The sequence below is a fragment of the Catharus ustulatus genome, chromosome 7 (assembly GCF_009819885.2).
Source record: "Catharus ustulatus isolate bCatUst1 chromosome 7, bCatUst1.pri.v2, whole genome shotgun sequence".
Lineage (NCBI taxonomy): Eukaryota > Metazoa > Chordata > Aves > Passeriformes > Turdidae > Catharus > Catharus ustulatus.
The window spans coordinates 38246778-38361262 of record NC_046227.1 but is presented as its reverse complement, the minus strand read 5'-3'; the positions used below and the strand labels follow the sequence as shown (position 1 = coordinate 38361262).

General features: G+C 41.8%; 1 protein-coding gene across 1 annotated transcript; it reads left to right on the top strand.

The window, feature by feature from the left end:
• The first annotated feature begins 9707 nt into the window (after positions 1–9707).
• On the top strand, positions 9708–113700 carry LOC116999005 (nebulin-like). Its single transcript, XM_033065279.1, has 138 exons — positions 9708–9740; positions 13698–13742; positions 15470–15685; positions 16030–16137; positions 16253–16357; positions 16590–16694; positions 16793–16897; positions 17459–17563; positions 18581–18685; positions 18847–18954; positions 19346–19462; positions 20080–20181; positions 20264–20371; positions 20464–20568; positions 20945–21043; positions 21258–21362; positions 21907–22014; positions 22521–22832; positions 23304–23510; positions 24146–24250; positions 24363–24470; positions 24621–24932; positions 25315–25521; positions 25780–25884; positions 26442–26549; positions 26742–27053; positions 27809–28015; positions 28471–28575; positions 29371–29478; positions 30395–30706; positions 30891–31094; positions 31553–31657; positions 32003–32110; positions 32490–32801; positions 33110–33313; positions 33678–33782; positions 33875–33982; positions 34907–35218; positions 35518–35721; positions 36065–36169; positions 36262–36369; positions 36534–36845; positions 37498–37701; positions 38052–38156; positions 38249–38356; positions 38522–38833; positions 39313–39516; positions 39864–39968; positions 40061–40168; positions 40334–40645; positions 40939–41142; positions 41408–41512; positions 42202–42309; positions 42871–43182; positions 43584–43787; positions 44104–44208; positions 44688–44795; positions 45610–45921; positions 46336–46539; positions 47082–47186; positions 47659–47766; positions 48398–48709; positions 49106–49309; positions 49905–50009; positions 52336–52443; positions 52553–52864; positions 53741–53944; positions 54162–54266; positions 54728–54832; positions 54918–55229; positions 55544–55648; positions 55892–55990; positions 56162–56263; positions 56433–56540; positions 57325–57636; positions 57761–57865; positions 57948–58052; positions 58577–58681; positions 59530–59637; positions 59725–59838; positions 60670–60867; positions 61449–61553; positions 61967–62071; positions 62149–62253; positions 62740–62847; positions 63488–63601; positions 64052–64249; positions 65020–65124; positions 65415–65519; positions 65784–65891; positions 66132–66239; positions 67213–67320; positions 67839–67943; positions 68025–68129; positions 69130–69228; positions 69436–69546; positions 69704–69808; positions 70028–70132; positions 70393–70497; positions 71582–71686; positions 71947–72051; positions 72533–72637; positions 72824–72928; positions 74427–74531; positions 76734–76838; positions 76931–77038; positions 78267–78371; positions 79270–79374; positions 79495–79599; positions 80177–80281; positions 80368–80478; positions 80675–80785; positions 81207–81308; positions 81423–81521; positions 84033–84143; positions 84872–84976; positions 85771–85875; positions 86989–87093; positions 87876–87986; positions 88447–88557; positions 89775–89888; positions 90010–90114; positions 90522–90626; positions 90740–90844; positions 91592–91684; positions 92663–92755; positions 93911–94003; positions 96164–96256; positions 96723–96815; positions 104504–104596; positions 105804–105896; positions 106565–106657; positions 107519–107626; positions 107864–108047; positions 108542–108634; positions 109542–109694; positions 111137–111246; positions 113527–113700. The coding sequence occupies exons 1-138, from the start codon at positions 9708–9710 to the stop codon at positions 113698–113700; spliced, it is 19263 nt and encodes a 6420-aa protein (XP_032921170.1).
• The last annotated feature ends 785 nt before the right edge of the window (positions 113701–114485 follow it).

The following is a 114485-nucleotide window of genomic DNA, read 5'->3' as shown; positions in this document are numbered from 1 at the left end:
TGCTGTATTTCTATTTTAATTTCCCTAGTAAAGAACTGTTATTCCTAATTCCCATGTCTTTGCCTGAGAGCCCCTTGATTTCAGAATGATAATAATTTGGAGGGAGGGGGTTTACATTCTCCATTTCAAAGAGAAGCTCCTGCCTTTCTCAGCACACACCTGCCCTCCAAACTAGGACACCTTGCCATCCAAGCTGCATCCAAACCTGGGATTGCAGTTTGTGAGCACACACAGGGGCTGAGGCACTGGGCAGTCACTGTTCCCATCCTGCCAGCACTTCCCAGAGATCCTGGGAAGGATCCTTGTGCTGCCCTGAGCAGGCCAGGGGTTGGATTTGATGATCCCTGTGAGTCCCTTCCAAAGCAGGATTTGAAGCTCCATGAATCTGGGATTTCTTGCTCCCTTCCAGGGAGGCCAGATGGGGGCAGGATCCTCCTTTTTATTAGCAAATACTTCAAATGAAGAGTTTTATTTTGCTTGAATTTCATTCAAGGGGATGAAATTCTTTAGGCCAGTGCAGCCACCAAAAGAAATCCTACCACAATCACTTGGGTGGGGCTGGGAGAAATAATTTCCATAGAACTGCTGTGGCACAAAGCAAACAAGGAAAACTTTGTGTGAGGAGCACAGAATCAGTGGGGTTGGAAAATCCCTCCAAGATTATGGAGCCCAACCATCCCCAGCACTGCCCAGGCCACCCCTCGTCCCCAAGTGCCACATCCACAGGGCTTTAAATCCCTCCAGGATGGGCAGGACAACCCTGCCTGGGCAGGACAACCCTTTCCATGAAGGAATTTTCCCCAATATCATGATGGAGTAATTTAATGATCTGACCAGTAAACCCCTAAAGTTAGTTATTTTATCTCTTAGGATGAGCTTTTATCACAGTCACAGCAATTTCATGCTGCTGTCATGGGTTCCTGCCATGCCTGGGACAGTCTAGCTTTAGTCTTGCCTCAGTCTATCCTGTTTCTGATTTTTAAAAAAATCCTCCTTCAGTAAATTTAACATTTTTGTGTTTTCTGTATTTCTCCACAATGAAGGGATGGGTTGTTTTCACACAGAACATTTTGCTGGCTGTCAGCAGCAGGAAAATTGTGTTATTGTAGGAACAACTCCATTCAAACCTGAAAATTATTTACTTGATTTGCAGTGTCATAGCCAAAAAAAAAAATTAGTACACAAAAATATTTGTTCCATGTTTGTTGCTCAGAAATCTGTGGTTTAACACTTCTGCAAGGGTTAGATTGGGTTTTTAATCTTTGCTGTGCTTTTCAGCAAGGATATTCTTGCCAGGGAAACCTCCAGCACTGAAAAGGTTCAGCGTGGTGTAACCTGCGTTAGATCAACACTGAATTTTCAGGCTGTGAAGGGAATTATTGTGTTAAACCATCTGAGGATGTGCAGACACCAGGATGTGCTCGAGATCTGTCCCAGGACATTCCCACATGCCAGGTGAGCCATCCCCTTCCCTGAAACCACGAGCACCTTGTTCCTGCACCCACGGGGGGCTGGGTTTGCTGAAGGCTGTGCTGTGCTGTGCTGCCTGGGGCATCTCTGCCGCAGCCAGGGAATTGTGCAGCTGCTTCTGTCCCTCCACTGTCATTATCTCACTTTATAAAAAGCCCCATGAAGTCATCAGGAGTGCAGCGTCCTGTGGAACGGCTTTCAAAGAGCTGAAAGGCTGCCAGATTCCTGGAAATGAAAACTATTTAATGAATAAAGGTTTCTTCCCTCTTGATCCCTCATTGCAGAGAAAAAGTGCATTAAGAAGCCTGGGTGGTTTTGGACAGATGGAGATGAAAAGCTCTGTGTGTGGCACTGTGCACAGAGCTGTGGGGGCACCTCAAACCTTTCTGGGGTCAGGGGCAGGGCAGGAGCACAGCTCTCCTTAGCACAGCTCTGGAGTTCATCTCAGAATCGTGGAATCACAGAATGGGCTGGCTTCAAAGGGACCTAAAGACACCAAGTTTTGTCTCCCACTGTCCCAGTGTATTCCAGCGTGGCCTTGGACACTTCCAGGGATCAAGGAGCAGCCACAGCTGCTCTGGGAATTCCAGCCCAGCCAGGAATTCCCAATATCCCTGCCATTCCCTGTGTCCTGTCCCTCCATCCCTTGTCCCCAGTCCCTCCCAGCTCTCCTGGAGCCCCTCCAGGCCCTGCAGGGGCTCTGAGCTCTCCCTGTATCCCTCCCCTCTCCAGGGGAACATTCCCAGCTCTCCCAGCCCAGCCCCAGCTGTCCCTGCTGTGAGTTATTCAGGTAAGGTCCCCATCCATGTCACTGGGGCCAGTGCAGTTTGCACAAGTCTCTGCTGGCTCAGGAGCTCCTCATGGTCACCCCACTGTCCCCAGGAGAGCATGGCCAGTGCCAGGTGAGTGAGGGGAGCTAATTTGTGATGTTATCATTCCTTACTGTGATTAAATGTCCCTTCATTGGTGCAGTCACCAAATTTTGTTTCCTGGAGCTGTTGCAGAGCAGTGGGAGCCCAGCAGATTCCTTGTGGCTGCTCAGTGCTGTTAATAATAGTGCAGAGAAGAATTGCTCCTGGTGGCTGTTGTGCTGTGACCTCAGTGACCTTTCACAGAGCATTCTGCCCCTGGGAACTGCTGCTGCTGCAGAGTATTCCTGGCCATGGCCAGTCTTAATATTTTATGGACTGCTGCAGGTTGTATTTCAGGGTATGAGACACCACCCCAGCAATGCCAGTCAGGAATGTGAGGCACGTTGCCTTTCCCCCCTCATTTTACAGTCAGAGGTGTTTGAACCTTTCATATAAATATGTTCCTTTTAAATCAGAGAGAGAATATTTTAAAAATGAGTCTCAGGCACAGTTTGCTAAATGACACTGGACATGTGAGCTCTGGTTCAGCTTCCTTCAGGGTGAGGAGACTGGAGGTGCATGGATTGCCTGTCAGGGGAAGATCCGGTTATTCTGGGATTTCTTGAGCAGATCCATTGAGTTCTGATCTAAATATTGACCTTGTTTTGCAGCAGCTTCTGTGATCTTTGGACAATTTTTGTCACAGCCCATGAACTGTAAGTTGGATTTTCCATAGGCTGTAGGAACCACTCTGCAGGGCAGGGGAGTCAGAGGGGTTGGAGGGACAGGGATCCAGGGCAGGGAGGATCATGAGGAATTTCTCTGGGAGCTCCACAAACGAACCCTGCACTGATTAGAAAACCCTTGGAAGGGGGAAGAGGCATAGTAACACTTTTCCTTCTTTTGCCCAAGGAGAAAAAAGGTGAAAAGGACCCAACCACAGTTTTACCTCAACCACACATTTGTATCCAAATTGCTCCCTATTGGAATGAAATGTCCTTGGTGGAAGAGGCACAGAGGGCTAGGCAGTAAATATTGGATTCCTTCCCTCTTTTCTCTCTCAGGGAATCTTTCAGCAGTATCAGGGCAGTGGTTGGACTGGAAAAGCAGCAGAGGGGTTGCAGAATGAAGGTGATGCTCTGCTCATGGTTTCAAGGGGAGTGTCCAGCCCTGTCCCTCCATCCCAGAGGATTTACAGCAGGGAAATCTGTGTGTGCTGTGGCTCTGTCAGTCCATCCCTTTGCTAGTGGCTGTTGGGGTGATGTGGAAAGCTGGCAGGGCTGCACAACCCCAGGTGAAATTCCTGCTGCCCAGCTTTGGTAGAAATGTGAGGACTCATGAAACGATCTGGGTGTGCTCTGGGACAGAAATGAACCTGGTCTGGGTTATGGTTTCTCCCTGAATTGTTTCAAATTGGTTTTGTAAGAAACAACAACTCTGCTCTAAATTCAGTGCAAGGAGTTCAGTGAGGAGCTGGAAAAAGGAGGCAGGGTATCGATACCAGCAGGCTGGAAAAACTGAGGTGCAATCTGAGGCTGGCACGTTGTGAGAAAACTGGAATGTGTCCTCATGGCAGCAGCACCTGGGGTGGGACAGTCAGGGGAGCAGACACCTGAGGGGGAGCACCAAGAAGGAATTTCTTCCCAGAAGGAATATTCCAAGAAGGAATTGCATTTCCTCAGCCATATGGGGAGGGGAAAGCACCAAAGCAGGCTGCTCCCAGCCCCATCCAGCCTGGCCTGACAGTCCCATGGATGGGACAATCCCAAAGAGATCATCTGCTTACACAGTGACATCTCTCACTGTAGGATTTGCAGAATGGTGCTAATAATGAAAAAGTTTCTCTTTAAAAGATAAAAGAGCTGTGTTATTTTATGGCAGAGTAGTGAGGCAGAGCTGGTCCAAAGGGACAAGTGTGGGAGGCAGGGCAGGAGCTGAATCTCTGGATGCCAGTCAGGGCTTTTCACTGGCATTTACAGCTGGTATTTGTACCTCTGTTCTAAAAATACAAAAGTTTATTTGTCTTATAAATAGCAGGAAGAAGAAAATATTCGAGAAGAACCTCACCTTCCTTTCCTAGTTTATAGTATCTGATATAACATTCTAAAACCTGAATATGTTGAGCTATGGGCTGTATCTCAGCTTCTCTCAGCAGCTCCCATTAGGAAATCTGATCAATACAATCAGAGCTGGCTTTGAATTCTTGAGGACATTTGCCTTGGCTGTATCTTCTTTCTGATGAGCACCCATGTCTAAGACTCCGTGGCTGTCCTGGGAACATTAGCAGGGGAGATAAACTGGGCTGTTTGACATCATCTTGTGGATAAATATTTTCTTTTAGGATTCTCAAAGGGCCTAAGTAAAGAACAGGGGAGGCTGTGACAGATGCTGTCATGTGAGGAGAGCTCTCCTTGTGCCAATGGCCCCAGTGAACATCTTGTGTCCATGCACAGGATCTTTTACACTCTGATGTTTTATCCTCACTGTTGGGGGGTTTAAATATTCACCTAATTTTTAAGTTTCTACAACCAGCTGGAGGTGCATTTGTTCATGTGATTTCTCTTTGCTTTATCAAATCTTGTAACGAAAAAAAGTTAACCAATATTTGGCACCTCCTTCTCCTTCTCCTTCTCCTTCTCCTTCTTTCTCCTTCTCTTCTCCTTCTCCTTCTCCTTCTCCTCCTTCTCCTTCAAGTTTCTTCTTCAAGTTTGAGTTTGTTTGTATTTTTTCCCTATTTTGAAGTGTCTTTTGATTCAGTCTTTGAAATATTCTGGCAGGACACTTTCAGTACTAAAAAGTTTGGGTTATACCCAAACAATTTGATGGGTGAGGCCACAGTCCCTTCTCTGTCCCGGAACATTGGGAAGCATCAGATGAATTTTGGTTCCATATTAATCATATCAATATTCCTTTTTTCCTCCTCTTCCAGCAAAGTCTTTTTGAGTCACAGTGAGTGGTTGGTTCACACAGCCACCATCTTGTGCTGCTGCTCACCCCAAATCAGCCATCAGCATCAAAAAATAAACCTGAAGATGAGGCACTGGAGGTGATCCACTCACAGCACTTTGATTCACTGTCCCCAGGAATATTGTTTGGTATGATATAATACTTTCTATTAATACTTTGAGAAAGAGGATGAGCAGCACTGAAGTAAAAGTGGAATTCTTGTTAGAGCATGCACCCTTTCCTAAAAACCTTTTTGTTTGTAAGCCAAGGCAAATCCCTGACAAGGCCTGTGCTCCAGCTTGGTTTCATCCAGAAGAAAAAAGATTGGTCAGCTGTAGAAATGGAGGGGTCAGAGAAACATATGTATATTTAATTTGAAGACAATCTTTTGCACCTATCCAATCAAGCCCTCCCTAATTTTTGGTAAAAATGCTCTCCTCAAAATTTCCATACATTAAACCAAAAAGTGCTGGGGCAGAGGAGCCTTGCTGTGGGGAATGGTGAAAAGAATGAGAAGAACTCACTGGTGATGGGTTAAAAACAGACAGAGTGGCACAAATATGTATTTAAATGTCCTTTCCCAATGATACAATGCTTGTAAAGGCCAGGTGCTCTATTGGTTACATCAGGAGGTTAAATATAGCCCCTGGGATGTCAGGACATTCATCCATCCTGCCCTGATGGCTCCTTTGGATAAGCAGGACTGACTGAACTCAATATTTAAAGTACAAGAAAATATTTTTTTGCTTTAAATCTTTGTGACTGAAATGCACAATAACATCTTTTTCTGCCTAAGCAGTTTTGCAGTGTCCTGTCTTCAGCTCAGAACTGCTGAGCTCATTTATGTGCTGTGGATAAATGTGGCCTGATGTGTTAACCTGGGGCAGAGCTGCCAGGCTCCAGCTAGGGCACACTTAATGCTTTTGAAATATTTGATCCCCAGAAAGTCAAGTTCATATTCTCATAACAAAGTCAAAAGCTGGACTTGATGATCTTGGGGGTCTTTTCCAGCCTTAATGATTCTATGGTTTTGTGAGTATTCCATCAGAAATCAGAGGCAGACAAAAATTTTCACAATGAAACAATTTAAAAAGAAAAAAAGAATATTAACCATTAATATTTCCTTTGCCTCACACGTGTTTGGAACAGGGAAGTTTGGAATCCCCATCCCTGGATGTGTCCAAGGAATTCCTGGACGTGGCTCTCAGTGCTCAGGGCTGGGGACAAGGACACTGGGCACAGCTGGGACTCCATGGGCTGGGAAGACTTTTCCAGCCTCAAGGATCCTGGGATTCTCCTTGCAATGCCAAAAGTTTTGGCAGAGCCATTCCTTGAGATTTGGAGCTGAAGGAGCAAAGCAGCAAAATGCAGGAATTGAAATATTCTCTCAAGGGACCCAGGAGCAGCCTCCTGCCCTCTTTGTGCTCCAGTGCCAGAACAAAAACCTTCTGTTCAGCCTAGCTGTTCCTTTCACCAATGATCCTTTTGGTTCTTAGCCCCTCTCTGTGATTCCCATGGGTTATTCCATGCTTTTTTCCAGCCTGAGCTGTGCTGCTGAAGATCTGCCATGTTTCACACTAAAGACAGCTGCATTTCTGTGGCAGAAAAAATGGTGCTGGTGTCCTGTGGGTAATTTTAGTGTCTTTCTAAACAAGATATCAGTGTAGAATGGTCTGAAGGTGATGCTCCAGAAACACAGGGCTTGCAGAGTATCACTGAGGGAGAAACTCATTGCAGGATTGAACTGGAACGACTGATAATGAATTACAAGTTCAATAAGGAAAGCTGGCCCTTCACTCCATTAAGGTTTGTTATTGATAATGAAGATGTCACATTTTGCATCCAATCTGCTGAGAAGCAGCACCCAGGAGGGAGGGAAAGGAGCCTGTGAGTTATTTCTGGAATGCACACACGGAGGTTCAGGGTCAGAGAGCAGCAGGTTACGCTGAGGCTGCTCTCCAGAGACTCCACCAACACGCTGTGGTAATTTCTGCACAATTTCAAAAGATGTTGAGAAGGTTAAATAAACAGAAATCAGATTAAAAGGGGAAGGACTGCCTAGTAAAGCAAAATGCAGAGTAATTAAAAATGACTTGGCCAAAGGAAGACAGGGAGGGGTCTGCAGCTCTGGGCAGACTCTAAAATACTTGGCAGTAGTGAATGAGCTATGATATTTCATCTGGATATAAATATGAACTTCTGGAAAGAGTTAAGGAAAGAGATGTATCTCAAGGGCTCCTGATGATCATTTATTGAATTATGTGATCTAGCACCTGGAAAGGATCATTGTTGATACTGAATGCACCACCTTGAGGAACCAAAGTCAACTCTATTTGTGTCAGTCGAGTGATCCCCTAAGAAGTCACGTCTGTTGTCATCCCCTTGGTTCTGCTCCACACATCACGGCGTTCCTGACCTTCCAAAATACCAGGCTTGCTCCCCTGTCACCTAATCTGTTTATCAGCTCTTCTTGGACTTCCTTCACCAGGTTTGTTGGGTTCCTTCCCTGCAAGCAGTCGCTTTTCACATGTTCCTGGGGCTGCGTGTTCAGCTGTGAAACATTTCAGAGGTGATAAAAATATTGACAGGTGATTTGCATCAAGGTGAAAAAGCTCTTCAGGCATACTTATGGGGTGAAATTAAAGACATGTTTCTACTGAAATTTAGTTTGCAGTGTGGACTCCTCAAGTTCAGAGATTCTTGGATTGGGATGGTGTTTATTCAGGCACATTACAGGAACTAAACTGCCTCCATGAATTGAAATTCAATTTTTATCAACTCTGATAATGATGTTTTTTCCATTGGAGCACTCCCTTGGGTTTGCCTGGGTTTTCCTGCCTTGCTCACCATCTCACCGAGCCCCAGGCAAGCTCTGGTGTGTTTTGGGTTCCCTGAGGAGCATGGAGGTGCCCAGCTCCCTCTCCCTGATGCTGCTGAGAACAGGTGGCCTCCCTCGGGGTCACCGGGTATATTTAGGGATGAAACTCGAGCGGGCTGGAGCCAGATTGGCTGTGTGGGCCACCCACGTCACCAGGAGCCACCAAACCCCTCGCTCTCACCCGGTGCTGCTCAGGAGGGAACACTGGAGAGCCTTTGCTCCAAAGGATATTTACTGCATGTCGCTGGTAAGAACATTTTTAATGCATGTCACTTCTTTTCCTTCCAAGAGGATCTTGAGCTCTTTCCCCATGGTGTAGATTTTTGGGAATACTTGTGCTTTGCCCATGGGAGTCAGGTTTTCTGTCTGAGTAACTCGGTGCAGACTGGAGGAGAAGACCTGGGATGGGGTTTGGAAGTGTGGCTGAAGGTTGTAACAGGTTGAAGGGATTGTTTTTATATGCAAACCCCACTTCTTGAGTTTATCCATGCATCTCTGCCCACTGTTTCATGACTTGTCACTCATTATTTGAGTTATTCTTCATTTATTTTAATAGTTAACAACGCGGTTTTCCCAGTTAGTTTTTTGGCCATTTTTCTCAGCCCATTGGGACTAAAAAGGGCCAGTATTCCATGTTCCTATATTTAACCTGCATGACTTGACTTCCCTTGCCTCAGAAGGAATTGCAGTTTAGCCAGCTCAACACAACTGCCCTGTCAGTTGGCAGGATTAGCTTACACGGCAAATATCCCTGGACTCAGGAGCAGCTGTTCCAAAGCCTCATCCCCTCCCAACATTAGAAACAGGGCTGCAGAGCCCGGTGGAAAATTGTAGCTTTGCCTCACAGCAAAATCAGGGTGTTCATTAATTTGTTCAAAGGTTCTGACACTCATCTCGCTTTTTACTTCAGCCAACTCTATGGATTTTCATCTTTTCCAGGTCTGAAGAAATAGAGAGGAAAAAGCCACAAGAGCTTAAAAATCAAACCCCAGAGCATCTCCGTAGGCTGATGCTGGGAAGACAGAAATTGCCTCATTAACCTAAGGTCACTGAAAAAAATATTTACAATATTTTTCTGCATTATGCTCTTACTTATGAATGAATGTAGTAGAATATAAACCTCCCATTCAAATGGGAGCTTGAATGATATAATGAAATAGCATAGAATAGTCACAAAGAAAAGAACAAAAGGCTTCAAATAATTCTTTCTAATGAAAATATTACATCATGTTTCAAGAGATCTCTTAATTTTCTCTTTTATTTATCTATTTTATTTTATTTTTATTGGATCCAGTGTTGATGTTATAACTGGAAGGAAGTATTTGACCAAAATTGTAATTTATATTGAAACTTAATCCAATGTTTTTCCATAAAAGTCCAAGTAATGCCAGATCCCAACTTTATTCAGGGTCTGACTAGTTACTAACCATGACCCCAAGTGCTTTATGAGCCAGACTTGTAGCTTCTGATGGTACCTTCAGTCATGGGCTAATACTGTTTATTCACATTTTCACCTGCTGCATGACCAGTGAGTGGGGGAGACACAGAAGCAAACCTTCAGAATGGAGGAAGAAGAATATGAGGAAGTTGTGGAGGTAAGAAGAAAATGTGAGAATAGAAATGTTGTTTCCTGCCTTGTGACTGTGACTGAATACTTTAATCACCTTGTTGAGGAGCAGAGGTTGCTGTTTGCTGTCTGAAGATTAGGGATGATTAGATATCTATTAAATGGTCTCATCAGTAAAACAACAACAACAACAGTTGCTATCAGTGGAGCAAAGTCTCCTGGCTCCTGTCATAGTTTCTCAGTTTAAATAAGGACTGGAACCATCCCACACTCACTGTGCAAGGTTTTCTGATTACTCCCAGTGTAATTTTAGATGCACTGGGCCAGCTCTTTTCCCTCCTGGCTTGCCCTCTGTCACCCAATCCATGCTGGGTGGATTTGGAAGCCCCTTTCTAGCCCTGCCTCTGCAGAAATGCAGCACCTTTGTGTCACCAGGAGACCACAAACCAATTTAGCCTGAGCCTGCTGCAGAGATGAGCCAGGTTTAAGTGGCAGGACAAGGGAGGAGGACTTTAAACTGACAGGGGGTAGATTTAAATTAGGCACCAGGAGGAAATCCTGCCCTGTGAAGGTGGGGAGGCTGTGGCACAAGGTTGCCCAGAGAAGCTGTGGCTGCCCCTGGATCCCTGGAAGTGTCCAAGGCCAGGTTGGAGCAGTGGGAGGTGTCCCTGCCCATGGCAGGGGTGCATCTTTAAGGTCCCTTCCAACCCAGGGCATTCCATGATTCTATATCCATGGAGGTGCACCACAGATTAATTTGCCAGCAGCTCATTTAAACTCGCAGTTAGAGGCTGAATTATTGAATCTCAGGAAACTGAATTAAAAATTCCCCAGGAAATGGGCAACCCACAGCTGGAACCACTGGAACAATGAAACTACACGAAATTAGCAGTGTGCTGTTACTCATTGCATTGCCACTGCTCTGCAATTAATTTATGTGCTATGAAATACATAAAGTCTTGTAAAAAATCACTCAGTGTTTGAGGAAAAGAGCGAGAGTATAAATGTGAACATCCTACAACTCATTGCCACCACATTATTGATTTCAGGTGCAGCGAGGGCACTGCCAGCTCCATATATTTCAAATAGTGAATGAAGTAAAGCCAAATGATTTGCCAGAGTAATTAAATGCATTTTGCAAAATAGGTGTCACCACTCATAAAGTCGATTTTAAAGACATCTTACTACCTAGCTACAATGACACCAACCCTTCATTAAATTTCATTCCCACGTTACTTGTAATTGCCTTTATGTTTCCTGTGCATTGTGTGCTCTCTGTAGTGGATATTTATTTGCTTCATTGTTTATTTATTCCAGCAGAGGTTATGGTATTTTGGGCTTTTTGTTCACACAGCCCCGTTTCATCCTTTATTTTTAATTTTCAATGACCACCTTGCTGTAACCACATCCCTTGGGCTGAGGAGGCACTGATTTAACAGCTTCCCTTGGGATATTCACGGTGAGATGCTAAATAAATGAGGAACAACAGCATCTGGTACAGTTTTAAGCCTTCCCAGAATTTTCCTAATTCCTGCATCAATCCAGGATTTTAAACCTACAAGTTCTATCAGAAATTCATCTTCTGAAAGAGAAGGACACGATCATTGAGTGGTTGAGGCATTGCCAAGGATTTTAAGATGCTATTTTTTAACTTTCTCTGGAATTATGAGCCATTACTTGATGTTGTAGCTGTCTTGGGATGTGCAAAAATCCACAGTGAGTGATACAAACATTTCCTTCTGAGTTACTTGAGGTTTTTGGGAAGACTTTGTGTAAAGTTTGTGGAAGATTTTGCAAAGGGGTTTGTGGAAGGTTTAGCGGAAAACTTCTGGAAGGTTTTGCGGAGGATTTTCTGGAAGGTTTTGCAAAGGGTTTTGTAGAAAGTTTGTGGACAGTTATGTAGAAAGTTTAAGGAAGATTTTGTAGAAAGTTTGAGGAAGATTTTGTAGAAAGATTGAGGGCGGTTTTGTAGAAAGTTTGTGAAAGGTTTTGTGGAACGTTTGAGGAAGATTTTGTAGAAAGTTTGAGGGCGGTTTTGTAGAAAGTTTGTGAAAGGTTTTGTAGAACGTTTGTGAAAGGTTTTGTAGACAGTTTGAAGGTTTTGTAGAAAGTTTGTGGACAGTTTTGTAGACAGTTTGAAGGTTTTGTAGAAAGTTTGAGGAAGGTTTTGTGGAGGTTTGTGGAAGGTGCCGTCGAAGGTGGGTCCAGCATGGAAATCACCTCAGAACAGCCAATATGTCACAGCTTGGGAAGTACAGCTTGGTCACTTGAAGTAACTTTGAGGAAGAGCTCTCAGAAAGGGGCTTACATTGCAACGAGGAATTTTTTCGCTTCAAAGATTTTTCCGTTCCCGCAAGCTAGGCAAGCGACCCCAAGCAATTACCGCTCGGAGGAGATTTTCCAACACAAACCCCGCATTCTTCCACTTAGCCTTTGTGCCAGTGAAGCCGACCCCGCACACGGCGGGTGCTGTTCCTGCAGCAATGTTTTTTAAAGTTTTTTTCCGTGTTTTCGGAGCGGGGCAGGTGCGGCAGGCCGCGGCCTGCGCGCTCCCCTCACGCCGCCGCCATTTCCGCGCGACGGCGCCACCGCGCGGCCGCGGCCGGGAAGTGACAGACCGGCAATTAATGATAAACAAATCCCACAACATCAAATAAATCCGACAAAACCCGCACAACCCGAGGCTGTTTCCCATTGTGCTGTGGGTTATTCCCTATGAGCAAAGCCCGATCTTTCAAGGGGTTCCCCCTGAGCCTCCTTTTCTCCAGGCTCCCTTTCCCAGCTCCCTCAGCCGCTCCTTTCCCAATTCTTTTTGTCCCGGCTGGAAAAGATGCTCCGTGGTGCTCACAAACAAGCCAGAACTGGTGGAAAATGCAAAGATCAAGCGCTGCAGTGAGCGTGGGACAAAGGAGCTGAAGATACAGGGAGCAGTGAGCAAAATAAATGGAATTATCGCAGGTTTTGGAAGAGCAGGATTGGGGCTGCTCGGGGAAAATCCTGTGGGAAGCAGCAAAGGCACCCAGGGTAGTTGGGTGATTTTCCCCGAGCACACAAAGTGCAAAAATCAAACAGCAGAAGGATGGAGTGGAAGAACACAGAGCTCTTGACTGCAGAAAATGACACTTAAAAAAAAAAAAAAAAATATATATATATATATATATACTGAAGGTGGAAGCAGGAGCAGACAACTTGGAAGAAACAAAGATTTAAAACATTCCAAACTCCATTCCTATATCCATGGGCAGCTGGATTTGGTCTTCAAGAAAGACAAGAAGGAAGATCCAGGCTGGTCAAACTCTGTTCTTTGGGAAGGCTGTGGAGCAAATCTTTCGAAAAGTTATTTTTAAACACATGAAGGACGTGAAGGTCGTGTGGAGAAGTGAACATCGAGTTATCAAGAGCAATCTATGGCTGATGAACCTCATTAATTTTTATAATGAGTTCACAGCTGCTGTGGACAAGGGGAGAGCAGTGAAGGTTGCTGGGCTGCTTTTGGGACAAGTCCCGTTGTGGTTTTATCCCCAAATTTATGAGATGTGGGGGGATAATGGGCAGTAAAATGGGTGAAAAATCAGCAGGCTCAGAGTTGTGATCAGCAACGAAGTTTAGCCAGCAACCAGGAATTATTGGTGTCCTTGTAAAAATAACCCTGAGGACAACAGTCATTGGTGTCACCAAATAAAAAACAGGAAAATCCGGTGTTTTAAACTCTGATTCTTTTAATGTGGTTGTCAATGTCTTCCCTCTTGTGGGTAAAATTAGATAATAATCTTTCATTAATTATTTGGACAATTATTTGTTGGGGATTGTATGGAATAAAAATCCGATCCTTAATGCAAAATTTGAACAGATATTCAAAATTACGAAATGACTCCATATAAAATCCTGTTTCTCCAGCAATGTGTTTTAAAACAGCTCCACAGAAGCTGCAATTTGCTGATCTGGCCTAACAATGATGGTTTTTCTCTTTTTTTTTTTTCCAAAGTACTACATTGAGGAGACAGTTATTGAGGAGGGTGAGCCACACGAGGTAAAGGTCCCTGTCATGCTGCATGTAGCACAGAAATGCATGTAATTAACATGAAACACTAAATTAGCAGCTTTTTGTATTCTGAGGTTGAATTTTTCATGTTAAACACACAAATATCAGTGAGCAATTGCTGCTTAATACTTTATTTTTGCTTCATGTATCAGTTCTGTTCACTTTGTGTAATTTCGCTGAAAAAAAATTACAGATTTGCAGATTTTTCATCATGTCACTGGTAACAAATATTTGGGTCACCAAAGAGTGATTGCCATAATTTAAAATTTTTCTTCTAAAAGAGCTGTAGCCCAACTCTCTGCTGTGTTATGGTGAAACATTCTTTATGACATGGGCTCATGCAGAAACAGAAATTATTAGTTGTGTAATTCTTGGTGCATTTTCAGCTCTGTCTCATTGATGCAAATAACTCTCAGAACTCTGGCCTTCATGAATTCCTTTCTAAAGGCAATTTTTTATAAAGCTAATTGATACCAAACAAAACCTGACACTTATTTGGGTGGTTTTGGAGCACGTTTTTTAATTGTGGTAATTATTTTTAGATGCTTTTCATTAGAATCTTAGTATAAAACTACTGCTTGCAGCATGACTGTGTTGAAAAAGCATTTAAATTGATTGGAAATGAATGCATGTAGAGCAGAGGCAGCTGGAGCCCCGCTCTCCCAGACCCTCTGGAGAATAATTCCATGAGTTTGATGCAGGACCCAGCCAGAGAGCTCATTCCTTGTGGGTTTTTTAGGGTGGGTGATGGATTGGGAGCACAGTGGTAATCCCAGTAGGAAAGTGTCCCTGATTTTCTGTTTCTATGTGGATCTGGATGAGAGCAGAGGATCCTTTCACCATCTCAGGGGGGTGAAAAACACATCATAACGAACTTTTACAGCTATAAAACAAGGGATCATTGAAATTTTTTAATTTCCAAGTGGTCATTGAGACTATGAGCACAAACTACTCAGGTCCTGAGACCACCAGCACCACCTATACAGCTGAGCACTCCCAGCTCAGAGGGGTGAAAATCCTCATCCTAATGAACTTTTACAGCTATGAAATGAGTGATTACTGAATTTTTTTTAATCTCCAGGTGGTCAGAGACCACCAGCACAGACTACTGATGGTATCACTGAGACCACCAGCACCACTTATACAGCTTAGCATACCCAGCTCAGAGGGGTGAAAATCCTTATCCTAACTAACTTTTACAACTATAAAACAAGTGATTATTGAAATTTTTTAATCTCCAGGTGGTCACTGAAACCATCAGCATGGACTACTCAGGTCCTGAGACCACCACAACCACCTATACAGCTGAGCACTCCCAGCTCAGAGGGGTGAAAATCCTTATCCTAACAAACTTTTACAGCTATAAAACAAGTGATTATTGAATTTGTTTAACCTCCAAGTGGTCACTGAGACCATCAGCACAGACTACTCAGGTCCTGAGACCACCGGCACCACCTACACAGCTGAGCACTCCCAGCTCAGAGGGGTGAAAATCCTTATCCTAATGAAGTTTTACAGCTATAAATTATTATTGATTTTTTTTTTTTTAATTTCCAAGTGGTCATTGAGACTATGAGCACAAACTATTCAAGTCCTGAGACCACCAGCACCACCTATACAGCTGAGCACACCCAGCTCAGAGGGGTGAAAATCCTTATCCTAACAAACTTTTACAGCTGTGAAACGAGTGATTATTGAAATTTTTTAATCCCCAGGTGGTGACTGAGATCACTGAGACCATCAGCACTGACTACTCAAGCCCTGAGACCATCACCACAACCACCACCTACACAGCTGAGCACACCCAGCCCCCTGGGGAGGATGCAGCCCCTCCTGTCAGGAAAAAGACAATCCGGACTAAAGTGGACCCATCCAAGTTTTTGACACCTTACCTGGAACACAGCAATAAAATGAAGGACTTGTTCAGCGAGGTAGGTTGTCTCATATCTCATTTCTTGGGTAACACCAACTTTAAAACTGTTTTAGAGGGGTTGTTTGATAGTTATAGTGCAAATAACTGGGTTTATCAGTGGGGAGAATGTAATAAATTAGAGGTGATCCAAGTTAGAGATGGATTTTTTCCTGTTGTGTCAGATGGAATAGACTCAGCTGAAATAAGCATAAGTGCAAATGCAGTTGAATAATTTTAGTTTATATTATTGAATATTGCCCCAAATTCCTGTCCTAACCAGATAAATATGGCAACAATTGCTAATACAGTTCTGTCAGAGCTCAGGGATATATCTTAATTGTTTTTATCATTATTTTCTTCCAGAACAAGTACAAAGAAAAATTCAGAAAAGAAAGAGGAAAGCCATATGCTTCCACAGTTGATACCCCAGAAATCCGGAGGATCAAGAAAGTGCAGGACCAGCTCAGTGAGGTGGGTAACACTGCATTTCCAGGTTCAATGAAGTGTGAAATGTCATTATTGTGTTGTTTTTTTAAAAAGAACTCAGCTTTGCTGTAGATTCCATGGATTTTGTGCCCTGTTCCAGGTTAAGTACCGCATGGCTGGGGGAATTGCCAGAACCATTTGCCACGTGGATGAAAAGGCCATGGATATAGAACATGCAAAGAAAGTGTCACAGCAAGTGAGCAAGGTGAGTGACTTCTGACTTTCCCAGCACTGCTGGAGCCTGAGGTTACTGATCAGAGCAAAGTTTTGAACTCAGGGTGCTAAAGCAACGTTTATGCTACGTTAGGGATAGCAGAGAAGTTGGTAAGGCAAATATAAATATAATATTAAATATTTCCAGTTGCTCTATTCAGATGTTACTGCTGTAAACATTTTTTAAATGATGGAGTGACCAACTTGCTGATCTTTCCTTCCAGGTATTATATAAACAGAACTGGGAGGAGAATAAAGACAAGTACCTGCTTCCCCCTGATGCTCCAGAGCTTGTGAATGCAATAAAAAACACAGCAATGTTCAGCAAGGTAACAATAAATAACCACAGGTCTCAGCAGCTGAAGTGAAAGAAGCTTTCAAAGCCAGAGATGAATTAATAATGAGCATTCTGGCATTTTTCTTGTAGAAACTCTATACTGAAGACTGGGATGCAGACAAAACATTGTTTTATCCCTACAATGACAGCCCAGAGCTCAGAAGGGTGGCCCAGGCTCAGAAGACTCTGAGTGATGTGAGTATCAAAGCAGGGCTCTTGGGTTATGCTGTAACCTGGGACATGCCATGGGCTTTGATTGGATATAAAAGCTTCATCATGGAACAGAAAATAAAAGTGTGTTAAGGAGGCTCTGATAGTAGTGGTATTTCATAGAAAAATATGTACTTGATGTTAGAGTACAAAGCAGAGCATGTTAGAGGATAAATCCACTGGCAGTTTGATGCTGGATTAGGAAAGAATGAAATAATTTAAGTCAGTAAGAAGACCTCGAGTATCTCCCCAAATGCAGAAACTCTCAGGGTTGTCTCCAAGTCCAGTTCACTCTTGTAGGTCTGCAAATATTTCTCTAAAACAGTGATAAGAAAAATCAGGAATTGGTGGGGCTGGGACTTGCTGATATTTAGATACACAGAACTCTTCAACAGGGGATTTCAGCTCTCACTGAAGATTTCAGTGAATTTTGCAGTGAAGTTCCCTGGTAATACACAGATTAAAGAATTCTTTCATGAATGTGGTGGGAGCAGAGCTGAAATGCTGTGATGCTCAAATAAATGTTTATTTCCTCCACCCTTTCAGATTGTCTACAAAAAGGGGCACGATGAAAGGAAAGCAAAATTCACCTCTCTGCCAGACCCCCCTGATGTGGAACAAGCCAAGAAGGTGTCACGGCAGCTGAGTGATGTGAGTAGAACCTGCTCCCAAACCCCAAAAAAGGGACCTAAGGAAAGGGAAGGCAAAAGGAAAAACACACAGGAACACCAACTTTTGCTGGAGAAACTGGGACCAAGTTGCATAATCTTGGAAGTAGGGTTTTAACTCCATTCAGAATTTAACTATTATTATTTTTTAAAAATTTATTTTATTGTGTATTGAAAATTATCTGCATTTTAAGATTAGAGAATTGCAGTGTTCAGTCATGGTGGAGAAACCGCTAAGAAAATTGCACTGAACCCGTTTGTAAGGTGCAATAATTAATTTAGAGAAAATTTCTTTAATCTTGTCTTTTCATAGCTTAACAGCTAAATTGTCATCAAAAAAACTTTATAACATGTAAAAAAAGGGGATTGTACCATAATTCTTTGAAATTAATAAAATAATAAACTTTGTAGGTATCTCCAAAACTATAAAATATAGATTTTTTTAAAGTTTATTTTTGGCATATATGTTCTTTAGCAATGTTTAAAAACCATTGGAGAAGTTTTATTTTCTGTGGTAAGTAATGCAACTGTGACTGAAAATGCACCTGGAATACAGTTAAAACTCAGGCAGGTGTTTTGTTGTTTGACAAGCTCTTTAAACTTTTAATACTTGATCTCTGTGAACTTGAATAAATAAAATAGAAATCACAAATACCAGGTAATTAAAGGGTTTGCTTATAATCAGTTCCAGCAGCAATATCAGTAAATTCTGACTTAATGGGCAGTGTCCTGATATTATGTGACCAGGAAGAAAACAGAACTAAAGGAGCATATTAGAGATGATTTATTTATCCTTTTTAGTCAGGGAAGGTACTAAGAGAAAAGACTTAACACTGAAATGATTTGGTTAAATCATATTTAAGATGTTTTTAACCATAACTGCTAAAATAGCTGTAAGACAGGTGTCAGCTCTAAAAAGACAACTTTGAAAAATGAATGTGTCAAGTGAAAATAGAGCTGTGTCTTGGGGACTCAATGTTACTGTTTTGTTTCCTCACAGGTTATTTACCATGAGGACTACAAAAACAAAATCAAAGGCAAGTGGAGTCAAACTCCGTGCTATGATGTGGCAATCGCAAAAATGAATGCAGAAAATCTGAGCATGGTGAGTGAATCCTGCAGCAGATCTCCAACAGCTTTATCCCTGTTTGTGTTCATGTGGAAAACACTGAGGCTCCATTTGTGGCACTGCTTGTTTCCTAAATAATCATCATGTAGATGTCTAATTTATAACTGGTGATATTGTTTTCTGTTTGTTCCTGACAGAGGAAATACCAGGAAGACTTTGAGAACATGAAAGACCAAATCTACTTCATGCAGACTGAAACTCCAGAGTATGAAGCCAACAAACGAGCTTCAGAAAACGTCAGCAAGGTGAGGGACCTGTGTGCCACGTGTTCAGCCTGGGAGCAGTTCTGAACTCACAAGTTTTGGTGAAATTGTTTTGGCATGAACTTCATGGTTCTTTGCCACCATGAGTTAAATAACAGGGGCATTTTTCCTGGTAAGAAATTGGAGATTTTATCATAGAATAGATTCATCTCATGAAATGGTCTGGGTGGGAAGGGACCTTAGAGATCACCCAGGGCCACCCCTGCCATGGGCAGGGACAACTTCTACTGTCCCAGAGTGCTCCAAGCCCCATCCAAACACTTCCAGGGATAGGGCAGTCACAGCTTCCCTGGGCAATCACAGGTTAGTGAGCATTTGGCTTTTAATACTGATTTTTAAAACCTCTTTTTTTTTCCCTTTTTATTCTTTCAAGTTCAAATACAGAGCAGACTATGAAAAGAAAAAAGCTATTGCAGATTACAATGTGCTCCCTGCTACAGAGAACCCATTGCTGCAACAACTAAAAACTGCAGGAAATATTCTGAGTGACGTGAGTATTGTCAGTGTGCAGCTGCATCATTTTCAGTCTTGTGCCAGCAACCACACTCACCATTTCACCACAAGGCTTCTCCTTTGGATCCTGCAGTATTTTTGGTTTTGTAGACCCATATTTGTCATGAGGTAGCACCAGCCAGAACAGTGCAGGTAAAGAATTAATTCTCCACAGATGAGTGGCATGTGGATGGCTAATTAGTGGATAGTTCATTTGGATCCTTGTGGCTAATGAATCACAAGAGGACAGTTCTTCCCTTACTGTTTTAAGGAATTTCAGCTAATAATGATAATATATGTGGTACTTCTACACATTTTGATATTATATCACTGTAATGGTCTTCTCAATTCCTCTTTTATTTGCATGAATAGACATTGAATATTTCTCAGTGTCAGAAGTTCAAAAACTATTAGCCAGACCTTTCTGTCTTCCCTTACAAACCTAAAAAAAGTTATTTTAAAAGACCATTGGGAAAACAGTGCCATCTGTTTCTCAGTCCTGTGGGAAAGCTTTTCTTTGGAACTGTTTCTCTGTTTTACTCTTGTCATTTTTAACGTGATGGGGGTGGCTTGCAGTGAAATCTCTTGCATGATCTGGTATCATTTGATTTGCAGAAATTGTACAAAGAAGCCTATGAACAGTCCAAAGGAAACAGGATGAATTACTGTGAGACACCCAAGTTCCAGACTGATGCTGCTCTGAAGAACTTTAGTGATGTAGGTGTTCCATTTGGGCTTTATCCTTCACTGCTGACCCTCTTCATTACTTCTGCTTCTCAACTCATGGTTATTTTGGCAGGTAAAATATAAAGATGCATATCAGAAGAATATTTTGGGGCACTACTTGGGCAGCTTTGAGGACCCACATCAGATCCACTGCATGAAGGTTGAAGCCATGAAAAGTGATGTAAGTGTGGGAATGGTTCTGTTCTCCCCATCACTGGCAGTTTAGACAAAGCTCAGTTGTGGCTCCTTACTGAACGTTGCTCTTGTTCCTAGAAAAATTACAAAGCAGATTATGAGGAGGAAAAGACCAAGTGCTACTTCCCTCAGACCATAACTCAAGAGTATGAAGCAATCAAGAAGTTGGAGCAATGTAAAGATGTGAGTACAGGACAGCAGTTGTTCACCACAGAAAAATTAACTGAGTGATCCCTGCTAACATCAATGATTATCAGTTTAGCCTCAAAACCTTATGTGACTTTAAAAAAAAAAAATTCTTCATCTCTATTTTAGGGCCTTTTGTGACATCTAGTGATCAAAAACAGACATAGCACAATCCTTTTTATAACAAACCCATAAAATGAGAGTAATAGTACCAAAATGAAGAATGAACCTCAAGCATTCACCTGCATAAATCAATATTTTTAAAAATAAATACTTTAAAACTAATTAATTTATTAATAATTTTATTATTTTATCAAAACTTGAAAAATACTTCATATGTATTTTCTACAAATATTTTTTTATCTTCTTTCAGTACACCTACAAAAAGCATCCTGATCAAACCAAATTCACTTCAGTGACCGACTCTCCAGTACAAAAGCAAGCAGAGATCAACAGCAAACAACTGAGTGATGTGAGTAAACTTTGGAAACACTCTGACATTCCCAATTTCTGCCCTGTGCCCACCTTCACTTCATCCTCCTGAAATAATTGTGTAGGTGGCTGTATGTACTCACAATTTTATTCCAGCAGAACATCACGTGGAAATCAGATTTTCTAAAAATAATTTTCCAATTCACAGTCTGTAATTTGGGCTACTAAATATCTTCCTTTCTTTTTCTTTGCAGATATTGTATAAATCCAAAGGGGAAGAAATTATTCACAAGTACCACCTCCCTCCTGACGTGCCCCAGTTCATCCAGGCTAGAGTTAATGCCTACAACATCAGTGATGTGAGTATATTTTGAATTTCAACACCACGAAGCTCTCCACTGATGGTATCAGTTTCATTGTCTTTGTGATGTTAATTTTTTGGGTGGCATTATCAGCCTTCCAGGAATGAGATAAAGACTGAAATCTCCCTGCATAGCCTTGGAATTTTAATAGTCTGGTCAGACTGATAAAAAAAAAAAAACCAGCCAGGCTGCTTTCTCCAGTCGCTTTAGAGCAAAAAGCCTGAGTTTGAAGCTAACAGGAAAAAAATTCTGCAAGTTCAGTCAAATGGAAAAGGGTTTTGCATAAGAAAGGGCAGAAATGCCACTGATAAGAGTGCAAAAAATGCTTGTGGACTTCATTACTATCTTTGTAGTAGATTTATTTATTGTAATAGAACTGTAGTGTGTGTACAGGCCAACATTTTTTCCTTGAGATTACATGGGCTAAACTGGGTATTTTAAATCCTGTAATAAAATCTCCTGTAATAAAAACATGGGCTTAAACTCTTTATTAGAATTGCTATTCCTGACACTGCAACCTCTTCTCTTTTTCCCCTCCAAGGCTAACTACAAAGCAGACTGGAAGAAAACCCTTTCCAAAGGCTATGATCTGAAACCAGATGCCATTCCAATTATTGCTGCTAAAGCTTCTCGGAATATTGCAAGTGATGTAAGTAGGATTTACATCCAGTGGATGTAAACACTCTGCATTTCATTTTTATTATTAACTCCTGCATTTCATTATTTATTATGTGCTGGAGACCTGTTCTTCTGCTTCAGTAAAAGGTTACAAGTGACTCTTCATTCCTCTCTTACACATCCCCAATTGAATATTGGATATTGAATTGGTTGGTGAGGCTGTTCAGTAATTTATTGTTATTATAGTCTTAATTAAAAGCTGAATGTCCCTGGGAGCTGCAAGCCTCAATGACAATGGTGAGGGAGAGCTTTGTAGCTACAGGTGTAGGTTGAGATATGTACCAGGTGTCAAGACAAGCTGGAAAATCCAATAATCTTCTTTTTTTGACCTAAATAATCCTGTGCTGTCATAAAAACCACTTACGAGGTTATAGAATGAACTGCAGCATTCATACTTTGAAACTCAGTGTTTTAAACCCATCCAAAGTGTGTTTTCTCCTTCCCAAGTGGGTAAAACTGCTTTTCCTTTGTCTCTAGGTCAAGTACAAGGAATCCTACGAGAAAGAAAAAGGCAAACAGGTCGGGTTCCGGAGCCTGCAGGATGATCCCAAACTCGTTCACTACATGAACGTGGCCAAAATCCAATCAGATCGGGAATACAAGAAGGATTATGAAGTCACCAAGACCAAATATCACACTCCCCTGGATATGTTCAGTGTGACAGCTGCCAAGAAAGCCCAGGAAGTGGTGACCAACACTGGCTATAAGCAGCCAATTCACAATTACACCCTCCTGCCTGATTCTGTGAACCTGGAGCTGTCCAGAAACGTGATGCAGCTTCAGAGTGATGTATGTCATCCATAATCAGCTCCATTTTTAATTCTCATCATGGCTGTGAGACATCATTAAGCTTTTAAGGCTAAAAAATTAATTCATATAGTCCAATATGTATTATATATTGGGATGTAAGTGACTGTTCTGGAACCATTTATTTTCCAAACATTATCACAATTATATGTAGCTTTTAAGTTCTAGGAAATGTATCTAGCAAGTAACAACTTTTTTATTATCTCTCTATATTTGACATATTCCCAGCAAATGAGCATGTTTTACTAATTGATGTATTTTTGTATTCAGATTTTAATTACTGTTAATTTACTTCTCCTAAACACTGACTCTATCATACTTAAATTTTAATTAAATATAAGTCACCCCTCAAAAATGAATGACCAGGGGAAGTTCTAAGGCTTTTCCTGTTTTATGTGTATATACACTCATTTGTCTTGCCTCACTGTGTTTTCCTTGTTTATTTATGAAAAGAATCTGTACAAATCTGACTTCAATAACTGGCTGAGAGGAGTTGGCTGGGTCCCAATTCAGTCACTGGATGTAGAAAAGGCCAAGAAAGCCTCAGAAATTCTCAGTGAGAAGAAATACCGCCAGCATCCCGACCAGCTCAAGTTCTCCATCCCCACAGATGCCATGGAGCAAGTGCTGGCAAAGCAAAATGCCAAGACCATGAACAAGGTGGGAAATTGTTGGATTGACCTAAAGTTGGGGTCTTTGCCTTGCAAAGTTGTGGGGCAAGGTGCATTCCCACTGGAATTATTAAAATTTCCAATGGGTGCCCAGTTCCTTGGTTGAGACTGGACAGTGAGAGATCATGGTGAGCCTCTGCTCTTAATTAAGGAAGTTTCATTTTCTGTTTCTAAAGATTAAGGATTTATTCTCCAGATCTATAGTGTTTTGATATTCCTTTTTCTGGAGGATGTATTCACAATAAGAGAACTGCAGAAAACCTGGAATTCTGTCGGTTTTTCCTGGAAAGTGGAGTTCTTTACACTTGTCTCTACTATCCATGACACCCTGATCCTTATTCCTTGTTTTCCATGAAAGGAATGTCTGTAAAGATAAATTCTACTTCTCATTAATGCAGGGAAGAACACAGATTGGAAATTTCCAGCTTCAATATTTATTAATTATCAAAACATACTTTGCAAATATCTCACAACACTAAAGAATGGAGGAAGGTAACATTGTCCCTCAGCAGCTCTGAGGAATATTTCTAGGAAATATTTGTTGCAAATGAGCAGAACAAAAGCAAACTCTTATTTTATGAGTTCAGTACCTTTTCAATGCTAAAAATTCCTTTGTAATTGCAGAGGCTGTACACAGATAAATGGAACAAAGAGAAGACCAGCATCCATGTGATGCCAGACACCCCAGAAATTCTGCAGTGCAAAGTGAACCAGATGACAATGAGTGATGTGAGTGCTCCTGGTGGGCATTCAGTGCCTCGCTGACATTTTATTGTTTGAAAATACCTGACTTCAGAGTTCTGCCTTCATCACACCTGTTCTCTTTCACATCTGGTCTTAGAAACTGTACAAAGCTGGATGGGAGGAGGAAAAGAAGAAGGGTTATGACTTGCAGCCAGATGCAATTCCAATAAAAGCAGCCAAAAGCTCCAGGGACATCGCGAGCGACGTGAGTCTGGCTGCGTGATACCATTCCGTGGCTTTATTTCAATTAAATAAACCTGAGATCTTCTGATCTGCTTTTTCAGTGATAAAACAGAGCTTAATATTGCATTTTTAAACTGTGGTTTTTGCTGTTCTTTCTCTTTCCTGCTCTCAGTATAAATATAAGCTGGCCTATGAGAAAGCCAAAGGGAAGCACATCGGCTTCCGCAGCCTGGAGGACGACCCCAAGCTGGTGCACTTCATGCAAGTGGCCAAGATGCAATCTGACAGGGAGTACAAAAAGGGTTATGAGAAGGCCAAGACTAATTTCCACACTCCAGTTGACATGGTCAGCGTGGTGGCAGCCAAGAAAGCTCAGGAAGTGGCTACAAATGCGAACTACAAGAACTTAATCCACACCTACAACGTCCTGCCCGATGCTATGAGCATTGAATTGGCCAAAAACATGATGCAGTTACAAAGTGATGTAAGTAAGAGGTGCTTCAGCCTCTGCACTGTGAATACAAAGGTGCTTAGTTTATGAAAAAACACTGTAAGATAAATAATATTATTTTCGTAGTGAAATTAGGTCAGGTGTCTGCAAAAGTGTAGTAAATTATACAAGTTTTTCAACAATTACAGCTGTCTCATTTTTTTCTAGACTCTGAAATATTAAATTAATGAATTTGAGCTTAGAAATTAGCAACTTTATGAATATTTACTCCTTATGTGTCCCATCAGAAGCAATAATTATGTGCAGACCAAGACAGAAAAAGCTTCACTTTCCCTTAATATATTTTATCTTGTACTTCCAAATTTATAAACGATTTTATGCTTCATAGTGGTTCTTATCTACTTCCTGCCTGCAGAATCAATACAAAGCAGAGTATGATGAAACTATGAAGGGTGTTGGGTGGATCCCACTGGGCTCCCTGGAAGCTGAGAAGAACAAAAAAGCCATGGAAATTGTGAGTGAGAAGAAATACCGCCAGCATCCGGACAAGTTGAAGTACTCTGTTCCTATGGATTCCATGAACATGGTCTTGGCTTTAAATAATGCCAAAATCATGGATGAGGTAAGAAAGTGCTCAGCAGAATTCATTTAAGCTTGTAGAAGTGGGCAACAATCTACATCTGATTAACAATTGTGTATGCAGAGCTTTAGAAAACATGATTTTATTTGGTAGCTAATGAATGAACTTTAAATAAATGGTAAATATTCCTCCCGTGGTAGTAGCACATCACAGTTTGGATTTCAAGTGGAAAATAGTATTTTAAATTGTTTTATTTAATAATAACAGATGCTGAGGTCTTTGTTTTTTTAATCCTTCCAGCACAAGTACAAAGAAGCCTGGGAAGAAGACAAAAAGAAAATTCACATCACCCCAGATATTCCACAGATTGTTTTAGCAAAAGTAAATGCGTTCAATTTAAGTGATGTGAGTATTGTTTGAAACACTGTGACCTTGCTCTTATTTTTTGGTTAGGAATAAGTGAGATGAGAGCATGCAAAAGTCTCACCTTGCTAATCTGTAGAAATTTCACAAAACCTCTTAATTTTCCTTTTCTCTGCTTCCTTCCCCAAAATTAGATACACAGAATTGCCAAGAAAAAGCCATGTTTATAGTCAGGTTGTGAAGTGTTCATGCAGACCATTAATATATAACAGCTGCTAACAAAATACAGTAGACTTTGAGTAGTTCATGTTTGTTACTGTATTTATTATTTTATTTTTCATTTTTTTTATTTCCCCGTGCAGTGGTTTTTTTTTCAGGGTTCAAAATGTAGGTAGCACCTGTCTTTTTGGTAAAAGATGACATTATAGACAGGTTTTGGTAACCAGTTGTTAAATGTGGGCAGAAAGAGACATTTTTATCTCTTTTTATCTTTTAAGATGACATCCCTACAGGTGTAACTTTTCACCAATATTTGTGCATGTGGAAAACATAAATTTTTGCTTTTTTATGAGATGTTTCTTTTTTTTTTCCTTTTGCAGAAAATGTACAGATCTTCATTTGAAGAAACCAGGAAGAAAGGATATGATCTCAGGGCTGATGCTATTCCTGTCAAAGCTGCCAAAGCTTCCAGGGATATTGCCAGTGATGTAAGTTCTTGGGAGGAAAAATGGGCAGGGACAGCTTCCACTATCCCAGGGTGCTCCAGCCTGGCCTTGGACACTTCCAGGGATCCAGGGGCAGCCACAGCTTCTTTGGGCACCCTGTTCTCTCAGAGGGAAGAATTTTCTCCTTAATTTCAAATGAAATGAGTTAAAATCTCTGTTTCTGCTCTCCCCCAGTATAAATACAAATTAGGGTACGAACAAGACAAGGGGAAACTCGTCGGCTTCCGCAGCCTCCAGGACGACCCCAAACTCGTGCACTGCATGCAAGTGGCCAAGATGCAGTCAGACAGGGAGTACAAGAAAGCCTATGAGAGCAGCAAGACTCACTACCAGACACCTTCTGATGCCCTCAGCGTGGTGGCAGCCAAGGAGGCCCAGGACCGCGTCACCAACACCAACTACAAACGCCTGATCCACCAGTACATGCTCCTGCCAGATGCCATGAGCTTGGAGCTCTACAGGAACATGAATCAGATCCAAAGTGATGTAAGTTTTTGGGTTGGTTTTGCGTTAAAAGCAACCAGGGGGGAAGGATGTGCTCAGAAGTTTTTCCATGAGAACTTTCTGTGTAAATTGATGAGACTGATTGGAGGCTGATTTAGTAATTGACAGCCTGAGAAACCAATTAAAGGAGCTGGTTTGCTCCATAAATCACATCAGGCTGTGAAAATAGGAACAGTTTCACAATTTTGCAGATTTTCCATGAAACTGAAAACACAAAAATACTTTATTTTTTTCTCTTAAAAAAAATCCCCATTCCCAAACAACAACAACAACAAAAAAACCCTCCTCTTCCTAAAGTAAACTGAAACAATATTTAAGTAAAAAACTGACTGAAGTGTCTCTGTATGTTGTTGTTAAAAAAGTGTGGGAAGTAAAAGAGAGAATAGTCTAAAAATCTTATCCTAAATTTCTCATTTCCTCTGTATTGTTAATAAAGTTTTTCTTTATACCTTTTTAAGTTTTAAACCTGCCTTATTTTTACTCCTAATCCTTTCTCACAAGAGAAATTAAGTATATTAACATTAACAAACCTAAACTAAACCAAAACAGTTTTCTTTTTGTGACTTTTGTTTTTACATCGTGGCTGCAGTTTGGAAAGAACAGGATTGTTTTTTATGAGCTGTCTTCTTTTTTGTGAGTTTTGTTTTTCCACCATGTCTGCATTTTGGAAAGAGCTGGTTTATTCTGTATGAGCTGTTTGTACATTGTAAACTTTGCTTTTGTGTCCTGTTTGGCAGAACGAGTACAAGCAGGATTACAAGGAGTGGTTCAGGGGCATTGGTTGGAGTCCCATCGGTTCTCTGGATGTGGAGAAGTCCAAGAAAGCCACGGAGATCGCGAGCGATCGGAAGTACCGGCAGCACCCTAGCTTGTTCCCCTTCACCAAACAGAACGATGCCATGGACCTGGTCCTTGCAAAGCAGAATGCAAATATCATGAACAAAGTGAGTACTTGGGGGAAAAGCCAGGCAGGCATTCACATATCACACATTCCAATAGCCACTCTGTAAATCTCTGTCACACCTTTACGTGGCAGTGTTCCCCTAGGAAAAACAACTATCACAGTATCCTCTTTTTTCATTTTTTTTTCTTCAATGAAACAGTTCTTTATAAACAGTTTTGGTTAAAGAAATCTTTTCTCTTTTTTCTCCAACCTTTATTCATCCCATTCTTATATAAAAATGACTGGTCCTGAAAATCTTGATAATTTGGTTTCATTAAAAGCAAGACTAGACCATAATTCAGCTGATTCTGGGTTAGATCATTACATAGTAAAATAAATCTGAGTCAGCACCTTCACCTTCTTACTCATCCATATCCAAATGGAAAGATGAAAACCCTGGAAGAACCATCTTTTGTCATTTATATTAACACATCTGATGTAACTTTCTGTCCACAGCATGCTTATACCCAAGCCTGGGAGAAGGATAAAACTCAGGTCCATGTGATGCCAGACACACCAGATATTCTACAGGCCAAACAGAACAAGGCAAACTACAGTCAGGTAGTGTTTTGATACATTCTATCCATATTTTAAATTAATATCTATCTACTGGAGATTTAGAGCACAGGCAAGAATTTAATTTTCATTTTCAGAGTAAAATAAGTACCAGGATGGCAAACTAACCGATTAAATTGCATTATAATGTATGGAAAATAAAAGTCCTGTTTTTGAAATCTGAAAGTGCATAGACCATACTCTATGCTTAGCATAGAATTCAGTAATATTAAAAATTTCTTACAATAAAATTGCAAGTTAACTGTGTGTATTTTTAAGCTAACCCATTGGAAAAAGTAGATGCAGTGATTCCAGTTTTTCTCTCAGCTTTCAGATAGGAAAAAGTGACAATTGTGCCAGTAGAAAACACTCAGCATTTGCTTTGCATCCTTGCTCAGAGGCAAATATTTGACTAAGAATGCCTGTACTTAAAGTCAACTGTGCACAAACTGACTTGTCTGTTAAATGGTTTCATGAAAACCTTTTTAAAATTTTGTTAAGTCAATCAAAAGTGTTCAGTTATCTCAGTTGTATGTATTTCAAATTCTCCAGATATGTTTCAAATCAAGAAAAGCTATAATAGGAAGCTGCTAAGTAGTGAAAAAATATTTAGTCCCTCTCCTAAGCCTTGGAAGACCAGCATTCCTTTGTTTATCACTTTCCTATTTCTCAGTTCCCATTCTAGCAGCCCTTCTCTCATAACTGAAGCCTGTGGGGTGACCAGAGTTTGGCTCATTAGTGTATTAAATAGCAGGTGACATCTGTATTACTGATTTTAATTAATATTGTTTTCTATTTTAGAAACTCTACAAGCTTGGCTGGGAGGAAATGATAAAGAAAGGCTATGATCTCACACCTGAAGCCATGTCAGTGAAAGCTGCCAAAGCTTCAAGGGACATTGCAAGTGATGTAAGCAGCATTTTGAACTCAATGTGACACTCACTGATCTGATTGTTTTAAACCACAGAGTCACAGTAAATTGAATTACACTCTCTGCTAAAGTGTGGCTCGGAGTCCATACCAACACTGCACAAAATTCTTTCCTGAGCTGTTTTTGTCCAATTTAGCAAGAGTTTCTCTGACATATTAACAAGTCCAAAGTTTGGTCCATTCATGACATGGCTGGTCATAAAAAGGGAGGAGTTTTCTACTCTTTTGACTGCTTCATTTTCAGAGCAGCAAATTTGGTCCAATTAGCTGAGCCCAGTGCCTGTCCAGAGAAATCCTCATTACAGCTCTGAAACAGATGTGGTGACACTTGGACTGCTGTTACCGTAACTTGGTACAAATGCAACTCCTGCATCTGTGGAAGAGATTTCAGTAATACTTAGGAAATGTCTCCTGTGCTAAAGTTTATTTGTATTTCATAATTTTTCATTGCTGATGATTTTGTTAATCAAAATATTTCAGTGTGTCAGTTTTAGGGAGTTCTGAACAGAATGTGTGAATCAGATGGCTCAGGAGACCATTCCATTGCCATGTTCTCTTCCTTTCCCAGGGAGAGCATTCACTGACACCAAGTCATGCACATCAGTCAAGGGGCTGCTAAAACTTCACATGAGATGCCATAACAAGTTTCTTATTTATAAAATCATAGAATCACAAACTGGTTTGGGTGGGAAGGGGCAGTAAGGATTATTCAGTTCAACCCCTCCTGTGGGCAGGGTCACACTCCACTACCCCAGCTTGCTCTAAACCCCATCCAACCTGGCCTTGGACACTTCCAGGGGTAATTCCATGAGAAGCATGAAGATGAGGGAATATATTGGTATTTCTGCTTGCATGTTTGTCACTGATTTGAGTGTTGCCACCTTTGTCCCTGCAGTTCAAGTACAAAGAAGGGTACCGCAAGCAGCAGGGACATCACATCGGATTCCGCAGCTTGCAGGATGACCCCAAGATGTTGTGGTCCATGCAAGTAGCTAAAATGCAGAGTGAGAGGGAGTACAAGAAGGACTTTGAAAAGTGGAAGACCAAGTTCAATATGCCTGTGGATATGCTGGGCTTCCTTCTGGCTAAGAAATGTCAGGAGCTGGTCAGTGACGTGGACTACAAACACATTCTGCACCGCTGGACCTGCCTGCCAGACCAGGTCGATGTCACCGAGGCAAAGAGGGTCAACGAGCTGCAGAGTGATGTAAGCTACCCCTGGGTTTAATCCACTTGTTCCCATGTCAAATAATTGGGAAGTATCTTTGATGACTCTCTTTTGAAATCAGTATAGATCAGAGTGGAGCTAAACTGCCAGTTTGACTTTTCATAGGGTTTAATCAATGAACAGTGAAATAACCTGCTATGGTTTTGATTTTTATCCTGAACAGAACGTGTATAAGTCAGATCTGCAGTGGCTCAGAGGCATTGGATGGAGTCCTTTGGGATCTCTGGAAGCTGAAAAGAACAAGAAAGCTTCTGAGATACTGAATGAGAAGAAGTACAGACAACACCCAGACACTATTAAGTTCACAAGTATCCCAGATGCCATGGATGTTGTGTTGGCAAAATCTAATGCCAAAAATAGGAGTGATGTAAGTTCTCTCTGGAGACAGAACGTGGGATTCAATGAATGAAAAAATTACTATACATTTTTAAAAAGGATCTCTGATTCAGAACATGCACTTAAAATATGCAGATAGCAGGTGTTTATAGTAAGGGCCTCACAGCTCTTTATGTCTTGTTCAGGAGATGAAGATCTTGAGCACTGATAATTTGCTTAGTGTAACTCCAAATAAGACCTTTAGTAACCAGTATGTAAATATATTGTTTTAATGCTGTTTCCATGACATTACATAGATGTAAAGGAGAAAAAAAGGTATTTCTGTAAGAAGTCATTGTATTATTTGATTTTACTGTCTTGTCTTGTTTACATTCCTAATTCTTGCTTAGTATGTCTTTGCTTTGCTAATGCAGAGTAAAGGTGAACTGAAATTACTGCTGTGCAGGTGAATCTTGCATCAGAGCAGGTTTTTGTTTGTGTCTCTTTCAGATACTCTACAAGGAAGCTTGGAACAAGGACAAGACTAAGGTTCACATCATGCCTGATACACCTGAAATTTTGCTGGCTAAATCAAACTTGGTTAACACAAGTGATGTAAGTTTGCATTTGAAACTGGGTATAGAGAATCACAGGGTAGCATTACCTCTACAGAAAGCTCTGGCAATAATTCAGATTAATATATTTGCTAAAAGAAAATTTGATCTTCAATGAAATAATCAGAAAACATCTAAATTGTAATTTTAAAATATTTTATATCCAAAGTTACAAAGTACATGGAGTATAATGAGTATGGAGTATGGTATGGAGTTTAATTTAATTAATTAAACTGTGTTTGGAAACCCATGCTTTCTTTTCAATAGTCAGAGGTGGAAGGTTGTAGCATTGAAAAACTCTCTAGAATTTTATCTGCATTAAGTCCTTTGAATCCTTCACCAACAGAAACGTTACAAGGTGGGATTTGAAGAGCTGAAGAAGAAAGGTTATGACCTCCCTCCTGATGCCATCCCCCTGCAGGCAGCCAAGGCATCCCGAGACATAGCCAGCGAGGTGGGTCTGGCAGAGGGAAAATCAGAGTGGGCAACAGAGGGGGCACAAAACCTTGGGTAAAAATGGTTTATATTTAACAGGAGGAGGACATATGTAAAATTTTAATACTGTTGTTTTGTTACGCACCTCAAAGGTTGTGTCACTCTTAATGGTGCAAAGTTAATTAATTAGATACAATAATTTAAAGATCATAGTATATAGCTATGAGAAATCCTGTATGATCTCCTGGACGTTATAACAAATGCTAAAAAATTTGGGAAAAAACACAAACAAATTAAAATACGCTAGATTCAAAATGGTTAATTACTGTATTAACAACAGAGAAACTGAAATGGCAGCTTGGAAAGAAGTGTTAATTGTTGCTTCTGTGTTCAATTAGTACAAATACAAAACTGCATACAGAAAACAGCTGGGTCACCACATTGGGGCCAGGAACATCGAGGACGACCCCAAGATGATGTGGTCCATGCACGTGGCCAAGATCCAGAGTGACAGAGAGTACAAGAAGGACTTTGAGAAATCCAAGACAAGGTTCAGCAGCCCTGTGGACATGCTGGGGGTGGTGCTGGCCAAGAAATGCCAGGAGCTGGTCAGTGATGCCGATTACCGGCACCCTCTGCACCGCTGGACCTGCCTGCCCGACCAGAGTGACGTTGTCCATGCCAAGACAGTGTATGACCTACAGAGTGATGTGAGTTGTTCTCTACTGGCTTTGTGAGAACCTTGGCTTGTCTGCCCTGTGTTCTGTTCTAGTTTAGAAGGAGGGGTCTGTGTGGCAGAGAAGGGGCAAAGGAGTCAAATTTTTTTATGTAGAACCAGCAACACTAAGGGCAGGTAAGAATGGTATGGAGAGCTTTAGGAGATGGATACAAACACTGAATGGGTGGCTGGGGTTGATCCAGTGGAACATGCTGCATTCAGAACATCCATTGGTCGGAGGTGAGATTGCTTGGAGTGAGGAGGTTGCTGAGCTGTTTGTGTTCTTTCCTGTCCTTGCAGAATGTGTACAAGTCTGACCTGCAGTGGCTGAGGGGCATTGGCTGGTCCCCAATTGGGTCCTTGGATGTTGAGAAGAACAAGAGGGCGAGTGAGATCCTGAGTGACAAGAAGTACCGGCAGCACCCAGACACCATCAAATTCACGAGCCTTCCTGACTCCATGCCCATGATGCTGGCAAAGCACAACTCCAAAATCATGGACCAAGTGAGATTTCCTTGTGTTTGCATCCTGAAGGAAACAGATGACTTCCTATGTCAAGATATGGGTGCTTCCATGGCCTGAGTTATGCAAGGGGAATATTGGGTCCTCTTGCATCAGGGTTTGGGATCAAACAATCTTTTGTGTGGTTGGAGTAGTAATGGAGTGCAATGTGGAAAAGAAAAGGTGAAGCATTAGAAAGTTTTGGGAAAAGGGTGAAGCATTAGAAAGTTTTGGGAAAAGGGCAGAAATTTCTGGGTTACTGCAAAGTAGAGCCTCCTTGATTTGGTTCGTGGATCTGATTTGCTCATTGATGTTGTTTCCCTGAGCCTATATGGTCTCACCTCCCTGTGTGTTCCTCCATTTCCAGCGCTCGTACATCTCAGCCTGGGAGAAGGACAAAACCAGCATTCACATCATGCCAGACACACCTGGGATCCTTCAGGCCCAGCAGAACAAAGTGAACTTCAGCGAGGTGGGTGCTTGGTGAGGGTTCTGTGTCCATCCCATGGCACTGCTGTGTCCTGGCAACAGTGATGCCTGAGGCCCTGGTGGTGTTTGTTTCAGAAACTGTACAAGCAGGCGATGGAGGAGGAGAAGAAGAAGGGCTACGACATGCGGGCAGATGCCATTCCCATCAAGTCTGCCAAAGCTTCCCGGGACATCGCCAGTGATGTGAGTGCACTCAGCCCTCATGGCACATGCTGTCACACAGGTGCCACGTGCTGGCAGCTGATCCCAGGGTTTGCAGCTGAGCCAAATGGAGGCAACAGATGCATTACCTGTGACTGCCATTCAGTTGTCCAGCAAGTTTTTTGTTCTACACTGCCCACCTGTAGCTGTCCCTGCAGTTGTGGGTGTGCATTATTGCAAGGGAAGGCCTAGGTGATGTGGAGGAGTAGCCATGGGAGCTGGTGGTGGCCAGAGCCTAAAGCAGGGTTTGTCCTGGGCTTGTGAATGCATCTCCTCATGCAACAGCCTGGAGTTCTGAGGTGTTGGTCTGCCCTCAGCACTGCCCCTCTGCCTGGCCCTGTCTCTGCAGCTACACAACTGATCTGTGCATGACAGAAGAAAAGTCAAACCAAGTTTCTGTTTAAAAATTAAAGCCGTATAAAAAAGCGTATTTTTGTTGCTCTTAGGTATTAATAGAAAATTGCATTCCTGTATGTGTTTGCTGTCCTTATTGAATCTTCCCAGTAAGTCTCTGTGTAGTTACATTTTGTTGCTTCAGTAGTTTGAATAAGAGTTGATTTGGCCATTAGGCTTGAAGATCAGTAAATGATTCTTTATGTAGAGGGTATTTGTTGAACTTCAGGTCTTTAGTATAGCTTTCATGATTTAGAGCCTTTTCTTCCTCTCAGTAGGTCTTAATATATAGGCCAAGGAGAGCCTTGAAAAATGTGAGTTTTATCAGAAGCATAATGTGTGGATTCTTTTCTAGCTGTACACTGTACAGTGTAGATCATCAGCTGAACACTTTCAGACTATAAACTCTCTGTGTTTTCAGCTGATGAATTAGTTGGAGGTGGCATCACAGGGATTGCAAAGAATGTAAAACACTCTGAAATAATAGACAGTGCATATTGTTTTTTCCTACAGTACAAGTACAAGGAAGGGTATCGCAAACAGCTGGGCCACCACATTGGGGCCAGGAACATCGAGGACGACCCCAAGATGATGTGGTCCATGCACGTGGCCAAGATCCAGAGTGACAGGGAGTACAAGAAAGCCTTTGAGAAGTCCAAGACCCACTTCAGCAGCCCCGTAGACATGCTGGGAATTGTGTTGGCCAAGAAATGCCAGGAGCTGGTCAGTGATGCCGATTACCGGCACCCTCTGCACCGCTGGACCTGCCTGCCCGACCAGAGCGACGTTGTCCATGCCAAGACAGTGTACGACCTGCAGAGTGATGTGAGTTGTTCTTTATTGACTGTGTGGCAGTCCTGTGTTCTCTCTACAGTTGGAGGAAAGTGTCAGGGAAAGGGCAACAGATTGAAGTCCTTGTTTTCTGGAGAACCAAGGGTTGGCAAGTGTTGGGTGCCGATGAAAATGGTGTGAAGAACCCTAAGAGATGAGTACAAACACTGAATGGGTGACTGGTGGGTTGACCAAGTGGAACATGCTCCATTAAGCAGAGTTACCCATGGTAGATGAGGTTACTGGGAGTGAGGAGGTTGCTGAGCTGTTTGTGTCTTTTCCTGTCCTTCCAGAACGTGTACAAGTCTGACCTGCAGTGGCTGAGGGGCATTGGCTGGTCCCCAATTGGGTCACTGGATGTTGAGAAGAACAAGAGGGCGAGCGAGATCCTGAGTGACAAGAAGTACCGGCAGCACCCAGACACCATCAAATTCACGAGCCTTCCTGACTCCATGCCCATGGTGCTGGCAAAGCACAACTCCAAAATCATGGACCAAGTGAGATTTCCTTGTGTTTGCATCCTAAATGAAATGAACACCTTCTTTCTCAGGATGTTGTTCTATCTCCTTCTATAATCTGGGTTCTTCTAGGGGGCTGCTGCATATTCTTGCCTCAGGGATTTGTGTTCCTTGTTTGAGATAAAACAATCTTTTGGAGCTGTAATGAGGTGTAGTGTGGAAAACAGAAAGAGTGAAGCATTGGAAACACTGGGGAAGGGAAAGGTGTTCCTGGGTCAATGCAAAGTAGACCCCCTTGCTTTGGCTCATGGACCTGATCTCATTGAGTTTGTTTCCCTGAGCCTGTATGATCTCACCTCCCTGTGTGCTCCTCGTTTTCCAGCGCTCGTACATCTCAGCCTGGGAGAAGGACAAAACCAGCATTCACATCATGCCAGACACCCCTGGGATCCTGCTGGCCCAGCAGAACAAAGTGAACTTCAGCGAGGTGGGTGCTTGGTGAGGGTTCTGTGTCCATCCCTGGGCACTGCTGTGTCCTGGCAGCAGTGATGCCTGAGGCCCTGGTGGTGTTTGTTTCAGAAACTGTACAAGCAGGCGATGGAGGAGGAGAAGAAGAAGGGCTACGACATGCGGGCAGATGCCATTCCCATCAAATCTGCCAAAGCTTCCCGGGACATCGCCAGTGATGTGAGTGCACTCAGCCCTCGTAGCACACGCTGGGGCTGAGTCTTTTCTCAGTCTAACATCTCTGTGGCTTCAACTGCTATGTTTTTTGGAAGTGGTGCCACAGGGGTCTTGGTGACATTAAAAACCCCTTAACTAACACTCAGTGAACATTTTTTTGTCCATAGTACAAGTACAAGGAAGGGTATCGCAAACAGCTGGGCCACCACATCGGGGCCAGGAACATCGAGGACGACCCCAAGATGATGTGGTCCATGCACGTGGCCAAGATCCAGAGTGACAGGGAGTACAAGAAGGACTTTGAGAAGTTCAAGACAAGGTTCAGCAGCCCTGTGGACATGCTGGGAGTGGTGCTGGCCAAGAAATGCCAGGAGTTGGTCAGTGATGCCGATTACCGGCACCCTCTGCACCGCTGGACCTGCCTGCCCGACCAGAACGACGTTGTCCATGCCAGGACAGTGTACGACCTGCAGAGTGATGTGAGTTGTTCTTTACTGACTGTGTTACAACCACAAGTTCTCTCTTGTGTTCTCTTCCTGTGCTGGAAGAGGTGTATGTGAGGATAATAATTCTTGGCTGATTCTGAGGGACTGAGGTTGTGTTGTGTCACTTCTTGTCATGGAATAGTGCTGGTGTATCTGTGGGCTCAAACTTCATGGTCACGGAAGAATTATTTCTAGCCATGAATATTTTATGGAGAGAGTTGTGGCTGGGACCTTCAGTACAGTAAGGCAGGGGAAGGGCAGTACAGTCAAATACTGTCTTTTGTAGAACCAACAATGGAAATGACAAGCTCTGGGTGCAGTGGTACGTGATCCAAAGGGTCTTGGGAGGTGTAAGGCACATCCCATGCCTCTGCCAGTGGCAGAATGGAAAAAAGGGTAGATTTTTGCTGGAGATACAAAGGGAGATGGAAAGGGAGGGTGGTGTATTCCTTGGCAGGTACTTGTGCTGTTGAAAGAGTGGGGAGCCAGGTGTGGGGAGCTGATTTAACAGGGGTCCCACTCCAGGTGTCCAGTGGGTTGACATAGACGAACATGTTCCATTTGTTAGATCTTCCTAAAGTAGGAGATGAGATTGCTTGGAGTGAGGAGATTGCTGAGCTGATGTTTTCCTTTCCTGTCCTTCCAGAACGTGTACAAGTCTGACCTGCAGTGGCTGAGGGGCATTGGCTGGTCCCCAATTGGGTCACTGGATGTTGAGAAGAACAAGAGGGCGAGCGAGATCCTGAGTGACAAGAAGTACCGGCAGCACCCAGACACCATCAAATTCACGAGCCTTCCTGACTCCATGCCCATGGTGCTGGCAAAGCACAACTCCAAAATCATGGACCAAGTGAGATTTCCTTGTGTTTGCATCCTGAAGGAAATGAACACCATCCTTTCCCAGGAACTTGGTCTGTGTCCTTCCAAGGCACAGACTGTGCAAGGGGAGGAAATCCCTCTTGCCTCAGGGATTTGTGTTCCTTGTTTGAGATAAAACACTCTTTTGGTTTGGTTAGAGCCCTAATGAGTTAGAGTGTGGAATAGAAAAGGGTGAAATGTTGGAAACCTTGGGGAAAGGAAAGGGATTCCTGGGTCACTGCAAAGTAGAACCCCCTTGCTATGCTTCATGGTGCTGATCTCATTGAATTTGTTTTCCTGAGCTGTGGGGTCTCACCTCCCTGTGTGCTCCTCCATTTCCAGCGCTCGTACATCTCAGCCTGGGAGAAGGACAAAACCAGCATTCACATCATGCCAGACACGCCTGGGATCCTGCTGGCCCAGCAGAACAAAGTGAACTTCAGCGAGGTGGGTGCTTGGTGAGGGTGCTGTGTCCATCCCTGGGCACTGCTGTGTCCTGGCAGCAGCCATGTCTGAGGCCCTGGTGGTGTTTGTTTCAGAAACTGTACAAGCAGGCGATGGAGGAGGAGAAGAAGAAGGGCTACGACATGCGGGCAGATGCCATTCCCATCCAGTCTGCCAAAGCTTCCCGGGACATCGCCAGTGATGTGAGTGCACTCAGCCCTCGTGGCACACGCTGGGGCTGAATCCTTTCTTTCTTCAAAATCTCTGTGGCTTCAACTTCTGCATTATCTGGAGGTGGTGCCACAGGGGCTCTTGGGACCATGCAAAACCTCCAACCTAACACTCAGTGAACATTTTTTTGTCAATAGTACAAGTACAAGGAAGGGTATCGCAAACAGCTGGGCCACCACATCGGGGCCAGGAACATCGAGGACGACCCCAAGATGATGTGGTCCATGCATGTGGCCAAGATCCAGAGTGACAGGGAGTACAAGAAAGCCTTTGAGAAGTCCAAGACCCACTTCAGCAGCCCTGTGGACATGCTGGGAATTGTGTTGGCCAAGAAATGCCAGGAGCTGGTCAGTGATGCCGATTACCGGCACCCTCTGCACCGCTGGACCTGCCTGCCCGACCAGAACGACGTTGTCCATGCCAAGACAGTGTACGACCTGCAGAGTGATGTGAGTTGATCTTTACTGGCTGTGTCACAGCCTGGAGTTGTCTGTTCTACTGGTGGAGGAGGTCTGTGTGGCAAGGGAATGTCGAGGGGTTCAAATACTTTTTTTCTGGAGAACCAATTGTTGGCAAAGGCAAGAAACTGTGCAGCCGAGAATGGTATGGAGAGCCTTGGGTGATGGGATAAAAGGCTCCTCCAATGTCTCTGCCAGTTGCAGATTGCCAGTTGGGGTAGGTCTTTGCTGGAAATGTCAGGAAGACAAAGGGTGAAGATTTGTGGATTGTATGATAGCCTTTTGCGTTGTTGCAGGAGTGGAGAGACAGGTTATTGGGAGCTGAGCTTATCTGGAGTCACACTGTGGCTCAGGCTGGTGGGTGACCTAGTGGAATGTGCTCCATTTTAGAGAGTTCCCTGTGGTAGGAGATGAGGTTACTTAGAGTGAGGAGGTTACTGAGCTGTTTGTGTCTTTTCCTGTCCTTGCAGAACGTGTACAAGTCTGACCTGCAGTGGCTGAGGGGCATTGGCTGGTCCCCAATTGGGTCCTTGGATGTTGAGAAGAACAAGAGGGCGAGCGAGATCCTGAGTGACAAGAAGTACCGGCAGCACCCAGACACCATCAAATTCACGAGCCTTCCTGACTCCATGCCCATGATGCTGGCAAAGCACAACTCTGAGATCATGAACCAAGTGAGTCTTCTTCATGCTTGCATACTGAAGGAAATGAACGCCTTCCTTTCCCTGGATGTTGTTCTATGTCTATCTATGGCCTGAGTTATGCAAGAGGATTGTTGGGTCCTCTTGCCTCAGGGATTTGTGTTTCTTGTTTGGGATCAAGCAATCTTTTGTGTGGTTGGAGCAGTGATGGAGTGCAGTGTGGGAAAGAAAAAGGTGAAGCAATAGAAAGTTTTGGGAAATGGGCAGAAGTTTCACAGTCAGTGCGAAGTAGAGCCCCCTTGCTATGGTTCATGGTGCTGATCCCATTGTTTCCCTGAGCCTGTATGGTCTCACCTCCCTGTGTGTTCCTCCATTTCCAGCGCTCGTACATCTCAGCCTGGGAGAAGGACAAAACCAGCATTCACATCATGCCAGACACCCCTGGGATCCTGCTGGCCCAGCAGAACAAAGTGAACTTCAGCGAGGTGGGTGCTTGGTGAGGGTGCAGAGTTCATGCCAGGGCACTGCTGTGTCCTGGCAGCAGTGATGCCTGAGGCCCTGGTGGTGTTTGTTTCAGAAACTGTACAAGCAGGCGATGGAGGAGGAGAAGAAGAAGGGCTACGACATGCGGGCAGATGCCATTCCCATCAAGTCTGCCAAAGCTTCCCGGGACATCGCCAGTGATGTGAGTGCACTCAGCCCTCGTGGCACATGCTGGGGCTGAATCCTTTCTTTCTTTAAAATCTCTGTGGCTTCAACTTCTGCATTATGTGGAGGTGGTACCACAGGGGCTCTTGGGGCCATACAAAATCTCCAACCTAACACTCAATGAACGTTTTTTTGTCCACAGTACAAGTACAAGGAAGGGTATCGCAAACAGCTGGGCCACCACATTGGGGCCAGGAACATCGAGGACGACCCCAAGATGATGTGGTCCATGCATGTGGCCAAGATCCAGAGTGACAGGGAGTACAAGAAGGACTTTGAGAAGTTCAAGACAAGGTTCAGCAGCCCTGTGGACATGCTGGGAGTGGTGCTGGCCAAGAAATGCCAGGAGCTGGTCAGTGACGCTGATTACCGGCACTACCTGCATGAATGGACTTGTCTGCCCGACCAGAACGACGTTGTCCATGCCAAGACAGTGTACGACCTGCAGAGTGATGTGAGTACTTGCTGATAAGCCCTGGACTACTGAAATGTTTGTAACTTCTTTGGAATATTAATTAGATTGATTGCTCTCATGTAGTATTTTTTCATCTTGTGTTTTTTTCCCCCTGTTCTAAGCAAGGTCATTATATTTTAAGGAGTGAAATAATCTGAATGTAAGGGCATTGTAAAGGTTTATATACAGCCCAACATCAGAATTATCTCCATATAATCCTTCATAATATATTTAAATGCTGATTAACACATGGAGGGGCAATTTTTAACCACAGCCTTTGTATTTTGTAACAGAACTGCTACAAGTCTGACCTGGAATGGCTGCGGGGCATTGGCTGGGTCCCAATTGGTTCCTTGGAAGTTGAGAAAGCCAAGCGAGCAGGGGAGATCCTGAGTGACAAAATCTACCGCCAGCATCCAGACACCATCAAGTTCACCAGCGTCCCAGATTCTCTCCCCATGGTGCTGGCCAAGCAGAATGCAGACACCATGAACAAGGTGAGTCTGGATGTCATCAGGTAACACAGCAACAGTCTCTGCCTAAAGCCCTGGGACAGCACTAGGACCACAGACTTGTGTCTGTGCTGTGGGATTTCAGCACAGCAAGGCTGTAAAAATGTAATTTCCATTCTTGGTAATCAATGGGAAACTTATTTTCATCAAGAGCTGATTTAATAATATCTTCCTAGATAATAACTGAGTGAATTTGTCACAATTATCAGTTGTGACTGTCTCCAAATACTCTGCTGTGTTTGTCCTACAGCGTTTGTATACTGAGGCCTGGGATAAAGACAAGACACAAATCCACATCATGCCTGACACTCCTGAAATCACACTGGCAAGAGAGAACAAGAAAAACTACAGTCTGGTGAGTGTGGGAGCTCTCCAAATGTAACTGCTCTGTGTCATGGCTGCATCAGGAATGTTGTGGGAAACCTTCTAGAGATGACACTATCAGTCTTCTTAAATAACTCCCCTATATACCAAAAAAATTGTGACTTTAAAAGCATTGTTTGTATATTTGTAGTAGTGCATACATAGAAAAGTGAGCACTGGAGAGAAGAAATTCCATAAATTCCACACAAGCTGTGTGTTTCTACTGGATTTTTGGGGAGTCATTTCTTCCAGTGTGCATAGTGTTGGGAAGGCAAAAATTAATACCAGAAAGGTAAATAACAGCATAATTCTGAAAAGGTGTGATGCCAGTGTTCAGTGTTATTTTAGGCAAACAACTTCACATCAGTAAGCCACATCAGTGGTTTTAAAAAATAAGTTTTACTCCATTTGTATAGAAGAAAAGCTTAGCTCTAAAGTGTAGTCAATGCTACATTACTTAAATCAGTAAAATAAAAATTTATTAACAAATATGTTTAGCAAAGGTCTTCCTTTGACATTAATTTGTACCAGCTACTGATATCAGGTTTTGAGTTAAAGATAGATAAAACTGGGGGCGATAAATCTAAACACAATTATTAGATCTACTTCCAAGCAATTTGTTCTGCATAGAATATAATATATGGAATTTATATGAGTCCCATTTTTAAATTTTTCATCTAGAAACAATACAGACAGGCCATGGAAGATGCAAAGAAGAAAGGCTATGATTTGAGAGCTGATGCCATCCCCATCCAAGCAGCCAAAGCATCCAGGCAAATTGCCAGTGATGTAAGAATCTACTCTTTTGTTTCTTTCTATGTTGACATCTCTCCTCTGCAACCTGAAAATTATCAGCTGGATTCTGTAAAAGGCACTGCAGTTAAACTGTGACCTCAAGTAATAGATTTTTGCAAGTAAATTATCATGTGTGTTTAAAAATAATAAACGTTGATAATTTTTAGTACGATATAATGCTGCTATCATCACAATTGTATAGCTCATAACCCTATGTGTATAAATAAGTATTTACATTATGTTTATAATTATATGTAATAAGAATTAAATTCATTTAATAAGACCAGGATGATTTCTCACTAATTTTAGTAAAGCACATTTCTTCAGAAAGCAAATTGATAAAAATTTTTTGTTTAGTGTCCTAACTCAAATAGCAAAAAACTTTAGCTCTAGAATCTTAGAATATTTTTAGCGTGAGAATTTATTTGACTGTTTGGGGGTTTTTTAATGGTAGGTTATAGATAAGTTTGGAATGGTTGTTGTTGGAGATATTTAGTACGAGTAAGTGATATTTATAGGTGATACAAAATTGTAATATCTTGTTTTGTGTTTCAGTACAAGTACAAGGAAGGGTATCGCAAACAGCTGGGCCACCACATCGGGGCCAGGAACATCGAGGACGACCCCAAGATGATGTGGTCCATGCACGTGGCCAAGATCCAGAGTGACAGAGAGTACAAGAAGGACTTTGAGAAGACCAAGACAAGGTTCAGCAGCCCTGTGGACATGCTGGGAATTGTGCTGGCCAAGAAATGCCAGCAGTTGGTCAGTGATGCCGATTACCGGCACTACCTACACCAGTGGATCTGTCTGCCCGACCAGAACGACGTGATCCACGCCAAGCAAGCCTACGAGCTCCAGAGCGATGTGAGTTCTCTGGAAATCAATTTTTGTTGAGGAATGAGTTTATTTTACATAGTAGGATCAGGCCATCTTGTTGTGATGTGGTAAAACCGACTTCTTGAGATTTATTGTTAAGTTTTGCAGCTGATTGAAACTGAGCTCTCCAACAGAAAGTGCTAAGTAATTGATACTCCAGAATTGCTATTCTTTACTATTCTGTAAAAGTTAGACAATATTTTTTGTCTGAATGTAGCAGAAATGCAGTTGTTTTTTCTATATTTTCTCTTGTGCTTTGAATTTATTTAAATTAATTGTTAACTTGATAGTGAGGTTACTTATTGGTGAACTATTCACCATGTCAGTTGCATTGTTGTTATTATTGATAGAATAACCAATGTGGGTGATTTTTTGGGTATTTTTAACAGAACTGCTACAAATCTGACCTGGAATGGCTGCGGGGCATTGGCTGGGTCCCAATTGGTTCCTTGGAAGTTGAGAAAGCCAAGAGAGCAGGGGAGATCCTGAGTGATAAAATTTACCGCCAGCATCCGGACACCATCAAGTTCACCAGTGTCACGGATTCCCTGGAGATGGTGTTGGCCAAGCAGAACGCAGACATCATGAACAAGGTGAGTCCTGATCCCTGTGCGTGACACATCAGAGGTCTCTGTCTCAGCCCTGGAGGCAGGACTGGGAATGAACTGAGCACAAGCAATGCTCATTGATTTATTCCTTCTCCTTAATTAATGTGGTGTTCTAAAAGTGTTGTTACATTTCCACAAGCCTGTCCTCCTTTTGTTCATATTATCTCTTCCTAATTACCTGACTGATTATCCCTGTTAGATTTCCTGTATTTTTATCTGGTATGGTCTGTGTTTTCCCTGATTATTGAGATATTAACCAGTTTTGAATGCCATATCAATCTCTTCCTCTTTTCCTTCTTAGCGTTTGTACACTGAAGCATGGAACAAAGACAAGACCTCAATTCATGTCATGCCTGACACCCCAGAAATCGTGCTGGCCAAACAAAACAGAGTGAATTACAGTGAGGTGAGTGCATCTGTAATCTGAGACAATTCACTTGTACTTCTGACAAGTACGCTATTGTCATCTCTGACTTTTTGTTAATATTAAAACATTGTCAGGTTTTTTATTTTCAAAATTATCTGTTCCTGGACTGTAATCACCGTTGTTCCAGGAACTGACCTCCTGGATATCTAATTGGGCTATTAAAGTATATTTTCTCCCATAAATGAGAAATCATTTCTACAGCAATGTATGAAAATACCTAGTTTTGCTTTACTTGCCCTAAATGATTTCAATTTTCCAAACATCTACAATAAAATTACAAAGTCTTTGAAATCTGCAGTTTTTTATTTTCTGGTGAATGTAGAGCTGGGCTGAAGATGTTTAAGTTGCCTGAAAATCAACAGTATTTTTTAGGGACTTGAACAATTTTATTACTCAGGTGTGTTTAACTGAAATGCTGTTTTATTTTTGAAACAAAACTATGAATTTTTTTCTCACAGAAAATGTACAAACTGGCCTTGGAGGAGTCCAAGAAGAAGGGCCATGATTTGCGTTATGATGCCATTCCCATCCAGTCTGCCAAGGCCTCCAGGGAGATTGCCAGTGAGGTGAGCAGCCTTTGTTCTCATTGCTGTGTGGATTTGGTGATGGAATAGAATCAGAATGTTTGCTACTGTCAGATTTCATAGAATAGATAATATAGAAATCTGTTTTCATAGTAATTATTTTTAATGATTCCACTACACTGCCTTTAGTGCATGGGAGAAAGAAGTAGCCAGTATTTTTATTGTGAGGAATATATCACTGTAATAAATAAATATAATAATGTGAAGATTATTGATATGCCCCCTGCAATACTTTTGTTGATGTGCATGGATATTCAAGCACCATGATCAAAATGGTGTATGAACCAATGGTAGAATTTGTCAAGTTAATTTATGATTCAAATAATATTTCTGTTCAAGTGCCATAATGAAGTTGAAGATGCCTGAACATAAAAGCAGGGATAAACTATGCAATGACTATGATAGCTTTTGCTTTTGGGATGAGGCAGCATCACTTAGAGTTGGAGGAGAACAGATTTTTATGTTCCTTTGATATTTCAACGCTCTGTATTAAGACCAAATAATTTGGTTTTAATCAAGGAGTTTTTAACAAGTTTTTGAAGTAAGACAACATTTAAAATTTAATATTAATAGTAAAAGAATATGGAATGCCAAACTTGTTAGAATGTGACATTAAAGGTTTAGTGAATTGAAAGTCTGTTATAGTTTATAAAATTCTTTGATAATGATATCTAATAAAAATGCTTCTTATGTGAAAATTAATCCCAGAGGTGAAAGACGTACATCATATTTAAACTGTTAGAATTATTTATTAATTTGTCAATACACCAAGTAATTTAAATCTCTTCTGCTTCAGTACAAGTACAAGGAAGGGTATCGCAAACAACTGGGCCACCACATCGGGGCCAGGAACATCGAGGACGACCCCAAGATGATGTGGTCCATGCACGTGGCCAAGATCCAGAGTGACAGAGAGTACAAGAAGGACTTTGAGAAATCCAAGACCCACTTCAGCAGCCCTGTGGACATGCTGGGAATTGTGTTGGCCAAGAAGTGCCAGGAGCTGGTGAGCGACGCCGATTACCGGCACTACCTGCACCAGTGGATCTGTCTGCCCGACCAGAATGATGTGATCCACGCCAAGCAAGCCTACGAGCTCCAGAGTGATGTGAGTTCTCTGGAAATCAATTTTTTTCTGAGGAATGAGTTTATTTTACGTAGTAGGATCAGGCCATGTTGTTGTGATGTGGTAGAACCGACTTCTTGAGATGTTTTTTTAATTTTCACGGTTAATTGATGCTCAGGTCTCCTATGGGTTATATTAACTAACTGATACTTAAATGAAATCCTGTAATTACAGGATCTGGACTGTTTATTATTTACCATTCTGTCAAACTAGGATAATGATTTCACCCTTAATTTAGGTGAAATACTGCCATTTTTTCTACAGTTTTCTTTACAGCTTTGAATCTGTTTGAATGACAAACTGATAGGAAGGTTATTTTCCTCTGGAAAGATGCACTGTGTAACATACATTGTTATTTTATTAAAATAATTTGTGTCATTTTTTTTCTTGTAACAGAACTGCTACAAATCTGACCTGGAATGGCTGAGGGGCATTGGCTGGGTCCCAATTGGTTCCTTGGAAGTTGAGAAAGCCAAGAGAGCAGGGGAGATCCTGAGTGATAAAATCTACCGCCAGCATCCGGACACCATCAAGTTCACCAGTGTCACGGATTCCCTGGAGATGGTGTTGGCCAAGCAGAATGCAGACATCATGAACAAGGTGAGTCCTGATCCCTGTGGGTGACACATCAGAGGTCTCTGCCTCAACCCTGGAGGCAGGACTGGGAATGAACTGAGCACAAGCAATGCTGTAGTTCAGACATGATGTATTTTCAATCTGTGTGCTCTTTGTTTCACTCAAACCTCTTAGGCCAAGTGGAAGACTCAAATTTTGCAATATTCTGCATTTTACATTTAAATCTTTTCCTTGGCGTGTATGTACATTGGACACTAAATTATTCTGAAGCAATGTGACAGTTCCCTTAATGTTTTTAAACTCCCTCAGATATTTATCCTTTTGTTGATATTACTTTTGTCAGATTGACACATAACTGTATATCCATGTTACATTTTATAGTGTCATAAAATGGTTTGTGTTAGAAGGGACATTAAACATCATTTTGTTCCGACCCCCTGCCATGGGAAGGGACAATTTCCTCTAGACAAGGTTCCTATCATGTTAATTAATGCATTCTCTATTATTATTGAGATATTAACCTGGTTTGGAATGCCCTATAAATCTCTTCCTGTTTTCCTTCTTAGCGTTTGTACACTGAAGCGTGGAACAAAGACAAGACCTCGATTCACGTCATGCCTGACACCCCAGAAATCATGCTGGCCAAACAAAACAGAGTGAATTACAGTGAGGTGAGTGCAACTGGAGAGCTGAGACAGTGAAAGGGTTTCTGATAAGCACACTTTTGTCACCTCTGATTTTTTATCAGTGGTAAAATATTTCCAGGTTGTTTATTTTTCTACATGGCTAGTTCCAGTGCTGAAATCAGAGTTGTTCTTTCACAAAAATATATTTTATTTTAAAATATATTATCTACCATAAATCACAAATCATTTCTACAGCAAGTTGTGGATATAGGTAATTTAACTTTTTAAATATTCCAGTCTTTGCTTTCCCTAAATGATTTCCATTTTCCAAGCATCTACAATAAAATTACAAGGTCTTTGAAATCTGCTTTTTTTTTCCTTTTCTACAGAACAGTATTTAAATTGTCTGAAGATGAAACAATATTGTTTAGGGACTTCACTTTACAGTTGTGCTGAACTGAAATGCAATTTTGAATTTTGTTTTTTGAAACAAAACTGTGATTTTTTTTTCTCACAGAAAATGTACAAACTGGCCTTGGAGGAGTCCAAGAAGAAGGGCCATGATTTGCGTTATGATGCCATTCCCATCCAGTCTGCCAAGGCCTCCAGGGAGATTGCCAGTGAGGTGAGCAGCCTTTGTTCTCATTGCTCTATGGAAAAGAATCAGAATCTTTATTCAGGTGTTTGCTAATGTTGTATTTCACAAAATAGATAATATAGAAATCTGTTTTTATATTGATTCTACCACATGACTTTAGTGCACAAGAATAATGGATAGCCAGGATTTTTTGCATGAGTTATGTATCAGAGCAACAAATAAATATAATAACATGAAAATTATTTATATGCCCCCCATTGCCATCCATGGATGTTCAAGCAGAACAAAAAGATGTAGGAGTCTATGCTAGAGTTTGCTGAATTAATTTCTGATTCAAAATTGGAGGTACTTTAAAATCTGTCCCCAAAAGAGATATGTAATAAACTCTGAAAGTTTAAATGCTTGTCTTTTCTGGTGGAAAAAAATAATTCTTTTTCAGTGCCACATTGAAATCAAAAGCATTGGAATACAAAACCAGGAAAAAGCTGCAATGACTGGGACAGGTTTTGTTTTAAGGATCGGGCAATATCACTAAGAGACAGAGTATAACAGATTTTTATACTCCTTATTTTTCTACTAAGAAATCTATTTAAATGCTTTGTGTTAAAAAAAGATAAAATATATGAATGTATATATATATGGGTTTTTTTTCTTGCAGTACAAGTACAAGGAAGGGTATCGCAAACAGCTGGGCCACCACATCGGGGCCAGGAACATCGAGGACGACCCCAAGATGATGTGGTCCATGCACGTGGCCAAGATCCAGAGTGACAGAGAGTACAAGAAGGACTTTGAGAAATCCAAGACTCACTTCAGCAGCCCTGTGGACATGCTGGGAATTGTGCTGGCCAAGAAATGCCAGGAGCTGGTGAGCGACGCCGATTACCGGCACTACCTGCACCAGTGGATCTGTCTGCCCGACCAGAATGATGTGATCCACGCCAAGCAAGCCTACGACCTCCAGAGTGATGTGAGCAAATCCTTACATTTCTAATATATCATCAAATATATTTAATTTGGGTCTTGTAAACTGCAATTTTTAAAGTATGGATTATAAGTCTCTAGTCGCTTGCATCAGACTTGTTGAAATTCTTTCAATTCCTTCATCAAATTTATGCTTAATCCTCTTTTTTCAGTCCTTAACCTGATATAATTTGTGTGTTACTCTGATACTAGCATTGTGCTCCAATACCTCTTATTTTTGTTATTTGATAATAATTTTCCTTAATTTTCAGAAACAACAATTGTTTTCAGAATCGTATTCTCAGAAACATACCCAGTTGTTCATACAGGATGTGCTTGTTTATATTAATTTTAATATTTGATCACACTTGCCCATATATAACAAACTTTCAAATTTTTTCAGGCTGTTTACAAATCAGACCTGGAATGGCTGAGAGGCATTGGATGGGTTCCTATTGGTTCACTGGAAGTTGAGAAAGCCAAGAGAGCTGGAGAAATCCTCAGTGACAGGAAGTACCGGCAGCCTGCAGACCAAATCAAATTTACCAGCGTCACTGATTCTTTGCCCATGGTCTTAGCCAAGCAAAATGCTGAGATCATGAACAAGGTGAGGCTGGAATTGCCAGTTAATAGAACTTGGTCATGAGGTGAAAATAAAATACAAAGTAAAACTAGAAGCTTGTGAATTTAAGAGAATATCAATGTCCAAATTCAGCCATTGTACAGCAAAGCTGTTCTCTCAGGGCTCATTCTGAAGTGAGCAGGTGAAAACCCACAGACAAAAGTCCCTTAAATCAGATATTTTCCAAGAGTAATACTGCATGATGAGCAAGTGATGAGGAAATACCTGAAGTTCTCTGGATGTGAGACTTGTGCATCGTATCTCAGATCTGGAGGGAGAAAGTCACTAAGTACCTCCTCTTTTATAGCAAACATAATCAAACAACTTGTAGAGAATAATTAATCAACTTTTCCTCCTATGACTGTTGCTCCACAATCCAAAATCAATCAATTGCTGCACCAGATTAACCTGAGAGATAATAAAGGAGGGACAAAGTTTCCTTCTTGAGCTATTTCAGGAAGAAGCTGAGTCAGGGTATGAGAGCTCACTGGAGCTACTCACAGCAGTATGTAAAATAACCATAATTGTAAAATAATTTAATAAAGAACTGTTTGTAAAGGGCTGTTTTCCTGTCTCACAGCGCTTGTACACAGAAGCCTGGGATGCAGACAAGAAGTCCATCCATGTCATGCCTGACACACCAGACATTCTGTTAGCAAAGGCCAACGCAGCCAACATTAGCAATGTAAGTACATTTAAACATTTTCTAAGCTAGTGGAAATTCAGAGTGAAGTCAGCATTTCTTTAATCATAAAGATGTTCTAAAATATTCATTCATGAAAATTTTGAGAGACAATTATGAAATGTAGAAACCTCATCTTTCAGAATATTGATAATCCATTTTCTGTCTTCCTTTGTGTAGAAACGTTATGTACAAGCCTGGGAAGAAGCCAAAAAGAAGGGATATGACATGAGAGCTGATGCAATTCCAATCCAAACTGCAAAAGCATCAAGAGATATTGCGAGTGACGTATGTTCTTCCTTTGCATTATTTCAGTTATTTATTTTCAGTTACCTTAAAAACAAGAATATGTATTTTTGTGATCAGTAGCAATGGGAAATTATGGGACCTCCATCCCAGATTCACTTCTTTTTGTATTTCTAGTACAAGTACAAGGCAACCCATGAGAAGGAGAAAGGCCACTACATCGGGTGCCCCAGCGCCAAGGACGACCCCAAGCTGGTGCTGGCCGCGCGCGCCATGGCCCTGCAGAACGACCGCCTCTACAAGAAGGGCTACAACGATTCCAAGACCCAGATCCACATGCCTGTGGATGCCCTGTCGGTGCAGGCAGCCAAGGAGTGCCAGGCCTTGGTCAGTGACATTGACTACAGGCAGTACCTGCACCAGTGGACCTGCCTTCCCGACCAGAACGACGTGATCCACGCGCGGCAGGCCTACGACCTCCAGAGTGACGTGAGTGACAATCACTGCAGGAAAGCTTTGGGGCAGCTGTGTGAGGCTCTGTTTGTCAGTGACTGGAAAATATACTTTCAAATGGGCTGGCAGTTGGTCCTGGGATGTTTATTTTATCCTTTCCAAAGGATTTCAGAGTGGGTGCCAGAAATATCTGGGGAAGTTCATAAGGAAGCTGTGTTTTCTTGGTCTGCTCTTGATTTTCTTGCAGATTACTTTGCCGATTACACCCCTGGTTTGAATGCAATGTCTTAAAAGTATCACTGTTTCTGTGCAAATCAGGGGTGCTGTGTCTAGAAAGGATCTGGCACAGCACAGCATCACTGGCTGCTTGTTCTGTAAAAAGTATGAGAAGAAGTTGGGGAAGGACTTATAAAAAAACCTCCTTACACTTTGAGTTAGAGATACAGAATCCCAAAATGGTTTGGGTTAGAAAAGATCATCTTATTCCAACCCCCTGCCATAGGCAAGGGACACCTGCCACTAGACCTGGTTATTCAGAGCCTCATCCAGACTAGTCTTGAAAATCTCCAGAGACTTGAGAGTCCAGCAGCTCTCTGGGCTAAGAGCTACCTCTGCAGTGTCAGTAACCTTTGGTTCATTTGTAGAACGTGTACAAGTCTGACCTGGAGTGGCTGAGGGGCATTGGCTGGCTGACAGAAGGGTCTGTGGATGTGGTCAAAGCCAAGAAAGCCCAGGAGCTCCTCAATGACCGCCTGTACCGCACGCGGCCGGAGCAGCTGAAGTTCACCAGCATCACCGACTCCCCAGACGTCGTCCTGGCCAAGAACAACGCCATGCAGCTCAGTGATGTAAGCTCACCTTTCACTTGTGGGGTGACATTCCTTTTATTTCTGGTGGAGAGTGGAGTTTCTACAGTGGGAATGATGAGTCGGGAAGTTTTGCAGATTGGAATTACTAAAGAATTGCTCTGGGTGTTTTTTTCTCATCGTGCTGAATTGCCATTGTTGTTCCTTTCTCCTCAGCGTCTGTATCGTGAGGCCTGGGATAAAGACAAGACCCAGATTTCCCTCCCTTCGGACACTCCTGTCATGCTGCAGTCCAAAGTCAACGCTCTCAACATCAGCAATGTAAGAGAATAACACAAAATATTTGTGAAGTGTTAGAAAATGAAGGCTGGCAATTGTTCTTTCAGTTTTTGTTGTAAATGGTGGAGTATAAACCCACCTTCTAATATACCTGTAAACAGGAAATTACAACCAGAGGTTTTTCATCACCTCTCACCTGTCAACAGGTTGTGTGTTCATGAACAAACTCCCAAACTCGGTGTGCAACTCCACACAGCTCCTGCTCCCTTTGGCAAAACCTGCCAAATACATTCCATGAAGGAGTTGTTGGAGTCTGCAGACATTGTGGTCTGTCTTCAGGAATATTTCTGCTGCCTCTTTGTGTTTTAATCTTGTACCTACTTTAATTCATGGGTTTTCTGTTGAGACACTTGCCAGGATCATTATTGTAGCTCTGCCAGTTATAGGAAACAAACAGGGCTCCCAAGCTTGGTCATTCCAAACAAATAGGCTTTTGGAGAAAGCATTTCATTGTGTTTGACAAAGGTGATTAATTTTCTTTACAGAAACATTATCAGAAAGCCTGGGATGAAGTCAAGGCCAAAAGCTATGACCTAAGAGCTGATGCCATTCCCATCAAACAAGCCAAGGCCTCCAGAGACATTGCCAGTGAGGTACAACCTTCTCTTTGTGTGCCTCAGCAGAACTGAGCAAAGCTCAGGTTTTTGTCTCATGGCTGTGTCCAGGTGAGCAACACACCTTCTGTTCTCTGTGCATTTCCAGTACAAGTACAAGGAAACCCACGAGAAGCAGAAAGGCCACTACATCGGGTGCCCCAGCGCCAAGGACGACCCCAAGCTGGTGCTGGCCGCGCGCGCCATGGCCCTGCAGAACGACCGCCTCTACAAGAAGGGCTACAACGATTCCAAGACCCAGATCCACATGCCTGTGGATGCCCTGTCGGTGCAGGCAGCCAAGGAGTGCCAGGCCCTGGTCAGTGATGTTGACTACAGGCAGTACCTGCACCAGTGGACCTGCCTTCCTGACCAGAATGACGTGATCCACGCGCGGCAGGCCTACGACCTCCAGAGCGATGTGAGCACCCAGGGAGATGTGTAGTTTTATTATTTAATAGATTATAGCCTTATTCTGATTGTTCAATGCTATGCAGTCACAACAGATTTATATTTAGACTGTTTTCTTCAAGTTTTTGTTACTGCTATTATGTGCTCTTTTACACTCTTAAGAAGCATTGGTTTTACCTCTAAATTTTGTAAAACTTAGTTGATAATGTGTTGCATAATGGTTTTGGACAGGTGTGATTTGGAGAGGTTGAAGTACTTGTTTTTTCTTGCTTTGATGGGGTTTAGGAATAACAGCTGTTTGCTGCCTTGGAATTGGGTGGCTTTTGTTATTTCTGTTTACTTGAGTCAGCTTGGAAATTTATATAATTGGAAGAAAACTGTGTGAGGCAGCCAGTCAGAGTTTTTAGTGGCTGATTGCAAAACAGAAGGAGTCAGTGCAGCTGATTTCCTGACCTGGCTTTGCTGCTTATCAGTTCCTCTTCCACTGTTTCAATTGCAAGCTTTGGAGATGAGGTTCCTGTTCCCTGCTTTTTGTCAATTTTCCTGGTAGACAGCTTGGGGGTTTTGTTAGGACTTGTAAGTTGTTGAAATGACTAGAGGAATAAGTGTTCTGGAGGGGACAGGAAGACTCTTCTAAGCTTTTAATATTCATCACCATTAACTGCAACCCCTTCCAGTTATTTCTTCTTACAAGGTTTAGAATGTGTTGTTTAAGAACTGAACTACTTAAAATCCTGTTGTTAATTTTACTTACAACACTGAACATCCCCTTTATATAAAAAGCATTCATGTGACTCTAGCTAGGTTTGTAAAACATAATCTGCTTTGCATAGCTTAAAATAAATAATTTTAAACAATGTTTTTCTTTTCTGACCATCTCACCCAGGCTGTGTATAAGTCAGACCTAGAGTGGCTCCGTGGAATTGGTTGGTTGCCCAATGATTCTCCAGTAGTCAAGAGGGTGAAGAATGCCCAGGAGCTCCTGAGTGACAACGTGTATCGGACCCCCATTGACAGTGTGAAGTACACCAGTGTTGTGGATTCCCCTGATGTTGTCCTGGCCAAGATCAACGCTGAACAGATCAGCATTGTACGTTCCAACCTCCTCAAAGCTGCTTCCACACTAGAAACTAAAGCTAAGGAGAAATCTCACTGCTGAAATATAAAACTGATCAGTGGCAGTTTAATGCTTTTCCAAACATTTTGCTCTTTAGAGATGATGGTTCAGGAGAGGTTTATGGTATTTTATGTAATTGGTAAGTGAAATCCCATCATTCTGATTATATTAAAAATTACTCTTTTAACAGCCAAAATATAAAGAAGCCTGGGAAAAGGACAAGACTATGATCCACATCATGCCAGACACACCTGAAATCAACCTAGCCAAGGCTAATGCTGTTAATTACAGCCAGGTATGTTTATAATTCTGTTTTCTCTAAAATAGGATGTGAATTATATCATTCAAAGACATTGAATCTTTTTGAATCTCTTTGAGATCTGTCCTCATACAGGGCTTGTGACATTCCCTTTCCTCTACTGAATATCCTTAATCATCCATTTAAAAATAAATACTTGCATTCAGCTATTTAAAAATTATTAATATCATGCCCCACTGAGGGAATATTTATTGAAATGGATGAGAATCCAAGGCATACAAATATTTTCTACACTTTTCCAAACACCCTTCTGTGCTTTATAGGTTGAACAACTGGTGTTGCATGTTTCAGAGGCAGCTACATTTATGGCTAGGAGCAGGAGAAATGCTCAAAAAATTTCATTCTATTTCAACAAATAAATAGCTGGAAAGTCTGTTTCTATAATGGCAAATGCCAGAGCATTCAGCATGTGTGGGATGTTTTATCTGCCTTTTCAGAAACAATATAAAGGAGCTTGGGATGAGCTGAAGACGAGCTACGATATGAGAGCAGATGCAATTCCAATCAAGACAGCCAAGGCTTCTAGAGAGATTGCCAGTGATGTAAGTGGCAAAAGAGGAATCTCCCATGCTCCAAGAGCTCTTTCATTCTAGCTGCTACTAATGGTGACCTCTGCTCTTCCCCCAGTACAAATACAAGCTGGAGCACGAGAAGCAGAAAGGACACTACGTGGGAGTGCCAAACGCGAAGGGAGATTCCAAAATCCAGTTTGCCCTGGATGTAGCCAAAGTCCAGAGCGAGCGAGAGTACAAGAAGTATTTTGCCAAGCAGAAGACCCAGTGCCACCTGCCAGTGGACATGATGTCCATTGTGGCAGCCAAGAACGGGCAGGCCCTGGTGAGCGACGCCGATTACCGGCACTACCTGCACCAGTGGATCTGCCTCCCCGACCAGAACGATGTCATTCATGCCAGGCAAGCCTACGACCTCCAGAGTGATGTAAGTTCACCTGAAAACACCCCTCAGCATCATCCTGTGTTTCCTCTTCTTATTCTGCTTCAGCTCTAAGGAGTGAGAATCTTTTCCCGAATTTCTTGAGTTCAAGGAACTCACCTTACTCTGTATTGGAGTTGCAAAGTTTAAGCTGTTATAAATTGCCATGTTTGAAGGGTGATAAATTCAGATGTGGCATTCATATTGGAATTTCTTTTAACCACCTTTTGACCACTGGAAGTAAATTCTGTTATTTATTATCTTGCTGGATGGTACAGAGAAGTGTGACTGAGAGCATGGACCCTGTTTTATTTTCCTAGGCTGTTTATAAAGCTGATTTGGAATGGCTGCGGGGCATTGGATGGTTGCCAAATGATTCTCTTGGAGTCAAGCATGTCAAATATGCTGGAGATCTCCTGAGTGAGGTAACCAAATGTTTTTCAGTAACATAATTTTCTTTGGGGGTATTTGTCACTTAAAGTATTTTAAATGGTTTAACACTGAGGGTTTTTTCAAATGAAAAGGGCAATTGCAGTATTTTCACAACATTGGTTGTGTCTGGAGAGGTTTTTCTCCATGAGAACTTCCTTGTCTTGTGTATCTATTCAGAATTGCTGTATCAGGCATCAAATATTCCAGGGTCATCTGTTCTTGTTTTTCTTGTGCAGAGGAAGTACCGCACAAAAGCTGAAACTCTCCCGTTCACTCCCGTGGCTGACAGAGTTGATTATGTCACAGCAAAGAATAGCACTGAAATCCTCAGTGATGTAAGTTTGCTCTCAGTGTCTGGGATACATTTGACTTCTGTGATTCTGTATTTAATGTGCTTTGTCTAATGGCCTTGCAAATTCAGGGGTTGGTTCATTATTTTGTAAATGATGGTGTTTTCCCAGCTCTCTGGTGGTGCTACAAGGCAGTCATTTCTTTCTGTGTCCTAGATTAAATACCACAAAGAATGGAATGAGGCCAAGACAAATTACACTCTCACAGATACACCACAGCTGGATATGGCCCGGGAGGCAGCCAGAATTCTCAATCAGGTATATGGTCTCTCCTTGACAGCTTCTACTCATATTTTTTAGGTATTTAGAAAACCTGCCTTGTCAATAACAACCTGAAGGAAGGATTTGTTGTACTTCTATATAAACTACATATGTATAGTATTCATTGTAGCAGTGTTGAGTTTCTCATCACTTTTATTTCCCACAGAATTTGTACAAGGAAAGTTGGGAGAAAGAAAAAGCCACTGGTTACCTCCTGCCTCCTGACACGGTGCAGATCTCTCATGCCAAGCACTCGGGTGATGTCCAAAGTGAGGTAATGATTTTTCTCATTAGGAAGATAAATGCCTGGAAGCCTGAAGTGTTAAAGGCCTTGAAAATTCCCAAACAGGCTTTAAAAGCTTTCCATCTGAGGTAACATCCAGACTTTTCATGGCCTGTGAATTCCACTGTCCTCCAAATAATTCAGCTATCTTTGTGATTATGGGGTTTGGAGATATCAGTGCTGAAGGTCAGATTCCTTCCATATTCACTCTCTCCAGAAATAATCCTTTCAAAATCAACTGAGCTGGACTTCCATCTTTTGTAAGTGTTAAATATTTGAAGTGATACTATGATTATAACATGATTTCACTTTTTGACCTATCAAAACCTGTAGGCCAGTACACACTTTACATTTTAAATATTTGCATAATGGTTCTTGAAACTATTACCAGACTCTTGTTTGGAATAAACATTTTGTCAAATTAGTGTGATGTAAGTACTGTAAATAAGCATCCTCTTCAGACAATCTCAGAATTTGTTGCCAAAATGAGACTAAATGCACTTGTTAGAAAACATTTACTAGCTAGTCTTTCCTCTTGTTTTAGCAATACTTTTTACTGAAAATTGGGAGTATATTGGACTAGAAAATGCTGTATTTTAAACTGGAAGGCCTATACAAACTAACATTATAGTTTGTGACCAGATTTTTATCTATTTGGAAAACTTAAGGCTGCATTTGACAGCTCTTTGTGTTGACAAGCAGGTTGTTCCAGGTTAAAAGCAGAGTGGACACAGCCAGTGCTGACTTTCTGTGTGTTTCTCCCCTCTCCCATCAGCTGAAATACAAAGCTGAGTATGTCAAGCAGAGGGGTCACTACGTGGGAGTTCCCAAGATGAGGGATGACCCCAAGCTGGTGTGGTACGAGCACGCGGGCGAGATCCAGAACGACCGGCTCTACAAATCAGACTACAACAAAACCAAGTCCAAAATCCACATGCCTTCGGATGCCATGGCAGTTGTGGCAGCCAAGGAGTGCCAGAGCTTGGTCAGTGATGTTGAGTACCGCCAGTACCTGCACCAGTGGACCTGCCTCCCTGACCAGAACAACGTGATCCACGCCCGGCAGGCCTACGACCTCCAGAGCGATGTGAGTGATGCTGCAGCCCTACGAGCTCCTTTCCACGTGCTCTGGCCTAAGGATGTTGCCCAGAGCACATAATCCATCCTGAGTTCAATGATTTCTGTCTTTTTGCATTGTCTTTCTGGTTTAGAATATCTATAAATCTGACCTGGAGTGGCTTCGTGGCTGTGGTTGGATCCCGCTCGATTCGGTGGAGCATAAGAAAGTTAAGAATGCACAGGAACTGATAAACAAGGTAAGAGAAAATATTTCAGCAGCTCCACAACCAGCACTTCCTTCTGATGCAGTGTTTAAGACTTTATTTCACCTCTTTGCAGAGAGCATACACAAAAGAAGCCCTGGAGAACTTTTCCAAATACACCAGCGTGGTTGACACACCTGAGATCGTTTTGGCAAAGATGAACTCTGTCAATCAGAGTGATGTATGTACCTTTATTTAAAAATTAAAATTCATATAGAAGAATTGGTAGATTATTTAATTGCTTTGTCTAACTATACAGTTTTAGACTTATATATTTGTGTGTGCACCTCATTAATTACAGGCTTTCCTGGGGTAAACGATTTTGGGAAGAAGTGATATGAATGAACAACACAATATTGCTGTCCAAATAATTTAACATTTTCCTGTAGAAGAATATGGCATGTCCCTGACTTAGAGTTTGCACAGATTTTTCTTACAGTAGTTGAAAACTGAGTCCTGTTCTTGATGAACAGTTCCTGGAGTTCCTGGTGTTGCTAAACTGTATTTGCTGAGCAGTATCTTAAATTTTTCAATACCATGTGGATTTTGAGGTGACACAGTAACATTTGCCTGTGTGTTACAGTGGTTGGAACGTCCTACACAACATTGTGACAAGAGAAAATGAATGTCTACTATAATAGATGGGCTAGTGGGAATAATGTATTTGTCCTGTGGAATTAACACTGTGTTTGTTTTCTTTTGTAGCTAAAATACAAAGAAACATTTAACCAGGAGAAAGGCCAGTACATTGGGTCTGATGATACTCCTGCCCTGCACCACGCCAAAGACATGTCCTTGCTCCACAGTGAGGTGAGAGCCCGTAAATATGAACCTTTGAAAGCCACAGAGTATGGGGGAACTTGAGGAACTGTTCTACTCTCAGCAGTGGCACTGGGAATGTCATTTAATCCCCTTTTTCTTCAGTTTTCCTGTTTGGATCATTGGAATCAGGATGATTTCTTTCCTTACTGAAGTCATCTCAAAGGACAGCTGTGTGGTGCTTGGAAGTCATTATAGTGAGACAAAACCAAATATAATTCCATCCAAAAATATCTTCTGAGACTACTGATACATTTTACATTTACCTTTTTTATAAGAAATGAAAACTGTAGATGATTTGCATTATTAAGCAGTTATTTTTGAGTAGTCTCACTGATTTTAATGAGAAATCTCTATTTTTTTAAAATAGAAGTGATTACTCATTCATATGAATAGGCACTTCATAATTTAATCTGAAGGTGAATATATTTAATATTTAACAAAATAAATATTAGGAAAGTGCCATTGACACTAATGGTTTATTATTAAACACCAATATTTCTTGAAGATTTTTCACAATTTTGAGCATCTATCAATTATCAATCTCAATTCTATACTGAACTTCTAAACCAGAGCTCATATCTATATTTTTGGATATTTTTATTGCTCTTCTGGTACAAATGTAATAAAGAAAGCAGGAATAAGCTCAAATTTGTGCTCTGGTAGCTTCCTGAAGTGAACACTTGTCCTGTTTGCCTTATACTGAATGTTCAAAGTAAACACTCTCCACTTAATTTATAGGGAAGCACTCTGTAAAAACATTCTGTTTTCCATGTGTGCATAACTGGGAAATCGAATTGATTTTTCCATCAAAATCTCTGTGTGCTTTGTTTGTCTAGAAACACTACAAGAAGGCTTGGGAGCAGAGCAAGCCCATTGGATACACCCTGGATGAGAAATACGTTCCACTTGTGGGAGCCAAACATGCAAACCACATCAACAGCGAGGTCAGCAGGATTTCCCATCCTTTCCCTTTTCCCCCCCAAATGTGTTGTTAGAATGAACATTAAAATCTCCACATGGATATTTTTCAGCTTAAATACAAGGAAATATATGAGAAGCTGAAAGGCCATTACCTGGCTGGGAAGGATATTGGTGATTTCCCCAGTGTCATTCACTCCCGGGAGTTCCAGAAAATGAGGAGCGCGGTAAGGAATGAACGAGGCTGGAATATTTCCCATTTCCCTTACTTCATTTATTTATTTCACTGATGAAATGCACTATTTCATTACTTAAACATAAATAATGCAAAGCTTAATAGAACTGTAGAATCACAGGATCATTAAGGTTGGAAAAGATTCCAAGATCAAGTTCAGCCTTAACATAAATCCACAATAATATCAGTAAAAATTATTTCAACACGTTTATGTTTCCATATTTTATATGTGGATTAAATAATTGAATTTAAAATTACTTAGGAGAATGAGAAGGGATTTGTTTAGCTATTAGGAATACTACAGTAAGGAAAAAAAACCCTTTTTCTGTTTCAGTCTAAGGATTTGAGCAGTAAAAAATACCATGTGGGATTAATTTCCTTTAAAAATCAAAGTGTAGATTTGGAGTTGAAACAGGAATTCAAGAACTGGAAATGTAAATGCACATTTGGTGTGTTGCTGTTGTAAGCACTGCACATACGATGTGTCATGCAGGGCATAAAATCAGTGTAATCCCAAATACTCTAATTAGATGAAAACCGTGTGTGGAGCATGACTTTTTTAATCCTGAAGACTTGTTAGTTTTCTCATCAGCTGTTAAAACTGCAAGTGCAGGTAATTTTTCTCCTTCCAGAACTTAATCAAAATAAAAGGTGATTAATATCCAGGTTAGGATTTCTATCCTGTTGAGTCCCATGGAAGCTTAGCTGCTAAATCCAGGAAACACATCTCAGATTATGCTGTCACCTTTTAGTCCAAAATCCAAAGCTGTACAGAAAATCACTCTTATTTCCTCTCACCTTTTCCCCAATCTTTGCTTTCCAGCTGGCCTACAGAAAGAATTATGAAGACACCAAGAAGAATGTCCATATTCCAGCTGACATGATGAACCATGTCCTGGCCAAGAAGTGCCAGTACATCCTCAGTGACCTGGAATACCGCACGTACTTCCACCAGTGGAGTTGTTCCCCTGAAGAAAACGATGTTATTCATGCCAGGAAAGCCCAGGAGATCCTGAGTGATGTAAGTTTAGCATTTAATTAGACTCAAAAAATAGGCTGGGTTGGAAGGGACCCATCCAGATCGTCCAGTCCAACTCCTGGCCCTGCAAAGGACACCCCCAAAATCCCACCACGAGCCTGAGGGCATTGCCCAAACTCTTCTAAACTTATGTGAACTTACTAAACCCATTTGTTTGACTTTACAATAGCCTTTCCCACCATTTTTTCCCAAGTATCTCCCATAATATTTAAATATGAAATTCATAAATTAATAACCATGACTTTAGATTCTTAGTACCAATCACTGCAGTGATCTTTATTTATTGTAGTTGGGAATTCTGGAATCCTTCTGAGGGGGACCCTTCTGGATCCAGTGGGTCTGGAAAAGAATTCCCCTTTTTTGTTGGGGTGGTATCAGCCCAGAGCTGAGAGAATGGTGCTCATATTCTGCAGTCAGTGGTGTCTCAGCTTGGGCCAACCAACCTTCCCAAGAAAATCTGGGAGTGTGTTAATTGCCTGGCTTAGCAGGATGCAGAATTCCTTGGTTTAATTGGCAGAAGGCAAATTTCTTTCTAATCCAATATTCTGTTCACTTCCATGTAGGCTGTGTATAAAGATGACTTAAACTGGCTGAAGGGACTTGGATGTTATGTCTGGGATACTCCACAAATCATACAGGCTAAGAAATCCTATGACCTGCAGAGCCAGGTAAGTTTTCCTTAAATAAATAAGTATTTATGTGTTTTTCCTTCCATTTATGATTCACTGGGGTCCTAGTCCAGAGCAGAATGAAGTAATCCCTGTTACATCAGAAATATTTTGTTTAAACAGTGAAAATACAGTCTTGGAGTTGTTTCTGTAGAGACATCACTTGTGTTATTAGGGGAGGAAAAAACAGGAGAATGTAAAGACAGCTGTGGTTTTTAATTTCATTATTCCTTAGTTCATACTGACTGTATATTAAGTATTTCTATTTTAGGACCTGTCACTTTCAGAGTTGGTCTTAACTGAGCTGTAATCTTTGATTTCAGCTGTCCAGATGTGATTTTAAAGGAAGCTGGCAGGGGATTTCCAGGTCATTTTCAACACTAATGAGTGTTTTGTTGATTTTGTGTCCTTAGATAAAATACACCTCTGCAGGGAAGGAGAACTTCCAGAACTTCAGTGTGGTTACAGACACCCCTGTCTATGTGACTGCTCTGCAAAGTGCTGCCAATGCCAGTGAGGTGAATCCCCCTTTTCTGCTCAGGATTGTCCTTCTGAGCATTGGAACAATTCACTAAACCCAGCTTTCATCTTCCAGGTGAAATACAAGGAGGAATTCCACAAAACTAAGGACAAGTACACAACTGTGACAGAGACAGTGGATTCAGAAAGAGTTCAGAGTTTGAAACATCTCTATAGTGATGTAAGTGTTTATACACATTTTTTTTTATTCTTAAGCACCTTTAATGTTGGATTTTTGCTTTATTTTGTTTGTTCACATTGATTGAAGATAAACATCCAGACCAGGAGCTTCTCAAAGCCAGTGCTGGCCCTCTGCCCTACTTGAGCTTGGGGAGGTGTTGTATTTCAGACAAGGATCATACTTTCCAATTTTAATGCCAGTCTTGGCAAAACACCTGGACTAATAAATGGATTCCCTGAATAAAATTGCACCTGAACAAAATTAAAGCCTCATTAAGAGCAGACATGAATAGTTAGAAAGGATTTTATCACCCTTTACATGCACTTGATATTAAGTGTCACATAATATCTTCTTTACAGTACTTTACTGTGTGGTGTCTAAATAAAAGCAAAAGATTTCTATTTTTTATTTTTTGATTTCTACTGGTTGTTGGTAATTATTTAAAAGAAATAATTTTCCACTCACACATACCTTTCTTTCCCACAGAACCTCTACAAGAAGGCCTGGGATAAAGTGAAGGCCACCAGCTATGCACTGCCCTCAGATTCTGTAGCCTTGGCACGTGCCAAAGAACTGAAGCACAATGCAAGCATTGTAAGTGAATTGAAGTCTTTATTTTTTTTAATCAGATCATCAATTACAACAATTAAATCCTTCATGCCTTGCATCTACTATAGATATAAATACTTTTTAAACTTACTTTCCCTTTTTAATTGAGATGCAATATGTATCTGTAGATAATGATTTTTTTCTCTGATAGTCATTTGGGTAACAGTTCTTTGTGGCTTCTTGTCAGTTTTTATAGCAATCCAAAATGAAAATGTTAGGATTTTCTAGTCTAAGTTTAATGAGCATCCAGGTCAGAAAAACACCAAAAATCTTTAAATTATGCTTACTAAGTATAGAAAACATCTTATGCTTAACTGAAGTTAGAATTAAGAGAGACCCCTCCACAGGTCTCATTTAAATGAAACAGCTGGAACAATAAATAAGTGCCTTGTTCTACATTTATTTACTTATTTTTAAAATCCTCTAGTCAGCTGTTTTACAACCTGATTGTTATGCTGTGCTTTCTTTGCCATTTAAGACAAAACACAGAACTAAAATCCTGCTTCAAAGCCTTTCTCCACTTGCTGGTCTCAACTTTTTTGCTTAATGGTGATGAATTTTGTACCAAAACCACAGCTGACTTGTTGGAGTCAGTTAATTGCTGCATTTCTTTGCTTGTGCTCAGGTCAAATACCGTGAGGAATATGACAAGTTCAAAGCCCTGTACACCCTCCCCAGAGGTGTTGAGGATGATCCCAATACAGAAAGGTGCCTCAGAGTTGGGAAGCTCAACATTGATGTAAGTGCTGGCTCTGGATGTGTGTTTTCCTGATCAAGCCATGCTTGTCTCAGAATCCCACTCAGAGAACCCCCATGCCTTGATCCAGACATCCCAATTCCTGTGGATTTGGCAGTGTCCAGTATTTGATAAATTCTGGAATGCAACCATAAATTCAAGTTTTAATTCAATTACTGCATTGCCTGCATGGCCAAACCTTCAGTGTAATATGGGTGAAATCATCATCTTCCTCCTTTTAACTCATCAGCTCAATGAAAATTGAACAAATCACGTCTTACCTCCCTTGTTGAGGTTCTGCAAATTATTTTTAGAGCAAGCCAGGTGTAAATTTTAGTCAGAGACAGAGTGATCACTCTCACACTGACATCCCAGGAAAATAACAATTATTTCCTCCAAACTGATCAACAATTTATGCCTCAGCTTTATTAAAACATGTCTTGAACTCCACAGCGCCTGTACAAAGAAGCCTACGAGAAGACCAAAGCCAAGGTGCACATTGTGCCAGACATGGTGGACATCATCTCAGCCAAGGATGCCCAGAAGAAAGTCAGCGAGGTCGATTATCGCGTGCGGCTCCACGAGTGGCTCTGCCTGCCAGACCTGCAGGTCAACACCCACGTGCGCATGGTCACCGACCAAATCAGCGATGTGAGTGCCCAAATCTCTTGTTCCTGGCTCGCTTTTGAGAGCATTCCCTCATTTGTGCTCTGTTGGAGGAAATGATTTAGCAAAAAATGTCGCTGGAGCGCTCTGAAGTTGCCACTTTGTTTTTTGTGACATTTGGCAATAAATGGGTTGTTGAGATGGGGCTTAGTTGAATAGAATCAGGAAAATCCCAGAATGTTTTAGGGTTGGAAAAGACCTTAAAACTCATTCAGTTCCACTCCCTGCCATGAGACACCTTCCACTATCCCTGGTTGTTCCAAGCCCCATCCAACCTGGCCTTGGACACTGCCAGCGATGATGAGTCTACAACCTCTGTGCAATTTCAGTGTTAATAGTGTAGGCATTTGGGTCATAACATTACAGTTCTACCCTGCCTGTAAATTGTCCTTTAGTGGGTTGCATGAGGTATGGAATCTTTGGAAGTCTGAGAAAATCCTGGTTGAACAAGCAGACCAGCCTAAGAGTAGGATCTGGCAGTAAATCAGTGCCCAGTAGGATGTGCAGGTAGCTTTTTCTAAAAAAAAATTGGATTTTAAATTTATTGCCCAAATTGAAGGTAATAGAACAAAAATTATTTAAATTCCAGAAGGAATTATTTTGATTTTTCTGAAACAATAACAACAACCAAACAAAAAAATCAAAGTAGTAGAAACCTTCCTTGCCATCATTTGACAGTTTTGTTTTGGAGTGATTTAGAAATCAGGGATCAGATCCTGATGGAATTCTTACAGCTTCCTTCTCTGCTTCCTTAGGTGATCTACAAGGATGACCTGAACTGGCTGAAAGGCATTGGCTGCTTTGTCTGGGACACTCCTGAAATCCTCCATGCCAAGCAAGCCTATGACCTTCGCAGTGATGTGAGTAGATAACTCTGGGTTTGCTTCTTAGTCTTCTTTTTCACTCCACTGTGGCTTTAGTCCACTCCAGGTGTAGTTCTGGAAAATGTTATTTATCCTTTATCCTTCTTGATTGAAGGAGTCATTAAATAACAAGCCATAGTTCCAACATACTTTCTGTTTCAATGTTGGTTCACTAATAAAATAGCTCAGTGATGAAATAAATAATAAGAATAGTAAATATGGTAATACAATAAATGAAATGAAAATTGCTAGCAGTAGTAATTAGAGCTCTTGCTTTTTCTCTGCAGATTAAGTACAAATCTAAGGCAGAAAAAATGAAGAAGGACTTCACTGTGGTCACAGACACTCCTGTCTACGTCCAGAATGTGATCAGTGCCTTGAATTTAAGTGAGGTAAGTGTTTCTCTCACCTTCCAGCCAATATTCCAAATGCTGTAACCTCACCAACTTTAGAAATATGACTTTTAATATGTTTTTAATAATTTAATTTTAATCATTGTTGGTTATCTGCACCTCACCATAGACACAATCACTAAAATCAGTAATTGCCTGAATGCAACAATCTTTAACCCAGTTCTTTTAGGAACAATTCCCATTGTCTGCAAACAAACATCCTGTGAGGGAATGTGGCAATGAAGATTTTTTTCTCTTTCCCAGGCTGTCTATCGTGGTGATTACAAGAAGAATGTCCAAGGCAAGATGATCCCTACTGATAAAACAGTGGATTTGGAGCGGGCATATAATGCAAACAAAATACAGAGTGAGGTAAGTACACAGAGTTTGTGATGCTGAAAAAACAAATTGTCTGGTTTTAGCTTTTCAGGTGAAGCTGAAAATGGGAAAATACCCTCATTTGAGCTATAAAAATGCATTTTAATGTGTTTTTCCCCCAGACATGGGAAAAATCTTTTGCCAGTTGTGGTCAAGAGGTTTCTGAGGTTGAGGGATTTTCCCCTCCAGTACTGCTGGCAGTTGTACAAAGTCTCTCTCTCTCTCCTCTTGCAGAATTTGTATCGCTGGGCTGGTGTGAATGCTCTGCCCACTGGGTACAGCCTCCCCACGGACACCCCGAGCTTCCAGCACGCCAAACAAGTGCAGCACATCGGCAGTGATGTAAGTCAGGCACTAAATCCTTCTACACCATGGGAGTTGTCTTGGTTTGGAGGACAGGTGTCTGCTAGGAAAGGCGGGAACCTCTCTTGAAATGGAGAACGTAAACTCCCTCCCTCCAAATTACTGTAATTCTGAAATCAAGGGGCTCTCAGGCAAAGATATGGGAATAGGAATAACAGTTCTTTACTAGGGAAATTAAAATAGAAATACAGCACTACAAAGAACAAACCCCAAACCCTGACACAGTCAGAGTACAACCTGACACCCGTCAGGCAGGGTGTTGGCAGCAGTCCCATCCCATGGTGGCTGCATCCTCCTGCAGTGACAGATGTGGCTCAGTTGGAGCAGTGCTCCTATACAAGGTGCAGTTTCCTCCCAAGGCCCAGGGATGATGTGGAAGGGTCTGGTTTTCCTCTGGGATCCAGTGGGAAAGGCTGCTCTGATGTTCCAAATCTCAGATTTGATCGGGGTAGGAAATGCTTGGCTCCTCCCCTGGCTGGAGCATCTCCCCATGGGATGATGGAATTTTATCAGCCATGCCCTGGGACTCAGTGGCCATGAACAGGAGAGATCTCCTGGAGGGAGGATGGGCTGTGGGACAGATAAAGAACACTGCCCCAGCTGGTTTAACAGCTGGAGATAGAGTACTAACTTTTGGTCACATCCTGTATTGCAGCGTAAGACAGGAGTGATCAGCAGTCCTAGATAAAGGACTCTCAGCTTGGGCCTTTACTATCAAAATATAAATTTCCTCAGCACTATGCAATTACCTTATTAGATACAAGAAAAATTTATTGTATGATTAATTTTAGGCTGTATGATAAAGTGAGAAATCATTATGATGTGTGGTGTATTTAACTCTACATCTCACTTGTTATCTCTAAAAATCTATCTATACAGCATAAACTGTAGCTGCAGTGTAGCTAGAATCAAAATCAAATTTAGCTTCTGTGTGTTTTTGTACTTCTTATAGCTGAAATATAAAGAAGCCTATGAACACATGAAAGCCAAGGGCTACACTCTGGGACCTAAAGATGTTGGCTTTGAAAATGTGAGGAAGGTCAATCAAGTCATTAACGAGGTACAGTAAATATATTTATTTGCTTTCAGTTGTACTTGCAGTGCCCAAAATATGCATAATGAGAGTACATTGACTGGCAAGTTGTAGGATACCTCTTCTTTGAGGCTTTTAAAATTATTTAGAGAAGTATCCATCAAGAATGGTGAGGGATCATTGATCCAGGCTGAAACTGTTATCATAATAAAAAAGTGTAGCCTGATTTTATTAGCTGTGATTACACTTGAATAGAAATGATTGTATCTGTTTAAAATTGGGTTGCAATAGTTTTAGGTTTTATATGTATTTACTCACTTCTTTGATCACTGGCTTTAATAGCATGGAAATTAAATAAATGTATTTCCATGTTTTTAGGATTAGAGTCTGAGATTTCCAGAATTTATAAAAAACAATTAATGGAAAATCTTTGCCTGGGTAAAAACCAGTAATTTGTGTAAGAAGTGCTTATGCTGTGCTGAACTTCTTTACCATTTCAAGGTTTTAAGCTGTGTTAAAACGCAGAATGTTGTCTCTTCTGACAGAGGCTGTACAGGGCAACGTACCACAAGAACAAGGACAAGATCCACACCACCCCTGACACGCCCGAAATCCGCCAAGTCAGAGCCACCCAGGAGGCTGTCAGCGATGTAGGTGCCTTCCTAACTGAAGAAACTGAGATTATTCCCTGAGCAAACCCCTGAAATGCTGTTCTGTTCCTTGTTTTTCAGCTGATCTACAAGTCAGATTTCTTCAAGATGCAGGGCCACCTGATCTCCCTGCCCTACACCCCTCACGTGCTGCACTGTCGCTACGTTGGGGACATCACCAGCGACGTAAGCAGCTGCTCACACGCCTGCTGTGGGCTCCAGAACCTCTCTGCTCACAGTGGGATTGGGTTTCTCTCACTTCCTTTCCATTCTGGAACAAAAAAAAAGCTTTCTCGCTGTGTTTAAGGGCTGATGATTGAAATGACCCTGTGAGGTTAAGACCTCCGGTGCTCTTATCTCACCAACATTCATGTCGGGTTATCTTCTTAATAAGCAAGCATCTAATAGTTACTAAAAGGCTGTTTATTACAAAAGTGCATCAGTCTCAAAAGCACAGTCACAGGTGTTAAAGTCCATGCTGAGTTTTGGTAAAGAGTCCCAAACAGAAGCAGGAGCTGCTTTGGTTAAGGTCCCTGGAAACCGATGTTGCTGCAGCAGCTCCTTCTTCTTCTTGGGTATTGATGATGGTGAGCAAAGCAAAGCAAAGCAATAGCAAAAAGCAGTGGCAAGAGCTGTGACAAAAGCAGATGGCAAAAAGCACCAACTCTCCCCAGCACATACTCTTGTGTAGGATTTTTCCAACAAGCTAAGACACAAACTTGGACCCCCACTTCTTAACCTATTAGAATTCCAGTTTCTTAACATGAATAAGTTTCTTACTAGGATGAGTATAAACTACTCATACACCTATCTTGTTCTGTCTGAAAATGTAAGCAATATTCCTACTGGAGCTCTATTATGTCTAAGCACTGTCTATAACCATGTTCCTGGAGCCTGCACTGAAAACATCAGTGTGTTTTTCAACCTTCGCTAGAACTCACACTTCTACTCTGGCATCTGAACCTTTCACTCTCTAAAAGCACTGAAGCTCATTCTAAAACTTATTTCTGACTCACTTACTTAAGCTAAAACTTAAACTTTATGTGTGAGTGCCTTAAAATCCTTCAATCCACCCAAAGACTTTGATTCAATCCCTGCACCCTGATTTCTCTCTGAAGAATTCTGGAGAGAGACCTGGCTCACTGACTCCAACAACCCCAAAAGTTGATTTTCATTTCTCTCCTAGATTAAATACAAAGAGGACCTGACGTGGCTGAAGGGCTTGGGTTGTTTCCTGTATGACACTCCTGACATGGTCCGTGCCCGCGAGCTCCGCAAGCTCTGGGTAAGATTTTCTGCTCTGGGTAAGATTTTCTCCTCTGGGAGCTGAGCATGACAACAATGGATTTATTCCTGTGCATGCAGGAAGTGAAGCACAGGAAAATGAGCCAGGAGCGAGAGAATTTTGTGCTGTGCAGCCAATTTGTTGTTTCAAAGCACTGCTGGGTTGCACTGTAAAATTTCCTTTATTAATATTGCTTTTCCCTTCCAGTCTAATTATGTCTACACAAGTACTGCCAAGAAAATGTGGCCTAAAATCAAGGTGGTGTTGGATACTCCTGGATACAGAGCAGTGCAGGAACTAAAAACCCACCTGAGTGAGGTAAATCCTGTTATTTCTGCACAATTTTGTAGCTGTAATTAACCCCTCCCTGTGGGTTTTTTACTGGAATAGATGAGATGTTATAATAGCAAAGCTGTGATTGTGCAGCTTTGAAATAACAGCAGAAGAAATAATTCCTGGACCTGTCTTTTTCCAGCTGGTTTACAGAGCTGCTGGCAATGAGCTGAAGACAAAATACACTCCCATCCTTGATACACCTGACTTCATAAGAGCCAAGACAGGACAGAAAATACAGAGCCAGGTGAAAAAATTGTGCTGATATAAAAGTCCATCAGGGGATCCTTCTTAATATATTGTTAAAATACAGCAAAAAGCTTTCCAGGCCATTTTGAAACACTGTAGTATTCCTAGAAATTGGTGGTTATGTTTATATTGTGAATTTACAACTGTTTTTCAGAGATATGAGATAGAATTTAGTAGAAGTGTGGGGGTTTTTTTGATTATTTTCTTCTTGCTGCAGTACTTGTACGTGGAACTTGCCACAAAGGAGAGACCCCACCATCATGCTGATGGTCAGACTCAAGCCTTTACACATGCCAGGAATGTCAAGGACATGATCAGTGAGGTAAAATCTTATTTTCTAATTTGCTGCCACTCTGCTGAACTCTTTAGAAGTTTTATTTCTAATTTTAATGGTAATTCCAAGGCTCAAATCTGTTTAGTCTTCTTTTTTTCTCTCTCTCTTATACTTAAGTTCCACATTTCCTTTGTAAAATGAAACATTCTGAAAATGTTTTAGGATTTTATAAAACAAGCAGTTTTTGCAGATTGGCAAATACTTCTAAAATTGCAATGGTGACTCTTTCCTTTTGCTGTTTCTCTTAGAAAAAGTACAAAACCCAGTATGAGAAGATGAAGGACAAATACACCCCTGTCCCTGACACCCCAGTGCTGATCAGAGCCAAGAGAGCCTACCTGAATGCCAGTGATGTGAGTACTCCAGGAGCACCCCACTGCTGCTTTTCCTTGGATTCTGCATGAAAACAGCAGGAAAAAGATCAGTGAGGAATAAACATCCAAACACAGAACATCTCAGTGCCCCATCAACAAAATCCATTATTTGTATGTCCATTTCCATTTGAAATTAGGAACATTATTAAGTTTTGATTTGATTCCACTGCAATGCCTTTTTTCTTTTCCAATTTTTATCATTCATTTTCATTTCCCATTGCACTGAAGTGTGGCCATACAACAAAGTAAAAACATATTTAAAAATAATTTGTTTACACATCAAGTCTCCAAACAGAGCAGACTGGAGTGAAGTGATTGATGCTGGGGCCAGGACAGAATAACTTTGATCAGCTTTTTCATCTCAGTTTTGTGTTAGAAGTAAAGTGCCCTGTCACTGAGAATGTGTTCATTTTTAAATTCAGAAGTAGATTAGAGAGAAAAATTACCTGAGCTGCTGCACAGGAGGTTGTTAAGGTGAAATTGATTTTTTCAGGCGTGGAATAGTTATTTGTGATTTAAGGCAATTTAAAAATGCTCATTTGTGAGTGCTTCTCCATATATTTCAGAACCAGCAGGATGTGAAAGGACATGTGCAGGGCTGGTGCTTTGTTCTAGGGTTTATTTAATCTTCCTGCTCTAAGAGAGGTTTTTAAATATGCCAAGGAACATCCCAGCTCTTCTGCACATGGGAATTTCTCCTCTGAGAGACTGGGATGATCTTCCTGCTTTCTCCTAGAGCAAGGCAAGGAAAAAGAGAAAAAATAGATTTTTGTGCCAGAAGAGGCAGCTGTGCTATCCTAGAGAGCACTCCTGTGATGCAGGGATGGTTTTTCCTCAGTCTGAAAGTGAATTGGGTGAAATTCTCTGTGATTTTCACCGCAAGTCTCAGTGAAATTACAACTGATTGTAGGAAATTGCAGCCTCCAAAAATTCCTCAGGGCTTACATTGGGATGTCAGGCAGCAACATGTCCCTTGATATCATTCCTGAGAAGTGAGAAATTGAGCTGAAACAATTCCTGGCACATTAATCCCTTATTTTGTGGTTTTTTTTTTCCTTCCCAGCTGCGCTACAAAGAAACCTTTGAGAACACCAAGGGCAAATACCACACAGTGAAGGATGCTCTGGACATTGTCTACCACAGGAAGGTCACTGATGACATCAGCAGTGTATGTACAACATCTCCATTCCTTAATAACCTAAAATAGGCCATTTAGCCTTTTGTTCCATTTCAATATGTCAAACAATTAGGAAAATATCAGCATTATCAGGGTAGATTTCTTTCTTTCTCTGGAATATTGATTGCTGTTGATGTTACAAGTTCATCTCATTTCCACTCTTTTAGTTTTGATGTTTCAGGGAGCAAAAAAAAAATGTAGTGGAGTGTTTTCTTCAGTTGTTTTACTTAATTCTTCCATTTTCTCTGTAGGTCAAATACAAGGAGAATTACATGAGCCAGTTGGGGATCTGGAGATCCATCCCAGACCGCCCCGAGCACTTCCACCACCGCCTGGTCACCGATGCCATCAGTGATGTGAGTCCAGCAGCTCCTGCAGGGACAAAAGTGCTTCCCAAAACCAACCCAAACCCTCTTTCTCAGCAAAGGGAAAGCAGCTGAAGTTGTTCAGTGATTTACAGTTTGCCCTGGCAGAATTTGCCCTCAATTCTGGGAACTGAGAGAATCTCAATGGCTAAAGCTGCAGCACATCCCTTTGCCAAATTAACAGGCAATATTAATTAATTTCAGTTGTATTTGCTTGGTTTTGTTTAGCCCTGTACAATCTTTAATTGTACATTTCTGTGCATACTCAATAACCCCTTACCTGTACATTATTTTTAATTCACGCAGGAACTCCAACAGCTAATGACAGATTATGTCTGTGAATAAACTGAGTCCATCGCAAAAACAGGAGAAACCAATTTATTTTTAACTCTCTTTGCCACACCTTGTGCTAAGGTTCATTTCAGCACTGATTATCTGCTTAAAACTGAGTGGTTTTACTTCTTTCCTAAAGGTTAAATACAAGGAAGACCTGGAATGGCTCAAAGGCATTGGCTGCTATGTGTGGGATACTCCAAGTTTTGTCCTGGCAGAGCAGAACAAAGTGCTCTACAGTGGGGTGAGTGAAACACTCTGAGTTGTTGCTGAATGTTTTTGGACATTTGCTGTCCATTTTTGCTGGTAGAAAAGCTAAACTCATTTTCTTTTTGCCACAAATTCTCTCTAAAATCACATTTTCATTGCCTTACCCTTCTTTGGACTAACATGGGCTGGGTTTTGTGTGTTTGCTTTTCTTTGGCTCCAGTGTAAGTACAAGGAGAATTTTGAGAAGACCAAGTCCAAGTTCAAGTATGTGACTGACTCCCCAAGCAATGAACATTTTAAATATGCAACTCAGCTGATAGATGAGGTAAGTAAAGATTTCTGTAAGCTCAGCCTTAAGTAAATACAGAGTTGGAGGTTGTCCTTCCTTACAATCAGGCTTAAAGATGCTTTAAGATCAGACTAAAGCCATGAAAGACAAGGTTGTTGTTTTTCTGAACATTAGGACAGAACAGGTTTGCAGAGCCCAGGAAGTGAAATCCCCACCCCTGCTCATTCATTTTTCGTGGCAAAGGAACTTTTCCTTTGCTGACTTAAATAATGCTGCTGGTACAGTACCCATGAGTGTTGGTTTCCTTCTCAAAAATGTGTGGAGAGAATTCCAATTGCTCTCCTAGAGCACTGATAAAATCTTTATTGGTGTTAGGAGGACAGAGTTATGTCTGCAGTTGCCACAGCTTGTTTAATTTCAGTGATTTTTACCTAGAATTTTTCCACTTTAAAACTCAAGTTTTTCTTATTTTCCTCCTATAGTGCTAAAGAACCAATTGACACAACCTAAAATTAATGAACACCCCTGGGTTTAAAATTCAGACCACTCCTGGGGTTTGTAGGATTAGTGCTCTTTGTCCCAGGACAAATTCCATGGAAAACATCAAGTTCAGGGTGATCCCATCAGCCTGGAGTTGGAATAGCACATCAAAATCTGATCTTTTCATTAAAGAAACAGATATTTAGGTTTATTATTATATTTATATCTTAATCTTTCATTCTTTTTCACCAGCCATTGTGTTATATCATTATCTGTCAGTAAGTTTATTAATTACCTGTTCTAGGTAAGAAAAGCTATTTCACAACAAACACCAGATTTTTAATGATGATTGTTTAGTCTTATTGTTCATAGAGCAAAGAAGGAAAAAATTAATATCAGAAACATAAATGGGTAAAATTTTATCAAGGGCAGCTCCATATATTGAACTTGCCTAAATATCTTCTGTTATAGAAGTGATTTTTTTTTAATAACATCTCATTGTGTTGTCTTTGGACTCAGCTCAGGAATCTGCAACACAGGGTTGCTTCTGCAGTTACTTTTCATGAAGAAATTCAGTCATAAAATTGCTTATTAAGGGATGGAATAGAGACATCTTTAAACTGTGGGACTTTAGAGACAATTTAGAAATGCATTTACCATTTGGAAATATTCTCCCTCTTTTTTTGTTTTGTGGGGGAGGGGTTTTGTTTGGTTTTTTGTTTGTTTATTTTTTGTTTGGTTGGGGTTTTTTGTTTTTTGGGGTTTTTTTTTGTTTGGTTATGGTTTTTTGTCTTTTGGGTTTTTTTTGTTTGGTTTTTTTGTGTTTTGGGGGGTGGGGTTTTTTTGGTTTTTTTTGTTGTTTGTTTGTTTTGGTGGGGTTTTTTGGGTTTTTTTTTGGTTTTGTGGTTTGTTATTTTTTATATTTTGGTTTTGCTTCTAATTATTTTTTCTCTTTTGGACACAACCTTCAACCCCCAACCTTTAAAGAGGTTATAGCAGTGATCTCTCTGTACCTTAACTCTCTCTTGTTACCCCATTGTGCTATTCTGAGCAGAAATTATATAAAGCAGCCTATGAGAAGCTCAAATCTAGGTACAGCGTTATTGTGGATGACCCCAGGAATCTGCTGGCCAAGTGGGGCAGCACTCTGAGCAGTCAGGTACTGTGGGGGCACCTGGAGCAGCTCTGTGTGCCACCTTCACAGCAGCAGTGTCACAGCAGTGTCACAGCAGTGTCTCAGCCCTGGGACACCCTCGTGTTTCTCCATCTGCTCACTCCATCTCCATCCTGCCACCCAAAAAGGAGCCACTTTTTGTGTGAGCTGCTCTGTCCATCTGTCCTGTATGTATTTCCATTATTGTGCATCAATGGATATCAGGAATCCCCTCCTGAGGTCACTGTTGAGGTTTTTAAAAATGCAGAGTCAAGCATTTATTATTTATTACTTCTCTTTTCAAATCTTCTTACTCATTTCTAGATAAAGCTACAAGGACAATTTGCCTTAATCTCTAATTTACTCTCCTCTCCCCCCAAAAATCCATCCTTTCCTTAATGTGAGAGCAGGAAAATGTGTTAATATTCCATCTTGGCAGTGCTAAATGCTCAGCTGTGAATTGTATGCACATGTGGATGAATACATACAGCCTAAATCTCTCCACTCTCCAAGTGCCTGGGATCTAGAGCTGTGTCATTGTTCATGTTGTTCATGAGTCTCTCTTGTCCTTGGTTGCCATCTGCATGACAGAAAAGCTATAAATCCCTTGCCAAGATGCTCCTGCAGCACGGATGCAATGAAATTCTGAGGCCAGATATGCTGACAGCACTCTACAACACATACCTGTGGAGCCAGGTAATCTGCAGAGCTCTGGGACTCCTTAGATACCCACTGTAGCTGCTTGGACTTGGCATATTCACTGCTCCCTCTATTCCCATGGAATTCACACCCCCAAAGCTTCCTCAGTGTGCTTAATGCTGGCTGTGACAAAATAAAACAGAATATCTGAAACAGGATTGGCTCAGCTCAGGCTGAGCTTGTCCCCATTTCCTCTTTTCATTATAAACAGTTGGTATGGATTTCACAAATTTGTATAAAAAAGCAATTTTCCATGCATTTCAGATGTTGGATGTTAGCTGTTCCTGCTATTTCCCTAACCCAGTTCTCATGCTGACACCATTTCTTGGCCTGGCCACTTTTGACAACCCCAATTCCATAATTCAGGAAGAACATGATGGATTTGCCAGGGAGATTCCAACATTTATCTCCCACTGTGCCCAGAATGGTGTCAGACACAGAGCAGTTATTTCTGCTCTGAAATCACACCTGCTGGCAGTCAGCTCACCCTTTGCAGGGGGAAAAAAAACATTGCTGATGGTGAATTGTGAGATAAATGATAGACTGGAAATGCAACAGTGGAAAACAATTGTCAGAGGGAATTGTAATTCTTTGTTATTGCCCGTGCCAATAGTGACAGTCTTCAGTAATAAATTACTGAAGGTTTTTCAGACATTTTTGTTCCATTTTTTCTGTGGATTTCTATTTTTTCACTAAAAACTCCTTGCAGGTAACTGTGAGTATGTTTGAATTAAAAAAAAAGCAGTGTCTGACCTGGATGTCCCCCCAAGTTCACTTTGTGTTCTCATTGATTATCTGTTCATCATTTTCCATATTTTGTCTGTCACAGTCCCATTTCAAATGCATGGTTTGATTTTCTGATAAAGGGTAGAGCATGAAGATTCTTTTGTGAAAAATGTGTTCTAACCTTTTCCAGCTGCCTTGAGGCTGCCTACAATGAATTCCCATCCTTGGTGGACCTGTTCTCATTGAAATCTGTGAAAAAAGGTTTAGAAACCTGAGCAGGGCAAGGTGACCTTTAAGGGAATCATTACCAAGGCACAAATCCTGCTGCCAAAGCCTTGAAAATATCCTGGCATTGGGATATATTTGGTAATGTTTTTATCTCCTGCTGTGTGGGATGATTTACATTTCTCCTCACTCTGATCACAGAATCATTAAGGTTGGAAAAGATCTCCAAGATCACCAGGTCCAGGTTTCAACTGGATATGAATATTCAAAAATGAGATATTATCCATTATGAAATTTAAAAGTCTCTGATCTGCAATGATTGATTTTTTTTAGCTCAGTCCTGGAGATTTTAGCTTGAAATAACCATAAAATTGATCAGACAAACAACCAGGCAGCCTCCTAGGCAAGGAAGGGTTTGCAATTCAGCTCCTGGTGCACGTTCTGCTTTCTTTGCCTTTGTGGGAGGGTTTTGCAATTTTAACCAGGGATATAACCCCACCTCTATAAAAGGTTTTTCCTGCTCTGTGTGATTAACTCAGGGCCTTTCCCCATCTCCAGATTCAGTACAAGAAGGACTATGAGAAGAAGAAAGACAAATACACCACAGTTCTGGACACTCCAGAATATTTACGGACCACCAAGGTCAACAAACAGATCAGCGACGTAAGTGTGGATCCTTTGGATGATCACCCCCAGGGAAATTCCAGCTGCCAAGGAGTCCAAGAGATAATCCAAGCCCAAATTTGTCCTTTCAGATCATTTACAAGCTGGAGTACAACAAAGCCAAGCCCAAGGGCTACACCACCATCCAGGACACGCCGATGCTGCTGCACGTGCGCAAGGTCAAGGACAGGATCAGCGATGTGAGTAAATCTCCAAACCACACAGAATTCACCTGACAGCCAATGTCTGGGGTTCCTGTGTAACACTGTCAGTGAAAATCATCACCTTCCTAGACCACATAAAACTCTATATGCATTCAGTGCTTTTTCAAAACCCAGGAAGTTTTTCATAGAATTTTTTTCTGAAGCTCTTGGAACAATTTGTTGCTGAGACAAACCCACCCCTCACTAGAAATAAAAGCCATGAGGTGGAAGTTTCTCTAAATCATTAATTTGGAGAGGTTTTCTTCTGGTTTTTCTTCCTCTAGTGACTTTATTTTTTTTTTTTTAAGTTTGAATAAAATATTTCATGTATTGCTGTGTTTATTAATTTCTTATATGGATACTATAAATATGTAAGGTAAATATTCTGATCTAAAATAAATATTTTTTTATTATGGGGCAATAGAAAAGTAAGATGGAGAGAGAAAGGAAGAGGAGTGGATAAAATAACATAGAATTTAGGATTCCTGCTCCTAATTCCTTCTCCTGCCCCTTCTCTCTGTCCTTTGTTTTGTTGTTCCTTAGGTATCTATAAATGAGGATACTGAAACTTCTGAAACTCAGTGTAGTACTGTCAGAATAAGTAGAATCTCATGCAGATGCTCCATGGATTTCTACATAACTAGTAAATCCAGGAGCAAAAATAACAATTTTTATCCAGATACTAAACTAGATCATTGATAGATAGAAATGTGAATTGAAGGACATAATTCTTAAGTTCCAAACTGAGTGCTGAGATTCTCTGAAGTTTTCAGTTAGTGTAACTACCAGAAACCAAGTTTCTTCAAAGGATTTCTTTTGACTACAAAAAACTAAAGATATTTAGAATTCCTGGTCATTAATAGATTTTGTTTAATTTTAGTCTGTGCCTTGTGGTGATTTAAAACTGCCACATTTTCTATTTAAAGAGAAGTGCTGCTGGAGAAGACTCTCCTTCAGGCATATTCTTGATATCAAGTTGTGTCTATAGAATTTATTTTTCATGGAATCCCAGAATTATTTCCCAAGACCATCAAATCCAAGCTGTGCCCAACCCTCCCCTCACATCACCAACCCCTGACTCTGATTTTGAGTGCCACCTCCAGCCATTTTCTCCTACTAAGATTTTATCCAGACAATTTTAATTAGCTTTTGCCTATTTGGATGCTTTTCCTGTTGATGCTGATGGGATCTTTGTAAACATTTTTACATCTTTGTCTTTCTTTAGCTGAAATACAAAGAGATGTATGAGAGGAGCAAATCTCGCTGCAACGTCGTGGCAGATTCAGTTCACATCAAAACTCCCAGGCACGCCTACAAACTGAACAGCAACGTGAGTTCTGCCCTGGTCATGTTTTAATTTTGTTCTGGAGAGTGTTGGGAACTGGCAGTGGAAGCCACAAGGAATTATTTCCACAAGAAATGAAATTCCACTGAATTTTTTGGGCATTGCTTCTAATCCTTATGCTGCTGGAATAAAATGTGGCTGAATTTATTTCATACTGAGGTGCTCACTCTGGTGAGTTGTCCTTGAGGTTCTTGTGTGTCACACATCCCATCCTTCCAGTTGTCCTCTGTTTTCCTGGCAGAGACACAACTGTCCCAGAAATTCTGTGGGATGTGGGAGACAAAGCAAAGCTTCATGGAAAACTTCCCTGTTTTCTGTTATTGGTGCCCAACACCCATTTCAGCAGGAAGGATCTGAAAGCTCTCCCATTCTCAAAAGCCAGGACATAATTTCAGTTCTTCATATTCATTTCTTCACCTTCATATTCCTTTCTCCACCTTCTTACTCTCCTCCACTTTCATATTCCTTTCTCCACTTTCATATTCTTTCCCCACCTTACTCCTTTCTCCACCTTCATAATAATTTCTCCACCTTCATATTCCTTTCTCCACCTTCATATTCCTTTCTCCACTTTCACATTCCTTTCTCAGCCTTCATATCCCTTTCTCCACCTTTACATTCCCTTCTCCACATTCTTACTCCTTTCTCCACTTTCATATTCCTTTCTCCACTTTCATATTCCTTTCTCCACCTTCTTATTCCTTCCTCCACCCAGCAGTGGAAAATCTACAGGGACTGGGCTGTGCCTGACCCAGAGAAAAGCCCTAATCTGGTGCAGATACTTTTTCTTACTTCTTCTCACAGACCAAAAGAGAATTGGCCTCTTGAATTGTTGTGTCCAATTTCCAATGAACTCTTCCTGTTGGTTTTTCCCTGCCCACAGCTGGATTATAAGAAGAAATACGAAGCAGCCAAAGCCCACTGGCACCTGATTGCTGACAGGCCTGACTTTGTCCAGGCAGCCAAGTCCTCTCTGCAGCAGAGTGATGTAAGAAAATCAGAATACTCTGAATATCCCCTTTCCCCATCTCTCCTATTCAGAAGTTTTTTAAAAATTGGAGAGGATCAGAGACTCTCTTACTTTATCTTTTATTTTTTCTTCCTGCAGTATGAATACAAGCTGGACCGGGAATTCCTCAAGGGGTGCAAACTTTCTGTCACAGATGATAAAAACACAGTGCTGGCCTTAAATAATGCAATCCTGGCTAGTGATGTAAGCACTGAACTCACCTTTCCCCTCCAAGTCCTCTACTAGCACTTTACTCACTGCTTAACTGCTCTATTGCAAATGTAATTGGATTTACAACCAAGTTTTGTACAGTTGTTCTCAGTCCCACTTCGTTATTTGATTTATTTAATTAACAAATTGACTAATAAATAAATAGAGAATTTATTTGATCTTGTAAAAGCCAAAGTTCATGGATTAAATTGATATTCAAAGTTAACATGGCCTGAACACCCTTGGACCTTACACCCAGGTCCATTTGTGCATTCCTGATATTGAAATGGGAGTCTGGAGAAAATATCTGGGAATAGCATAAAATATATTTAGTAATAACACAAAATATCTTTAATAATAACACAAAATATCTTTAATAATTACTAGCAGTATATTTTAAAAAATCAATGAGAGCCATAGAAATGTATGGATTAGGCTGTAAAATGTCAAAATATGAGATTTTCTGCACAATTTTGCAATAACAAGCAAACACAACTGTACTAATTACTTTTGATCCTGCCAGAAGACAAAATGGACATTTATTCAAACTGCTGTCTTCCCTTCCTGCTAGATAAAATACAAAGAGAAGCACAACAAAGCCCGTGGGACCTACCACGTTGTTCCAGACACGCCTCAGATCCTGCTGGCCAAGAACGTCAGCTCCCTGGTGTCTGAGGTAATCAATCCCTCCTTGATTGATTGATTTCATTTCATCCCATCCTGTGGCTGCTGGGTTTCACCTGTTTTCCCCTGTGCTGGCAGAACAAGTACAAAGAGCAGAGCAAGAAGCAGCTGCCCCATGGCTCCTTCACCACCCTGCCCGAGACCAGGGACACTGTCCACGTCAAGGAGGTGACCAAGAACGTCAGTGAGGTCAGTTCACACTCAGCTCAACATCCCCAAAGCTGAGCTTTTCTAATCCCAACCCCAAAAGCTGCAGCCCACACATTTTGGGAATGAGGTGACTCCTCTTTATCCACCTACAGCAGTGTCAAGGAACTTTCCAAGTTTCTGTAGCATTCCTCTCCTGTGATATTAAAATTTCACACATGGCCCTTGTTCTTGGCAGACAAACTACAAAAAGAAGTTTGTGAAGGAGAAAGGCAAATCCAATTATTCTGTCATGCTGGAGCCTCCTGAGGTGAAACATGCCATGGAAGTTGCTAAAAACCAAAGCACAGTAAGTTTGCCTCTATTTCCATTAATCTAGTAGGTTATGTAAGCAAACTGAGCTGGAAAACCTCGAGTTTATGGATTTCTGAATTTCCTCCCAGCCTCCATGCTCAGGTGTGGCTTTGAAAGATAATTTACAAATATTTGCAAATATGAAATAGCACTGAAATAAGGGATTTGTATTTAAATCCCATTGTAGGATTCCAATTAATCTGCTGGAAATCACATCTAATAATTTTTTTCATCCTTTCAAATACAGACAGAATTTCCCATATTTATTTCTTCACTTGTAGACAGCTTGCAAAACCAGATTCCCAGATCCATGCCTTGTGAATTGATTTCCCAAACAAACTTTCTCACGTTGCTGTGTCCTTGCTTGGTGTATTCCCTCATTAATTTTCTTTCCTCTGTCTTTTCCCATGGATTAGATTGAATACAAGAAAGATGCCAAATCCAAACTCCACTACACACCTATTGCAGATCGACCAGATATTAAGAAAGCAACACAGGCTGCCAAATTAATCAGCAATGTGAGTGGTTTTAAACCTCCTGTATAATCCTTTAGCATTAATTTAATTACAAAACCCAGTAGAGTAATTAAAAGGGGGTTTCCTCCCTCCTAAAGGATTTATTTTTTTAATTAGATTGAATATAAGAAGCGTGGAGCAGCAGGTGTGGGTGTGACCATGCTGGGACGTCCAGACATTGAACTGGCCAAGGAGGTGTCCAAACTGACCAGCCAGGTAAGGGCAAAATGAAAACTTGGTGAAGCTCAGAGCACTGAGAGAAATGAGACATTAAATTAATTTACAGAGTGATGTCATGATTATAATTGAAATTATTTCCAAGTTGGGGGAAAAGGGAAAGGAAGGGAATGTGGTGAAGTAAAAATTAAATACCAGTACAAATTTGTGGTTTTTTGTTAAAGTTTTCTACTGTCATTAATGCAGGTATCAAACCTTCTTAAGGTGATGCTGTGACAGAAATACTGAAGCTGAAGTGTTTGCCTTGTTCTTTTTTAGCTCTTTTGGGTATTGGCTTTACCAGAACCAGCCTTTACCTGACTCTTATTTTCCATCCTTTGAACAGACCCTTGGCTTCTTTCTTTTTTCTTTGTATCTTTAAAAGACTCTTGTGCCAGGACCTCAATCCCTCTTGGTTCTTTCTCACCCCTTCGTGCTTGAATTCTGGATTTTTGCCTTTCTCACCTTGCTTTCTTGCTGCTGGTTGTAGGCAGAGTACCTCAAACAACACATGAGAGGCCATGGAGCTGCTTCCTATGACACCCCCTGGATGAGAACCTTTAAGAAAGCAAATATGCTAAGTAGTCATGTAAGATAATTTTAATTAACTGCCATTAATGCCATTGTTGTGCATCTGTCTCTTGCTGGCAGAATTATCTTGTAATTCTGCAGCACCATGTGAAGCTTTAAATGTCATTCTACCATTCTGTCATTCATGGTTTTGGAGCTTCCAGGTTTTTTATGGAAGGTTTCAGTGCACTCACATAATGTGAAAACTCACATTTTCTACCTAAAAGCCTAAAATTTGAGCTGTTATTGTCCAAAAATGAAAAAAAGACCACAGGGAAATACATGTGTAAATATTGTGTATGACCAACCTGAACAATGGTGCTGGTAATTTTCAGTGAACAGTCACCAGAGCTTCATCTTAACTCTTCAAACTTCTATTAAAACTTCATTTAAACTTTATTTAAGCTATTTTATTGTCTGGAATTTCCTAATGTAAGAGCAGACTCTGGCAGAATCCAGTCCCACTGGGAAGTGCCACTTTGAGAGCTCATTGATCCTTAGACTTCTTCCCACATCAAAACCTTTGGAAAACAGAAAAGCAGAGCCTGGACTGCCCATTTGGAAGTGGCAGCAGACAGGTCTGTGCCATTGCAGTTTTACACATGTATTTCCAAGTGGAAAAAAAAAAAAAAAAAAAGGAATTTTATTTTTATTTCCATGTCTGGCTGTTTCTGCTGCCATGTTTGTGTGTTGGAATGTCCACCACTGTCTGCAGGAAAACCAAGGATCTCCTCAGGAGAACCAAGGATTCTAAACTGAGCTACAAGAAAAAGAAGTTCTGATTTAAACTGAGCTACAAGAAAAAGAAGTTCTGTTTGGAAACTGAGCTACAAGAAAAAGAAGTTCTGTTTTAAACTGAGCTACAAGAAAAAGAAGAAGTTCTGTTTGTGCCCATTCTGTGATGAGATCCTGGTTTTCCATTCTTTTTTGGTCTTTTAAACATTCTTTGCTGAGATAATTTTGGTTCTAATTTGGTAAATTTGGAGGGAAAATGAGCTGCTGGAGGGGCAGTGAGGGAGCAAAGAATGGTTGGCATCATCTTTAACAGTTGTATTTTCTCTTGGATGTCTCTTCTCATAAACTTTGTAAAGCATCTTGTCCATTTTGTTTGTCCAGTTGAGTTTTTTAGTTGGATTTTGTCTGTCTGTCTGGCTTGCTTGCTTTTCATTTTGCATTGATCTCCCAGCAATTCCTCTTTTGGGTTTAAAAATCTCTCATTCCTGTCAATATTCCTGTGCCTCCAGGCTGGATCTGCTGGATGCTGGTGGCTTGGCTGAAGCTGATGTGGCTTGGAAGTGGAACTAAAACTCTTGTAGAAACGAATTAATTATTTATCATTAGTAATTAATTGTGTCACTGCTCTGTCTGTGATCATTAATCCAGACAGAACACACTGTGTGCATAACAATGGATAGAAAAGTATTTGATTTATTGACATCTTCAGTGCTCTTGAGATTTTTAAAGCTCTTATTTCTCCAAGAGGTGTATAAAGATTTCTTCTAAACTCTTTAATATACTCTTACATTATTATATTTAATATATTTAATATATTTCTTGTATTTTACTCTTATTATACCTGTCTCTGCTTGTCTTTGTGAAACCTCTTAACTCAATGGATTGTTCCCATCTGTGAAAAACTCAAGTGAAAAAGTGAAAAACTCTTCACCTCCAAGGGTGAGACTTTTGGCAACACAATTCTCTTGGCTCATCTATTTTTGCAATGAGGAGATGCATTGGAAGAAAAATCTTGTCAATGGCAAATAGATGCAGATTTTCTTTCCATGTCAGGTTTATGAAATTATTATTTTTGGAATAATCTTTATTCCAGTGGACATCTTCAAGTTCCTGCACTTCTGTTCTCCCAACCAGCCCCACTGAAACTCTGCAGCCAAGCCATGAGTCCTGCAGAGCAGCTGTGACACCTGGTTGTTCTCTGTTTAGGTGAAATACAAGGAGAACTTTGCCAAAGAGTTGGGTAAAAAGCCAAAATATGATCTGAAGGAGGCCAAAATCTACAAGACCCTGAAGGACGCCCACAACATGGCCAGTGAGGTACGTTCCCTTCCCCTTTTCCTGGTGGCAAATCCCATCCTGCACTCCCAAACCCTTCCTCTGTGTGGCTGGAGCCTCCCCCAGGCCAGAGCCCTCTCCTGATGGGTTTAACCTTTATTTTTGATTTACCAAAATGTGAGTATTGGTCTAGTACCGATACTCAACTGTGAGGACAAAAGACTCTCTAACAATTTAAAGTCACAAAGTGAATGTTTATTCAGCCCTGGGCAGCAGTGTGAGGTAACCCTCTAACACACACTGCAAAATCACAGGTGGTCACAGAGTCTGTTTATTGACAAAAGGTTCAAACCAATAAACATTCATAATACCAGCCCCTCCCATCCCTGCTTCCCATGGTAATTAGCTGGAATGGCAATTAGCAGCTTGGTTGGCTCCTTGAATTGAGTCTGGGGTTGTTTTTGTGGGGAGGGGTCCTAAAAGGAGGAAGTAAGGTGAGTCTTCCTTGCCCTGACCTTTTCTATCAATGACAATACAAATGGCTTTTGGGGCAACTCCAGTTTTGCACAGAATGAGTTTCTGGTTGCAATTGTTTGTGTTTTTGGACCTACCTACCAGTTTCATCCTTTCCCATTGCAAGCACAGCTGAGCAAACATAAATTCACAGGCAATCAATTATTTAAATTTCAGGTAACTGTCTCAAGCCCAGTTTCTTCTAACCTTTACCTAAAATCCTGATTTCTGTAAGCTGAGAGTTTCACTCCCTGCAGGTGAAGTACAAGGCAGACCTGAAGAAGCTGCACAAGCCCGTCACGGACATGAAGGAGTCTCTGCTCATGAACCACGTGCTGAGCACCAGCCAGCTCGCCAGTGCTGTGAGTTCTGGGTGATCCCACATTCCAGGGCTGGGAATTCCCTTGGAATTCTCTGCTACCTCCTCCTGTAACTGCTGCTCCCTGTGGTTCACCTGGTAGTGATCTCTTCCTCTGGTTCCTAATTAATGGTTCCTTTGTGCTCTGGGAAGGGAAATCTTCCTTACCTGCACCACTGCTAATGTTTTAAACACTGATCATTTCTGCTGGATTGGTTCTGGATCCCATTTTAACTGATTGCAGAACTGCTAATGTTTTAAATCCTCTGATAATTTTTACTGGGTTGGTTCTTGATCCCATTTTTAACCGATTGCACTACACTAACAAATACCTTTTTTTAATTTTTTCCTTTTTTTCTTTGCTGATTACTATATTTAATTTTTAAATTTTTTTTTTCTTTTTTGTTTTTTTACTTCATGTTTGTTTAACACTATTGTAAATCCACATAATTATGCCTAACAAAATAATTTATAATGAGAAAAGGCAAAACCTTTATTGCCTGGTACAACCTTTTCAGTACCCACTGTGTTTTCTCTTTTCTCTTGCTTTTTCTTCTTTTAATCCTGGTTTGGACAAAACCTTTATTGCAATCTAAATGACCATAAAAAAATAACTATTCCCCCACATCTTTAACCACCAATATCAATTCTAAACTTCTTGGTTTTTTGTTTTACTTCTTGCATTTCTGATTTCTCTCTGATGTTCCATTGAAATGTTGCTTTGATTGGACCAAAGATGTAAATTTGCTGAGGGATTTTTTTTTTTGATTGAGATGATTTTTGACACCTTCCCTTCAGTACCAGTACAAGAAGCAGTATGAGAAGAGTAAGGGTCACTACCATGTGGTGCCAGATAATCTTGAGCAGGTTCATCTCAGGGAAGCCTCAGAACTCCAGAGCCACGTAAGTTGGACGTGTGTTTGTCATTATCCCACCTCACTGAGCACCAAATTCCATCAAAATCCTCCCATAAATCCTCCAGGCTGGGACATCCCCTGTGCCCCACCAGCACTGCACACCTGGGGAGGGATCCAGGCAGCAAAACTGCACATTTCCAAATTCAGAACACATAAAATGCACAGATAAAATCTCTGTGATTCCTTCATTGCAGAGCCAGTCCCCATTCCTCACCTCTGCTTTATGTGGATCTTTTTACACAAGAAAATACATTTATTCTACATTAATATAATTTATCAGATACATTTATCAGGGGGATTTATCTGTGGAGAAGAAGGGACCTGGGAACCACAGAAACTGGGAATTGAAGGGATTAGGGGTGCTGCTGACAGTGGATTTCCAACTGCTTCATCCATCCCATGATCCAAAGGAAAGCTCTGCTGTCCTTTCCTGCACCCAAAATGGCTTCAACCAAAACTATAAACATGTCTGGAGTTTTTCCCTCTGGAATAAAACAGTGGATCACTCCAGAGAAATTCAGTCTGATTTGATTTCTGCTCCTCTCTGTTCCAAGTGTTTGTTTGGTCTAGAGCAAGAGAGGAATTACTGCAGGAACACCCAGCTGATGGTTCTGGTGCTTGGCACAGAATTCCAGAATGGTTTGGGGACATTTGGGATTACCCAGACCCACCCCTGCCTTGGACAGGGACACCTCCCACTATCCCAGGTTGTCCCAACCTGGCCTTGGACATTTCCAGGGTTGTTCAAGGCATGGAAAGGCAAAAAGTTCACACAGAAAGAAAATGGATGTAAATCATGTTGTTGTTAATGAGGTTGTAATTAATTTTGTTGCTCCAGTTTGGGATCAGGCTCTGACTTGGCCACAGCATTTCCTCACTGAGCTCTCTGAAAATCAGGATAATAGAGGTTGAAGCACGAATTTCTTCACTGATATTTTACTTCCTGGACAACAAATTTTACATTTGCTCATCAATAATACAGATTTCAGAAAAATAAACTGTATTGGACATTCAATTTTTATCACTGAGCTGTTGATAGTAGGCACATAATTAGGTCTTTGATTATTTAGGAGGATGACTTTCTGTCTTTTCTTCTCAGGTGAAATACAGAGAAAAGTATGAGAAGGAAAAAGGAAAGCCCATGCTGGACTTTGAAACCCCCACATACCTGACTGCAAAGGAGTCCCAGCTCATGCAGAGCGAGGTAAAATCAACACTGATAGGCTGAAAAACTTTAAAATTTCTTTTGTAAAATTAAACTTAGGGATTTGACAGGCACTTGTACCTTGTGCACAATGACAGACTGAAAAATTATAGTTATTTCAGATTTCTTTATGGTGGTTGTTGAATGCATGAATGAACATTCATGACGCTTTCCTGTCATGAAATGAGTTTATCTGTAATCTTTTATTGGTAAATGAGGCTTAAACAAGTCTTTGAGTAAGAAAAGTGGTACAAAATTAATTTTTACAGCACAACACAGTGTTTGTGTGTTATCACAGGACACAGAAAGTGCCCTACTTCTTTTTTTTCACCTCAAAACTCCATTTTTGATAAATTCTTTTATTCCCTGTGTGTCTCTGCTGTCACAGGTTCTCCTCTGACCTGCATTTTCTTTTCTTGAGCAGTTTTTTGTGTTTATTTGAAGTTTATTCCTGTTCTGTCCCAGATGGAGGCTGCAGAGCGGCTGTGTAAGGCCATTAGTCCTTGTGGTACCTTTGAATGCTTTCTCTGCATTGATAAATGAGTAGAAAAATAAAAAATGCAGCCAGGATCAGGTCCTATTTCCCTAGAAAGCAGTGAGCTGCTTCACAAGTTTCAGTGGGAACAGGATTGAGGAGCCCATTGAGCACCAACTGTTCCCAGTGACATCAACACCCTCCCAGCTTTGCACATAATGAAAATATTGAAATAAATATTTGCTGTTTTGCCTTTTTTTTTTTTTTTTTTTTTTTTCCTTCTTCTTCTTCTTCTTGCTGTCATTAGAAAGAATATAAGAAGGACTTTGAAGAGTCCATGAAGGGCAGGAACCTCACTGGCCTGGAGGTCACACCATCCCTCTTGCATGTCAAATACGCCACCAAAATAGCGAGCGAGGTACCAGCTGCTCTGGGCTTCTCTGCTCTGCCTCCTGCAGCACTTCCAGCACCCCCAGTTCTTCTTCCCCACTCTCCTGACCACCCACACTGAGCATGTTTACACCCATTTTGTGCTGTCAGCTAATTTGCCATGGACATTTCTTCCTTGTCCTTTAACTGTATTCCCATTTGCTGCCCCTCTCTGACTTCCCTCAGCCTAACTGGTCCATATGTGTGTGCCTTGGCAATTTATCTCCCACAATAATCCCTTTCTTTTGTTGGAGTAGTTCTTCCATAACCCTTTACAATATTCTTTCTTGTTTTCCAAATTTCTTGTTTGTTTTTTTTTCTTCTTTTGGAGTTTTTGGAATTCTTTTTTCTTTCATTATCTTTCTTTTTTTTTTTTTTTGCTACAAAGTTGGTAGAGTGTAAAACTCCCTTTGGTCTGGCTTTGCAGTGTTTTTCTCCTTCTCCTGCAGAAAGAGTACAGGAAGGATCTGGAGGAAGGAGTCAAAGGGAAAGGACTGACAGCCTTAGAGGAGACTCCAGACATGCTGAGAGCCAAGAATGCCACTCAAATCCTGAACGAGGTACGGAGGAACTGCTTGGAAAATTCCTGAGTGGATGGAACAGCCTCCAAATTCCCTGGGCAGAGACACCTCCCACCATCCCAGGCTGCTCCAAACCCTGTCCAACCCAGCCTTGCACAATCCCAGGGATCCAGGGGCAGCCACAGCTTCTCTGGGAATTCCATCCCAGCATCTCCTCATCCTCCCAGCCAGGAATTCCTTCCCAGTATCCCCTCCATCCCTTCAACTGGTGTGAACTTCATCATTTCCTAGAAACTCTTGAGAAGAGGGCAGGAAAGAACATGGATGAGGGAATAAGGATCAAAGTGGGCTTTTAAGGGAGTCCTTTCCTGGGTTCACAGTCACTATCAGGAATTCAGATGGGAAACAGGAGCTGGGATCAACAGGTACTCAAGGGACTCATTAATTAATTAATCAAGGGACTAAACCAAGATTTAAGTCATGGAACACAAACTGAAATAATCTGATATTATATCATTTGTGTGCATAATTATGAGTTGATACTAGAGGTATTCCTGGTTTGGGATGGACACTGTTCCTGGTTTGGGTTTGGTGCTATTCCTGGTTAGGGATTGGTGGTGTTCATGGTTTGGGATGGACACTGTTCCTGGTTTGGGATTGGTGTTATTCCTGGTTGGGATTGGTGCTATTCCTGGTTTGGGATTGATGCTATTCCTGGTTGAGATTGGCATTGTTTCTGGTTTGGGATTGGTGTTATTCTTGGTTGGGATTGGTGCTATTCCTGGTTTGGGATTGATGCTATTCCTGGTTGAGATTGGCATTGTTTCTGGTTTGGGATTGGTGTTATTCTTGGTTGGGATTGGTGCTATTCTTGGTTAGGGATTGATGGTGTTCGTGGTTTGGGATTGGGCACTGTTCCTGGTTTGGGATTGGCATTGTTCCTGGTTTGGGATTGGTGCTATTCCTGGTTTGGGATTGGTGCTCTCCCTGGTTTGGCATTGTCACTATTCCTGGCTGGGACAGGCACTGTTCCTGGTTTGGGATTGGCATTGTTCCTGGTTTGGGATTGGCACTGTTCCTGGTTTGGGATTAGCACTATCCCTGGTTTGGGATGGGCATTATTCCTGGTTGGGACAGGCACGGTTCCTGGTGTGTGCTGTGAATCCAAAGCTGTTGCAGCCTTTGCCATGCCCCAGCCCCATGCCCCAGCCCCATGCCCCACACCCCTGACCCATACCCTGCCCTTTTCCCTGCAGAAGGAGTACAAGAAGGCCCTGGAGCTGGAGATCCGTGGCAAGGGCCTGAGCGAGCTGGCGCTGGAGACGCCGGATTTCGTGCGGGCCAAGAACGCCACCGACATCGCCAGCCAGGTCTGTGCCCCTGCCTCCCTGGGCTCTCCCTAAAGCAAAATCCAGACTTTTCTGCTTAAACCCAGCGTGAGTTGTTGTGCAGAGATGACCCAGGCCCCTAAATGTGAGCTTTGCCCGACAGATCAAATACAAACAATTGGCAGAAATGGAGAAAGCCAACTACACCAGTGTTGTTGATACTCCAGAGATTATTCATGCCCAGCAGGTCAAGAACCTTTCCAGCCAGGTATCTTGAGTGAAGCAATTAATCCTGCTCATGTGGGAACTCCAGGAAATACTAATTGAACACCCAAATAACCACCTCTCACAGCCCTCAGGAGGCACCAGGGAACAAATCTTTCCGGATTTACACAGCAATAATCAAATTAATTTCACTGCTGTGTCAAGTGGCACAATAATTTTTCTTGCTTTGCAAAGCTAATTCCTTTTTAAGCAGATTCTTCTTAATTTTCTACTCCTCAATAACCTGCTGTCTAAAATAAACCTTGCACAGAGGCATAATCTCAGTTTCTGTCAGACAGAGAAGAACTCACATCTCCACGAAGATGGGCACTGCTCAACAATCAATAACTCCAGTTTGTTTCCTGCTGCTTTTCTGTTTTCTATTTTAATCCATTTGGGGTTTTCCATCAGAAAAAATACAAGGAAGATGCAGAGAAGAGCATGCCCTACTATGTGCCCGTGGCTGACACACCAGAAATGCAGCGGGTCCGAGAGAATCAGAAGAACTTCAGCATGGTAAGTCCAGGAATAAATTTTAAAAAAACCCATATTTTTCTCATTTTTTGAAGAAAACTGTGAGGGAATTTGTACAGCATGAAGGTAACATTTGACATTTTCCCTTTTCACAGCTTCAGTATCAGTCAGACCTGCAGAGCAGCAAAGGAAAAGTCACAGTGGTTCAGGACACCCCAGAAATCCTGAGGGTGAAGGAAAACCAGAAGAATTTCAGCTCGGTATGGTCACCTCTGCTTCACTCCTCAGCCCAAAAAATAGCCTTTAATAAAATTACAATTTTTTGTGCTTCTCCTACAGGTACAGCAGATTTAGCTGGGTTTATAAAGTGTTTTTCCTGCTGATTTTGTGGGGTGATTTCTCTCTTTCACAGGCACAGCTGTGACAGAGTTAAACAATCCCTCAATTAATTAATATCATGATTAATTAGTATCATGATTATCCCTTTCCTTTGTGCTGTTCCCATGCCAGTCCTGCTCTGTGCTCTGTGTGCCTGAGTTGTTGCCCAGGTCCTGTTGCCATCAAGTGCCTCAAGTCTCCTGTGGCATTTTGCCTCCAGCACCATTAACAAAGTGGAAAATATCTGTATAAATCAAATTAGAGCAAATAATGATCTTCAATCCCAAAGTTAGCCCACAGATGTTGTTATTATGGAATTATGGAATGGGTGGAAGGGACCTAAAGCTCATCTTCTTCCATCCTTCCACTATCCCAGGGATATTCTACTGAAATATAATTGATAATTTCATTTATTGTATAAATTATCTTCTACTTAAAAAGCATGGATATAAAAAATCAGCTTTTTTTTTTTCCACAATGGTGCTCACTTTGGACACCTTCAGAGAAGCAGCAGCCAGGATGGATCCTCTGGGCTTTCAGCTGCTCTGTTGTGTCCAAATTCAGTGTCTGGGAGCAAGAATGTTGTGTTTTGGATGCTTAACCTTGTTGTCTCCATTCTAAACGTTAAGATTTTGTATAAAGAAGATATTGGAACTGGAACCACAATTGAAAAGACCCCAGAGATGCAGAGAGTTAAACGAACCCAGGATAATATCAGCTCGGTACACAAGAATTGATTTTTCATACTTACTCTACTGCTGCTAATTCAACTTGAAATAATTAAATAATTTTTTTAAATATATTTTTCTTTTCTTTACATCTTGCTAACAGTGGTTTGGCAATAACCCACCCAGTTAGGGGTGACTTTCTGAAAGTTTTTTGCCCATCCCTGTTACTTTAACAGTAACCTCTCTAATGATTAACCTTCAATTTCTTACTCACAACCCATTTCTAAACTGTGAAAGCTCTTGCTGTCAATTTGATCTCATCCCAGACAGAGTTTGGACAGAATAAAAAGAAATATTTAGGTGGGAAGGGATGTGTTGAAATCATCTATTCCAACCCTGTGGCTCAGCTTTAGGATGAGCTGAGCTTTGAGTATCCCACAGGATGGAGATTCCACAACCTGTTCCAGGGTGGGACAATCCCCAGGAAATTCTGGTTTACTCTGCTCAGATTCCATTTTCTGGTGGTGATTTTTTGGTTTGTTTTGTCCTGAAAAAATCTAAAATCTAAAATTAGAATAATTTTACCTAATAATTTTATTTGAAACCTGCTAAACCTCCTCCATGCTTTTTTTGAGTGGTGATGTCATTTAGTGTCATGCACTAACACTGCAGCCCGTTTGTTGATGCAGAACGTGTTAAAAATGTTAAAAATGTTCTTGTGAAAAGCTTTTTTTGTTGTTAGCCAAGCAGAAACACAATGGCACTGTCACTGCTGAAACGTTGTGTGATGATTTGGTAAACAGGAGGGGTTCTTACACATCCCAAATTAGCAGAAAGGCCCAAAAAATTTATAGGGATTTATAAAACCTTTTCAGTGCCATTCCCAGTGACTCAACAGCAGAATTGCTGTGTCACAGAATCCTTGGGAAGTGAGGACAAGGTGGTGAAGTCCTTTAAACTTTCCACAAGGTCAGGACAAAGCTCTTCCTGAGCCTTTGGAAGGTTTTCCTTCCCTAATGCTGTGCTTTGCAGGTGAAGTACAAGGAGAGCATTGGCAAAGGGACTCCCATTCCTGACCTGCCCGAGGTGAAGCGAGTCAAGGAGACCCAGAAACACATCAGCTCGGTAATGTCCCTGTCCCTGTCCCTGCTGGGAATGTCCCTGTCTCTGCTGGGAATGTCCCTGTTCCTGCACATCAGGGAATGTCCCTGTCCCTGCTGGGAATGTCCCTGTTCCTACACATCAACAGGAGTTCCCTGCTCCCTGCCCCCTCCAGGGTCTTTTCCTCTTGGGAAAGCTCCAGCTCTCCCAAATCCCAAATTCCCAGCAGCAGGAAACTGAAATTCCTGAGTTTTCCAGGGATTATCCCCATCAGTCACTGCCTGTGTTTTTTCTGTGGCCTGTTCTGAACACAGAGCTAGGAACAAAAATTACCCAGGTTATGTGTGCAAGTTTGACTGGGGAAAAAAAAGATCAGGAAGACAGAACTTTTGAGGGAAAAACCGAACTGGAGCCTTTTTGTATGGGAATTATAAGGGAGAACAAAACCTTCCCATATCCAGTCAGGTGTAAAGTTCACAGCTCACTTACGGACAACTGAGTTGTTTTTCCAAATGGTTCCTCTTTTTTTTTAACCTTCACCACAGGTTGTTTTGCTGTAATTGATTTATTTGTTTCAATGACATCAAACAGTGAATTTTTTTTGTTAGTTTGTTTTGGTACAAGGATTTTCCTTCTTGCAAGAAGAGCTGTGAGTGCACTTGTCAGGTATTCCCTCATTGTTTGGGTAATTCCACAAACACCTCCTTTCCTGAAAAATACTATTTTGAAAAATCAAATAATTACAGGATGAATTAAACCTCATAACATGAGTTGTGTTTGTTTCCTAGAGATTTAACCCAAAGTCAAAAAACAAACAGAAGTGAGAATGAATAAAGCCCACAATTAAATCTTTGTGCACTGAACAATTCCAGAAAAGGTTGAAATGATAATTAATCTCCTAAAGAAATGCTGAATGCCTGAAAAGTAATTCTATCATATTTCCTAAACTTAGATGGAATTAAAATATCCCTGATATTAAAATTATCCTGATTATTAAAATATCAGGGTGGGGTCAGCAGAATGTTTTAATTTGTGTCCTTTAAACGAAGGCACATTGAAGGGAAATTATGGTAAAGCTGCTGAGGGATGCAAATAGTGTTTTTATTGTGTATAATCCCAGTTTTTAGTCCCAGTGAGGAGGCCAGGGGGGCTCTGACCCCTGGTGCTTGTGTCCCACAGGTGTTGTACAAGGAGGAGCTGGGCACAGGCACCCCCACGCCCGTGACCCCAGAGATGGAGCGAGTCAAACGCAACCAGGAGCAGATTAGCTCGGTATTTACACCCTGCAGGAGTTATAACAACAGGCTGTTGTTATAATCCTGGCCTTGCTGACCTTGTTCTTCCTCAGGGGTTTAGTGCTGGCTGGGTTCTAACTCACTGGTCTTCACTGTTTGTGCTTTTGGGGGATTGACACCTTCACGTGCTTTTCTTCTAAGAACAAACCTGAAAATAATCCTGGCATTTCCTGAGCTAAGCTGGGCAGCAGAACATCCCTGTGGAGTTGTGGTGTTTTGTTTTCCCCTGAGCCTTTATCTCCTCTCTGCAGTGCCCCATTCCCAGAATAATCCACCACAGCCTCTTCCTTAATCCTCGCCTCTGGAACGAGCGTGCGGTGACTCCCGAGTGATCCTAACCCTGAACTCCGTCCCACAGCAGTGGGATTTGGTGGCTCTGGCCTGTGCTGAGTGGGGATTTGTGGCCCTGCTGTTGTCCCTCACAGGTGTTGTACAAGGAGGGTTTAGGGGCTGGCACTGCCACGCCGGTGACGCCGGAGATGGAGCGAGTGCGACGGAACCAGGAGCACATCAGCTCGGTACTGGGGAGCACACGGCCTCCAAACCCAAAAACCCAACCCCAAACCCTTTACAGCACAGCCTCCAAACCCAAACTAAACCCCAAACCCTTTACAGCACAGCCTGCTTCTCTCCAAAACCAAACCCAAACCCAAAAACCCAACCCCAAACCCTTTACAGCACAGCCTGCTCCCCTCCAAACCCAAACCCTTTAACTCCTCCATGCTTCTGGGAGCAACCCTTCCTTAATCAAACCTCAAAAACCCTGACAGGATCCTGATATTTTTATTTTTGTGCTGGGAGCAGCCCTTCCTAAATCAAACCCCAAAAACTCTGGCAGAATCCTGATATTTTCATTTTTGTGCTGGGAGAAACCCTTCCTTAATCAAACCCCAAAAACCCTGTAAGGAACCTGATGTTTTCATTGTTGTGCTGGGAGCAGCCCTTCCTAAATCAAACCCCGAAAACCCTGGCAGAATCCCGATGTTTTCATTTTGCTCTCAGTTTAAATCATTGCTCCAGGTGGAAGATTTGAGCCTCAGGAATTCCAGCTCTTGAGCAGGGTCTTGTTTTGCCTCCTAAGGGAATTTTCCTGGTGGGAGTGGTGTCACTGTTCCTCAGGAACAGAACCCACTCTTCCAGTGGGAAATGGGTTCTTAACCCTTTCCAAATCCTGGGGTTGACTTGGAAGCACTGAGATGTCCCTGCCTGTCCCTGCCCTGCTGCTGTGGCCCAGCGAGGAACCTCAGCTCAGGGCAGGGGAGGAACTGCAGAAACATCCCATGGAGATGGGAAAATGGGAATATGGGAAAATTGGAAAATGGGAATATGGGAAAATGGCTGCAGGAGTCTGGAATTCCCACTCCTGACACATCCACTTTGAAGAGCACCATGCCACCAGTTCATGCTGGAATTGTGTTGAGATTTGTGCCCCATTTGGGGTTTGTGTCCTGTTTGGGATTTGTGCCCAATTTGGGGTTTTACCCCTGTTTGGGATTTGTGCCCATTTGGGTTTGTGGCCCATTTGAGGTTTGTGTCCCATGTGGGGTTTGTGTCCCATGTGGGGTTTGTGTCCCATGTGGGGTTTGTGCCCATTTGGGGTTTGTCCCCCATTTGGGGTCCCTCTGCCCAGTCCCTCCTGCAGCTGCCACATCTGGAGCAGGGCTGGGAAAACAGTGCCAGGGAATTTCCAGGTTCTTGGGACATCCCAGCAGCTCTGGCCCTGGGGAGGTGACAGTGACATCACCTGGGTGTTTTCCTTCAGGGTTCTTTGCTGAGCTTTCACCAAAGAAAAATTCTTTTTTTTTCCCCACATTTTGCAGTTTCACAATATTAAATTATTTCTCTTCTCCTCTCTATCCTTCCCTTTATTTTATTTTATTTTATTTTATTTTATTTTTTTTTATTTTTTTTTTATTTTTTTATTTTTTATTTTTTTTATTTTTTTATTTTTTTATTTTTTTATTTTTTTATTTTTTTATTTTATTTTATTTTTTATTTTTTTATTTTTTAATTTATTTTTATTTTTTAAATTTATTTTATTTTATTTTTTTTATTTATTTTATTTTATTTTATTTTATTTTTTTTATTTTATTTTATTTTATATTTTATTTTATTCCCCCCACTCCTGCTGCCACAGGTGTTGTACAAGGAGGGGCTGGGGGCTGCCACCCCCGTTCCTGTCACTCCTGAGATGGAGAGGGTCAAACGCAACCAGGAGAATTTTAGCTCGGTATCTTTTTATCATTTCAGAAACACCCAGTTGTCTGTAACTATGTAACACCTGAAAACTTTAAATCCTCTCCAATTAACTCACAAAAAATCCCCTTTCTGCTCTCACATTTTCAGGCACTGTATTTTATCTGCTGATTTTTAAAAATATTTTTCTTATAGTTTAACACTGGATGTTTCACATGCATTAATTTTTTTCCCGAAGTTTCAGCTATTTTACATTTTAAAACCTGTTTTTTAAATAATTTGCTGAATTCCCTTGCTATAACTCTTTATTCCTCTCCTGGAACCCAAGCAGTTGGATTTGTATTCCCACCTGAATTTATCACAATTAATAACTGATTTACACTCCCTCAATTTTCCTGCTTTCTGGTACATTTAGTGGGCACAAAATCCCATTAATCCCCTCCATGAAATGCAGAATTTTTAAATTTTTCCCTCTTTTTGACTGCCCTGTTGCCCCACAGGTGTTGTACAAGGAGGAGCTGGGGACAGGAACCCCCACCCCTGTCACCCCCGAGATGCAGAGGGTCAAACGCAACCAGGAACACATTAGCTCGGTACTTTGGGATTTCAAAAGCCAAGAAAATCCCCTTTAATCGATTTTAAATCTAATTTTAAATCTATTTTTGGGTTTGGTGCTTTTTATTCCTTTGGGTTTGGTGTCTTTTATTCCTTTGGATTTGGTGCTTTTTATTCCTTTGGGTTTGATGACTTTTATTCTTTTTGGTTTGGTGCTTTTTTATGCTTTGGGTTTGGTGCCTTTTATTCCTGTGAGTTTGGTGTCTTTTCCTTTGGGTTTGGTGCTTTTTATTCCTTTGGGTTTGTGCTTTTAATTACTTTGGGTTTGGTGCTTTTTATTCCTTTGGGTTTGGTGATTTTTTTATCCTTTGGGTTTGGTGATTTTTCCTTTTGGGTTTGGTGGCTTTTCCATTTGGGTTTGGTGCCTTTTATCCTTTGGGTTAGGTGCCATTTTTCCTTTGGGTTTGGTGCCATTTCCTTTGGTTTGGTGCTCTTTATTTCTTTGAGTTTGGTGTCTTTTCATTTGGGTTTTGTGTCTTTATTTCCTTTTGGGTTTGGTGCTTTTTTTATCCTTTTGGGCTTGGTGTCTTTTATCCTTTGGTTCATGCCTTTTCCTATTGGGTTTGGTGCTTTTTATTCCATTGGGTTTGGTGCCTTTCCCTTTAGGAAATGTGGCAGGGATGCACTGGAATTTTTCTGGGGGTGTTGGAATGTGTGGAAAGGGAAGTGCCACTGAAAACAGGAGAGCACTAGAAATTATATATTTGTAATATTTACAGTAATTTCACGACTATAAGGCGCACCGGACTGTAAGGCGCACTTCCGGGTTCGGTCCAAAACTTTAGTCAAAAGGGTGCACCTTATAGTTGTGAAATTACTGTAATTAATATCAAAAATATACAGAATTATGTACAAATTGATTACTATATATTATATATAGTTTTTATAAAATATGTATTATACAATAATAATTTACCTGTATATTATATATTGTATAATAATAATTTCTCTATAAATATAAATTTATATTTTCCCAATACCCCACCTAAGTCCACCCTCCTTCAGCCTCACCCCCATCAGAATTCTAAATGAATTTTTTATTCCCAGGGATTTTTCCCCCCAGGAGGTGTCAGGAGCCCCTCTCTGATGCTCTGGGTGCTTTTGGTGCTGTTCATTCTGGTTTTTGCGCCTTGCCCCACAGGTGTTGTACAAGGAGGAGCTGGGGACAGGAACCCCCACCCCTGTCACCCCCGAGATCCAGAGGGTCAAACGCAACCAGGAACACATTAGCTCGGTACTTTGGGATTTCAAAAGCCAAAAAAATCCCCTTTAATCGATTTTAAAATAATCTTAACCCCACAATAATTAATAGTCACAGGAATATCCCATTCCTTGTGTTTTGCCATTTCCCTTTGCAATCACTGACTTCTTTTAATTAGATCCACACCACTAATGAGTTGAGATTCCTTCACCCCATCTTTCTCCTGATTTTCCCATGGGTTTGGAGCCTTTTCCTTTGGTTTGGTGCTTTTTATTCCTTTGGGTTTGGTGCCTTTTATCCTTTGGTTTGGTGCTTTTTATTCCTTAGAGTTTGGTGCCTTTTATTCCTTTGGTTTGGTGCTTTTTATTCCTTTGGGTTTGGTTTGGTGCTTTTTTATTCCTTTGGGTTTGGTTTCTTTATTTGCTTTGAGTTTGGTGCCTTTTCCTTTAGGAAATGTGGCAGGGATGCACTGGAATTGTTCTGGGGGTGTTGGAGTGTGTGGAAAGGAGAAGGAAGTGTCACTAAAAAGAGGAGAGCACTAGAAATTATATATTTGTAGTAGGTAACAGATATTCAAAATATATAGAATTATGTACAAATTGATTACTATATATTATATATCATTCTATATAATATATATCATACAATAAGAATTTCTCTGTCTAATATATATTATATAATAATTTATCTATAAATAGAATTTATTTTTTTCCAATATCCCACCTAAGTCCACCCTCCTTCAGCCTCAGCCATAGCAGAATTCTAAATGAATTTTTTATTCCCAGTGATTTTTCCCCCCAGGAGGTGTCAGGAGCCCCTCTCTGATGCTCTGGGTGCTTTTGGTGCTGTTCATTCTGGTTTTTGCCCCTTGCCCCACAGGTGTTGTACAAGGAGGAGCTGGGGACAGGAACCCCCACCCCTGTCACCCCCGAGATGCAGAGGGTCAAACGCAACCAGGAACACATTAGCTCGGTACTTTGGAATTTCAAAAGCCAAAAAAATCCCCTTTAATTGATTTTAAAATAATCTTAACCCACAATAATTAATTGTCACAAGAACATCCCATTCCTTGTGTTTTGCCATTTCCCTTTGCAATCACTGACTTCTTTTAATTAGATCCATGCCACTAATGAGTTGAGATTCCTTCTCCCCATCTTCCTCCTGATTTTCCCATGGATTTGGTGTCTTTTATCCTTTGGGTTTGGTGCCTTTTATTCCTTTGGGTTTGCTGCTTTTCATTCCTTTCAGTTTGGTGTCTTTTATTCCTTTGGGTTGGTGCCTTTTCCTTTAGGAAATGTGGCAGGGATGCACTGGAATTGTTCTGGGGGTGTTGGAGTGTGTAGAAAGGAGAAGGAAGTGCCACTAAAAACAGGAGAGCACTAGAAATTATATATTTGTAGTATGTAATAGATATTCAAAATATATAGAATTTTGTACAAATTGATTACTATATATTATATATAATTTTTATAAAATATGTATTATACAATAATAATTTACCTGTATATTATATATTATATAATAATAATAATTTCTCTATAAATATAAATTTATATTTTTCCAATACCCCACTTAAATCCACCCTCCTTCAGCCTCACCATATCAGAATTCTAAATGAATTTTCTATTCCCAGTGATTTTTCCCCCAGGAGGTGTCAGGAGCCCCTCTCTGATGCTCTGGGTGCTTTTGGTGCTGTTCATTCTGGTTTTTGCCCCTTGGCCCACAGGTGTTGTACAAGGAGGAGCTGGGGACAGGAACCCCCACCCCTGTCACCCCCGAGATGCAGAGGGTCAAACGCAACCAGGAACACATTAGCTCGGTATTTGGAATTTCAAAAGCCAAAAAAAATCCCCTTTAATCTATTTTAAAATAATCTTAACCCCACAATAATTAATTGTCACAGGAATGTCCCATTCCTTGTGTTTTGCCATTTCCCTTTGCAATCACTGACTTCTTTTAATTAGATCCATGCCACTAATGAGTTGAGATTCCTTCTCCCCATCTTTCTCCTGATTTTCCCATGGGTTTGGAACCTTTTCCTTTGGTTTGGAGCTTTTTATTCCTTTGGGTTTGGTGCTTTTTATTCCTTTGGGTTTGGTGCCTTTTATCCTTTGGTTTGGTGCTTTTTATTCCTTAGAGTTTGGTGCCTTTTATTCCTTTGGTTTGGTGCTTTTTATTCCTTTGGGTTTGGTTTGGTGCTTTTTTATTCCTTTGGGTTTGGTTTCTTTATTTGCTTTGAGTTTGGTGCCTTTTCCTTTAGGAAATGTGGCAGGTATGCACTGGAATTGTTCTGGGAGTGTTGGAGTGTGTGGAAAGGAGAAGGAAGTGCCACTAAAAACAGGAGAGCACTAGAAATTACATATTTGTAGTATGTAATATAGATTAAAAATATATAAAATTATGTACAAATTGATTACTATATAGTATATATCATTCTATCTAATATATATTATATAATAATATATATTATATATAATATAATAATAATTTCTCTATAGAGATAAATTTATATTTTTTCCAATACCCCACCTAAGTCCACCCTCCTTCAGCCTCAACCATATCAGAATTCTAAATGAATTTTTTATTCCCAGGGATTTTTTACCCCCAGGAGGTGTCAGGAGCCCCTCTCTGATGCTCTGGGTGCTTTTGGTGCTGTTCATTCTGGTTTTTGCCCCTTGGCCCACAGGTGTTGTACAAGGAGGAGCTGGGGACAGGAACCCCCACCCCTGTCACCCCCGAGATCCAGAGGGTCAAACGCAACCAGGAACACATTAGCTCGGTATTTGGGATTTCACAAGCAAAAAAAAATCCCCTTTAATCGATTTAAAAGTACTTTTTAACCAACAAAATAATATTCTCTTTTCCTTATAATTGACTTACCCTATAAATAATATCCTTGTCCCTCTCAGATTTTTTTTTCCATCGTAATTTTTACTTACATTGTTTTTATTGCCTTCCTTTTTAATTAGATAATTTTAGTAATTTAATCCCACCTTTTGCAGTGCAATTACCTTTTTTAACTTTTAAAAACATCTTAATTAGTCCCAAAAAATCCTTTTTTAACTCTTTAAATCCCACTCTGTTTTCCTTATTTGGTCTCAACAATTTATTTTTCTTTTAACTCTTAAAACTCCACACTCTTTTCTTTATTTAGTTCCAGCAATTTTTTTTAACTCTTAAAAACCCCACCCTCTTTTCCATATTTAACCCCAACAATTCTTCTTAGCTCTTGAAAACTCACCCTATTGTCCTTATTTAGTCCCAAGAGTATTTTTTTTTTAACTCTTAAAGACCCTCCCTATTTTCCTTATTTATTCCCACCTTCACTTTTGTTCCATGGTGTGAAATTTCCCAATTTTCCTCGTTTTATTCTCTAGAACTAAACCTTTGCTGGGTGTGGCAGCGCTGGGATGTGCTGGGCTGGGAGAGGAACCAGAATTCTTTATTTGTACTTTCTTTCTTGCTTCATTTATTTATTTGCATTTAAGTTTCTATTTATTTATTTATTTATTTATTTATTTATTTTTATTTATTTATTTTTTCCCCCCTGTGGTTTTTTTTTGTGGGATTTTGTTCTGTTTTTTGCTTTTTTGTGGGTTTTTTGTTTGCTTTTTTGGTTTTGCGTTTGGTTTTTTTGGTTGGTTTTTTTTTGTTGAGTTTTTTGTGGGGTTTTTTTTTTTTGGGGGGTGTTTTTTGGGTTTTTTGTTATTTTTCTTGTTTTGTTTTGGTGTTTTTGGCTTTTTGGGGGTTTTTTTGATGCATTCACAGCTGTTATCTTTTTTTGAGGTTTTTTTTGTTTTTTGGGGTTTTTTTCATCTTGTTGTTTGTTTGGTTTGGGTTTTTTGTTTTATTTTTTGGAGTGTTTTTGGTTTTTGGTTTTTTTTCAATGCTTTCATAGCTGTTATATCTTTATTGAGTCTGTTGGTTGGGGCTTTTCGGTTTTTTGGCTTTTTTGGTTTTTCGTTTGGGTTTTTTTGTTTTTGTTTGGGTGTTTTGGGGGTTTTTTGGGGATTTTTTTGTTGGTTTTTTTATGCTTTCACAACTGTTATCTCTTTTTGGGTTGGTTGGTTGGTTTTTTTGTTTTTTGGGTTTTTTTATTTTGTTTTTTGTTTGGTTTGGGGGTTTTTTGTTTAATTTTTTGAGGGTTTTCTTGTTTTGTTTTGTTTTGTTTTTTGTTTTGTTTTTGTTGTTGGGTTTTTTTATGCTTTCCCAGCTGTTATCCCCCTATTTTGCCCTGCATCATTTCTTTTCAGAGCAGGATTTTCCCTCTCCCATCCAGGTTTCTGTCCCAGCCCCAGCCCCGTGTCCCCTGTGTCCCCTCTGTCCCCTGTGTCCCCCTGACCCCGCTGTCCCCGCAGGTTCTGTACCGGGAGGAGCCGGGCACGGCCACCCCAGTCCCCGTCACCCCCGAGCTGGAACGGCTCAAACGCACCCAGGAGCACCTCAGCTCGGTACTGTGGGCAGCAGAGCTCTCCTGTCACTCTGCCAACCCTCCTTAACCTGCCTAAAAATCCACAATTCCTCATAATCCGCTCGTGAACCAACGCATCCTCTCCTCCTCACTGCGCTACTCACCTCCCACTTCTTCACTGATGGGATTATTTATAAATATTGACATTATTCTGAATTAATTACGAATATTTATTCTGATTTTTTACAAATATTTACTTTATTCTGAATTATTTACAAATATTTTCTTTATTCTGAATTATTTGCACCGCAGTTTGCGTTAATCTGAATATTTTTAACCGTTTTCTTCCTTGTTCCAACTTCCCTTGATGTGCTTTGTTTTGTTGTTATTTTTTTTTAATTTAAAATTCTTCATGCTTTCTTTTAACCATGGAAAAGGGAGTGTCTGACTTCTCAGGGTCCCATTCAGATATTTGCTTTATTCTGAATTATTTCAAGTGTTTGCATTAATCTGAATATTTTTAACCATTTTGTTCCCTGTTCCGACTTCCCTTGATGTGCTTTGTTTTATTTTTTTGTTGTTTTTTTTAAAATTTAAAATTCTTCATGCTTTCTTTTAACCATGGTAGAGGGTGGGTGTGACTTTTCAGGGGGTTTTAAACTCCCATTTAAATATTTTCTTTTTTCTGAGTTATTTGCACCACAGTTTGCAGTTATCCTAAACATTTTTAACCGTTTTCTTCCCTGTTCCGACTTCCCTTGATGTACTTTGTTTTGGTTTTTTTTTTAATCTAAAATTCTTCATGCTTTCTTTTAACCATGGAAGAGGGTGGGTGTGACTCCTCAGGGGGTTTTAAAGCTCCCATTTAAATATTTTCTTTATTCTGATTTATTTCAGTTGTTTGTGTTATTCTAAACATTTTAACCGTTTTCTTCCCTGTTCCGACTTCCCTTGATGTGCTTTGTTTGTTGTTTTTTTTCAATCTAAAATTCTTCATGCTTTCTTTTAACCTTGGAAGAGGGAGGGTGTTGCTTCTCAGGGGTTTTAGAAGCTCCCATTCAAATATTTTCTTTATTCTGAATTATTTCAAGTGTTTGTGTTATTCTAAACACTTTTTAACCATTTTCTTCCCTGTTTCGACTTCCATTGATGTGTGTTTTTTTCTTTTTTAATTCTTCATGCTTTCTTTTAACCATGGGAGAGGGAGGGTGTGACTTCTAAGGGGATTTTAAAGCTCCCATTCAAATATTTACTTTATTCTGATTTATTTCAAGTGTTTGTGTTATTCTAAACATTTTTAACCATTTTGTTTCCTGTTCCGACTTCCCTTGATATGTGGTTTTTTTTAAATAATAATCTAGAATTCTTCACGCTTTCTTTTAACCATGGAAGAGGGAGGGAGTGACTCCTCAGGGGGTTTGGAAGGTGCAGGAAATGTTGGGCTGGCTGGATTTTGGGTTGCTGATGGGTTTGGATGGTTTCTTGTCGCGCAGGTGTTGTACAAGGAGAGCGTGGGGACAGGGACCCCCACTCCTGTCACCCCCGAGATGGAGAGGGTCAAACGCAACCAGGAGATTTGCAGCTCGGTATTTTGCCAAGAGAAAAAAATTTCCTTTTAATTCTTGAAACCTTTTAACTCTCTCAAAGTCCATTTTAACCGTTTGGGACAAATCCTTCTCCAAAGTAACGCAGGGCTCACTCCTCACTGAAATAACTCGGTTCAGTTGATCTTGGTTTTAAGAGTGGTTTAATGTCCTGATCTAATCCTAAACCCGCTCAAACTCCTCTCCTTTTCTCTGCAGTGCTGCTGCCATTTATTTCCAAGCAGTTAATTGAGTTTTCTTGCCGTGCTCAGCCCCTCCAGTGGGATTTTGTGCTCTTTGGTGCAATACTTACCCCATTTATCACCAGCACTTCAAGCCAGGCTGCCAAACTACTCCTCTACTAAAACAGTGCCCAGGAGCTGCTTTAAAACCACCTGGGGACTAAATCCAAGGAAAAAAGGAATGTTTTGGGAGAGGCTTTACTGACTGTGGCTTTCTCTGATCCCACAGGTGTTGTACAAGGAAAACATAGGGAAAGCCACCCCCACCCCCGTCACCCCCGAGATGGAGAGAGTCAAACGCAATCAGGAGATCATTAGCTCGGTATTTCCACCAGGAGAAGTTCCTAAAAACCAGAGTGAAGTGTTTAACCCGGCTGGAGCATCAGCAACCTGCGCTTATTAACCCCTGAAATGCCTCTGCCCCGAGGCCCCGCCCGTGCTCACACACAAACCTTTAACAGGCAGGGTTTTACTAGAAAAAAATCCTTTTTTGGGGATGGATACTGTTGTCCTGATTGATTTTTTTTTTTTTTTTTTTTAACCCTTTCTCACTCCAGTTCTGCTTTGACATCAATGATTCCAGCCAGGGCCCATTCCTGCATCCCAAATTAATGGCAAAACTCCAATTGCTCCTCCTGTGCCCCAGCCCTAACTCTGTCTGCTCTGCTTTCTGGTTGTTTTTTTTAAATTATTTTCCTTTTCAATGACTTTTGGATACTCCCCTTGTATCCTGTAGGTTTTGTACAAGGAAAATGTGGGGAAGGTGACCCCGACCCCCATCACCCCCGAGATGGAGAGAGTCAAACGCAATCAAGAGATCATTAGCTCGGTACCTTCCCAGGAGTTTCTGCTTTCTTTGTGCTTCAACTTAATCAAGTAACAGCCTAACTCCCACTCAGAGCTGGTTTTCATTTAAAGAGATGTATTTCTTTCTTTTTCTGCACATTAATTGCTCCTTCTAAACCCAAATTACTTCGGTGTTAACGGTGTGATCCAGAATTTTATGGTTCTTTTTTACAACTCAAGTTTGTGAATTTGTGGGTTCTATCCAGAGCATCTCCAGAGTTTGGATCCCTTGGTGGGGATCAGGGAATGTTTGGGTTGGAAGGGATATGAAGTTCATTCCCTTCCCTCCCAGTAGCCCAGGTTTTCCAGGGATATCCAGGTTTTTCTCCTTTCAGTGTTTCACCTTTATTGGATTTGATTTCAGGGAAAAACACCCATCATTATCTGGGGCAATATGGCAACAAAACTTCCACCTCCCTCCCAAAAACTTCAGGAATTGCTTCAAATACAGATTAAAAAAAGCAGATAAAGCATTTCTTAAAGAGCTTTTTAGAGCCAGAGGCACTTCCTGAGCCCCCCTCACCTGGATAGAGCCCTTAACCCCAAATCCCAGTTTCCCTCTCCCTCCTGCCATCACTAAACCTTTGAGCTTTGGAAATCCGGTAACACAGTGATAATTTCTGTCCCAGCCCCGGTGCTTTGGGGCTGTTTAAGAGCCAGGCTCGCTGTTCTGTGTCCCACAGGTGTTGTACAAAGAGAACGTGGGGCAGGCGACCCCCACGCCCGTGACCCCCGAGATGGAGCGAGTCAAACGCAACCAGGAGCAGATTAGCTCGGTATTGCCCCGAGAAAACCCTGCCCAAACCTCCCTGAGCTGCAGTGCTTAACACCACAGGGTGTCACAGAGCCTTTCTGAATAACCCCACTCTGCCTGGTTTTAGTTAACCCTCTAATTTTTTCTTTTACAAGTCACCTCTTGAGTACTGTAATTTTAAAGGGTTTTTTTGTTGTTGTTGTCGTTTAACTTGTTAATACGGTTTTTCCTTTTTTTCCTCCCCTTTGCTAACGGCTGGTGTTGAGTGTCAAACCCAGTAACATCCCAGTTGTGGGGTTCTGCCCTGGTGACTGAGTTCCTTTGTGGTCTGTAGGTTGCATACAGGGAAGGTTTAGGGAAGGCCACTCCCAGCCCAATCACCCCGGAGATGGAGAGAGTCAAGCGGAACCAGGAACAAATCAGCTCGGTACTGCCAAGCACCTTGTGTCAAAAATAACCATCCTCAGCCAAACTCCACCTAATTCTGCCTTATTTTCCCAGTTTTCTTTATTTTTGCCTATTTTCCCTTTGATTTTTTAATGGTTTTTTTTACTTTTTGCCAATAACGTTTCAGCTGCTTCGTTTCCCCAGATCTTCTCCACTCTGCAGGGCTGGGTTTGCTTGAGCATTAACCCCACTCCCAGGAAAAGCTGGAATTCCTCCAGCCTGAGCTGTGTTTGTGCCCTGCAGGTGCTGTACAAGGAGCACATGGCCAAGGGAACCCCGACCCCGCTGACCCCGGAGATGGAGAGAGCCAAACGCAACCAGGAGAACATCAGCTCGGTGGGTGGAACACAGTGCAGGGGGCTGAAAGCAAAACCAGGGAGAGACCCCAAGTCAGAAATAAAATTTATTAGGAAAAAAAAGAGAAAAATAAAATACAAGTAATAGTACAAAAGAAAAACCACTGACAGACATCCCACTAGTTAGGGTGGTGGGAGCAGCACAGATTAAGTGTTTTTGTTGAAGATCCTGTAGAAAGTTCTGGTAGCTCTTGTCCTCTGAAATCCAGTGAAAAAGGCTGCTCTGATGTTCCAAATCTCAGATTTTATCAGGGTAGGAAATGCTTGGCTCCTCCCCTGGGTGGAGCATCTCCCCATGGGATGATGGAATTTTATCAGCCATGCCCTGGGACTCAGTGGCCATGAACAGGAGAGATCTCCTGGAGGGAGGATGGGCTATGAAAAGATAAAGATCCCTGCCCCAGCTGGTTTAACAGCTGGCCCATTAACAGGAGATATCCCACAGGGATAAAGATCCCTGCCCAGCTGGTTTAACAGGTGGTGATAGGATACAAACTTTTTGGGCTCATCTTTACATTGTAACCTGGGACGCACAGTAAAAGAACATTTCATCCCTGAAATCCTCACTCAGACAGATGTTTGGATACAGAACCATGGGGAATCCTTTAAAACTTTCTGGTGCAATCAAGTGTTTCTGGGATGGATTGGGTTCACTTGGGGGATTTTAAACAGTTGAATTTCAAATTACTGCTGTAATACTCTGTGGTGTGTAAAATTATGGTTCTTCAGCAAAAGTCACGTATAAAAAATGTATAAAAATCTGGGACTGGCCTTTCTCCAGGCCCTTCTTTGCCAGCCTGGTGCTCTGGAGGTAATTCCTGTCCTCCTCCTCCCCTGGCAGGTTCTTTACTCCGACAGTTTCCGCAAGCAAGTCCAAGGAAAAGCCGCCTACGTCCTGGACACCCCGGAGATGCGGCGCGTGCGGGAGACCCAGAAACACATCTCCACTGTAAGAACACTTCCAGAGGTGTCCTTCCCCTGGGAAGGGAGTTAAAGATAAAAATAACCCTGCCTGGCAGCAAGGACAGTGTGTCCTTGTGTCCAACCAGTGTCCTACCAGGCTTGGTTACCCAAAGTGAGTTTGGGATTAGGGCTCTCTCAGGACTGGGAAAGCCAAAGTTCAGGAGCTCTCCATGCTGGAAATGCCCCTGAGGGAAGCAGGGATGACCATCCTTTGGAATTGCAGGTGAAGTACCACGAGGACTTTGAGAAGAGCAAAGGGAGCTTCACGCCCGTGGTGACCGACCCCATCACGGAGCGCGTGAAGAAGAACATGCAGGACTTCAGTGACATCAGCTACAGGGGCATCCAGAGGAGGGTGGTGGAGATGGAGCGCAAACGCGTGGACCAGGACCAGGAGAACCTCACAGGTCAGGACCCCTGGGCACGTCTCTTGCAGGAGGGCTTTGATTTCAGCTCAGCCACATCAATTCCAGTTCGTTGCCACCTGGAGATGTTCTCATCCAAGTCCTTTTTGAAAGTGTTCTCTCCCACCAGGTGTGAATCACCTGTGACCTGCTGAGAGTGTCACACTGCATTTATGGTTCTTCTGTTTTGAACTTTATCTCTATTAGAGAAATACCTTCTGCAGATTGACTGTTAAAAAGCCAAATTTGTGCTGCAGAATTGAGAAGCACTAATTTATAAAATAAGGGTGATTTTTCAAAGAATTCCAGTCTGGTGTGGGGTGGAGGGATATTAAAGCTCCTCTATTCCTACCCTGCCATGAGCAGGACACCTTCCACTGTCCCAGCTTGCTCCAGGCCCTGTCCAGCCAGGGCTGGGGAGGGCACAGCTCCTGTCCTGCTGCCCAGGCCAGGCTGTGCTGCTCAGCTCTCCTCAGGAAATTCCATTTTTCCTGCAGGGCTCCGGGTGTGGAGAACCAACCCTGGCTCTGTCTTCGACTACGACCCCGCCGAGGACAACATCCAGTCCCGGAGCCTGCACCTGATCTCAGGTGTGTCCCATGGACTCCACAGGGAAAATGAGATTTAGACTCCTGCAGGGGTCAAACAGAGCTGAGACACCCCAAAGGACACAGGGACAGAGCAGAAATTGGCTGTAGCTGCTCCTCACCAGTGTAACTGTTGTTCAAAAAATACATTATTAATTTTCCCATCATAAAATGATCCAGGCAGGGGGGTTGTTTATATGATCCACAGTTGCTGTGCTTCCTTCTGGCATTACTGAACAGGCTGTCCTCAGTGATCTTTTTTTTAACTCTCTCTGAGAGGAAAAATACCTGGATGTTAGAAAATCGTGGGGATGGTTCAGTGCTGTGTCAGGAAGAAAATCACAGGATAATTAAAATTAAAATTATGGAAGCAGCCACGATGAAGGGGAAAGAGGCTGGAGAAAGGATAAAATATTGAAGGGCAGGACTTGAGCATGGAATACTTAAAAAACCACAGGGAAATCCCACTATGGAACTATAGAACTACACTGGGATTGTGGAAAAGTTCAGCTTAGCAGGGCTGGGTTCTGTGAAGTCTCAGCTCTGGGGTTGGTGGCTCTGAGAGCCCTGGGGTGGTGTCTGTGATCCCCAGGACGGTGACTCTGAGCCCAAGGTGGTTTCTTTGATCCCCAGGGTGCTGACTGAGGTCCCCAGGATGGTTTCTCTGATCCTCAGGGTGGTTTCTCCGATCCCAGGGTGCTGACTGAGTCCCCAGGGTGCTCACTGAGATCCCCAGGGTGCTGATTGAGGTTCCCCAGGGTGGTTTCTCTGATCCCAGGGTGCTCACTGAGATCCCCAGGGTGCTGACTGGGATCCCCAGGGTGCTGACTGAGTCCCCAGGGTGCTGACTGAGTGCCCAGGGTGCTGACTGTCCCCCCAGGGTGCTGACTGTCCCCTGCCCTGTCCCCAGTGCAGGCCCAGCGCCGCAGCCGGGAGCACTCCCGCTCCGCCAGCGCCCTGAGCATCAGCGGCGCGGCCGACGAGAAATCGGAGCCGTCGGAGGGTGCTGAGCAGCGCCTGTCCTACTACAGCAACGGGGGCTTCTTCACCAGCACGGCCACAGGTAGGCCTGGGACACACACAGGGGTCATGGGGTGTGCTCAGATGTTCCCAGAGCCAGGAAAACACGGCCCCAGAGCGCTGAGTGTGCACAGCTAACGGTGACAGGGGAGGGTTTTAAATGGATCTGGATCATCCCTGCTCTTAATCCAACCAGCTCCATTGCAATCCCATAATAACCTCACAAAATCCCATCATAGCCCCACACAATGATCTTTATCTCAAATAGTTCCATCAGAATTCTATAATAACCCCATACAATGATCTTGATCTCAACCACCTCCATTACAATCCCATAATAACCCCACACAATGATCATTATCCCACATAACCTCACACAATCCCATAGTAACCCCATAAAATGATCTTCATCCTGATCAGCTCCATCACAATCTCATAATAACCCCACACAATCCCATAATAAATCCACACAATGATCTCTATCCCAAATAACCCCACATAATCCCATAATAACCCCACACAATTGTCTTTATCCCATAAAAACCACACACAACCCCATAATAACCCCACACAATCCCATAATAAATCCACACAATGATCTCTATCCCAACCATCTCCATCATAACCCCACACAATGATCCCTATCCCAAATAACCCCAAACAATCCCATAACAACCCCACACAGTGATCTTTATCCCAACCAGCTCCATCACAATCCCATCATTACCCCACACAAGGATCCTTATCCCACATAACCCCACATAACCCCATAATAACCACACAGTGATCTCTGTCCCAACCAGCTCCATCACAATCCCGTCATAACCCTACACAATGATCTTTATCCCGTAACGACCCCACACAGTGATTTTTATCCCATCATAACCCCACACAATGGTCTTTATCCCATTACAACCCCACACAATGATTTTTATCCAGACCAGCTCCATCACAACCCCATAACCCCGCAATGATCTTTATCCCATAACGACCCCACACAATGATCTTTATCGCAAATAGTTCCATCACAATCCTATTATAACCCCATACAATGATCCCTATCCCAGATAACCCCACACAACCCCATAACTGCACACAATGATCTTTATGCCATAAAAACCCCACACAGCCCCATAACAACCCCACACAATGATTTTTATCCAGACCAGCTCCATCACAACCCCATAACCCCGCAATGATCTTTATCCCATTACGACCCCACACAATGATCCCTATCCCAAATAACCCCACACAATGATTTTTATCCCATAAAAACCCCACACAAAGATCTTTATCCCATTACAACCCCACACAATGATTTTTATCCAGACCATCACAACCATAACCCTGCAATGATCTCTATCCCATAACGACCCCACACAATGATCTCTATCCCAACCAGCATCCCACAATAACCCCACACCATCCCATAACACCCCCCCTGCTCTCTGTCCCACCCCACAATAACCCTGTGCCTCTCCCCAGTTGGGTACCGCCAGGTGAAGACGGTGGAGCTGCCGCAGCAGCGCTCGTCCTCGGTGGCCACGCAGCAAACCACGCTGTCCTCGGTGCCTTCCCAGCCCTCCACTGCCGGGGTGAGCACTGATTAATCACCAATTAACTCTGGGTGATGGCTAATTAGCATTCCAGTCCGTGGGGCTGAAGCTCTGGTGAAACCTGTGATGGTGGGACAGTGACTCAGTGGGACAGAGCGTCCCTGTGCCTGGAAATCGTGAATTAACACTAGGAAATCTTGAATTATTACTTGGAAATAATGAATTGGCACTTGGAAGTCTTGAATTGGCATTTGGAAATCTTGAATTGGCACTTGGAAATCATGAATTATTACTTGGAAATAATGAATTAGCACTTGGAAGTCTTGAATTAGCACTGGGAAATCTTGAATTGGCACTTGGAAATCTTGAATTAGCATTTGGAAATCATGAATTAGCACTTGGAGATAATGAATTAACTCTTGGAAATCATTAATTAGCTCTTGGAAATCTTGAATTGGCACTTGGAAATCATGAATTATTACTTGGAAATCTTGAATTAGCATTTGGAAACTGTGAATTAGTGCTTGGAAACTTTGCACTTGGAAATCTTGAATTAGCATTTGAAAATTTTGGATTGGCACTTGGAAATAATGAATTAGGACTTGGAAATCATGAATTATTACTTGGAAATCTTGAATTAGCACTTGGAAATCTTGAATTGACTTGGAAATCCTGAATTGGCACTGGGAAACATTGAATTAGCACTTGGAAACTGTGAATTAGCGCTTGTAAATTTTGAATTGACTTGGTAATCTTGAATTAGGACTTGTAAAGTATGAATTAGCAGCTGGAAACTTTGAATTAGCATTTGGGAACTTCAAATTAACACTTGGAAATTTTTAATTAGCACTTGGATACTCTGAATTAGCACTTGGGAATCTTGAACTGGCACTGGGAAACTTTGAACGAGCTATTCTTCCTACTCAGTCCTTGAAAATGTAGGAGTAGAAGCTCTCATTCAGAGATTGTCCCTGGAGTAAAGGACAGTGGGAATGGCATCCCTCCAAAAACTGCTGGGAGGGAACAGCTTCAAGGTGACACTTGGAGCTGATGGTGCCCAGGAGCAGCCCAGGACACGGCTCAGGCTGGGTGGCACCAGCACATCCAGGGGCTCAGGGAGGGAGGAGAATCCACAGCAGGAGATGGAAGGAGCAGCCAGACCCTGCTGGGACACCAATTCCTGCTGGGACACCAATCCCCAATCCCCAAACCCTGCTGGGACACCAATCCCCAATTCCCAAACCCTGCTGGGACACCAATTCCCAGTTCCCAAACCCTTCTGTGACACCAATCCCCAATTCCCAAACCCTGCTGGGACACCAGTTCCCAATTCCCAGTTCCCAAACCCTGCTGGGACACCAATTCCCAATTCCCAATCCCTGCTGTGACACCAATTCCCAATTCCCAAACCCTGCTGTGACACCAATTCCCAGCCCCTGGGGTCTGAGCGTGTCCCCTCTGGCCCTGACCAAAGCCATTCAGGGCCATGCCAGACTTTGACCACGTCCCTTGGTGTCCCTGCAGACACTCTGTCCCCTGTCAGGGTGTCACCATGTCCCTTCTGTCCTTCTGTGTCCATCCAGAAGTGGTCCTGGGCCATGACCATGTCCCTCTGTGTCCCTTCTGTCCCTTGAGAAGAGGTTCTGGGCCCTGTCAGGGTGTGACCGTGTCCCTTCTGTCCTTTGTGTCCCTTCAGAAAACATTCCAGGCCATGCTGGGGTTTGACCACGTCCCTTGGTGTCCCTGCAGACATTCTGTCCCTTGTCAGGGTGTCACCATGTCCCTGTGTGTCCCCTGTGTCCCTGCAGAAGATGCTCTGAGCTGTGTCAGGGTGTCACCATGTCCCTGTGTCTGTCTGTCCCCGTGTCCCTGCAGACACTCTGTCCCCTGTCAGGATGTCACCATGTCCCTGTGTCTGTCCCTGCGTCCCTGCAGACACTCTGAGCTCTGTCAGGGAGTGACCATGTCCCTGTGTCCCAGGGTGTGACCATGTCCCTGTATCTGTCTGTCCCTGTGTCCCTGCAGACACTCTGTCCCCTGTCAGGGTGTCACCATGTCCCTGTATCCCAGGATATCACCATGTCCCTGTGTCTGTCCCTGTGTCCCTGCAGACACTCTGTCCCCTGTCAGGGTGTGACCATGTCCCTGTGTCTGTCTGTCCCTGTGTCCCAGGATGTGACCGTGTCCCTGTGTCCCTGCAGACACTCTGAGCTGTCCCAGGGTGTCACCATGTCCCTGTGTCTGTCTGTCCCTGTGTCCCTGCAGACACTCTGAGCTGTCCCAGGATGTCACCATGTCCCTGTCCCTCTGTCCCTGCAGAAGACGTTCCGGGCCATGTACGATTACACGGCGGCGGATGCGGACGAGGTGTCCTTCAAGGACGGGGACACCATTGTCAACGTGCAGGCCATCGACGAGGGCTGGATGTACGGCACGGTGCAGAGAACTGGCAAAACCGGCATGCTGCCGGCTAACTACGTGGAGGCCGTGTGAGCCCAGCCTGCCCTGGGGCTGGGACATCGCTCCAGGGGCTGGGACATCACTGCAGGGGCTGGGACATCGCTCCAGGGGCTGGGACATCATCCCTGGGGGCTGGGACATGTCCCCATGGGGCTGGGACATCACTGCAGGGGCTGGGACATGTCCCTCAGGGGACTGAGACATCTCTGCAGGGGTTGGGACACCTCTCATGGGGCTGGGACATCACTCCCAGCTCTAGGACACCTCCTCCCATTTAGGGACACCTCTCCCAGTTTAGGGACACCTCTCCCACTTCAGGGACACTTCTCCCAACTCTGGGACACCTCTCCCAGTTCAGGGACATCTCCCAGTTCAGGGACACCTCCCCCCATTTAGAGACACGTCCCCCCATTTAGGGACACCTCTCCCAGCTCTGGGACACCTCTCCCAGTTCAGGCACATCTCCCAGCACCTCCCAGCCCCCTCAGCCACAACAGAAAGAACTGCAGAGCAAAACACACCTGGATTTTTCCCATCCTGTCATTCTCCCATTGCCAGACACTCCCAAGTGTTGTCTGGGATTTCAAACATTTCATCACAGCATCTCCAAAATTCCATTACTAAAGATTAACACATTACCTGACACATTCTCCCACAAAGAGAGATTTTTTTTGGCTGTTCTAAAACGTTTGAATCTCTTTACTTCCATTTAAGCTTCGTATTTCAAATTTATTTGGGGAGGGAAAAGCAACCAACTCCTCTCCTCCTGCTTGCTGAGCTCTCATGGATGTGTTCTGCAACTGTTCTGGGGGCAAAAG

Coding starts and splice junctions, on each gene's coding strand:
- LOC116999005 (XM_033065279.1), top strand. CDS start 9,708: ATGGAGGAAGAAGAATATGAGGAAGTTGTGGAG. Junction 55,230..55,543: donor CCTACGACCTCCAGAGTGAT/GTAAGTTCACCT, acceptor TTATTTTCCTAG/GCTGTTTATAAAGCTGATTT. Junction 72,052..72,532: donor TCACCGATGCCATCAGTGAT/GTGAGTCCAGCA, acceptor TCTTTCCTAAAG/GTTAAATACAAGGAAGACCT.